At 50.3% G+C, this 141242-nt stretch overlaps 2 protein-coding genes and 1 pseudogene across 2 annotated transcripts; 2 read left to right on the top strand and 1 right to left on the bottom strand.

Annotated features, from left to right (window-relative positions):
• Positions 1-6013: 6013 nt before the first annotated feature.
• INMT (indolethylamine N-methyltransferase) lies at positions 6014-10874 on the bottom strand. The gene is made up of 3 exons (XM_047763708.1): positions 10649-10874; positions 8711-8918; positions 6014-6679 (listed from the first exon to the last, which is right to left on the bottom strand). The coding sequence occupies exons 1-3, from the start codon at positions 10797-10799 to the stop codon at positions 6250-6252; spliced, it is 789 nt and encodes a 262-aa protein (XP_047619664.1). The 5' UTR covers positions 10800-10874; the 3' UTR covers positions 6014-6249.
• A 12757-nt stretch (positions 10875-23631) lies between these two features.
• Positions 23632-137276, top strand: MINDY4 (MINDY lysine 48 deubiquitinase 4). The gene is made up of 18 exons (XM_047762902.1): positions 23632-23778; positions 30299-30418; positions 32984-33219; positions 46429-46675; positions 52373-52791; positions 78388-78446; positions 83420-83526; positions 86237-86353; positions 87759-87847; positions 96092-96193; positions 97811-97874; positions 99008-99073; positions 104596-104663; positions 116674-116737; positions 119772-119933; positions 126661-126841; positions 127385-127457; positions 136838-137276. The coding sequence occupies exons 1-18, from the start codon at positions 23716-23718 to the stop codon at positions 136884-136886; spliced, it is 2286 nt and encodes a 761-aa protein (XP_047618858.1). The 5' UTR covers positions 23632-23715; the 3' UTR covers positions 136887-137276.
• On the top strand, positions 127712-136164 carry LOC125117743 (oxysterol-binding protein-related protein 9-like; annotated as a pseudogene).
• Positions 137277-141242: the final 3966 nt, after the last annotated feature.

Here is a 141242-nt window from a genome sequence, read left to right as displayed (position 1 = left end):
CTGCAGGGGCTAGAGGTGGCTACGGCAGCTTTACAGCTATTAGACGTGAGGTGGGAAACTGCGGAGACAAGGGGAGGCTCTAGGTTGAGGTGGGACATGTCCTGATTATCAGGGAGCAGGGAACTGTCCACGCTAGCTGCAGAGAGGTGGTGGGGGATGTGATGTGGGCACAGGGAGCCAGCCCTGTGAATCTTGTTCTTGTTTCCCGCATGCAACATCTTTTATCTCTTGGAGGATATGGATGATCCTTTTAAAAAAGTTTTCTTCTTCCTATACAATCTGTTTCTTCCCTGTTGCTTTTTTCTCTTGTCTTGTTCTCTGTGATTAGGCATTCCTCACACATGCGGTGATCCTTGGCTGTCTGTTCGTATTGGGAGTGGGGCACTACAGAGGTTAGAAGTGCTCCTGGAGGGGACCTGGCTGAGCCATTTGTTGGGGACAACTGAGTCGACTTCTTAGGTCAATAGAGCACCTTATGTCAATTTCTCTTTCTCTGGTCAGATTCTGCAGAGAAGATGTTTCCAGACTCCTGCTGGAGGGAAACCATTTAGCAGCAGGCATTCTGGGGGCTGAGTGAGAGGGAATAAGCTGGGGAGGAGACGGCCTTGAGAGTCAGTCTGTAAGTCTTCATAATCCTCTTACTTTCAGGATGGGGCTTCTCCCTCCACTCATGGTTCTTGGTCCAGACACCCTTTCTAAGGACCCACCTTGGTCCTGGGTGGGTGGGGGCAGGAGCCCCAGGGGGTAGGATAAAGCACCCTGGCTTTATGTGTACACTGTCCTACAGTCCTCCTCTGGACTGTGTTCTGAGCCCACAGTCAGCCCACCCTCACCCTTTCCAGAAGGAGCCAGTCACCTAAAGCAAATCAGTGGTGCTTAACAGTGTTCACCTCTGCCAGCTTATGATGTGGCAGTCTTGATCTGCTAAGTTAGAGATCACTCATCAGGCTGCTCGCCAGCTTCAAAACTGTTGCTCTTGTCTCCTCTCCAACTTGTCCTTATGTGTTTATGGGTTTTTTTCGTTTGTTTGGTTCATTCGTTCATTTTCAGCTGCACTCGTGGCATTGCTAAGTTCCCAGGCCAGGGATCAACCTTGCGCCACAGCAGTAACCCGAGTCACAGCAGTGATAGCAGTGGATCCTCAACCACTAGGCCACCAGGGAGCTCCTGAGCTGATGGTTTTAAATAATGTTTACTGTCATTTTAGTTGGGCTCTAGGAGGGACTGATCTCAAATCTGTGTTCCATCTGCCATCTTTAACTGAAAAACATGTGTTTTAGTTGTTTTTGTGTGACATCAACTTACCCTTGATATTAAAGGCTGAAAACAGCAAGAATTTATTATTATTTCATGATCCTATGAATTGGCTGGGCAGGGCTGGTTTGGCTACTCTCTGTGCTCAGCTGGCACCTTGGCTGGCCTGAAGGTCTGGGAGGGCCTCACTTACATACCTGGCATTGGCTTGGTATCAGCTGGGGCAATAGGCATGGCAGGGCCACCAGGATCCAGAGGCCACCTGGGCTTTTCCACAGGCTGTGGGTCCTAGGGCTCCTCAGAGCAGCAAGAGAGGAAACAAGTTCCAGATTATGATCATGTTTTAAAAAGAGAGATGTTCCTTTTTAGAGCCGTTTTAGGGTCACAGTGAAATTGGACAGAAAGTCAGGGGGGGTGCCCATATTCCTCACTCCCTGCACTGCCTCCCCGACTAGCAGTACCCCCACCAGCTGGGTATGTGTGTTGCAGTCAGCGAATCTACTTTGACACATCATCACCTCTCAAAGGCCGCAGTTTGCATTGTGCTTCTCTCTGGGGGTACGTGCTGTGGGTTTTGACCCCTGCACGTAGTGACATGTATCCACCATTACAGTATCACACGGAGTGGTTTGTCTGTCCTAAAAATCCTCTGTGCCCACCCCCATCATCCCCCCTTTCCTCAACCCCTGCAAACATTGATCCTCTTACTGCCTGCATAGTTTTGTCTTTTCCCAGATGCCATCATATGGTTTGAATCATGCAGTATGCATGGAGCCTTTTCCAGTTGGCTTCCTTCACTTAGTAATGTGATGGAAGTTTCCTTCATGTATCTCAGGGCTCGAGGGGTCATTATTTCTTAGTACCGAATAATGTTCCATTGTCTGGATGGACTACAGTTTATTCGTTTACCTGCTGAAGAACACCTTGATTGCTTCCAAAGCTTGGCAGTTATGAACACAGCCAGCACAGAGGTCCATGTACAGGTAATTGTGTGCACCTAGGTTTTCAGATCTCTTGGGGAAGTACCAAGGAGCAAGAGATGGAACAAGCCCCAAGTGCAAGTGCTTTTCAGGCCCCTGCTGGCATTGATTTTGCTAATGCTACTTGGGTCAAAGCAAGTGACGTGGCGAAGCCCAGATCTGTGAGGGAAGTTGACGGCTAGAAATAGATGTGACTTCATGGTGGGAGGAGCAGCAACATCATCTGCAAAGATACGTTGCTTGCTGGAAAGGGAAGCATTTATGGCTTTGCAGTCTACCCCTCCTTAGCACATGTTTTTGAATTCTGGATGTTCTGCCTGAAGCCCCAAGTTGTTGGGTGGTGGCCCATTTGAAATATAGAGAAAGAGACCAAGTGGCTGGATTGGGTGGCTTTAGCAGCTTTGAAGTTCAGAGCGTGAAAGTTGCAGCAGCCACAAGTCCATAATCCTGAGTTTCACATCGTCACCCTCTTTGTTCAGAGATCCTCGTGCAGCAACACCAGATGCTGATGGGCACTGGGGGAACCCCAGGGAAAGGAGGGAATAGAGTTTCCAGGGAGGGAGGGGGTAGAGACGCGAAGCAATAACCTGAGCGATGGAGGCAGTAAATGGGGGATGCGGTGGCGAATGGAGAGGCTAAGGAGGGAGAATCTGCTCCAAGTGGGAGGCAGGGGACCCCCCCCCCCCAGCCACTGAGCTGAGAGGAGAGTGTGAGGAGGGCCTCAGAGGAAGCTGCTGAGAAGGAGCCCGGAGTCCTCCCTTCTGTCCCTCCTCCCCGTCTGCCTCCTGTCTTCTGTCTCTATTTCTCTGTCCGTTCCTCTGAGGACTTAATATGCAGGCAAAGGCCCTGGGGTCCTGTTAAAGTGCAGATCTGCTTCAGCAGGTCAGGCTGGGGCCCAACAGTCTGCATTTCTAGCACTTTCCCTACTAAGCAGACCTGCTAAGTTAGAGGGCTCAAGGGCCAGGGATGTGGAGGCAGCTGGACACTATGGTCAGGAAGGCAGGAGAGCGAGGAGGGATAAGATACAGACACTTGCTCTGTGGGTGCTCCTCGGGAAGGAATGAGGGACTCTTGGGCCTTCCCAGTGGCACAGCCGTGGAGGCAACACAGAGAGATCTGGCTTTGATGATTGAGAAGGCTTTTGTGAATCATTCAGGACCCCAGGTCTGAAGGGCATAGGGTTATTGGCCAGGTCAGGGGTCATTGCTTTGCCCTAGGACAACATTATTATGTTCCTTGGTCCCCTCCCCCAGCTAGCGTCAGTCCAGCCTAAGGGTGGAGGGAGGTGCCCTTCTCTGTACTCTTCCTACCCAGACTGGTGCTGAGATCAGAGGTGAGTGTATCACCTGGGAACAGGTTAGAAATGCGCATTGTTAGCCCACCTAAGGCCTATCATGTTGGACTCTACGTTTTATTGGACTCAACGTCTTTTACTTGGTGGTTCCTGAGTAAAAAGCTCTGGCCCGGGACAGTAGTTCTCCATCTGGAGTAGGCATCTGACTCACCAGGAGAGCGTTATGAAACACTGCTACCTGGGTCCCCATGGGGCACGGGGGGAGGCCCAGTCCGCTGGAAGGTTACAGCTACCTGGGTGATTCTAATGCATATCCAGGGTGAGACCCCCGCCCAAGTCTCTACCCAGGCTTCTTTGAGGGAGTAGAGTTGGGAATGTGGTAGGGGACCCTTAGTAGAAGTCTCTTTGCATCTTTGGGCCTCAGGTTGGAAATCTGCAACACAAACCACCCTGTCCCCACTGGCTCCTAGGCGCTGAGCAAAGGGCTAGTGATGGAGGAGGGATCCACTGCTACGAAGAGCTGGCTGTAAGGTGTCTAGCTGCTGGAAATACACATCTGCCTGGGCACTATCAGGTCCTGCCAGAAGAGAAAGGAGCCTGTGGAGTTGGGGTGTCTGGGGGTACACCCAGTCTTTGCCCTGAGGAGCTCCATATGCTGCAGAAGATTATCAGAGACCAGAGTGGGGAGAGCCCATCACGCCCAGGTTAAGGGAAGGGAGTGGGGGATATTTTCTGGGTGGAGCCCAGGTTCTCCTCCCTCTCTGGGGACAGGAGCCAGAGAAGTGAGGTGTGCCCACGCCAAGGTGTGCCCAGGAGACCTGTTACATCACAGAAAAGTCAGAAATGAAGATGCATTTCTTGCCGCCTTGCTATTTCAAGTATGGCCCTTGGAATGGCATCGTCAGGAGAGCCTGAGCCTTGCTGGGAAGGCAGCATCTCAGCCTCTACTGCATCTGACCTACTGGGTCAGAATCCAGGTTGAACAGGCTCCCCAGGTGACTCCCATGCACATGCGTTTGCCAAGCCCAGGTACCTGGGTCCCAGCTGAAATGCAGTTTCGAGGACCCACAAAGACAGGAGGTTTCTGGCTTCCTGGAGGCCCTGCCAGCCCAAGGGTTTCCAGGTTCCTCTGAGTGGGCTGGTCCTGGCTTCTGTGCTGGTGAGGAGTTTTCTTTGCCCCGGAGGCCTCTGACCTCTGCCCTCCCTGCACCTCTGCTGGCCGCTCTCTGCCCTGCACTGCCCTCTGGTGGTCATGGGAAGTCATTGCCGCTTCACTTCGCCTCTTCCCTGCTGTCAGCACCCCAAGTCCCAGCCGAGGTTGGAAGGAGGAGGACTCGGCTGGCGCTGCCCTCTGCCACGAGGCTCGGGACCCTCAGGAGCACAATGGAAGCAATTTGGAAAACGCTGGGCTTCGGCGTCAGGCTGCGCCTTTATCTGGGCCAGGGGTCCTGGCTCAGCCCTTCTCCCTGTCACTGTCCTTTCCCGCACACCTTATTGGGAGCTGTTCATAGCTGGAACATGGGCTGGAGGAGAGAGAAACAGTCCATAGCAGCGAGGACATGGAGGTGGGAGGTCACTGGACTGGTTCAGGGAGCCCTGTGGTGGCTGCAGGACAGGAGGCAGCAGCCAGGTTGGGGCGGGGGGGGGGGGACTTGTGGGCAGTTATGTGTTGAGACCTTTTTCTGAGCCCCAAGGTTCTGAGCCCATGGATGGCCTCAAGAAGAAAGAGGGTGGGTCACAGAGTCCATGGGCTGGGAACTGACCCCTGCCTCCCTCTGGTTCCTCCAGGGCCTACCTCATGCCCTATTCCTGGCAGCACCATCTCCCCCAGATCCATCCTAACCTGGAGCCCTGCTTCAGTCCCAGCTCTGCATGCTTGAGCCACAGTGACCAGATCTTGATTCTTCCCACCTGGGCGGGGGTGGGGGAATAGGAGTTTGGCCTAGAAATCATCTAGTTCTTGCAGATGCCTTTGGGCTTTGAGAACCTGAGGTCCTATTCCTTGGGCAGAAGGGCCAGGCCTCCTAGGACTGCCCCACATCCCAGCCCCCTGTGGGGCATCTATGTCTGCTGCAGAAGCTCTTGGAGCCTCCTCCCCTTCCCCTCGGCCTGGGCCCAACTTCCAGGGACCAGCCCTACAAGCTCTTGCCTGAGCCCCTCTCCTCCTCCGGCCCATGAACAGGCAGGTTGAAGATTTCCTGCCCAGTCAGTGGCCCTGGGGGAGCCCTCAACTATGCCCCCGGGAGGTGTTGGCCAAGTGTCCCAGCTTCCTGGGGTGGGATGACTCTGAGGGCCCACACAGGTGAGCTGCACGGTGGTGATGGGCCTGATGACACCCCTTTATTACCAGCCTGCCTGCCTTCCCTGACCCGCCCCCCTCGGCCCTCTCCTATTGGTATTTCCTGGGACCCCCCTTTCAGATAAACTCTGCCCTCCAATCCTTGACTCAGGGTCTGCTTTGGGGGGAACCCCAGTCAAGACAGTATGCAGTTGAGCTCCTTTATTTTGCTGATTTTTGGTACACCTTGAACCAAAAAGGGGTATGGGGGACAGGTTCCTGCGCTGGGTGCAAGGGAGACCCTGCTTTTCACTATGACCTTGGGTGGAAGCAATAGGAGTGCAGGGGTGAAATTCCTGTTGGCCCTGCTCTGAGGGGTTGTGGCGGGAGACTGGAAACTCTGACCCTGAGCCCCCTCTGGGCAGGCCCTCTTGCCAGCTGGCTTAGGCACTGGGGCTCTTGCGGGCGACTGCGAAGCACATGCCCTTGCTGATGCAGAAGGTCTCTGTGTAGCTTATGGGGCTGTGCTGGCACCTCAGCACCTGGCAGCCAGCGTCCTGCAAGGCCTTCTCCACCGTCTCCTTCTCTAGGTGGAGCCCAAAGAAATTCTTGTTGCCCACAATGTAGCCCTGGAAACCCAGGGTAACTGCAGTGACCAGGTGCCCTCCTGGCTTCAGGAGGCTGACCAGGTTCCGAATGGCCGCCCTGTAGGTGTCCACATCATGACAGGCGCACTCCAGGGCCAGCAGGGTCAGCACGCAGTCAGCTGGTAGCACCTGGGCTGGCCCCAGTGGGTGTGGCTCGGTGACATCACACTTCAGTAACCGTGTGACTGTCCTTCGGAGCCGGGCCTCCTTCTCCTGCCATCTGCTCCTGTGGGGGAGGGTCATGGAGGTGTGATGAGACTTGTGACAACATCCCCCACCCTGACCCCTATCCAGGATGCTCCCTATGGCAAGGCCAGTGATTGAACCTGCTCAGAAACCCTTTGAAGGAAATCCTAGTTCCCCCATTATATGGATGAGGAAACTGAGGCCCAGATAGGTTGAGTGATTTGCTCGAGGCTACACAGCTGTAGGTGACAGTGGACATGATGTTTGATTCTTCCTGCATCCTTTTCTTCCACTTGCTCCTCCTCTTCTTTCTGTCCTTCCTTTTGATGATTTAAAATAATTCCCTTTTTGGTATATGACATTATTAGTGTTTTAGTTATAAAATATACATATATACCAAAAATTGCCATTTAAATCACATGAAATATACAATTCAGGGGCATTTATTTATTGCATTCATTACATATGGAGCTATTGCTACAGTCTGGTTCCAAAATTTTTTATCAATCATACTGAAACTCTGTACCCATTAGCAGTTTGTCCCCAGCACCCCTCGCTGCAACCCAGGCCATTTCGACCTGCTTCTTTCAATATAGTCTTTCCCACAGCTGAGTCTCTGCCCTCGCTGTGCCCTCTGCCTGGCACCCTCTTTCCCCAGATCTTCAGGTACTTTCTCCCTCACCTCACCCAGGAAGTGGCTCTGAGGGCTTCTCCTTGGAGAGGCCACTAATCCCCATCTGCCATGGACTGATCTGTGCCCCCTCATGTTCATATGGTGAAACCCTAACACGAACGTGAGGGTATGTGCAGATGGGGCCTTTGGGAGGTAATTAGAGTTAGATGAGGTCACGAGGGCGGAGTCCCTCGGGATGGGCTTCATCCCTTTGAAAAGAAGAGATACCAGGGAGCTTTCTGACTCTCCTTTCCCTCCTGGGTGGACGTAGCCAGAGGACAGCCACCTACAAGCCAGGAAGAGGGCTCTCACCGGGACCTGATCTGGCACCTCCATCCCCAGAACTGTGAGATGTGCCATGTCTTTGTTTAAGCCTCTGGGTCTGTGGCATTTTGTAAGGCAGCCCGAGGTGGCTAAGATACCATCCCAGCTGGCAAAGCACCGCTGCCTCTCTAGGTCCTCCTCAGCTGAAGATTCTTCTTAAAACACTTGACTTTTCCTGAATCTCTGTGTCTATCTAGCTTGCTGTCTTGTCTTCACTATGGGATGTGTGCTCCATGGGGCTGAGCCTGTGTCTGTTCACTGTGATATCCCCTGAACCTAGAAGTGGATGTGACCCTCAGAACTGTCCACACTGGGTTGATGTGGATGCCCTGTGCTCAGCAACCCTGCAGCCTTGTCCCATATCACATGTGCCCGCCTGTAACTGGATCAGTCCCCTGTAACTGGGTCAGTCCCCAGTAACTAACCTTGTTATTGTGGACAGGAATTTAAACTCTGGTCTTTGTCTTGGCTCTAAGGTGGCCTAGCAGTCACTCCCGGGGTCTGGGCCTGAGTTTCCTGGGCTATAGAATCAGGGCCCAAATCCTGCCGATTCCCCCTGGGGCTCTGGTCCATGCAGCCCCCTCTGGGAATTGAATGGGGAGGGCACGGGGGCAGGGGGTGTGGCACTGTTTATGGGTCTGTGAGAGTTGGCAGTGGTGGTGAGGGGGCAGGTGTGGGGGATTCCCTGAAGCCCAACTTCTCCCATAACAAGTGCCCTCCAACATTAGGTAAAGGAGAAGCTGAACCACTAGTTTTCAGAGGAAAGCGAGATCAGTGAGGGCAGGAGCAATCAAGGGAGGCTTCCAGGCAGAGGTGGGACTGTGGCTGGCCATGCAGGAGAGGTGGGATACAAAATGTGGAGAGCCCAGTAGGGCAGCTGAAGCTAAGAGCACAGGCAGCTCTCAGGCTGCAGGTGGGACTGGCTCAGAGAGGGCCATGCTCTGGGCCTCTGCGACCCAGGTGGGTGAGGGTGAGGAGGAGCCTGCGGGGGCGGCAGGTGAAGCAGGTTGCAGGCGCAGGCTCTGTCCTGCGGGGTGGGTGACCTGGCCTGAGAAGGGGGGTGCCCGTGGGTACCTGTCTCCCTCCAGCTCACACACGTATTGCACGGCTGGGGACCAGTCGTAGGCTCCCGGCTCCTTCTTCAACCACTTCTCCACCTCGCGGAGGTTCTGGTCTGTGTAGTCGGAGACGATGATCTCCCGGAAGACCTCACAGGCGGAGAGCAGCTGGTAGATGGTGGGGCCTGTGCCAATGTCAATCAGGATGTCCCCTCCCACTCCTCCTGCGGGAGACAGCACATGCCAGGTCTGGGGTGGGGGGGACAGCCACTTCTATGCCCACCTGGAGTAGATGGAGATGCCAGCTCTGCCCTTCCCCAGGATTTGCCACTTGTGGGAGTGACCAGACTGCCACACCTGGGGTTCAGGGGGGTGACAGCTGGTGGGTGGCATACAGCATGGCAGATTCCAAGTCCCCTCTGCTGCCCCAGGACCAGTTCTGCACTTCTGGGCAGGGTGCAGGTGGACTTCCCATGGGAGCTGGTTTGTTTGTTTTCAGCAGGCTTCTGACTCTGGGTTTAAAGCAATGGTGAGAGAGACCCCCCCCCCCCCACCAGCTGCCCTCCCCGCTCCTTGCTGCAGGGCACAGAGCCTTGGCTAAGGACTGAGACCTCAACCAGTGGGTTCTAACTTGGCTGAGCCCCTCAGGGAAGGCAAGGGGATCCTGTGATGAGTTAGGGGGGAAGGATTTAGCCTCAGAGTAGCACTAGGTTCACTGCCGTCTTCTTTCCACTTCCTCCCTTCTGTGCTCCTTCAGTCCCACCTGTCCATGTTTCAAGGCCTAGTGGCAGCCGCTGCTCTAGGAAGTCTCCTCAGATTTCTGTGTGAGCATTAAGCTTGATCCCTTCTGTATTTCTGTGGATGTTGCTTGATAAACCTTCCTTGGCTCTGATTACATGATTAGGCAAGGTTTATTGAGTGACTAACTCCTACTTGCTTAGAACGGCACCCCCTCCCCTGCCGATCTGTGCGTGGCAGCCCTGACTTAACTGGTCTTTAGTTTTGCTCTTGCCACTCGCTGGCAGTCTGAGTGGGCCAGCCTCCTCACTCTCTCCGACCTCAGCATCCCCTTGCGTGCACTGAGGAACCTGGGCGATAGTCTCTGCTGATCACCTGGCCTGCCGCCCCAGAGGAGGGGTTTGTAAACTGAGCTCTGTGGTGTGGCTGTGGGTATCCATGAACTTTCTTCCTTCTGAGTAAAAGATTAGGAGTGTACGTGTGTGTGCATGCGTGCTTGCGTGTGACCGCACAAGTAGGTAGCAGAGCTTTCATCGTATTTTCCTTTTTTTTTTTTTTTTTTTTTTTTGCTTTTTTAGGGGTATGTGGAAGTTCCCAGCTAGGGGTTGAGTCTGAGCTGCAGCTGCTGGCCTATGCCACACTATGCCACAGGCACAGCAACGCAGATCCAAGCTGTGTCTGTGACCTGTACCACAGCTCAGGGCAATGTCAGATTCTTAACCCACTGAGTAAGGCCAGGGATTGAACCCGCCACCTCAGGGGTTCTAGCTGGGTTCCTAACCTGCTGAGCTACAACGGCAGCTCCCTCATCATATCTTCAAAGGGATTCATGATGCCAGACTATGAAGCCTGGCTTTAAGGGAAGACAGACAGAGATGGTCAGATGCAGGCAGTGTGTTCATGTCTGTTGTCTCTTTTCCCCAAGCATGAGCCTGCTGCAAGGAGGCTCCAGAGGTCCGGGGTCACCTTCCCATTTCCCAGGTGAAGAAACTGAGGCAGACTATCACGGACTCAAGCCTGGCTCCTGACCTCCAGGCTCAGGCTGCCCTGCACTGAGTGGCCACTTAGCAGAGGCATTCATTGGGTTCACAGGCTGGGCTGCCTTTGCAGCATCCTTGGTGTGCAGGGTCCCAGAGGGCAGGTCCCCTGCCACCAGCAGCACTTCCTGTCAGGTGCATGCCCACCCTGGCTTCCTAGATGGGTTCCAGCCACTCACCTGAAGAGAAGGTTTGGAAGAGGTTTTTCAGGTTAAATTTCAGGATTTCATTTTCGGCCACGGTGCCTGAATCAAAGGTGTAGTAGGTCTTTAAGTAGTCCTGGGAGTCAAACTCCTTGTAGTCCTCTCCTCTGTACAGCTTGCCCTCCATTCTGGCTGGGGATCTGGCTGTGTCTCCCCTGCTGCAGTGCCGTTATATCCTCCCTCTTCTCCCAGGCCCTGCCCGTTAGGCGTTACATAAGACCAGACCCTCCCTCCAGGGAGGAGCTTGGATTCCACAAAGTTGGAGTCAGGCCATGGTGTTAGCCTTTCTGGCTGGAGTTTATCTTGTTAGTAATTATCAAGAATGGAGAGTGCAATAGGGTGGCCAATATCCTCTGGGGGGTCCTCAGTTCTTGGCTCCTGAGAGGTGATATTTTGAGTGTAGGTTCTGCTCATGGGGGTTGGGTGTGGGAGAGAATGAAACAGGTGGAAAGAACACAGAGAGAACAACAAAGAATTAGGCAGAGAGAGAGAGAGAGTGAGAGAGAGACAGAAATACAGAAAGAGACCAAGCTTCTAGAATAGGGCAAGGATTCTTCCCTTTTTGAGTTTGGTGGGAAAACAAAAACCAGAGCAGATAGACCCCTGAGGGTGAAAAACAGGATTCAGGGATGGCTAAAATTTCACTGACTAGGTCAATGACCTTGCTCTTGAAAATAGTTTGTCCTGAACCTAGTTAAATATTTCCTCTATCTTTAATCCTGTTTATTTTCTTAACCAACCCTTCATGTTTTGAGGGCAGAAGTAAACTTGGGTAGGAACCCTGAGAAGGCTGGGAAGGATCTGTTTATACAAACCATTTAAAAAGTGTTAGCATTCATCAAGAGAAACTCTAAAATTGCATAGAACTTTGGTGCACACACAGACTCACATACAGAACAAACAGGAATGCCCGTAAAACGGAAATGCTAATGGAAGCAGTGGGTTGTATCAGTGACAATATCCTGACTGTGGTATTTACTACATTTTAAAGATGCTATTACTGGAGAAAGTTGGTAAAGCATACATGGATCTCTCTGTTTTATTTCCTACAGCTGCATATGAATCTGCAAAGTGGATTCATATGCAGCTGTAGGAAAAGGTCTCAAGAAGTTTTATATAAAAAAAGTGTTGCCAAGTCACTTTCAAAAAATGTACCTAAGAGCAGAGATTTCAGGCAGCAAACTCTAGTGTGTTTTGCAAATGGGCAAGTGTGGAGCCCTGGCCTGTAGTGTGTGCCAGACGTGTCCCCCACCCTGGGCCTCTGCCATCTTCATAACAGTCTGTAGAGAAGAGGAAGCTGAAGGTGAAGGGCTTTATCCTCAAGGGGTGCTGACAGCAAGTGACGGGGTCTAGGTTCAGATTCAAGGCCAGTGTCCAAAGCCAAACTAAAGACCAGCTCCAAACCTTATTCTCTTGCCATCACAGCCTATCTGGGTCCCTTAGCTGTGCTGCTCAAACTAGTGTACCCAGGACTCCCCTGGGGACCCAGCTAAATATAGATTCTGGTTCTGAGGTTCAGAGTGGGCTCCTAGGGTGAAACTGAGGCCCCCATACTGTGAGCAGCACAGCCCTGGGTCCTACCTCCCAAAATCAACATTTATTTTTCAGGTTCTAATTTCAACAGAATATAAACTCTAATTTAGTGTCAAATTTCCCCCTTTTCTGAAAGTATTAGAATCTGTACTCTGGGATGAAAAGAGGGTCAATTATATACTAAATGGTGATGGCACAACTTCCTGCCCTATCGGAAGAAAATGGTTAGATCTCTCTCCAATTTATTAAAAAAAATTTTTTTGGAGTTCCCGTCATGGCGCAGTGGAAATGAATCTGACTAGGAACCATGAGGTTGCATGTTACATCCTTGGCCTCCCTCATTGGGTTAAGAATCTGGCATTGCGGTGAGCTATGGTCACAGGTCACAGACGTGGCTCGGATCCTGCGTTGCTGTGGCTGTGGCATAGGCTGGTGGCTACAGCTCTGATTAGACCCCTAGCCTGGGAACCTCCATATGCCGCGGATGCTGCCTGAACTGCAGCTTCAGCTCTTCCTGGGTCTCCAGTCTCCTGGCCTACCCTGCAGATTTTGGACTTGTCCTTTTCCATAATTGTGGGTGCCAGTTCCTTAATATAAACTTTTTTTTAAATAAACTTTTTGATATATATTTTTTAGGTACACACACATGAACACGTACACAGCCTGTTGATTCTGTTTCTCTGGAGAAGCATGAATAATGTAGGTACTTTGTGGCTTCCCTCAGCCCTGCCCACACCTTCGTTCATGCTGTCCCTTTATTAAAGGCCCCTCACGTTATATACTGTCAGTGCCCCAGCTTCTTGCCTGCCCTAAGTGCCTTCTGCAGGCAGGCACACCACTCCCTGGAGGCTGCGCTGTTACCAATCCCCCCCTTAGAATCCAGGCCCTGACTGATCGCTGGGTGCTTCTGCTTGGTGAGGGCTTCAGGCTTTCAGGCCCTATGGGGTCAGAATTGTTTGTTTACGCAAAGCCAGAACAAGACGTCCTTGTCTATCCCACTTTCAGGGCAGAAGGCCTGGACCTCCGGGGTAGCAAATGCATTTCTGGCTGGTTTTTGGTCAAGACACAGAGCTCTTTCCCGGCACCAGAAAGGAAGCCAAGTTTTTCTCTTATAATCCACACCCACTTTAAAGGGAAAAACTCTGAGGCCCAGGATTGACTTATCTGGATCACATGGCAAGTCAGCAGCCAAAAAGCTCAGCCTCCTCTGACAGTTTATGCTCTATGACAAGGCTCCCTTGTCCCATCTGTAGAATATGGGGGCTATTTTCTGATCTCATGGTGACCAGCACAGTGATGGAGGGTCAGCCTTTGGTTCTGCCCCCTAGGACCTAAGCAATGTCCTCAAGAAGGGCAAGGATGTGCAGAGCCCTGCCCACTCCCTGGTGGAGGAGAGCCACTGGACCCCACTTACCACCAGGGGACCGCCAGCCTCACTGTGCTGTCAGGCTCACAATGTCTGCAACCTAAGGGAATGACTTCGGTTCTAACAGCCAAGGTAGTGGGAATGCAGATGGGGAAACTGAGCCTTGCCCAAGGTCATGCATCAGCATGTGGCTGGCAGTGTTGAGAGGAGGACCCAGGATTGGGCTCCACTGATTGCCCCTAAGGGACAAGGGTCTGTCCCTAAAGGACAGAGATATGTAAGTGTGCTGGAGGGGATGAGAGTTCCTGGACTCTCTCTACATCTCCTAAGAAGGGGCAGCTCCAATAGAGGCCAGCATGGGAGGAGTGAGGCTACAAAGAAGGAGTTCTAGGGGTGGAGACTAGGGCATCCGGTGCCCTTGTAAGGACCAGGTAGGGAGGAAGGGCACAAGCTCCTTATAGAAGCCAGCTTCACGGGGGTGATGGTACCAGAAGTGCTTCCTGCCCAGAGATGACCGGGTCACCTCCTACAATTTTGACAGCAGTCTGTTATCCAAGGTGGAGAGGCTCAAGTTTAACTGAAGTGTCCTTTCAAGACCTTTGCCCAGTTGGTGGGGGGGGGGGTCTCCCCCGCTGCAACCCCTTGAGCCTCTCTTCAGGGACCTGGGTGGGAAACGGGGGAAGGTGTCCGGGACAGCCAGCCGAGGTGGGAGCCTGGTTTTCTCTAGGGCCTGCAGGGAGTGGGAGTTGAGGCAGGGAGAAGGTGGGACCCTGCCCCTCTCTTTGCACAGATGTTATGCAGGAGATGGGATGTGTCTTGCCATAGCTCTGGTGCCATCTGCTGGAAATGTACAACACCTGTTCCCAAATACTCTCTGTTAACCCCTAGATCTTTGGGGTGGGGCAAGAAAGGCTCTCAAGGTCATGAAGCCTACCCCCTAGGCCTCAGAGGCCCTCTCAGGATTTTGAGATCAGGATGTGGCTGTAACAAGAGTCTGGAAAAGCCCTACAAGGGGAGTCAGGAGAGCTGGGTGGGGTCTCAGTCTTGTCACAAACCTGCTGGCAGGACCTTGGCCTCCCAGGGTCTCACCTGGATCAGCTGTAGCAGGGCTCATGGCATCTGCTTGCCTCCCGGTGATAACTACCTTTCTCTGGTGATGCAGTGATTTGGCAGGGTCTTCCAGGCTCTCGTAGCCACGACCTCACTCTGGATGCTTGATTGGGGAACAATGCAGAGGAGCGTCCTGGGAAGGAGGGCAGGAGATTAAAAGGCTGCTGAGCCTGGAGGAGCAGGAGGGTGGGGAAGGCAGAAATCAGAGAACAATCTGGCTCAGTGTGACCCTGCAGGCCAAGAGATGGTTCCAAGCCCAGGTGCTCTGTGGCATATTGAAAAGTAATGCTTTGCTTCGTTGCAGCTTCCAGGCCACCCCAGCTCACCTCCAGGCCATTTTTCCAGGTCATCTCCTTCTCAGCCTGGCTGCCATCCCTGCCTGCCCTCCCAGAGGAAGCTATTGGGCAGGGCTGGATATGCAGGGCAGGCTCCAGGTCAGCCTTGAACCTAAGACCCTACCCCCTGGAGGGCTTTTCTGAACATGCCAGCCAGAATCTTCTCCAGAGCAGGGTCTGGGGCTTCTGTTCTCTGTCCAGGAGGGTAGCAGTTACACTCTTGGCTGAAAGATATTGAACTTTCTCTGACTCAGTTTTCTAATCTCTAAAATGGGAGTAGTAGTCAGTACCCAGGGTAGTTCTAAAGTGTAGGTGAAAATGTATGCATATACAGTATTTAGCATGGTGCTTGGGATACAGGAGGCTTCAATCCATCGGTGAAAGTCATGGTTGGTGCTGCTTACCTTGTCAACAGGACCAGAGTGTCTATTTCAGGTTTTATTTCTTTCACCCAGCCCTTATCAGTCTCAGTAACCTCTCTCCCTCCTGCAGGGGGCCAAAATGGGATGTGCTGATCCACACTGGCTCAGTCAGGCCCTACCATCTACCAAGTGCTTGCTGCCCATGAGTCCTTCAGAGATGTCACTCTCTCTGACCTTGCTGGTAACTCTCTGACCTTCCTGTAGCCAGAAGAGCTGAAAATAGCTGAAGAAGGAATTGGGGGCCTGTGACTAGACCTGGGAGTGAGATTTGCAGGTGAGCTGGAAGAGAACAGATAGGATGCAGGGGTTGGGCAGGGGGTTCCCTGGGGGCTGCACATCAGCATCCCCTTCTCAGAGGGCTCTGCCCGCTCTGTTGCCCCAGACTTCCAGGACAGTAGGTCCCTTAAGGATGGGGCCAGCTGCTTTGAGTAGTAGTAGTAGATGGCCCCCAAGTTTCAGGATTACAGCACTTTTGGGGGCAAGTTTCTAAACATAGGATTGAATTGAGATGTCATACAGCCTGGTATAACCGCTGAAGACCAGATGATAGGACAGTTTGTTCATTCATTCATTTGTTCCTTCCTTCCCTCCTTTATCTGTCCTTCCTATCTGTCTGTCTGTCTGTCTGCCTATCTATCTTTCTTTTATTTCCCCTCTGTTGTCTATACCTGTTGTGACCCTGTGATCTATTTACCCATCTACTGGCCCATCCATCCATCTATCCATTGTTCCTTCTTCACTCTATTGTCTGTATCTGTTGTGGCTACTTTACATGCAGTGTCATGAAACCCCATTCAAGCTGAGTGCTGAGTCTCTGATACAGCAAAGACTTACATATGCTTTTCCCCTATTCTTTGCCCTCTCCCCAGCTCTCCCCTCCAGTTAATCACTAATATCGTTTTATATTTATAATTCCTTGCTTTTCAAAAATAATTTTAATACATATTTACATATGTCTAAACAGTCTATTGTTTAGTTTTAATCACCTGTGGACTTTATAACTGAGTAACTTGCTCTATGTTATCTTCTAGGATTTGCTTTTCATCACTCAACATTATGTATATATATTTATTTATTAGATATATATATTTTATATTAAATATATTTTATATATTTTTGGCCCATGGCATATGGAAGTTCCCAGGCCAGGGTTCCAACCCACACCGCAGTAGCAACTCAAGCCACTGCAGTAGACAATGCTGGGCCCTTAACCTGCTGTGCCACAAGAGAACTCTCTTAATATTTTCTATATGTATGTGTATGTATATATATTTTTTGGCTGCACCCATGGCATATGGAAGTTCCTGGACCAGGGATCTAATCCAAGCTGCAGCTGTGAACTACACCACAGCTACAGCAATGCTAGATCCTTAACCTGCTATACCACAGCAGAAACCCCTCAACATTGTGTTTTTAAGACAGCTATATCCATGAATTATCTGTAGCTAATTCATTAGCTCATCCAAAAATGTTTATTGGGTTCCTGATCCATGCTTGGGCTCCTTTTCCCTCCTGGGAATCAGGAGGAGGGTACCCCCATGGAATCAGGGAAAGGAGGGTCGTCACAATCTGGTCCACTCTCCCTGACCATGTCCTGCTGGAGAAGCTGAGGCAGCAAGCTTTTGTGGTCCAGAGATCTCCAGCATCTTCTGGTCCCAGTGGCTGAGAGTTCCCTCTGGGACCTTGATGTGCTTTCCATGATCCCTGTCCTCTCTCTGAAGCAACTGAGGGCAGAAGGAGGAAAAGCTTCAGGCCATGGTCAAGTGCAATGAAAACCACAGCTATGCGGCCTCCTGCTGACTAGACTGTGTGTTCTTCCTACTGGCTGCAGAGTGTGCCTGCTCTGGCATGGGTGCCTGCTGTACCCCATCGTGCAACCTTGCCTTCTACTCCAGCTGGGTAGCCAGGGGGTGGCCATGGTCACACTTTGGGTCTTGTTCTACATGATTGGGAAACTTGAATTCTCCTGCATGGTCCTAAAGAAGGAGGAGGTGGAGCAGGCTGTCCTGGACATGGCCTTTCACATTGAGCAGCTTCTGCACAACACCCAGGGCTGCTAAAGCAGGGGTCTGCCCCACTGGGGCCCTCAAGAAGCCTGGACCCTGAGCCAGGAGGGCCAGCAAGAGGTCTGGAATGCTAGACAGGGTAAAGAGTGGGTAGTGTCTCCTAGCCCCTGCTTTGAATACTAACTTCCCATCTTCTGAAATGCTGAGATTTTCAACATCCATTTATAGAATTCTGTTTCCTACATACCTACTTCTAGGATCTGGAGTGAAATATTCCGTTTTCTAATATATTAAGCCTTGTATCTAGCTTTGGATTCTATCTGGCTCCCATGCAATTGAACAGCACCCTGGGACATGGTTTTAGAATCTTTACCCAGTATGTTAAAGTCAGGAAGCCTGTAGACAGTGGAGTATTGGTAAATGTTTCACAACCAGCTCTAAAAAAGAAAAGAATTGATTTGTGGTGACTGCCAGTTTCCATGGTGTAAACACTCCCACTGTGGTTGATTTTCAAGCTCCTAGGGGAACAGCTGGCTCACGAAATTCCTAAATATGTAGCAGTTGCCTCCCATGAGCTGATGGAAGTCAGCTTGGGTACACCACAGCCACCAGACTAGGGCTGACGATTTAGCAAATAAAAATACAGGATGCCCTGTTCATTAAGTTACAGATGAACAAAATACATTTTTTTAGGATAAGTGTGTTCCTCAAATTGCATGGGAACATAATTGTCCTAAACAAGTCTTAATTGTTCATCTGAAATTCCAATTCAAATGTCCATATTTTATCTGGCAACCCTACTCCAGCCCTGAGTAGGAAGAGGCATAGCCTGGGAGTCAGGACTCCAGCTTGCATATAAAGTGCCTATGTGCAAATTAGGAAAAGGTGATCCTACTGACAGACAAACAAATCGTAGAGAGGTGTCCTCTGGACTAATTGGGAAAATTGTTCCCTCACCCCCTGGAAGGACTGCAAGAAGAAGGTGCCCCTCTGGCTGGGCAGACCAATTAGAGAAAAGGGTCCTTTCCTTAAGGCTGACTTGGCCTCATCCCTGAGGCCAAGAGCTCATCCTCTTTCCCTCCAGTCTGCGCCTTTGGGCAGGGTAAACCCAGCAGAGCTGGACACAGTAACCCTTACAAGAGTCAGGAGACCTGGATTCTGCTCTGCCTCTCATCAGCTGAATGAACTTAGGTGAGTCTTTTCCCTTCTCTGGGCCTCATATTTCCCTTCTGTGAAGTTTGGGCAATGGGACTTATTTAATAATCTACAAGAAAGTTCTGAGAGTAGGAAACCATTGAAAAGTGAGCCTTTGAAAAGTAAAAGGTTTGGTACAAATTGACTATTGACATTACTTCTCCAAAATAATTAAGTGTTGGAACAGCCCTTGGAAATTCCTTAGTACAGTCTCTTTGCTCTCTAGTCCAAGAAGGGGGTCCTGAGAGGCTAAGTGACTTGCCCAGAGACACACAGAAAACTGGTGACGGAGTTGGAATAAGACAGGTTTCCTGACTCCCTCCGCCCCAGCAGCTGTCCCCACAGGCTTGGAAGGGCACAAAAGTACCTCTTCACCTTGGCTCTCTCCTAGTGCAGGCTTGGTCAGTCCTGGCAGTCCCAGCTCTTCCCCAAGTGTATGTCTCTCTGAGTAGACCCCTCTTTGGACTGGTCTGGACAGGCTTACACTCATAGGGCAGGTTTTAGAGGTACTCATGGCAGAATAATCAACAGGCAGAGGAAGTTGTGGTACCTACATCCAGAGATAGGGGAGGGGCGGTGGCCAAAAATGAGGTATAGTAGAGAAAATGGACCTTGACAAGCAGGATGTTTGAGCACATAGGAAGTTTCTGCTGAGGCAGACAAAAAAGGAATGGTTTCTGCAGGGAAGGGACAGACAATGCCCACGACAGGAGACTGCTAAAGAGAGGAAGCTACAAACTGTCTCTTCCCTGTGGAAGCATGCTCAAATTCACGTGGGCGTCAGAATTACATCAAGGTCTGGTTTCATTCAGATTGCTGGCACCACCCTTAGAGCTTTTGATTTAGTAGATCTGCTCTAAGGATTGAGAATTTGCATTTCTAACAAGTTCTCATGTGGTGCTGGTATTTGGGGGGCCGCAGTTTGAGAATCACTGCCCTAGGGTGTTGTCTTGTGTTTATGGTCACAGCATACATCCATAGGTGCTGCTGCTCTGCTCTGGCTAACTGGAGAGCAAAGAATATGGAAGAGGTGGGCCTGGTCTTAAGGTGCTAGCCCTCTCATTCCCTCTCATTGGTGACAACTTAGTTCCAACTTAGAGAGAGAAATCTGCAAGGTAGGCTGACAGTCTGGAGACCGGGGAAAGAGCTGTAGCTTGAGACAAAGGCAGTCTGGAGACAGAATGCCATTGTCCTTAGTGGGGCCTCCATCTTTTCCTCTTAAAGGCCTTCAACGGATTGGGATTGGATGAGACCACCCCCTTATGGAGGGTAAGATGCTTTACTCACAGTCAACTGATTTAAATGGTAATCTTATCAAAAAATATCTTCACAGTTACATCTAGATGGATGTTTGACCAAATATCTGGGTACCATGGCCTAGCCAAGTTGGAACATGAAATTAACCATCACAGAGGTGGAAGAGAATTATATGTACCTTCTTGGTTAAAGTAACCACATTCTCAAAAATTCATTGGATGCCTTTATTTCCCTCTCACCCTCTGCCTGAATGGTTCTACTGCAGGGTGGGCTGGGCTTCATCACTCCGGAAAATGAGAGGGTCTGGGATGTTTTGGGTGGGAAAGGCTAAGAACCTTGCCAGAGTTGTGGCTGCCCCACTTCATCCTGTTGGAGCCAGGCTAGGGCCTGGGTCTTTCCTCCCTCTGCAGTCTCATGTTGGTGGCCCTATGTGCTAGAGATTGGGAGGTGACCAGTGAGACAGGGCCATGTGGAGAGCATGCAGATGAACTTTTCCTTCATACTGCCAAGGACAGTGGCCTAGGCTGGACCCTTGTCCTGACCTTTGGGAGTGGTGGCAAGAACAGTTGAGAAAGACTGAAGTTCACGTCATTAGAAGGGCTTTCACAGTATCTCAGAACCCAGCTGGTTTGGACATGCTGCGCTTGGTCAGACCGACACTCCCACCTCCCTGGGCCTGGAAAGCAGGTTGCTGGAAGATGTGGTCATGGGGCAAGCATGTATGCTTCTGTTCTCTGGAACCTCCCGACCCAGGTAAAAGCCCAAACTTGCCTTCAAGGGCCCTGAGATGGAGGGGGATCCATTTGGTCAGCTCTCTCCCTGGAGCATCCTGGAGGGGGCACCATGGGACCCTCATCTCTCACAAAACAATGTAGTAGGCCCACTTCTGTTCCAAGGCCTGTTCCATGCCTGCTGCACCCTGCTGAAACTGACAGTATTAATGGCCCGAATCTAGCCAGAACACAGATTGGGACTTGAACCCACGTGCCGGGACTTGAACCTGGCCAAAACCCAGATTGGGACCTAAAACCCATGTTTTAAATTAGCACTCACCCGATGTCTGGACTTACTGAGGTTCAGGTTCTTTATGCCTCCGCACAGAAGGAATTCAGCAAGAGACAAAGTGATAGGCAAGAAATAGATTTATTAGGATAGGACTCTTGTGAGAAATGCAAGTGGGCAGGCAAGAAGACTCTGCCCGAGGATCTGGTGGGCCACAGTTTTATTATCCAGAGAAGGTGGGGGTTGGAAAAGACCACCTCTTCTTTTCTGGGAGTAGTAGCTCCTCCTTGGTATCCTGTAAGGTGCGTATTCAAATCAGCAGAAGGGCAGTCTTCAAACTCCTGCCTTTGGTCTGAATCTGAATGCAGGCCTCATCCCATCCACCCCACCCAATGACCTGAGGCAGTTCTCTAACTTCTACTAATCAAGCAAGCCTGCCTTGTTCTGATGGCTTTTTTGAGCAATCTATTAACTTACAGTGATCTCCCAATGTCCCCTAAATTTCCCTCTTTAACTATGGTCCTTTTGTTATGGCAGCTACCCAGCAGCCCTGCGCTGCAGCGTATCAGCTCTGGTGACAGCCCTGTGGCTGTAGCATACTAGCTCCAGCAGCTCTGTGGCTGCAGTGAATCAGCTCTTTTACCCGGCGAGAAACCAAGCGAGCACTCGGAGAGTTGGAGAACTCGGGTTTACTACGCCGGCGGGCTCAGAGGAGATCGATCTCCAGAGTCTGAGCCCGGAAGAAGGGTTTCACAAGGCTTTTATGGGCTACGTCTTCTGGGTCCAAGCTTGGCTAGTTGGACGGGAGTGACATCAGGCAAGGTAGTAGATGCGGCAACAAATTTACAGAAGCAGATGCGTGGGGGAGGGGTGGTTGGGGCAGTTGGCTAGACTTTGCTCAGTCATCATGGCCGGGGTCTCTCCTTTCTACATTTTTATTGGGACATTTTCTCCTACACTTTATGGGGACTTCTACAACTACCTGTGCCTACTGCATCCCTATCACTGCTGCCAGAGCCCAGCAGGGCACCGGGTAGAATCGGGACTCCGTAAACTCCTGTGATCAGGCTCACACAAACGCAGGAGCTCACAGACTCCTAGATGCATAGGTATGGAGTCACTGTTGTACAGTGATGTATGTGATTTTATACCCACACTTGCATGTACATACATGTATGGACACACATAAGCTCACGGAACCCTTTTGTTATTAAAAGACAAGACCTCTGAATTGTCCTTCCAGTATCAAGTCCATTGAATTTCCCTTCACTTCCCTTTTCTCCCCCACTTCCTCCTGGATCTCAGGGGCATAGAGTTGATTAATAATACACCTTGCTCATGACATCCTTTCATCATTGGTCCCTGCAAGGCCATCTTTAATTCACTAATGAATCAATAGAAATGCTTTAGCAAACACATATGAGACAAATGTCTCCCCCATGACACCAGAACACTGACGATTACTCATACTTGCCTGCGTGGTTCTCCCCTTCCCGGCTCTTGCCTTCCCATCCAGAGGCAATCGCTGTCCTGAATCTATATGGTCTACACTCCCTTCACTCTATTTTCATAAGGCTTTGCTGAAGCTACATTTCCTATAAATTATGATTTTTGGTTTACATTTTAGGTTTAGACAGAGATCTGCTAAATGTAATCTTTTGTGGGTGAACTTTTCACTCACAATTTCATTGCTAAGCCCAGTGAGTAGTCCATAGAATTTCTAAGTAGGCAAATAAAATGACTGCCAATCACTAGTGGTGAGGCGGGTGCTCACCTTGGTAGGCCCTAATCCGGTTGACTAGTATCCTTTTAATAAGAGCAGATTAGGACACAGACGTGCAGAGGGAAGGCTATGGGAAGACAGCCATTTACAAGCCACGGAGACCGAAGAAGGAACTTGGACTTGTAACTTCCAGAACTGTGAGAGACTATGTTACTATTGGTTAAGCCACCCAGTCTGTGGTACTTTGTACACCAGCCTTAGCAAACCAATACCCTGGGTGGTGGGCAGATGGGGGGGAGACTGTAAGGGTGGCCCCTTTGTTACTCGGTTTGGGATGTTAGCACTGGGCAAAAGCATGGGTTTAGCTGGAATCCCAGTTGTGTCCATTTCTAGCTGTGTGGCCTTTAGCACAATCTTAACCTCTCTGAATCTCAGTGTCTTTTCTTAAAGAATAGGCCAGTAGTAACCCCATGCCAGGAGGATTAAAGATGTGATAATGTGTATAAATGCTTGGTGCTCAATAACTGTCAAGTTCTTTTAAGAAAGCAGGCCCCCCAGGGGGACCAGGGACATCATTTAATTTTAGCACCAAGTCAGCAAAGAGTCCTGGCTTTCTTTACCCCTGTGGCCCAGGCCAACCAGTCAGTCAGCCTGGGTGGACCCAGGAGAGGCTGAGGTGCTGGGGGAGGGGACCTCTAGGGGCCACTAACTGTGAGTTTACTCCTCCAGGAACCAGGAGGCGGCCAGTCTCCCCAGTTCACACCTTGCAAGATGGAGACTCAGATTGAAACAGTGACTTGTTCTAGGCCACCCAGATGGACAGGGCCAGTGTCAGGACCTAAGCCCAGAGGCCATGGCCTGACCCCTGGGCTGCCCTTGGCTTGTGCCTTCTGGGTTCTGCCTCCCGCTCTCACAGCAAGTTTGAAGAATGCTCCTCCCCTTCCCTCCCGCCTTTCCAGCCCATAGGCTCCTAGGAAAGGGGCGGAGCTCTCCAGCTCTGATGACACCGTCGCCACGGCAACGCGGCCATACTGGCCCCAACGGACCCAGGGGCCTGGAGCTGCAGCGCGGCGGCCTCGTGGGCAGACCCAGAGCATGGACAGCCTCTTCGTAGAGGAAGTGGCGGCCTCCCTGGTCAGGGAGTTCCTCAGCAGAAAGGTACGCGGCGCCGCCCTCACAGCTCTGGGAAGTTACTCAAATCGGGGATGGGGAGCAGCCTGGGGGCTCTCCTGCAACCTCTGCACCTTCGGGGAAGGGAGCCCTACGCTGCCCGCTGCCTATCCCTGAGATGCCCGATGCGGGCGCCACTGACCCAGGCCTGGGGAACTACATTTCCCAGGGGCCATTTCTGTCACGGCGGACTTCTCGCAAAGTGGGCCAGGACCGCGGCCGCCCTTCTCGAGCATCTCCCCCCGCCCCCTCCCGGGCATCTCCCCTCCCGGGGCGCTCGAACTAGGAGGACTGGACTGCCCCACGTTTTTCTAAAGTTCCTGCGGCCCTGGGAGCCCAGCAGGCCGACCTGGGTGCCCGACTGCGTAACCAATCTCACTCAATATTTATATCCTGCTAGGAAGGAACTACCCCCACCCCCCTCCACGGCCCCACCGCTCAAAGGAACCAACGGGCTAAAACAGTTCTTGCCAGTGGAACCCTTCAGGCATGTTCATCTTTGGGAAGTTCAGTGGCTGAGATCGTTTTTGTTTTTAAGTTCTCCTAGCGTCTTTTCCCAGGAGAGCTGAGAACTCAGAAGTTGGGGAGGACCTTGGCTCTCATCTGCCCTTAGAGTGGGGATGACAACTGGCAGGGGAAGAGGTCACCTCCTCTGCGTGTATGGGAGTGTAGGGAGAGCACCCATTACTCCTACATTAAGTGACCGAGGCTGGCCACCTGCTGCCTGTTTGGTGATCTTGTGGTGTTATGTTGGGTGGGAACAGTGGGCATTTGTCTGGCACTGAAAGATACACAAAATAAGCAATGTTTTGAGTGGAGGAAAGGGGGAGGACTTTGGAATCAGATGGCATCAAATATTCACTGCTAGTTAGCAGCTCCACCTGGGGTGTGCTACTCGCTGCCTGACTTTCTTACCTGTACAACAGGAATAGTAAGACCTACCCTAGAGTTCCTGTGTGCCTTGGGATCTGCAGTGTCTGCAGCGCCAGGATGCAGGTTCCATCCCTGGCCCAGTGTAGTGGGTTAAAGGATCTGACTTTGCCACAGGTTGCAACTGTCGCTGGGATCTGATCTCTGGCCTGGAAACGCCATATGCCATGGATTGGGCCACAAGAAGAAAAAAAAAAAGACATAGCCTTGGCAGATTTATAATGATGATGAATAATAATATACTGACAGGTGCCCACCATTGCTTCTGGCACAGAGCAGGCAGTCACCATTGCCTCTTCCGCCCATCTCTGGTGTGTACCTGTTTTGAAAGTCTTTCTTTGCTTTTTGAAAATGTATTTATGTTTAAAATGTAGTGTGGCTTCGGGAGTTCCCGTCGTGGCTCAGTGGTTAACGAATCCGACTAGGAACCATGAGGTTGCGGGGTCGGTCCCTGCCCTTGCTCAGTGGGTTAACGATCCGGTGTTGCCTTGAGCTGTGGTGTAGGTTGCAGACGCGGCTTGGATCCCGCGTTGCTGTGGCTGTGGTGTAGGCCGGTGGCTACAGCTCCGATTAGACCCCTAGCCTGGGAACCTCCATATGCGGCGGGAGCAGCCCAAGAAATGGCAAAAAAGACTAAAATAAAACACAGTGTGGCTTCACTTTATCCATTTTGTTTTTATGGTGACTTGACCTTCCATCACCAAGGCCTGGCTGCACACGGTATATCAATGACCCACCCTGTGAGATGTACTGCTGCTGTCATTTTTTTAAAAATCTGGGCTACTAAGCAAAAACTCTTAGAGAGTTTTCCTCATGCCTTTCATTTCTTGAGTACAAATGAAATCCCAAGTCCTCACCTAATAGCCAAGTCTCCCCTGTAGCTTGACCCCAGCTTATCAGCCCGACCTCACTTCTGGTTTCTCCCACAGGCTTTCCCCTCTTCCATCCTTGGCCCACCCCAAGTCCCGTTTCCTTCAAGAGGTCTCGGGGAACTCCATTTGGAATAACTGACTCATTTGCCTGTGGTTTGCTCATTGGCACTCATGTTTCAGTTTACATACCTGGCTGTCTCACTCACTGGACAGGTCCACAGAGCGGACACCTGATCTAGGCAGTCCTCTGGTTCACCTGACCTCCTCTCCTGCCCATTTTTTATCTGGGCACACTGTGCTCTGAGAGGAGAAAGGGTTGCCCGCAGTTACTCAGAAAGTCCAGGAGAACTGGGTCGTCAAGGTGACTCTTCCAGTGCCCCAGCCTCCCCCCCCTGCAGTGTCCTGTCCCAGCCTGTCTCCAACACCCCTCCTAAGTGGTCATGCCCTAGGCTTGTTGTTTCCACAATCTCAGTTCCAAGCATCCCATCAGCCTCGCTTCCAGCCCGTCCCACCACCCGCCTTAGGAGGGAGATATAAACTATTCTTCAGCCTTACTCCTCTCTCCATTCCATTGTTCCTGCCAGCTTTTCACAGCCCCCCAGCCCTCTTATGACCTCTCCCTACATCTTACCCACCCACCATTGTAATCATGCCCTCTACGCCACACTCAGCTCCCTTGCCCGTCTCTCGTTTCATCATTCTCTGCTGGTTTAGAAAATTTACCTTGGTCTACTCCATGCCTTCACTGCAGAGCTGAATGGGGCTGAGGAAAAACACTTCCGTGTTGACGGATTCATTCTAAATTCATGGCCACTCACCCCTGTGATGCCTCAGGGATGACTGCCCACCAGCTTGTACCTCTTCAGCCTGTTCACTCTCTCAGATCTTGGGTAACCATTTCACATATCTGTCTCCTCCATCTCCAAAGCCCCTTTCCCCTCTGATTTCACTGAGAGAATGGCAGCAGTGTTGAGAAAACTCCAGCAGGCTCTACCACCACAGTCACTAACCCTCCTTGGTCAGTACCCCTCGCTCCATCCTGTCTTCCGTCCTTAGGAATGAGGTCTCCATACTCCTGGGTAAGGCCAACCCCTCCCTGTGTGCCTGTCCCCTCTTGCGTGCTCCAGGACACTGTGCAGTCATCGTCATCTCTCGCTATTGTGTCATACCCTTTGCATTCTCTACTGGATTATTCCTATCAACATGTATACATGCTCCTACAAATTCCATCTTGACCCCCAACCCCTCTAGCTACTAGTCTGTTTGTCCCTTTTATAGCAAAACCCACAAAAGGGCTATGTTTGTTCTGATTCTGATTCTTCTCTCTGTTTTCTCAAACTTGCTGTAATCAGGCTTTTGTCCTCACCAATCCATGGAAACAACTCTTTGTCAAGTTCATCAGTGACTTCTGATTTTCAGCCCTTGCACTTATTGATCCAGCAATTGTGTTCGACTCAGGTGATTATGTCTTCTTGGAAAGTCATTCCCTCTTGGCTTCTGGAGAGCACCTCCTCCTGGTTTTCCTTCTGTACATTTCTGGTCACTCCTCAGGTTCTTGGCAGGTCCCACCTGATTTCCTGGACTGTGCATGCTGGTGGGCTTAAAGACTTCATCTCCGGCCCTCTGCTCCATTCATTTTTCAAGTGTTCCTGCTGGTGCTGTAGCTTCCAGTACCATCGTTATGCTGACAATTCCCAAATGTTTATCTCTAGCCAAGATCTCTCCTTGAACTCTTACATTCCTTCCAACTGCCTGTTTTACATTTCCACTTGGATATCCAATAAACATCTCAACATGTTCAAAACTCAATTCCTGATTCCCTTTACCTCTACAGTTTTTCCCATATCAGCGGGTAGTATAACTTTCTGTCTGGTTGTTTGGGCCAAAACCTTTGGAATCTTTCCTGGTTTTTTTCTTTCTTGTACACCCCACATGCACTCCGTCAATACATCTGCAGGCTTTGCCCTCAGAGCACATAGAGGATGTAGCTGCTTATTTCCACTTCTGCTGCAACCACCCTGGTCTAAACCACCTCCATCTTTCATGTGACTTGTTCAGTAGTCTCCTGATCTTAATGCTTAATCCCCTGTATCCTACAATCTGTCCTCAACCTAGCAGCCAAGTGATCCTTTACAAATATGAGTTAGTCCAGGATGCCCCTTTTTTTCAGCTCCTCTAGTAACCTCCTCATTTCAAAAATGTAAGTAAAGACTTTCCTTAGCAGACTCTGGGCAACCTCTCTGACCTCATTTCCTGCCACTTTCCCATGGTTATGTGGCTCTAGCTCTACTGGCCTCCTTGTAGCTGCCATAAGATCCTTACACTTGTTGTCATTTGCCTCAAGTGTTGATGTGATCTGCTCCCTTAGTTTCCTCATGTCTTGGCTCTAGTGTTGCTTAATCATGAAGGTTTTCCTGATCATCTTTTATAAAATAGCAACCCTTCCCTGCGCCCCATCCCGGCCCTCTCTGTCTCCTAACTCTGCTGTGTTTTTCCCCATAGCACATTCTATTTGTTGTCTTTTCCCTGGTAGCAGGTATGCTCCATGAGGACCAGGACTTTGATCTGTTCCTTCCTCTGCCTCTAGCAGATAAACTAGAGGACTAGAGGTTTGTTCCTTTCATTTCACAGATGGGGAAACCAGAAGACAGGAGTGAGCACTTAGATGATGCTCAGTCAATAGCTAACTAAAATAGTGTTCTTCATCTTTGTCTCCTCTCTCCCTGTTTTCTTTGTCTCTATAATAGTGCATGGTAGCAGCTGCCGTACTGTACGTTTACCTCTTTGTTTATGCTTTGCTTCCCCAGCAGAATGTCAGTTTCAGGAGGGCAGGGCTTGGTCATGTTCCATCTATATCTCCTGCATCTGGAACAGAGCCTGGCACATAGTAGGTGTACAAGTGTTCACTGAGGAAATGATGGGACCAAGGATTGGCTGGTTCCTGAGGGCATCCCTGTCCATCGCCCCAGTAGTTTTCATGCCCAGGTGCACCATGACCCTGGAGAGTTTGTTACAGTGTGCCAGGGCTCGCTGCTCTGAACTGTAGACAGACATCACGAGTTACTCGGCAGAGAGGGACCCTTTTGTAGAGGTTTCTGCATCACTTTGGTGCGAAAGCCATGGTTAAGCCTAGATGAAATGCAGGTGCCTTGAGTCCCACCGCTCCTTCCAGCTGCACCCAGGCATGTCCCTAACTTTTCCCCAATGTATACACCCTTTTTTTTGTTTCCCTCATCCCTAAGACTTCCTTTTCATTCTCTGGTTCAAAGTTGTGTTCGTATGTCTTATTTCACAAATTCTTCTTGCTCCAATTCATGGCAGGCAGCAGGTTTTGTTTTGTTTTCCCAGCACTGAGAGCCTCTCAAATTCTGAATGCAATGCCTAGGGGAGGTGCTGAGGCCTGGCTAGCCCCAGGGTCTGGATCCATCAAGAGCAAGGGCTCCCTTAGTGCCAGCTGAGCTGTGGATGAGGCATCTCATCTTCCGCCCTTAGGTGAACACAGTGGTCTGTGAGGTGGGCACACTGCAGCTGCTGCGGTTTTCAAATGAAGAAGCCAGGCTCTTAGGGGAACAGCCCTTCCCGTGGCTGACTCTCCTGGGAGGTCAGGGCTGGATGAGGGAAAGCAGCTGCGCTGGGGCTGCAAGTGCCTCCTGAGAGGCTGGGTCCCCGCACCACCGCCTCACAGCCTGGGAAGGTCATAACTCCCACTATGGGATGGCACAGTGTTATGTCGGGCAAATCACCCCTGGTGCCCCCTTTGAGAAAAGGAGAGAATGGATATTGGCCTTTCGTTTATGTTTTTCCTTTTCTTTATTTTTAAACCTTCAAATTCTTTTTTTTTTTTTTGTCTTTTTAGGGCTGGACCTGCAGCATATGGAGGTTCCCAGTCAAGGGGTCCAATTGGAGCTACAGCTGCCGACCCATGCCACAGCCACAGCAACACCAGATCCCAGCCGTGTCTGTGACCTGCACCACAGCTCACCGCAACGCTGCATCCTCAACCCACTGAGCAAGGCCAGGGATCAAACCCTCAACCTCATGTTTCCTAGTCGGATTCGTTTCTGCTGCGCCACGAAGGGAACTCCTTAAAGCTTCGAAATCTGTGGCCCCCAATCTAGGCCAAACCCAGGGCTCCTGAGCCAGCGTTGGGCGAGACAGTTATATGGATCTCACTTTCCTTTTCTATAAAATGCGCTGACATGGAGTTCCTGTCATGGCTCAGTGGTTAACGAATCCGACTAGGAACCACGAGGTTGTGGGTTCGATCCCTGGCCTTGCTCAGTGGGTTAAGGATCTGGCGTTGCCGTGAGCTGTGGTGTGGGTTGCAGAGGTGGCTCAGATCCCACGTTGCTGTGGCGTAGGCCAGAGGCCACAGCTCCGATTTGACACCTAGCCTGGGAACCTCCATATGCCGCGGGAGCGGCCCAAGAAATTGCAAAAAAAAAAAAAAATGCGCTGACAACTCCAGCCTGAGCTCAGCCCACGAGGTGGGTGCAAGATTCGGAATAATAATTGTGAAGATGATATCAAGTGTAAAGGTTATATAGAAATAGATTCTTAAGTGGGTTGTTGGTACTGCCACTGCCCAGAAAGGCAGAATGAGATGGTCGTGGTGAACACCAACAGTCTTTTGTTTATTCTCTGTGTCTGGGGGTGGAAGGTTCGGATTTAAAATGGTAAATAATGATTCAGAGTTCATCTTTCAGGGCTTAAAGAAGACGTGTGTGACCATGGACCAGGAACGCCCACGCTCTGATCTCAGCATAAACAGCAGAAATGTTCTCCGAAAGGTTTTGCATCTTGAATTTCTCTACAGAGAGAACAAGGTACATGCTTTTAAGGTGTGGGATGGAGTTCTGGAACCAAGTTTGGCAATGTCTAAGAATTCAGGAGCCCTGCTGGGGCATCAGAGACACCTGGCCAGAGGCTTGCCATTCCTGCAGTCAGGGAGAAACAGACACAGCTCAGCGCGGACAATGCAAATCCCAGCTGTGTGTCAGGTTTCCAGCCTTAGTCGGCCCCACCCCTCCTGGCATACTGCGCATGTGCAGCTCTGGGCTCATTTATTTATTTTTTGAACCCGAGCTTGTAATGGTTATTCCCTGTGTTCCCTCCTCCCCATTGAGGCTATTCTTAGTAAGACTCAATGTTCTTAAGATTATAGCATTCAGTTGTGCTAAAAATTTCCATTCTCTGCCAGCATATGGTTTGCCTTCTTCAGTTCTGAGTAATACCGTTTTCTTAAGGCCACTGTGACATTTAATTCAGGCTGATTTGGGTCCTGGGTTCAGCTGACCCGGGTGCATTGGTGTTGAGATACCACATGGAACAGGCATCTCCTTAGGTGGTGGTGGAGTTGATTCTCTTATCCCTCAGCCTCCATCCCTCCACCTTCTGTTAGAAGCCTTGAGGGTACTCTGCAGATTTCCTTCATTGTGCTTATTATGCTTATAATAGGAGACTGTGTGGTCCTTTAATTAGGATCTGACTCTCCCATTACCTTGGGCGCTGCAGGATACTGTTGTATCCCCATGCTTAGTATGTTGCCTGATGACAGTAAATAGTCAGTCTTTATTTGTGGACTGTATGAAGGAATAAAGCCACCATTCTGACTTAATTGCTCTTTCTGTTAGGAAGAGAGAATCTGATAATTTGATTCAAGAATGGGTTCTCCAGCACATGTTGCCTTTTGGGAGGGCATAGCATCATGATCAAGTCGTTCAGCATTTATCACAAATGGCAGCCAAGTGAAGCCCTACCAGAGGCTCAGGAAAGACCTTTGTTCTCTGGGTCCTGGAGTGACACTAGAGCCCCTCCATCTCCTGCGTGGATTTGGTTGAAGCTTTCTAGACAGAAGACTGTGGCCCCAGGCAGCGTATCCTCAACAATCCTCTATTTGCTGTTTTTTTTTAAGGCAGGAGAGTGAACTGTACATTTGAGAACGTTTTTCCACCAAGAGTGAGATAGTTAAGCAGAAAATTCTATTAAACATTGTGGTACAGTGGGATTTTTATGTAAATGCATCTTTACCTAATTTCCCAGAAACATCTGTGCCATTCAAGTTATTTTTATTTCTTCACCATAGTATAATTTTCCTAAGGTTATTATTATCTTAAGATACTTAAGGTATTTTCATCAGATCTTGATATTTGCCCTGATTATTTGATTTATACAGTAGTTATTAGCTGTTATACAATGAATTGGAGATTATGTTTTATAGGATAGTGTATTCATTAATCTATCTTTGGCATTATAATTTTGACATTCACTCCGCAAAAGCTAGAGTGATTCTGGGAAAGCCCTACAATATAATGTTAATTCCAGTAACTTGTTTTTCCCTATTAAGTATGCAATAGATAAAAATGTCTATGTAACACTGAGATTTTGAAAAATGTTACCTAGATTTATAAAAGGACCACATCTATTATGGACAAAGTGATATGAAAAGCCACAAAGTATAGTTCAAGTATTCAGGATCTTAAATCTCTTATATTGAAAGAAAAATAAGAAGGTTGAAATAAAGTATATAATATCTCCCCCCCCCAACTCTCTTCCTGTTTCATTTAGATTTAGACAACATAGTTTTCTGGGGTCCTATTCTAAAAAATAAAACTACCCACCGACTTGGACTGCCGGAGAAATCTGTTGAATGTGATCAGAACCCATTTGGCTGTAGGCCTTTATCCCAGAGTTCTGCTGCTTAGGTCAGGGGAATAGAAATGGGGAACGGCTGGACACACCCAGGGGTTCTCTCGGTGCCAGCCAGGCTCTTTGTCAGGTGCTTTATCCCTCGGCTGCAACTCACCGCATGCCCCATGCCTGGCTGCTGTTTTGAAGCGCCTGGTTGTTCCTGGATGGGTGGGGTGTGGACTGACACATGGTCTAATCCCTAAGATCAGCTTGTAAATCTCTGCTTGGATAACTGTGTCTATCCAAGTTGCTTAGGAGAATTTCTAAAGGAAATCAAAGCTCTAATTTTTGTGATTCTGGCTTAATAAGGCTCGCTGGGGCCTGGGAAATCAGTCTTTTTAAAAAAAACCTCCAACCTGACATAGCGTCCATCCTTGGCCTTGTTCAGGATCCTTAACCCACTGATCGAGGCCAGGGATCGAACCCAAGTCCTCATGGATACAAGTTGGGTTCATTACTGCTGAGCCACAGTGGGAACTTGTGGATGTGTGTTCTTTTAGAGCATTAATTTTGTCTTCATCTCTGTGTTGCTGCCTAATGCAGTACCTGACATATAATAGGAAGGCAATGAATGTTTGCTGAAAGAATATATGAATGAGTCAGTACTTTATAAATCATGTCAAACATTGGAGTAGCCATCTTTTTCACCCTTCCCCTGAAGCTGTACGTAAAGTTAATAATGTTTTTCTTTCCAATGATAGGCAAAGGAAAATCCTCTGAAAACAAACCTTGAACTCATTACCAGATATTTTCTGGATCACTTTGAAAATACTGCCAACAATCTCACTCAAGAAACACCAATCCCTGCACTCTCAGTTTCAAAGAAAAATAACAAATTACCGTTGAGATGCTCAGAGACCACGCTAGTAAATATATACGACCTTGCAGATGAAGATGCAAGTTGGAGAACATCATTGTCAGAAGCGAGCAAAGCCAGGTACCTCTTCTCATTTATACTGTGGTTTTGTTTCCTATTTCTGCTGTAACAAATTACTATAAACTCAGTGGCTATAACAGAGTTATCCAGAGAAATAAAACCAAAAGGAACCAATAGAATATGTATGTGTGTGTGTGTGTGTGTGTGTGTGTACATATATATGTGTGTGTGTATAAATATTATGTATATAAACAAATAGATTTATTTTAGGAATTGGCTTATGTGAGTGTAGGGATTGGCAGGTCTGAAATCTGTAGGGCAGACTGACGTGCTGGAAACTCAGGCAGGATTTCTGCGTTAATCTTGAGGCAGAATACTTCTTTGGGAAACCTTTGGTTTTGCTCTTAATGTCTTCAGCTGATTGAATGAGGCACACCATGTTATCTGGCGTGATCTTCACTTAAAGTCAACTGATTGTAGACATTATCATGTTTTAAAAATACCTTCATGGCAACATCTAGACCATGACTAAACAGCTGGGCACCATAGCCTGGCCAGGTTAACATACGAAATTTAACCGTCATGGTGTCTTAAAGCAACATCAATTTGTTATCTTACAGTTTTGAGGTCCAAAGTCCAAAATTGGTCTCACAGGGCTAATGGCAAGGTGTCAGTAGGGCTAGTTTTTTCTAGAAGCTTTGAGGGGAGAATCTGTTTCCTTTCCTTCTTCAGGTTCTAGAAGCAGTCTGCATTCTTTGGCTTGTGGCCACCTCCTGCATCTTCCAAGCACATCACTACAGCCTCCGCTGGTGTTGTCACATCCCCTACCACTGACTCTCATCCTCTTGTCTTCCTCTAGTAAGGACCTTGTGATTGCATTGGGCCCATGCAGTCAGTTTAGGGTAACGTGCCTCTCTCAAGACTCTTGACATGATTATGTCTGCAAAGGCCCCTTTGGCCGCATAAGGTAACATATTCACAGGTTCTGGTCACTAAAGTGTGGACATCTTTGGGAGGCCATTACTCAGCCTACCACACTCTGTACTTTCAGAATCCCGGACATGGAGCACTGCTGTTTTTCTCTAGAGGCCATGGAAATGGACCACTTTGTGGTAGAGGATACTTATAATTCAAAATATTTAAATTCCATGATCCATAAGGTTCAAGGGCTTGCTTTGTTTGCATTTGCTTAAAAATGGGTATAGAATTCTCAAAGGCCGCAGAACGCTGGAGAGATGGTAAAATCTGAAAAACAAGGCCTTTTGGAACGCAGGAAGAAAATGATCTGGCATTCTTTTTTTTATTTTTTTTTTTATTTTTTTTTTTCCCACTGTACAGCAAGGGGGTCAGGTTATCCTTACACGTATACATTACAATTACATTTTTCCCCCAGCCTTTCTTCTGTTGCAACATGAGTATCTAGACAAAGTTCTCAATGCTATTCAGCAGGATCTCCTTGTAAATCTATTCTAAGTTGTGTCTGATAAGCCCAAGCTCCCGATCCCTCCCACTCCCTCCCCCTCCCATCAGGCAGCCACAAGTCTCTTCTCCAAGTCCATGATTTTCTTTTCTAAGGAGATGTTCATTTGTGCTGGATATTAGGTTCCAGTTATAAGTGATATCATATGGTATTTGTCTTTGTCTTTCTGGCTCATTTCACTCAGTATGAGATTCTCTAGCTCCATCCATGTTGCTGCAAATGGCATTATGTCATTCTTTTTTATGGCTGAGTAGTATTCCATTGTGTATATGTACCACATCTTCCGAATCCAATCCTCTGTCGATGGACATTTGGGTTGTTTCCATGTCCTGGCTATTGTGAATAGTGCTGCAATGAACATGTGTGCACGTGTCTCTTTTAAGTAGAGTTTTGTCCGGATAGATGCCCAAGAGTGGGATTGTGGGGTCATATGGAAGTTCTATGTATAGATATCTAAGGTATCTCCAAACTGTTCTCCATAGTGGCTGTACCAGCTTACATTCCCACCAAGAGTGCAGGAGGGTACCCTTTTCTCCACACCCCCTCCAGCACTTGTTATTTGTGGATTTATTAATGATGGCCATTCTGACTGGTGTGAGGTGATATCTCATGGTAGTTTTGATTTGCATTTCTCTTATAACCAGCGATGTTGAGCATTTTTCATGTGTTTGTTGGCCATCTGTATATTTTCTTTGGAGAAATGTCTATTCAGGTCTTTTGCCCATTTTTCCATTGATTGATTGGCTTTTTTGCTGTTGGGTTGTATAAGTTGTTTATATATTCTAGAGATTAAGCCCTTGTCAGTTGCATCATTTGAAACTATTTTCTCCCATTCTATAAGTTGTCTTTTTGTTTTCTTTTTGGTTTCCTTTCCTGTGCAAAAGCTTTTCAGTTTGATTAGGTCCCATGGGTTTATTTTTGCTCTGATTTCTATTGCTTTGGGAGACTGACCTGAGAAAATATTCATGATGTTGATGTCAGAGAGTGTTTTGCCTATGTTTTCTTCTAGGAGTTTGATGGTGTCCTGTCGTATATTGAAGTCTTTCAGCCATTTGGAGTTTATTTTTGTGCATGGTGTGAGGGTGTGTTCTAGTTTCATTGCTTTGCATGCAGCTGTCCAGGTTTCCCAGCAATGCTTGCTGAACAGACTTTCTTTTTCCCATTTTATGTTCTTGCCTCCCTTGTCAAAGATTAATTGACCATAGATAGGTGTCAGGGTTTATTTCTGGATTCTCTATTCTGTTTCATTGGTCTGTCTGTTTGTTTTGATACCAGTACCACACTGTTTTGATGACTGTGGCTTTGTAGTATTTCTTGAAGTCTGGGAGAGTTATGCCTCCTGCTTGGTTTTTGTTTCTCAGGATTGCTTTGGCGATTCTGGGTCTTTTGTGGTTCCATATAAATGTTTGGATTGTTTGTTCTAGTTCTGTGAAAAATGTCATGGGTAATTTGATAGGGATTGCATTGAATCTGTAGATTGCTTTGGGTAGTATGGCCATTTTTACAATATTGATTTTCCCAATCCAGGAACATGAAATATCTTTCCATTTCTTTACCTCTTCTTTGATTTCTTTGATTAAAGTTTTATAGTTCTTGGCATATAGGTCCTTTGCCTCCTTGGTCAGGTGTATTCCGAGGTATTTGATTTTGTGAGGTGCAATTTTAAGAGGTATTATATTTTTGTATTCCTTTTCTAATATTTCATTGCTGGTATACAGAAATGCAACTGACTTCTGAATGTTAATCTTATATCCTGCTACTTTGCTGAATTTATGAATCAGTTCAAGTAGTTTTGGGGTTGAGTCCTTAGGGTTTTCTATGTATAGTATCATGTCATCTGCATACAGTGACAGTTTTATCTCTTCTCTTCCTATATGGATGCCTTTTATTTCTTTTGTTTGTCTAATTGCTATGGCTAGGACTTCCAAAACTATGTTGAAGAGCAGTGGTGAGAGTGGGCATCCCTGTCTTGTTCCAGATTTGAGTGAGAAGGTTTTCCGTTTTTCCCCATTGAGGATTATATTTGCTGTGGGTTTCTCATAAATGGCTTTGATTCTATTCAGGAATGTTCCCTCTATACCCACTTTGGCGAGGGTCTTGATCATGAATGGATGTTGGACTTTGTCAAATGCTTTTTCTGCGTCTATTGAGATGATCATATGATTTTTTACTTTTTTTTTGTTAATGTGGTGTATGATGCTGATTGATTTGCGTATGTTGAACCATCCTTGTGAACCTGGGATGAACCCAACCTGGTCATGGTGTATAATTTTTTTGGTATGTTGTTGGATTCGGTTGGCTAAGATTTTGTTGAGAATTTTTGCATCTATATTCATCAATGATATTGGGCGATAGTTTTCTTTTTTGGTGGTATCTCTGTCTGGTTTTGGAATGAGGGTGATGGTGGCATCATAGAATGTCTTTGGGAGTATTCCTTCTTCTTCAACCTTTTGAAAGAGTTTAAGGAGGATGGGCACCAATTCCTCTTTATATGTTTGATAAAATTCACCTGTGAAGCCATCTGGTCCTGGACTTTTATTTGTAGGGAGTGATTTTATGACCTCTTCAATTTCATTTCTAGTGATCGGTCTGTTCAGTTGGTCTGTTTCTACTTGATTCAGTTTTGGCAGGCTGTAAGATTCTAGAAAATTGTCCATTTCTTCCAGATTGTCAAACTTGTTGCCATCTAGTTGTTCATAGTATTCTCTTATGGTTTTTGTATTTCTGCTGTATCCGTTTTTCTTCTGTTCCGTTGTGATGTCTCCTTTTATTTATAATTTTGGTTATTTGGGTTCTTTCTCTCCTCCTCTTTTAGTGAGTCTGGCTAGGGGTTTGTCAATTTTGTTGACCTTTTCAAAGAACCACTCTTGGTTTTATTAATTTTCTCTATTGTTTTTTTGAGTCTCTATTTTATTGATTTCTTCTTTGATCTTTATAATTTCCTTCCTTCTGCTGACTTTAGGCTTTTTTGTTCTCTTTTTTTCTAATTCATTTAGGTGGAGGGTTAAGTTGTCAATTTGGGATCTTTCTTCTTTTTTGAGAAAGGCCTGTATGCTATAAATTCCCTCTGAGCACGCTTTCGCAGCAGCCCATAGATTTTGAATGGTTGTGTCTTCATATCATTTGTTTCAAGGTAGTTTTTAATTCCCTTCTTGATTTCCTCATGGACCCATTGGTTTTTTTAGTAGCATGTTGTTTGTCGTCTCATGCAGTAGTTTTTTTTTCTCTTTCCTTTTCCCCATGGTTGATTTCTAATTTCATGGCATTGTGTCAGAGAAGATACTTGAGATAATTTCTATGCTCCTAAATTTATTGAGATTAGCTTTGTGTCCCAATATGTGGTCGATTCTTGAGAATGTTCCATGAGCATTTGAGAAGAATGTGTATTCTGATTTTTTTGGATGTAGTGTCCTGAAGATATCAATTAAGTCTAACTTTTCTATTGTTTCCTTTAGGATCTCTTTTGCTTTATTGGTTTCTGTCTAAGGTCTGTCCATTGATGTGAGGGGGTAGTAATGGTCTCCTACTATGATTGTATTCTCATCAATATCTCCCTTTATGTCTGTTAATATTTGTTGTATGTATCTGGGTGCTCCGTATTTGGGGCATATATGTTGACGATAGTAACATCCTCCCTCCGTGGATGTATAAGGAAAACGCAAGACCCCCACATTCGTAAGTTGACAACCAAAGTTGTCACAAACGTTTGGTAGGTGACCAACAGAAAAATATAATGGACACCAAACCGACTGCACAACATAAAAAAATCTACATAATCGAACTTGAAAAATTGCGCAACAAAACTCCTTACAAAACCACCACCGGTTAAGACATGTTGTCCTCACACAGGGGTCACATAAAAACAAATTACAAAACCACCGAAAAAACAAACAAATATCTGTGGGCATATCATTAGGAAGGGGGGCGGGGAGTCAAGAATCTGGTAAGGATGGTCGCGGAAATCAATAAAAGCCACTGGCACCTGGGGAAAGGATAGCTCATATAATGCGGGCTAAGGATCGAGGCGGTAATAACATTAATGTGCAGGAGGGGATGTGGGTCAGACTCCAAAACACCTTAGGGGAGCGCAAGTCGAACCGGGAATTCACAGGAGATGAACTAGGGTAAGAGGTAAGACACAAATTAATTGAGGCCTAAGCACAGGCTAGAGGAAGGTGGGGCAAGTGTGTCGGGGCGACCGGGAAGGCGTCGGAAGGAGTGAAACACGAGTTGGGAGTTCGGGTCGCTAACAATTCATAGAGACAACACATCAAGCCGACCGGGCGGGGATCGGGTGGAGACAGGAAAAAGTTGAATTACAGTGCTAATTACAATCCGCACGGGACAAAAGGAAAAAAAGATCGGGCATGGTGGCGGGACACCAGGTAGGGGAATACTTAAAAATGAAGCGCACAACAGACCAGTAGCGCAGGGGAAAAACAAAAACAAGGGAGAAAGGCTGTGGAGGAGAAAAAGAGGGGTGGTAAAGTTATGGGGTGACAACAACAGCGTACAAAAGAGCCTGAAAAAAAAAGGGGGGGAGCAAACGGGACAGAGGGTGGGGGGGGGGCTCATGAAGGAACACAACAAGGACACGGCAATCGGGAGGGTATAACACCGGGGGAAATTGTTAAGTAGATAAGCCGTGACCGGGGGTTCTTACCAATGTCGTTTGGGGGACAGTGATAGTGGTGGGAGGGGGGGAATCTACCAAAGGGGGGGGGCGTACATAGGGGATAATAGGGGTCAAAAAGGTGCGATACAGATATAATTAAAACAATGTCTGGTGAGGTATTAGCCAAACACATTGCAAAAGGGGCACAGTAAAAAAGGGGGGAATAAATGGGGATGTCAAGGGGGAGGCATCAAGGTTGGTAGGCCCGGGGGGGGGGGGTTTAAGTAGGCGACAAAAAAAGCCATATCCCCAAAAATTGGGGGTGAAAAAAAGGTGTGAAAAAAAATAACCGTAAATAAGGGCGCCATCCGTAAATCGGACGTGTGCTCAACACCTGACGGGTGGTGAAGCTTGGGAAAGTGGACATGTAAAAGAGGAAACCGGACAAGACAAAAAACAACCCAAGGGTTGTAGGGGTCACACAGTAGAGCATTACACTCACCCAGACACGGAAACAGCAAAGAATAATCAATGTTGGCATAAAGTTGGAGACAGAGCAGTTGGAGTGGAGGGTTGGCCGGAGTGGCGGTGCGGTTGTGGGGTGAAAATAAATGCAGTGGCACACACCCAGGGGGGTATAGAACGTAGGGAAGAGGACATAGCGGTATACAACTGAAAGCAACTAGACGGGAGGTGCAGGAGGGGCGCTCGAAAGGGACGGTAGCGGGACAATACCGCAGGACCATACAAAAAAGTCAAATGGCGGGTCCTCGGCGCTGCTGTACGAGGTGGTTAGTGATTGGGGGCGTAGTGTCAATAAAACATGGGGAAAGCTGTGAAAAAGCCTGTCCGTGCACTTGCGCGTTGCAAAGAGGGGGAGAAAAGAACGTTTTGGGTGGTGGAAAGGGCCCTGGACAAGAGGATAAAAGCGCTTTGAACCAGGGGGACTAAACTAGTGGGAGGGGCAGGGATGGACGTAGGGTGAGGAAAGGTAATCGGGGGGTTGGGAAGTCAAGGGGTATACATAAACGGCCCACGGCGGGTAGGGGACTCTCTAAAGGAAGGGAGAGTCCTGAGCCTTAGGGGGTGCGGAGAGAGGGCTAGGGGTAGCGAGGGTGCGTGTAACTAATAGTCCATAAAAAGTGAGCAAACGTAAAAAAAAATGGGGGAAAAAAATAGTAATCGCTCGAATGGCATAACAGGGGGGAGGGCCGCGGGGGGACAGGGGACAAGGCGGGAGAAAGGGGGGGGGGGAGGAAAAAAAAAAAAAAAAGGCAAGGGGGGGAGGAAAAAAAAAAAACCGGCGGGGGAGAGGGGGCCGGAAAGAAATAGGCCCGAAAAATCCAGCTGGCGCTGACGGGGAAAAAGAATAGTGGAACAAAAAACACACACTGGTGAGGGATAGGAGACAGGTGGGTGCGAGCCTGAGAAGAAAAAAAAATAATGGTCTTCGTGGGGACTGGCGGGAGGCCAGGAGTACAACACCAAGGGGCGGGGTGAAGAGGGCAATAACAAGTGCCGGCACATGTTCCATCTGATATCGATAGACACGGGGGGAAAAATGTGTGGGAGAGCGAAAATAAAAAACTACGTCAATTACACTAACTATAGGGGTGGCAATATTGAGGGTTGGTGATGCTATGTCTTGGGGGTGGGGGGGTCGTGGGAAGTGGGGTCAAAGTGGAAGTTGTGTGAAAGGCCAATAGCGTTGGGATTCTAAAGGGGATCGTTGTAATCTATGAAAGGCCGAAAGCCAGAGACAACACGGGAGCAACAATAATAACAATTGGGACAAATAGGGGATGGGAATAAATACCACGATAGGATTGCTCAAACAGAAGTATTTAAGAGTGATCCCCAACTACAAAGAGGAAAAAAAAAAGTCCCTGGGTGATCGGGGTTGAATGGGGGGGGGGGTATACAAAATACTCCTTCGGGTGGGCAAGTCCTGTTAGACATAGATTGGCCCGTGTATATGAACCCATAGTCGCAACTGGGTAAGACTTGATCTGGTCATCAATAATACCCGACATTTATCTAGTGGTGATGTTCAAAGGTAATTGTCCATAAAATCGGGTGGGTAAGAACGGAGGGTTGAAAGGCTAGAGGTCACAAAAAGTATATGGGACCGATTATGTCTAGTCAAATTACCCTAGCCTGAGTTCGTGTCTAATCGTGGGGGGACATTAGGTCGGTGGGGGGGCGTGGGGAGGGGAATCTAAACTAATACGTAAAAAAACTAGGGAGCAACACGGAAAATTAAAGGAGGGAAGAAAAAAGGAAAAATAGTTCAGAAAAGGCGGGGGTCAAAAGGGGCGCAAATGAATTTCGCAGTGGATTCGAGGTTGATCGGAGAGGGACGCCGCCGTTCCAGGGAAGGTTAGCTAGTCCTGGCTGGAGGAGGGTGGTGAAGCATGCATGAACGGATCGGTAATCTCAGGGAAAAGAGGGGGGGGGGAGGGCAAGAGGGTGGAAGGGGCAGCTTCACATAGTTGCCCAACGGCAAACGGACGTAGTACTCTGTGAGAACTATAAAAAACGAGTCTGCAGACGGCAGGGGTAAGGGGGATACTGTTGTCTGAATAAAACATGGACGTGGGGTATATAAAGGTAAGAGGTCACCGGGGTGGTGGATATTACGGGTGGGGTTGTGAACAACCCAATGAGCGTGGGGGGGGCGTGGGAAGACTTTCAGTCTGCTTTGTTTCTTCCTCCGGAGAGGAAGTTGTACTCTCCGTTACGGGCATGTTTGCCTTGTCACTGCCGTGGAATATTTCCTGAGGGCTGGCGGGGTGGTCAATCTTTTGATTGCAGTGTGGCTTTCTGGAGTGTTGATGGGGCTAACAGTGTTTTCGTTAAGCAAAGGAGGACTTCCTGAGGGCAGACAGGACTGGGAGGTCCACACCACGATGGTAGCAGATTTCACTTGGCTGCAGAGCTTGCTCTGGTGTTTTTAGGCTGTGGGGTTCTTGCAGGGGTTGGTGGTGTTGGGCAGCTGTTCCTCAGGAGTGCAGCACCCCCTGGGCTGGAGCACTATCTGGGTCACTGAGAACCTAAAGGCTCTTCCCTAGGGCAGCCCAACTCAGAAGGATGGCCTGAGAATGTAGGCAGATCTTTTCACAGTCTGGCCAAGCTTGTTGCAGGGGCTCTTCTAGGGGGCTGATTGGTGCTGAGCAGCTATTCCTCGGGAGTGGGGCACCCCCTAGGGGCTTGGGCGGGTAGCAGGACCACTGGAAACCCAAGAGGCTCCTCCCTGGGGCAGCCCGACTCAGAGACCGTCTGATGATCTTTTCTCCCGGCTCGGCCGAGCTTGTTGCAGCTTTTCTGGGCTGCAGGGGTCCTGCCTGAGCTGGCAGTCCTATGCAGCTGATCCACTAGGGCACCCCCTGGGGCTTGGTGGGTAGCAGCCATTGGAAACCGAAGAGGCTCCTCCCCGGGCAGCCCGACTCAGAAAACCATCCGGAATATAGGCAGATCTATTCACTGCCTGGCTAGGCTTGTTCTAGGTTTTCTCTCCGCTGCAGGACTTTTCTCCAGGGGCTGGTGGTGTTTGTTGCTACTCTGCGGAAGTGTAGCCCCTCCAAAGGGCAAGCAGGCCTGTGCAGGGACAGCCCCCTGCGGTGGTAGGCTTCAGGCAATTGTTGAGGCCACCCCCTCCGGATGGCAGGCAGCCCCAGGTTCGGCAGAGCGTGGGGGTGGCGGAGGTGGGGGAGGGGATGCACTGGGAAGCACAGCTTTCAGTCACTAGCTAGAGGGCCTGTAAGCTTGCTGTGGCATGGGGGTATTCTATGGGACCCACCCCTTCTTCTCTCCCCTCCCCAGCACGGGCGCAGACCGGCTCTTCTCCCAGTTCCCTCTGATGCGGCTTTCCACTTCCCGCCCCTAAGTATTGCTCCCTTCCTCGCGACAGCTTTGTTTTTCTAGTCCCCAGGCAGTCTCTGCCCGCGTCAAATGGTTTCTAGACCTCCCAGCAGTTTCCGCTCCGCCCGCCCCCCCCCAGCCGGGGACTATCCTCTGGAGCCGAGGACTCTTGCCCAGCCCCACCCAGTCCTGGCCCTTTTTCGGCGACCAACTCTCGGAGGCGAGGTCTTGGTGCCCAGCCCCCACCTAGGTGTCCCCAGGCCCTTTCTCTGCGACCAACCCTCGGAGGCGAGGTCTCGGTGCCCAGCCCCCACCCAGGCGTCTCAGTTTTTGGTGACTGTGCCCGTAGTTCAGATGGTCCGTTCGGTTCTTGATCGGATTTTCCGTACTCCAACTTACTGCTACACTCTTCTCTGCATCTGGAGATTCCTCCGGTTCGTTTGATCTTTCCCCCGTGTAGGTGACTTTCCAGGGTGCGGGATCCCTTTCTCCTCCGCAGTTCCCTTTCGGGAGCGCCCGTCCCGCTTGGATTCACCTTCTCTCACTCTCCTCTTTTCTCCTGTTCTGCCCCGTAATGTCACGAACTTCTTGCCGCTATTGGAGTTTAGGTTCTTCTGCCAGCGATTGGTTGCTGTTCTGTGCGAGTCATTTATTCTGTAGATGTGCTTTTTTTCGTTGTGTTTGTGGGAGAGGGCGAGCGTGTCCCCCTACTCCTCCGCCATCTTGTCCTCTCTCTGATCTGGCATTCTTGACTGGACCTCTATTATTTGGAAAAGTTATTTTTTTCTTCCACTTTTATTAACATATAGTTGCCATACAGCACTGTATACATTTAAGGTGTACAGCGTAACGATTTGACTTACATACGTCATGAAATGATGACCACAGGAAGTCTAGTGAACATCCATCATCTCGTATAGATACAAAAGAACCAAAAAAGAAAAAAGTTTTTCCTTGTGATGAGAACTCTTAGGATTTACTCTCCTCACAACTTTTGTGTGTACCACACAGCGGTGTTCATTATATTTAGCGTGTTGTACATTGTATCCCTAGTACTTATTTATCCCATAACTGGTTTGTACCTTTTGACCACTTTTATCCAATTCACCCTCTTCCTGCCCACCCCTGCCTCTCATATCCACAAATCTGATCGTTTTTATTTTTGTTGGTTTGTTTTTGAAGAATAATTGACCTAAAACACTTATTTTTTTTCTTTTTTAGGGCCACACCCATGGCATTTGGAGGTTCCCAGGCTAGGAGTTGAATTGGAGCTATAGCCGCCGGCCTACACCACAGCCACAGCAGCGCCAGATTTGAGCTGCGTCTGTGACCTCCACCAGAGCTCACGGCAATGCTGGATCCTTAACCCACTGAGTGAGGCCAGGGATCGAACCTGCGTCCTCATGGGTACTAGTCAGATTTGTTTCTGCTGAGCCAGAGGGGAACTCCTACAACACTATGTTAATTCCTGTTACACAACATAGTGATTTGCTGTATCTGTACTTTACAATGTATCTATACTTATGCAAAGTAGTTATGTTAAGTTACAACCTTCACATACCACATGTAGTTACCAGTGTGTCTAACTTCCTGGGAATGGGTGTTTCCTTCCAGCTCTGTTGAAAAGCATTTCCTTTCCCGTGGGTAACCAAACTTAGGATCTGGATGTCAAGCTGCTAAAAGACGGGGAATCACTAAAAAATTAAATCAAGACTTGAGATATGAAAGGTAATGAAGGTGCTGTGAAAAAGGCGGTTCCTCCTGCAAAGGCACGTACTGCCTGGCTAGGAAATTAAATATTTCTGAAATAATAAAAAGCCAGCAGTGCTGAGGTTGAAGCTTCTGAGTTCTGGCCAGTTGCCCAAGATACTAACTTGGATATTATCCTTGACTCCTCCTTGTCTAACATTTGCGCATTTTTGTGTTCTTAATGATGCTGAACTCTTCCGCCCTTTCTCTGCCCTCATGGCAGCGGCCTCTGTTCATCCCTGGCTAAGTCCCAGGGTCACTTCACTCATCTTGTTCATTTTCTCCTTAGATGCACCTTTGACCTAAGATAGAGTGAGATTTCCACAAAACAATTCTGGCCATGCTGCTCCCCTGTTGAAAGGCCTTCAGATACTTCCTGCAGCCTTTACGATAAAGTCCAAACTCCTTAGGATAACTTGCAAAGCCCCTTCCACCAGAGCCTCCTTGCTCACCTCAGCATGTCCTTCTTTTACCTGCCATGCTAATACCTGGGGCCTTCTCCTGGTTACCTCCTGCCTATTCATTCTTCTAGACTGAGGTTTTGCCCTCTCTGGAAGCCCTTCTAGATTTCCTGGGATTGCTTCCAGGCCTTTCCTCTGCTAGAAAGGAGGAAATTATAGCACACATGACCGCTTCTGTCATGCATGAGCTGGTGCTTGGTAAGCAGCGTGGCACCGAGTAGATGTCGATGCCCCTTCAGGCCAGAGTCCAGTGGTCGACCCCAGCCCAGCCTGTGTCGGAGGAGTGCTGGGCTCTCTTCAGTGACCACAGGTGGGATTCCTCTTCACCTGTTTCTCTTGGTGGGTCTCTTTCTCTTTCTTGTTCATTCTCATTCCTTGCTTGCTCTCATTGCCTCTTACCCTCTTTTACTGTCTCTTGCTCTCTCACCTTTGTACACACACACACACACACACACAAACACATGCTCACGCGTGCACACACTCACAGCCTTTTTTTCTTTCTTATTCTTTCTCTCTTTCAATGCCAGGCAACCCCAAAAAAGAAGCTACTGGCATGCCTAACTTTACTGAACCTTAGCTGAACAGGCGGGGACACCAAGTTTGCCAAAGATCTCAATCCACCACTCCCAGTGGTGTGCAGTAACTGGGCTCAATCCATCTCATGACCATACCGTAGTCCCCCCCTTGTCCACAGGAGATATGTCCCAAGGCCCCCATAGGGTGCCTGGCACTGTGAATAGTTCTGAACCCTGTATCTGCGGTAAGAGGCGAGGGGGACGACTGTATTGACAGGCTACAGTTTTCCTTAATTGCTGGGGTCTGGAAGAAACGAAGATGCTCTTTACATTGAGGAATCGAGGGATCCTGTCACCAGTCATCAACTCTGTTTCTTGTTCCTTTGTTTCATTTTGTAGACCAGACTTGCCCTGAGATGAAAGTATTTTTTGTTCCTTACCTTTAATGATAAAGCATTATTTGGTTAGAAATCACCACAGATTTGTGAATGGGCTTGCTATAGGTGCTTGATGAATGTAGAGTTTCTTATCATTGCTAGCAATTCCTTTTGGAGAATCTGTCTTAATGGAAATACCCCTTTTTCGCAGACACAGCAATCTTGATGGGGATGTACTGGGTAATTTTGTGTCATCTAGAAGGCCTTCACACCAAAGTAAGCCGGTGCAGACTGTCCCAGGTGAAAGGCCCCCTCTGACTCCTGCTTGGGAGAAGACGGACAAGTTTCAGTCATCAGAGCCTGTCTTGGACACGAAGAGGATGGGCGAGAAGATCAGGCCCAAGTCTGGCCTGATTTTCCGAGGCATGATGGCCGGGCCCATCGCCAGCTCCCCACAGGTGGGTTTGGTACTTTTATTGTTATTATGGGAGCAAAAAAGTGAGAGCTGGGCAGAGCTTAAGGGGCTGTGTGGTTTATTTCAGCAAGAAGAAGGGAGGACCTGTGTGACAGGATGGGAAGAACACTTCTTTTTCTCCCTGGCTCTATTGTCAACGCATAGGCAGCCTTCATCTCCTTCCTTGCCCTCAGTTTACCTGTCTTGTCACCAGGTGGTTGCCATGGTTTTACATTCCTTCGGTGAATAAGAACACATCTATCAGCTTTAGCTTGTGATTCAGGAGTAGGGGACCCATCCAAGTTTAGAGAACATCTTTTTTATTTTTTAAAGCGTAAGAGTTAAAAGGGAGAAAAAAACCCCCAATCCTTATAGTTTAGTTCTGCTTTACAAAAATTCTAAAAATGTAGCACCAGTGTTTTATAGTCTCCCTTAGGGAGGGACAGTGGTGGGAGGATCCCCTCAGGTGGAAAACTAAACCAAAGGAGAGAATGAACATAAAAGGAGTTTGCAAACAGAAAAAAAAAAGGAAAATAAAACAAACAGTAGTATCAGTCAAATCAGGGAGCTGAAGCAAACAAAAAATAGATCTCATGTGTCCATGGCTTGTCACTGCGGCCCTCTCGAGCTGCATGTTTAGATGTGGGTGTGGCTGTAGGAACCAGTACTGTTCTCCCAGTTCATTTGGAGTTAGGACAGCAAACAGTGGACCTTGTCCCTGCCTCTGCCTACATTTTGAGAGATTTTTGGACCGTCCAAAAAATCCTTTTGGCCATAGTCTCATTTGTTAGACCGGGTATCTGATTTCCCTTTGAGATCTGGAATTTCATGGCTCAGAGATGGTCATGTGGTTGGAAAAGGGAAAAGTATTTTAATAGCCTTTTCAGAAAACTCAGGGTATTCTTTAAGACTGCACCAAAGCTAGACAAGCTGTAGTTTCTAAATGTGGAATCTGAAATCATGCCAATGAACTTTTTGTACTTTATCAGTTTCCGTAAGTTTATCTTGCACTCTCAATGAATCCTTTACCACTGCATGGTTTAGTAACATGATGCATCCGTCATGTGGAAATTGTCATTTTACTAAGTTACCTAGATCTTCCGAATGTTGATACATGTCATTATATGAAAAAATACATAAAATAATCACATTTATTGATGTTACCACTCAACTCATCAGGAAGTTTTTAAGTATTGAGAAGCCTTCAAGTTCATAGTGGCAAACACAAATTTTTCCCAATTCTGATTTTTACCTGTTAATTTGTATTTAATCTGCAATGATATATCATTTGTTTCCCTTGATGTGACAGGCTCAGTTTATTTTCAAGAAAATACCTGCTAGATATCCAAGTCAGAATAACCATAGTTCATCTGTCAGTGGTTCCATGAAAAAAATAGCAAGTTTAGCTCACAACTCAGATGGCTTCATAAGTGCTTTTTTTAGTGACAACCTTCATCCCCTGCGTCCTGCAGAGTGTTTATATACACTACCTATTTTGTCACAAAGAATATTAAAGATGTGTATTCTGTAGAGTCCAGGATGAATACCATTAATATTTGTTATGCTGTGGCATAGACATTGCTAAGAGAAATTAGCATTTTTACTTTTTGTTTGTCTATCTGTTTTGGCTGCACCTGCGGCATGCAGAAGTTCCCAGGCCAGGAATTGAACCTATGCCACAGCAACACTCTAAACCACTGCAGTGACAACACTGGGTCCTTAACCCACTGAGCCACACAGGAACTCCTAGTTGTTTATTTTCATTACAAGTATTAGTAAAGTTTGGTACTGCTCTCTTGATTTATGCTAAGGGTCAGCAGTTTTTCCCACCAGTGCTTTTGTACCATCAGGGCAAATGTTGACACAGTGCAAAAGGCAAATCATGTTATATTATTATTATGAGAAGAGTTTTGAGCTCTCTGAAAGGGTTTGGGGATGGACCCTTAAAGTTGGTGGCCCACATGTTGAGAACTGGTGGGCCAAATGAATGCTAGGGTCTTTTCTTACTGAGACTTTCCAATTGTCAGGTCCATGCACTTCAGACCCCTTCATAACTGAGGTGGAGGGAGGTGACTTGGACCTACTTTCCTGCCGAGAGATTGTTGCAAACTTATCCCCAAAAGAAAAGTGATTATTCTTGGAGGTGTCCTTTCCCCTGGGGTATCTGAATCCTGTGAATAACATTGAAGTAGAAAGTCCCCAGGTTTTCTGGAAGGTGTTTTGTGGGCCTTTGAGTACCTCAGCCATACTTAATGGTTGCTCAAAAGAAAAGAGCCAAGGTTTCCTAGGTATTGCATCATGTTTTACTGCTAGAGCAGCTCTGCACTTCTGAAGGATGAGTAAGAGGCGGGGTTCCCTGCCCTTGGCCGGAAGTTTGGGTCTCCTTGGGAATGGTGACTAATGTTTCCCTCGCTCTGTGGCAAGGGATGCCCTGGGTGGCTTTTGGAGGAGGTTTATAGTGCCTAGTAATTTCCTCCAGGAGGGAACACGACAGAATTAGCTGTTCTTTTTCCAGCTTAGGCTTTACCATTTGGCTTGGGATTATTTCTGGAAAAGTGGAGAGGCCCCAAATTTTAAACCCAGGAAAAGTCCGGCAGGTGTATTTTTGTGCCCTCCCCCAAGTCCCTCACCTCTCTGGTAACAATGTGAGTTCCCATTTCAATAGTTAATGATTGATTGTGAGAGAGAACATTTCAGTTGACTCTTCTGGAATTCCTTCATTTCAAAAAGTAAACAAGTCTTGGTTGCTTACTAGATATAGGTGACTGAGGTGAGAAGTCTGTGGACATCAGAGGTGAAGGAAGAATGGCCTGCACCACCTGATCTACTGGCCGGAAAGGTTAAGGCCAGTAAGTGGGGACAGGGGCAAAGATGCACAGCAATAACTAATACTTGTTGGCAGCTGTGAGGGAGAACTATAAAACATGAATCAAGGAAATTAAAGAAGAAGTAAAGAAATGGGAAGATATTCCATGCTTCTGGGTTGGAAAAATTAATATTGTAAAAATGGCTATACTACCAAAAGCAATCTACAGATTCAGTGCAATCCCTATCAATTTACCCATGACATTTTTCACAGAACTAGAACAAACTATCCAAAAATTTATATGGAACCACAAAAGACCCAGAATTGCCAAAGCAATTCTGAGGGAAAAAACCCAAGGAGGAGGCATAACTCTCCCAGACTTCAGGCAATATTACAAAGCCACAGTCATCAAGACAGTGTGGTACTGGAACCAAAACAGCCGTACAGACCAATGGAACAGAATAGAGAATCCAGAAATAAACCCAGGCACCTATGGTCAATTAATCTTTGACAAAGGAGGCAAGAGTACAAAATGGGAAAAAGACAGTCTTTTCAGGAAATGGAGCTCAGAAAACTGGACAGCCACATACAAATCAATGAAACTAGAACACACCCTCACACCATGCACACACACACACAAAACTCAGAATGGCTTAAAGACTTAAATGTAGGAGTTCCCGTCGTGGCGCAGTGGTTAACGAATCCAACTAGGAACCATGAGGTTGCGGGTTCGGTCCCTGCCCTTGCTCAGTGGGTTAACGATCCGGCGTTGCCCTGAGCTGTGGTGTAGGTTGCAGACGCAAACAGACGCGGCTCGGATCCCGCGTTGCTGTGGCTCTGCCGTAGGCTGGTGGCTACAGCTCCGATTCAACCCCTAGCCTGGGAATCTCCATATGCCTCGGGAGCGGCCCAAGAAATAGCAACAACGACAACAACAACAACAAAAAGACAAAAGACAAAAAAAAAAGACTTAAATGTAATACAAGACACCATCAAATCCCTAAAAGAGAACATAGGCAAAACATTCTCTGACATCAACCTTACAAATGTTTTCTCAAGTCAGTCTCCCTAGGCAACGGAAATAAAAGCAAAAATAAACCAATGGGACCTAATCAAACTGACAAGCTTTTGCACAGCAAAGGAAACCAAAAAGAAACCAAAAAGACAACTTACAGAATGGGAGAAAATAGTTTCACATGATGTAACTGACAAGGGCTTCATCTCTAGAATATGCAAACAATTTATACAACTCAACAGCAAAAAAGCCAATGACCCAATTGAAAAATGGGCCAAAGACATGAATAGACATTTCTCCAAGGAAGATATGCAGATGGCCAGCAAGCACATGAAAAAATGCTCAACATCCCTGATTATTAGAGAAATGCAAATCAAAACTACCACGAGATACCACCTCACACCAGTCAGAATGGCCATCATTAATAAGTCCACAAATAACAAGTGCTGGAGGGGGTGTGGAGAAAAGGGAACCCTCTTGCACTGTTGGTGGGAATGTAAATTGGCACAACCACTGTGGAGAACAGTATGGAGGTACATTAGAAAACCATACATAGAACTACCATATGACCAGCAGTCCCACTCTTGGGCATATATCTGGACAAAACTTTCCTTACAAAAGACATGCACCCGCATGTTCATTGCAGCACTATTCGAAATAGCCAAGACATGGAAACAACCCAGATGTCTATCGACAGATGATTGGATTCGGAAGATGTGGTAGATATACACAATGGAATACTACTCAGCCATAAAAAAGAACAAAATAATGCCATTTGCAGCAACATGGATGGAACTAGAGACTCTCATCCTGAGTGAAGTAAGTCAGACAGAGAAAGACAAATACCATATATATCACTTATATCTGGAATCTCATATACAGCACAAATGAACCTTTCCACAGAAAAGAAGCTCATGGACTTGGAGAATAGACTTTTGGTTGCCAAGAGAGAGGGGGAGGGAGTGGAATGGATGGAAAGCTTGGGGTTAATAAATGCAGACTATTGTCTTTGGAATGGATTAGCAATGAGATCCTGCTGTGTAGCACTGGGAACTATATCTGGTCACTTATGATGGAGCATGATAATGTGAGAAAAAAGAATGTATACATGTATGTGTAACTGGGTCATCATGCTGTACAGTAGAAAATTGACAACACTAAACCAGTTATAATGGAAAAAATAAAAATCATTATATAAAAATAAATAAAATAAAATCATTAAGATGACAAAGAGAAAAAATAAAATAAAATAAAAATTTCAGAAAGGAAATACAGTACCTAAACCAATGTACCACGGAATGCCTGCAGTAGGGTTTAGAGTAGCACCCTTTAGGCAGAACATTTCTGCAACTAAACATGAATATTTGCACTTTAAAAAGACTGCAATCAACCTCATCACAGTTAAAAATGAATTTACCACAGGATTCGAAAAGAAACGTTCATTTTTAGAGGTTTCGGATTTTAGAAGTTACAGGTAGTGGATGGTGGACAGGTTATATATTACAAGGGATAGAAGTGAGGACAAAAGAGTTCAATGGCTTGCCATAGGGGACATGGCTGGCAGATGGTGATGCAGGAGTTAGAACACAGATCTGCCCTGGAGCTGTGGTCCTGCCTGAAGCTAGGACCTGCTTTCTCTGAGGGGTGTGGGAGGAGGAAGGAGGCATGAGTTTGGGGTTTGTGCAGGTGGGGTGCCCTGAAAGCATTATATAAGTGGTAGCTCCTGGGAGCCTCCTCAAAGGGTGGGTAGGATTTTAAGAGTTGGGGATGTGGAGTGACATTGCTGGGGCGGGGAACATGATGGGTAAGTGCTTGAAGTGGGATGTTTTCCCATCTCCCTCCAAGGGGATCCTCAGTGCTTTTGTCCTTGCCCCTTTCAGGATTCCCTCCGCAAACGCTCGCTGAGGCGGTCCTCAGCCTCGAGCAGCTCAACCCAGCCCCCCGAGGAAGAGAGCCCACCCGTTCCCGACACCCCAGCCTGTCCTGCCCCTCAGGAGGGCCTGGCTTCCAGCACCGGCTCCATCCCCAGGAACCCACTGGGGCCGCTTAGCGAGGTGCCCTCGGAAAAGCAGAGAACCTCACCCAGCAGCCCTCCTCACTTGCCAGGCAAAGGGCTGCCCCAGAGGGGGAGTGACAGGTGGAAGGATCTTTCGGAGGACAGTACAGCCATGGACAGTGGCCCAGAAGCTGACAGGACTGCTTTGAAGTTCTCCTTGTCTGGTGGGAATACCCTGACAATGCAGGAGAGGCTGGAAAGAGCGTTCAAACGGCGGCAGGGGAGCCAGCTGTCACCCCTCAGGTGAGTGTGCTGTGCCAGTGGATGGTTTTGCAGAGAGCCCTCTAGTCCAGAGTGGCTCCTTGGGCTCTCAGAACAAGGCTGTAAAGTAGGGAAGGTGATAGTGATGGCCATTCCACCAGGGAGAAAACGGCCAGAGCACATATACCAGGAGGCTTTGGGGAGGGTTTTTTTTTGGGCCTTTCTTAACTTTTTCTTTCTTTCTTTTTCTCAATAGTCAGTTCACCTATTTCTCCCATCTTCTACCCACCTCAGTCTTCTTCTTTTGTAATGTCTTTTAAGGCTACAGGTTTCCCTCTAAGTAATGCTTTGTCTGTATCCTGCAAGTTAATACATTGTGTAATCGCATAAATTAGTTTAAATATTTTCTAATTACCATTGTAATTTATTCTTTTGGCCCATGGGTTATTTAGACATGTATTAATTAATTCAAAGCATTTGGGCTATTTTTCTGGTTATCTTTTTGTTTTTGATGCCTAGCTTATTCCCACTTTTGTCATAATGTATTCTCTATGATTTCAGTCCTTGGACATAGTTTTTTATTTTGACTTAGGGAAGGTTTCACAGGAATGCTCTATTTTCGGGTAGTAGGGAAACTTGTACATAGTAGAGTTCATTGGATTTGCCCATGGATTAGATGTGCTGTGTTAGAGAAAGAGAAGAGGCCAGGATGATTCCAAAGTTTTTGGCTGAACAACTGCAAGATGGGGTTGCATTCCCTGAAATGAGGACGATGTTGGGAGAATCAGGTTTGAGCCACGGCCCTGGACCACAGTCCGTAGCCCTCCCTGCAGTGATACTTCCTATCAGGCCAGTAGTGTTTCTTTGTTGACTGACCTCACTGTGGCTTGTGAGTCAGGGACCCTGTGTCTGGAATCCTCAAGTGTGAGCAGTCAGCTGTCCTGTGGTTCTCATTTCAGGCCCCGTTGATGCTGTTGTGACGGGACAGTTCTCTTCTGGCCTTGGGGTCTTATTGACGCTATGAAGGGATTGTTTCTCGTACCAGGACTGTTACTAGAGCCCACACAATAGGATTGCTCATAGCTGTTCTTTGAGGACAGTAAAAGCAATTGTTTTGTCTTTAAATCGAGCACTTATTTTTCCAGTGTTTTCAGGTTGAATGTCTGCCCTTGACAGATCTCTAGGCCTTCTCTGGGACTCTGTGCTCCTGTCTGTAAGGGAAGGGGTTGGATGGACTGCTCTTTAGGGTTCCTCCACCTCTGACATCCTCCCCCCCATCCTACATTGTACACATGGCATTGGGTGCATCCAGACCAAACTTCTGTCTTCTCTGTTATCCAGGAATCACAGCCTATTTGGCTGACCTCTGAGGTTCATCTCGTGTAAAGAATGAGCATATAAACTGGGGCCCTGTGCCTTTGGAGTCTCTCGTAGACTGTAGGCTCCTCTGAGCTTTTACAGTAAAATGATATGGGCCTCAGTGACCTGGATTCTCCCCTAGCACCGAGCACAAGGGTCTAGTGCCAGAGGCCTGATGATCTCCTTTTCCAGCTCCAGGATTTTGAGTTGGGAGGCAGACTGACTGCTGAGTGGTTAAATCCTGCCATCTCCAACCCTTTGCCGATGACCTGTTGAATGATTTCTGTCTTAGGTCAAAGTCCCAAGAACAGCTATTCTCAAATTATGATCCCTAGAGCAGCAGCATCTGCATCACCTGGAAACTTGTTAGAAACACAGCTTGTTTGACCTGCTGAATTGGAACTTTGGGGGTGAAACCCAACAGTGTGTTTTGACAAGCCCTCCAGGTGATGGGCTGCAGGCCAGGTTTTGGGAGCCAGTGCCCTGGAAGCTAAGCCTGAGAAGGTCATCTGCTGGGGATGTGCTCTCAGGAGACAGGCAGGCAGTGAGGGAAGCAGGACAGGCCAGGGGAAGTCTTAGCAATGAAGTGGGGTCTCAGGCTGCCCCCACAGGGAGATGAGCGTGTGAACCGACCCAGAGCTGGTTACATCTTCAAACCAGGAGGGGACTTATTTTTCTTGTGTCAGTCATTGGCAATGAGTTGCCCATCCTGGGGTGGGGCGGGCAGTGCCACCTCCTAGGTGAGTTTTGTGAAGGATAGTTTTCTGGAGAAGAGTGCAACTGGGGTGAGTGTGCCCAGTCCAGGGCACAGGTTGGGGAGACACCTTCATCTTCCATGTCAGTTCCCATGGTTCCTCCTATACTCACCAAGCTCCCAGAGGGATAATAAAAACAGACAGTCTCAGAGTTCTCATTGTGGCTCATTGGGTTAAGAACCCAGCATAGTGTCTGTGAAGATATGGGTTTAATCCCTGGCCTCCCTGGTTAAGGATCTGGCATTGCCGTGAGCTGTGGTATAGGTTGAGGATGCTGCTCCAATCTCATGTTTCTGTGGCTGTAACATAGGCCAGCAGCTGTAGCTCCAATTTGACCCCTAGCCTGGGAACTTCTATATGCGACAGGTGCAGTCCTAAAAAGAAAAAAAAAAAAGACTTAATTAAACAAACAAAAAAAGGACAATCTCCCTGCCTGCTCATGGCCATCACTTGTGGTGCATAGGATGCCCTAATGGTGCAGGCCAGGCAGGAGTCGCTTACACATGAGGAGGCAGACCCCAGAGGGGGAGATTAGAATGAAGCCCGATGTGGTCTACACACAGCCCCTCCCACACGACACCCACCCCCCTCAGTGTGAGAGTGTCGTATTCACCCATCACTGGCTTCGGCTAGGTGAGGCCATGCTGTCTCCATCAGACAGGAGGTGTCTCTTGAGCTTTCATGGTGCCCAGATCAGGCACTGGAGATGTGGAAGGATGAGATGGCTCCCTGTGCTAAAGCCCAGAGCCCTCCTGAGGCTCTATGTGATTGGGTGCTCAACTTTGGCTTTCGCAGGAATGGAGGATCCAGAACAGATGGGGATGCTGTTGACAGGGCAGGAGAGCCTTGGGCTTGGAGCCCAAGGGTTTAACACAAAGACTTCATGGTGAACTTGTAACATGGGGCAAGAAATAGCCTGCATGTTCTGCATGGGTCTCTGCGGCCTGGGCACAACCATGGCCCACAAAGCATCAGTGTCCCTGCCTCTGTGTCAAAGCCACTAGTTAATTCCAGGGAGTCAGTGACTCTGACATTGTGGGTGCCCCCTTCAAATTTTCAGGTTTTGCAAGAGACTGGACAGTAGGTGGCAGCAGATTTTCATCACTTCAGGACCCCAGCCACTTTGATTGGCCTTGTGATTTTATTCAGCAGACACTCACCAGGCCCCTACCAATGATGATGACAGCACACTCAGGTGGGAGAGAGATGGATGAGATCCAGTCCTCCTGGTCCTCACTCCACCGGGCTCCCCGTCACCAGCACAGGCCTGTCTGCATCCTCAGAGGGACTGAATGAAGCCATCTGGGGCCTGGCGGAGGCTGAGCGGAGGATGTGGCATTTGCGGTTTATTGACTGCTCCCCATATCTGAGCATCCCGAGTCTGACAATATCAGTACCATATGGGACAAATAATGGGCGGAATTGTCGTTTTAATTTGTCTCTGCGTGTTATCTGGATTTTATGTCAGACTAGGAAGGTTCGAAATTGGTACACTCTGGAAAGATACAGCATAGAGTTGCTCTCCTGTGGGTCAGAAGCCTTCTGTGACAGGTGGCTTGGGCTCCTATGCTGGCCCAGCTGCCCCTTCATAACTGACTCCAAGGCTGTCTTCCGTGGCAGTTCGGCCACTCTCCTCATCCCCATTGATGCCCTGTGCCTGGCTGGTTCTCCACCTCATACCCACATTTGCCCTACAGGTGTGCCCTGTCCACCGTGGAATGCCACTTCTCTCCCCTCACTGCTGGCCTCTCCCTGGCATGGCCAGGTGAGGAAACATGAGAATCAGCTCCACTGCATGTCACAGGCAGCTCAGAACCCTCCAGGAGTGGTGTGATGCTCTCACCCCTGTGTAGTATGTATATAACTGCTATACACCTTCAGTCCCAAGGTTTCTGAGTCTTTGACCCAGTGCATCCTGCAGGGGAAGGAGACTTCTCGTGACTCAGATTTCCTTTGAGATCAAGGATGTGTAGCTAAAGAGGTAAGAGTGACCCCATGTCTCCTAGGAAGGGTGAATGAGCTCATTTTGTCCATCTCTGGACATCAGAATGGCAGCTCCGAGATCCTTCTCTGCCCACATCCAGGTCTTGGCAGCTCTACCCTAGGCCTGGGTCCATGACATGCAGGCTGGGAAGATGTCCCATGCAGGAGAAGCCATTGCTGCTAGTGGAAAGAGGCTGTTGAGGCTCAGGGATAATTTTGGGAGATGAGTGTCAGAGAGCTGGGGAGGTAGATGGAGAGTCTCCTTTTCTGGATGCTCTTTCCCCCTCACTCCAGGATACTTAGCTGGGCTGAGAGCTAGCTTCCAGCAGCACTGGCTGCCAGAACCCCAAGGAGAGGCCCATCGAGAGATCAGCAACAGGGTCAGGATGGAATGAAGCCAGTGAGGTGTCTGGGATGCACAGTTAAGGAGGCACTCACTCTTAAGGTGTTTCAGCCGCAGCGCAGGCACCTCCATGAACCTGAACGTTTCATCTGAAGTACCTTGTCTTTTTCACCCTAATCCTGGCCTGGTCCATAGAGTCTGGCTACTTGTCTTCTGCTCCTCAGTATCATGGATAACCCTCAATAGAGCATAATGATTTGATAACTCATCCTTACTTCTGTGAACTCTCTGAGGACTGCAATGGGCCTATTTCTTTGTTGTTGTTGTTGTTTTTTCCTAGCTCTATTCCTGGATGTGGCAATTTATATTGAACAAATGAGAAAATGTACACAGTAAGGAGAATGAAAGGGAAAATGTTGTTGATTTGTTTGGGACAGAGTCATGAAACTTAAACCGATAATCTTTAATAGAATTGGAACAATCCAAACTTTATCTTCAAGTCTAATTGCTGACATTTATTCAGATTGACTCATTTATTTTTTATGCATACATTTGTTAAGCCAACCAATCATCCAACCAACCAACCAACCAACCAACCAACCTACCAAAACACCAAGCATCTAAGCAGTCGACACAAACCATCAAAACTGTGATGTTCCAAGTTTAAGTCGTTTTGAATGTTGCCTTCTTTTTTTTTCCTTTTTAGGGCCTCACTCAAGGCATTTGGAGGTTCCCAGGCTAGGGGTCAGATCAGAGCTGGAGCCTCTGGCCTGCCCCACAGACACAGTAACACCAGATCCAAGCATTATTGGAATAACGCTGCCACCTACACCACAGCTCACAGGAATGCCGAATCCTTAACCCACAGAGCGAGGCCAGGGATCGAACCTGCGTCCTCATGGATACTAGTCAAATTTGTTTCCACTGAGCCACAATGGGAACTCCTTGAATGTTGCCCTATTTAGGAAGACTTTCCCATCTCTTCTCTGCTCCCAAACCTGGACATGATCCCCTTCTCAAACCTTTCACAGCACATGCCACAAGGTATCTCGTTTCTCTTGTTGCACTGTCAGCCACCTGAGAATGGAGGTGAGTTGTCTGTGACCTGCCTCCCTCAATTTTGCTCAGAATTATTCCAAACTTTTTGGATGGAGCTGAATTATTGCCTATGCCTTGAGGGGGGCAGGGAGTGAAATGTGAGGTCTTCCCGTCACTCAAGGGACACATGGGAGAGTGGGACTAGTGATTTAGCAAACAGGGAAAGTCACCTTAAAAATAGCAGCAGCTGCTCCAGAACCAGATGGGTGGTGCCCATTTAGGTGCCATAGGATCTTAGAAGAAGGGGCTATCCTGGGCTGGCCTTGAAGGCTGAGCAGGGTTGGAAGAGCCCAGTTCGGGGCCAGCCAAGGGCCTCACTGCTGTGCCTGGCATATTCCTCGCTCTTCTGTACCTTCCTCCAAGCCTGAGATTTTTGAGGAAAAACTTGATGAAGTCCGTGGGGGTCTAATTCCTAAAGACTAAAGCGGCTGTCTTGCTCTTCCTCAGCTCTCCTCGCCCCCGGAACCTCCACTGGGTTCTGCTGCATTTGCAGACATTTTTGGATGATGTGCATTTATGGAGAAAGAGCCTAGGCTCATTGTAACTTTTTCCCAAAAGCTGGAAAAGGGCATTGATTTAGGGAAAAGATGGGCATCCTTATGCCCTCCCTGAGTACAACTCTGATTGTCTGGCTACCTTGGGGGCCTGAAGAGCTGAAGTCTTTCCCCTGCCAAATCCTGTTCCATCCTGCTGGAGTGGGCCCTCCCTGGTGACTCCTCAGCTGCTTTTCCCACATGGAGGCCATGGGATGGAATGCTGCTGTGACTCACTTGGGCTGGTGCCTTGGAAAGATGGCCTTTGATGCTGAGTTCTGTCAGGGGCACTTGGGGCAGAGTTCTTCAGATCACAAAGATGACCTGCCAGGGCAGTTTCCTTTATAGCTGGATGCTGTGTGTGTGCCTCATTCCAGAAAATTCTACTTTGTTTTCTCTGCTCATTCCACAAGAAGTTATTAAAGCCATGGGATTCCTTCCATTTCCTGTCGAGGCCAGTTTTGTGGCCCTGGGTCTCTCAGAAGTAGAGCCCCTTCCCGATAGAGTAAACAGTTCTTGATCTCAATCTAAATACCTGTTATTTAATTTTATTCAGTTCAACAAAGCATTTATGGAGCATTTATTGCTTGTTTGAATAGTGCTGGGGGGAGAGATGCTGAAAATGTGGTTCTTGCCCCCAAAGAGGCTGAGCCATCCATACACATTAACTGTTCTACAAGGTTAAAAAAGAGAAAGTGACAAGGGGACAGTGCAGAGTGCCATGGGGCTAATCTGGATTGTATCAGGGATAACTAAGCTGATGATGTCTGTTGAATACTTACTCTTTGAGGGGTCCTGTTGCAAGAGCTTTAGATGTATTACTTCATTTAATCCTGACAGCCACCCTAGGAGGGTCTTTAGCTCCATTTAACAGGAAAACCGAGCACAGAATGACCAGCCAGCCTGAGTTCATGCAGGCAGTCTGGCTCTAGGGGCCTCAGTCTTAACCCTTATCCTCAGGCCCCTGTCTGAGGAAGAAGGACTGTTGGAAGGCTGATGGGCAAGGACTTCAAGGGGCAGTCTGGCTATTCAGGGAGTAGACGCATCCCAGCTGAGAGGCCAGTGTGAGCAAGCGTGAAGAGGTGGTGTAGTTGGAACCCGGGTGAGTGTGAGTGTGGGGACCAGGAGGAGAGGGGACTGGAAGACTGGGCAGTTCTTGAGAGCCAAGCTAAGGAGCAACAGAGACGAATGAAAAGGTCTCCCGCATTTTTGGTTAGGTGGTGGTGGTTTTTTTTTTTTTTTTTTTTTTTACTGAGAGCTCTGCCTTAGGAAAATTAGTCTAGGAGCGCATCAGGACCGAGCAGGGTGACTAGTAGCAGGAACTTGACCTAGAAGGCGGAGTGGGCCCTGACCCAACTGGACCATGGGGGCTGGGAGCAGAGCATTTGAGAGGACAATCGGCGGGACTTGGTGTGCAGGGAGGTTGTGGGCCTAGGGCCGGGAGGCTGGGCGTGTAGATGGCAGAAAGAGGGGACCCAAAGGGGGAGGCCCTGGCTGGCTCAGGAAGCCCATGTGTAGAGGAGCTGTTTTCACTCTCAGGAGTGGGGCAGAAACACGGGTCGTGGGAAATGTTGCGTGAGAAGTTGGGAGGGGGTGTCTGGGAGGTGCTGGCTGGGGCTGAGAGCTAAAGGCCTGGGAGGGGTGGATGTGGCCAAGGATGCATGATAAGGGGCCAAGGTCAGAACCTTGCATCAGGAGAGTCACGTGTTTGGTGTGGGCAGAGAAGATGCCTGGGGAGGTAAGGGTGGACAGGATCCCCTGGAAGCAAGGGGGGTGGGCAGCTTCAGACCCTTAGTGGGGAGGTTGGGAGGTCACTAGGTCTGGTGACAGAGTGGCTTTCGAGAGCAATTCCAGTAGGGACTGGGGGTGAGGACGTACATGAGAACATGGAGCTTTTTAAAAGAAGTTAGAGGCCACAGGCCCAGGAGGGCAGCTCAAGCGGGTAGAGGATTAGGGAACAGAGTCTTCCTTTCTAGGATGGGGGAGTTGTGAGCAGGTTTATAAGCACAGGCTGGGTGCCAGCAGCAGAGGGGAGAAACTGATGGTTCACACAGACTCTGAGAAGGCAGGAAGTGTGTGCCTGGGCAGGCCTGGGAGGGGGCGACAGCGACAGTAGCCAGATTCATTTTCTGCCACGCTCCATGATGGTAATTGATGTCCATAATGACGGGCCTGGGGCATTATAAGTCCCCAGAGTACCTTTTAAATCCTCAGTGAAAGAGCCAGTTCTGCTCAGCAGAGTTTTTGAGTTATTTAAAATTTATTCCAATTAAGCAAAGCTTTGTTAAGTTACTAAGGACTGCTATTTTGGGAAACATTGCATTTTATTGTATTCTGAAACTGCAACATGGCTCTCCATCTTTAATATTATTTAGTAACTCAGCATGGTGAGGATGAAAGTGCCTAAGATTTAGAATTGGGCAGATCTACCGCTTACTAACAGGGGACCTTGGGTGCAATGTGTGTGTGTGTGTGTGTGTGTGTGTGTGTGTTTTAATCTTTACAGCTTAGTTTCTTTTTTTGTTTGAGTGTTGAGATTTTAGAGTTCTTCATATATTCTGGATGAAGTCTTTTATCAGATAATTTATTGACAAATATTTTCTCCAACCATGTCGCTTGTGTCTATCCTCTTTTTTTTTTAATTTATTTTTTTATTTTATTTTATTTTTTTGTCTTTTTGCCATTTCTTGGGCCGCTCCCTCGGCACATGGAGGTTCCCAGGCTAGGGGTCGAATCGGAGCTGTAGCCACCAGCCTACGCCAGAGCCACAGCAACGCGGGATCCGAGCCGCGTCTGCAACCTACACCACAGCTCACGGCAACGCCGGATCGTTAACCCACTGAGCAAGGGAAGGGACCGAACCCGCAACCTCATGGTTCCTAGTCGGATTCGTTAACCACTGTGCCACGACGGGAACTCCAACAGCTTAGTTTCTTCATCTGAAAAATGGAATGATATACCCACCTTTGCATTTAGGTTAGCTTTCTGGTATGAAGAGTAAACGAAATAATGTATGTAAAATACTTGGCCCACAATAGTTACTCTAATAAATACCTGCTTTCTTTCCTATCATAATCCTGACGTAATCCTGAATAAGTGGAAATTTTGTAAGAGAGGAAAGGGAAGTGGAGTTAGAGGCAGATTATGCAAGATCATGATGGTCAAAAAGAAATGTCCAGCTCCATTGGGTGGGCTCCAGCCGAGGGCAGTGAGCACGAGAGAGTGGGTTGGGCTCCCTGACCCAGGCACGAGCAGGCCTCCCCCAAACGGTGTCCGCCCCTGAACACTGCAGCCCAGGTGAGTGGGGCTGCAGGAAAGTTCTGGAGGTAGACGTGGATGTACGCGCCTGCCTTTCTCTTTTCCAGAAGCTTTTACAAGACCAGGTCTGGCACGGTGGCTGCCCTTGCTCAGGCCCATGTGGCTGTGTTCCACTCCTCCCAGCTTTGGCTCCGGCCCACGGCTTCATTAGATTCTGTGAGGGAGGGTCGCCAGAGGGGACTTCTGTGATGGAGGATGGCGCCCGTGTAATTGGGGGCGGCTCTTCCTTTGGTCCAATGTCACTTTGTTCAGCCTTCTTTCCTCTTCCCCTTCCTCCTCCTCCTCTTGCTCTTCCTCTTCTTCTACTTCTCCTTCCTCTTCTTCCTCTTCCCCTTCTCCTTCTTCTTTTTGTTCCTCCTTTTTAGGGCTGCATCTTAGGCATAAGGAAGTCCCCAGCCTGGGGGTCTAATTGGAGCTGCAGCTGCCGGACACAGCCATGGCAACACTGGATCCGAGCCACACCTTTGACCTAAGCCGAAGCTTGCAGCAATGCCCAATCCTTAACCCACTGAGTGAGGGCAGGGATCAAACCTGCATCCTCATGGACACTAGTCAGAGTCTTAACCTGCTGAGCCACAATGGGATCTCCTTCCTTCTTCTTTTGAGTGAGAAAAAAATAATTTAAAAAGTCAGTGATGGAAACTAAACTAAGTACTCATCTGGGGCCTGGAGGCTCTTTTACAAGGCTTTGAGTCTTGGTTTTCTTGTCCACTTCCTCATGAAGCAATGACACAGTGAATATTCATGTTCCAGAAGCTACTATCCAGAGGGGAGATCAACTTATAAGGGCATTTCAACAAGTGTCTAGGAGCCAGTGCCAGAAGCTGTCAAGGAAGTCCATCCACACGACTCAACAACCTAGAATTTCCTTCCACCCCCAACCCTGCCACCAGGAGTGTGTTAAAAGAAGAAAAGAGAAGTTGAAAGTATCCATATTAGATCAAAACCCAAAATGGATCTGGCCTATTAAAGACATTATGACTGATTTATCATTCTTCTTTTTAAAGAAACTAACTCCAAAAGGGTACACTGACCAGATGCAGGAATCTGGGAAAGCTTAACAAGGATCCTGGCTTTAAAAAGTGTTGTCAAACAAATAAACCCCACATGGATTTTGTAGGAGGCTGTTCTTGCTTTTACAAGTTACAAGCTGAAGTGATATCTGCAACTTGCTTTCAGGTAGTCCAGGACCCCCCCAGAATGGTGTGTGTGTGAGTGTGTGTGTGGAGAGAGAGAGGCAGGAATAGAGAGGGAAAGCAAATAGTAACAGTTTATCACTATAAGTGAAGGGTATGTTCATTGTGTTAATTCTTTACATTTTCTTGTAGATTTAACTTTTTTTTTCCTCAAAATAAAAAGGGGAAATATATATATGGAACAAATAGGAAAAGTGAATAGTCAATGGGATCTGTTTTTTTTTTTTTTTTGTCTCTCAGTAAAGATCGTGATGAATGAGTGTAACAGGGTCAGAGTGTGTCACTATATACTGGAATTTGGGTGAGGTGCTTGTATAGATAACAGCTAGCCCAGGAAACCTGAGGGAACACCCTAACACAGCCCCTCCCTTGTTATATGTGGGCAACCTCAGGCTCTTTGACTTTCCAGGCACCAGTAGCTGTGACAGAAGCAAGAGCTCATATACGTCTTCCAGCTGCACAGAAAGCGGCCTCTTGCGATGTCATCCTGAGGCTTTCCTGCCCTCCCTCGGCAGATCCATCCTCCCCCCCACCCCCATGCTGCTGGGCCTGGAATCTGCATGCCTGCAGCCTGGCAGTATAAGCTGCCGCATCTTCCCTCTCCCGACCTCCTGGATGTTTTCTGGAAACTTGCAATCCTTTGATTACATCCACATCGTGCAGCTCAACGTGACATTTCCAGCAGGAGACTGCCCAACATGGGTCCAGTTGCTTCACGTGGTTTTTCTATTTGTCCTGGAAAAAGCTCCAGATACCTTTGGTCAAAGCTCTTCCTGTGGGCCATGTTGCTGAGGCTATTGCTGGCCCACACAGTCCAGCAGGGGCTGCAGTCTGTAGGTCCTCACACATCAGCTCTGTCTTCCATCCTGCCAGATGCCGCTAGCCCTGGAAGAAGGGTGTGGCCTGGAGAAGTGAGGACTCCAGGGGATTTTGGAGGGCGTGTGCTTTCTTTCAGTCTGTGTTAACTTGCATTTAGATACCTAGAAACCCAGAGAATCAGAGTTTTGACAAAGGTCTTCATTACGCTTCTGCAGAAGTTTCACTATTAAGGAGAAAAGAGAATGTGCTGCTTTGATTTTTTTTTTTTTCCTCCTTGCAAACTCACATGCAACGTTGTTACCTCTTAAGGATCTGGGAAGGAACTTGTGCTGAAATTCAAGTCCTCACTTCCTGACTTCTGTGTGAGGTGGGTGCAGCCGGTCCCTGCTTTGGGGCTTGTGGAAAGTTCCAGCCCACATTCCCCACCTTTGAGCAGCTGTTCTCATCCACATCCCAGCTCCCACTGAATACCCCCACAGGTCAGGCTTTGCATCTGTGAGCCACTGGTGCTGATACTTGGGGACCCTCATTGGAGGCAGGGGTGGTAACCCCAGAGGGCTGGGGAGGAAGGGCTCCCACACTCTGGTTGGCACCGCTTTTCAAGGGTGGACGCTGCCAGGTGAGGCACAGGGAGGCTGCCTAGCTGATTCATGGACACATCTAATTTTAGCGCAGGATGTGCTTGTCCCAGTGGGGGCTGGCTCACCCGTGGAAATTCCACAGCTCTCTGGCTTTATGTGTGTGAGTGGTGTAATGCTCAAAATTTGCAAAGCTCGCTTGGGTTTAAGGCAACATGTTTCTTTCTCCTTTTTCTAAGAAATACCCAGAAAACAATCAGTCCACTGTGTTTTTGGAGTAGGTCAAAATTTCCTGGAGATTCCTTTTCTGTGTGTTACAGGGCAGTGTGGGGTGGAGAAAAAAAAGAGGAGTTCTAGAAGCCAGTCTTGGCTGGGCCTTTCTCTGTATAAACTTGGACGAGACAGTTACGGGGTGCCTGGGGTGCAGGTGACTTTAGGACATCCATCAGTATAGAGGGTCACTGGAAATTCATGGGTCAGCAAAGTAAAAACAAAACCAGAGAACAAATTCCTTGGGTTCAGGTTCAGATCCAGACTTTATGGGCCTGAAACTTATATAGTTTGGGTATCTCTTGAGGACAAAGAATATAAAACTACCTCATTTTTGCAAATTTGACAAAAATAGAAGACTATGCCAGGGCCCTTTGGAAGGGCCTGTACAAGTGAGGCTTAAGCCCCACAAACTTCAGGATAAATCGTACTCTGTTCAGATTGTTGTTGTTATTATTTATTTTTCTGGCTAAGAACACTAAATTTTGGAAAATTTATTTTTTTAAGATTTTTATTTTTTCTATTCTAATTGATTTAGTGTTCTATCAATTTCTGCTGTATAGCAAAGTGACCCAGTCATACACATACACACACACACACACACATTCTTTTTCTCACATTATCCTTCGTCATGTTCCATCACAAGTGACTAGATATAGTTCCCTGTGCTATACAGCAGATCCCATTGCTTATTGTAAAATTTAAATATAATCTTTTTAAAAATTAAATTTTATTTTTATTTCTGAAATTTTTATTGAAGTATATTGATTTACAATGTTGTGATAATTTCTGCTGTATAGCAAAGTGATTCAGTCACACATATACACACATCCATTATTTGTCGGATTCTTTTCCTTTATAGACTGTCACAGAATACTGGGTAGAGTTCCTTATTCTATACAGCATGTCCCCATTGGCCAGTCGTTCCATATACCTCAGTGTGCGTATGCTAATCCCAACCCCTCATTTTAAAAAATTAATTGTAAATATAGATATAATCTTGAAAGAAAAGTCAAACCTTTGAAATGGACAAATTAAGCCTCAGGAAAGAGTCACTGTGTTGGTGCATATGGTCCTTGTTTCAGCACAGACTTGGGTGCCGTGGACTGGTTTGTGTTGGGCAGTTTCCAATTTTCTGAGCCTCAATGTCCTCATTTTTGAAAATAGGGCTAAAAATTCTCTTTGCTGCCTCCCACACAGGCTTTTTGTGAGAAACAAATTAAAGTGCTTTCCAAGTGCTTGGTAAAGTAGGAATAAACACCCAGAGAAACAGTTCTGATTGTAAGGACAAAACTATAGAGCATTTAGAACCCTCAGGATGTCACAGAAAGGACAGTGGCGGTCCAGGGCAGGTAAAGATTTGTTCACATCTGCTTGGGGAAAGACACACACTCCAAAAAGAAACAATATTTAAGCGTACGCCTCCTCACCCTTTGTAAAAGAAAATGAACCCATATTTCTTTTCGAATTGATAGGAAGTTAACCTTGGACCCAGCCACTGTTGTTTCAAACTTGCTGCTTATGGCTCTTTCATTAGCACATATGCAGAAGAACGTTTTGTAAGTTCAAAATGAAAATATTTTTTTCCCCAGAAGTTGTTTTAAACCACTCTTTGGCATTTTCCTCCAAATAGAACCTAAGTGGATTTAATGTTTAAAGGGACTCAGAAAAAGTCGGCCTTTCTCGCAGGGACAGCTCCTTCTGTGGATGTGTTGGCTTTAATTAGGACAGTAAAGGGCACTCACAGTGCCAAAAAGCAGCTTCTCCTAGCAGCTAAGTAAACATCTCCCCACAGCTTTCCATTCCACAGTGAAACTGGCAGCAACCCTTATGTAATGTCTTTGAGGCAGCGTTTTAGAACCTTCCTTCTGTAACTCCAAGTGTGACTTTAGACTTCCTGGGACAGGGCCAAGCTTGTAGAGGCCATCCTCTCCATCCTGGGCTCTCACACTAGCCTCAGAGAATCTACGATAGAGCCATCCCTTTAGGTCCTCACTCCTCTGACTGGCGGGAGCCCTAATCAGAGGCAGCCTAGTGACCGACCCCACGTGCTGGGTGTGCGGTCTGGGGCTCACTCGGGGGCTCATGCTGTGGGCCAGGGGCCCTGTCGTGTCTCTTGCTCTGGCCCTGGTCATCGCATCTCACAATGGTTGGGCTTGGCCAAGCCATGCAGCCACGTGCTGGTGGGCAGAGGAAGGAGGCGAGACCGAGAGCCAGGAGGACTATGCGCTAACAAAGTCCTGCTCGGGGAACTGCACAGCTTGGGTGAATGAGTGGTTACTCCATGGATCTGGCCATGTTCCAGAGGTGTGCTCCCCAGAGACCACTTGTCCTTCAAGAGGATAATTTTCTTTCCCTGGAGCTACATCCTCTCTATGCACCTTTTCACTGCCTATTGAGCAATGCCTGCTTCTCAGCACCAGTCACCTTGTGGAACTGAGCTCAGCCACTCCCAGGAGACTGCAGCCCGTGAGAAGGGCAGAGACACAGGAGTTGGGAGAGCTGCAAAGCCCTGCTGGTGTGCACCCAACCTGTCCCAGTGTGTCCTGGGTCTTAAGAAAACAGTCATTGCCTCCAACACCCAGCATGGGATAGATGAAAAGGACCTGCCCGAGGTGAGAGTCGGGAGCTTAAAATTCTATTTCGGGCTTTGCCTATTACCCAGGGGGCCTTGGAACAAGCTCCACCCACGCGGCCATCCCTGACAGGGTGGCAGGATTAGACTAGATGGTCTGGGTTGGCCTTTCCAGCCCTTCCAGCTGGAAGAGTCTTATCTAGGTGAGCTGCAAGTACTTCTCAGCTTCCAGAGAGGGAGCATCCATTAAACACCAATTGTATGTGAAAGCTTTGTGCCAACCTGAGAGAATAATACAAGGGAAGGTCACATCTGGTACAATTTTATTTTGCCAGTTGTGTGTCCTTGAAAGAACCCTCTCAGTCTGATGCCTTAGTGACCAGGGTATGTTTCTTTGTTCCTGGAATGTGCCAGAATCCAGCCCAACTTGGGGAAGGAGAAATGTTGGACATAGTTTTGGATCTTGTTCTGGCTCTGCACACTTCTGGCCAAGGGTGTGTGTCAAAGCCTATGGGGAAGGGTGCATACGGAAAGATAGTTAAGCTGAGAATCATCATCCCCAAAGAACAATGGTTCAAAAGGCAGGGTGCAACACGTGTGTGTGTGTGTGTGTGTGTGTTTTCTCCAGCCATGGAGGCTGAGCCAATGGCTTTTCCAGGAGGATGCAGGGCCATCAGGGACCGCTCCCCTCCCAGCCTTCCTCACCCAGCGATCCCTATCTTTTTCCAACCTTTGTCCAATCCGGATGAAAGAGACTTGAGTATGCAGCCCAATCCCCAATTAAGGTTTTTCACTGGTTTCAGGAAGATAATTTATTTGGCCTGAATTGTTAAGGCAGATTGCTTTCACAGTATTCTAAGCAGAGTGCTTTCTCACAGGAAATGTCAGACCGGGCAGTTCTAGTCAGGTTTTCCACATCCTTAAGAGAAAAGAGAGAGGAAATAAAGATTCCTTTCATATGTTGAAGGTCAACATTTGGAGAACTGGCAACTGCCGGGTATAAAACTGAGATCTGTGCACACGATGGCTTCCCGATAACCCAACCCTTATGAGACCTCATGTTCTTCTACGGCTTAATTTAAAAAACGCCTGCAGCGCAGGAGGTGGAATGCTTCCCGAGGTTGGGACACCGATCCCCTCAATCCCCTTGGGCTGAGCACATAGGAGGTGGAGACACTGGAAGAACCCCCTTCATCTTCCCAGAGCAGTTTCCTCATTGGTAAAAGCAAAGGTTACTCCAGGTGACTCCCAAGCACCTTCCAAGTCTAACTCACTGTGATTCTGTACCTCTTCCTCATCTCGGGGAGCTTTCTGAGCCTCTACAGGAAGCCACAGGGAAATGGAGAGCAGGAAAATCAAAAGAACCCTTTCCTTCTGTAGAGAATTTTTTAAAGCTCTTTTTACATTAGCTTGCCCTCAAGGATGCACCTCGCCAAGGCTTACCCCTCCCCAAGTTCAGTCTTTGGTGAGAGCCTTTAAGTGCAAGGCTTGTGCAGAGTCTCTACTGGGAGAGTATCTCCTAAGCGCCTGCCAAGAGCAAAGCTTGTCCAGAAGCAAGTGGGGACGGAGTGGGTCAAAGAGCTGAAGCCCCAAATCACCAGAGGTTATGACCCCTGCAGCTTCTCAAAGGCCATTCTGGAGAAAAGTTTATTGGCAGTTTATGCCAATCTTCTCTGGCATGAGCTGGCCCTGTGGCTCATCTGTCCAATTCCTGTGTGTCTGTTGACAACTGAATAGCTCTCTGCTTCATTGCCATCTAACCCTCTTGTTCATTCCAAAAGGATGCTCTCTTTGAAACGGGGTAGTAGCAAGAGTGCTGAACCCGGATCAGGAAGTCTGGACTCTGACAAGCCCGGGGTTGTCAGTTTCACTTTTCTCATTATACTCTCTAGCATATCACTGGTATAGTTTTGGGATTTTTTGTTTGCTTGCTTGTTTTTTGCTTTTTAGGGCTGCACCTGTGGCATATGGAAGTTCTCAGGCTAGCGGTCAAATGGGAGCTACAGCTTCGAGCGTACTCCATGGCCACAGCAATGCCACATCTGTGACCTACATGCTCACAGCAACGCTGGATCCTTAACCCACTAAGCAAGGCCAGGAATCGAACCTATATCCTCATGGATGCTAGTCAGATTCGTTTCCACTGCGCCACAATGGAAACTCTTCACTGGTATAGTTTTGAATCTCTTGGGATAATGGACATCCTCACTGGAAACTTCCAACACTTTTGTGTTAGGATGCTCTCTGGGCTTCCTAAGTAAAGCAAAGCAAAACCCTTCCCTTCCCTTGAGCTTCTTACCTTTTTATTTTTAAAATATATGAGTATTTGTTTTCATCAAATGCTTTTTCTAGATCTATTGAGATTATTTTACATTTCTTCTCTCTTTTGGGAAATTTCTGAATTTTTCCAGGGAATTACTAGATTTTCTAATGTTAAAATATTCTTGCATCCCTACTTGGTCAAAAAAATTCTTCAAACTCATGGCTGAAGCAGTTGTCTGTTATTTTAGTTCATAATTTTGCCCTTATGTTTATAAGTGGTTTTTGGAATCAAGATTGCAGGTAGTGCATTCACAATCATCATTAATCATCATCATCATCATCTCAGCTAATACATAGCATTTACTCTGTTGGGCACTATTCTCAGCACTTGACATGCTAACTTGTCGACTTCTCACCACAGTCTTTTGAGGTAGGACTGTTATTAACCATTTTTCAGAGGTTGTTGGTAGCCAGATTTTCATGTTGAATTGCTTTTGTTATTCTGTAACAAGTAGGTTTATCACTAGCCATGCTTTTTATCTTAAAATCTATTATCATCTAATAGCATTTCGCTACATTAGCTTTTAAATGGTTGGCATACACGTGATATATTTTTTGCCCATCCTTTTCTATTCTCTTTTTGTGTCAGGTATCATGTGAAAGAGCATATTGCTAATTAAAGAATTTTTTTAAATTAAGTATAGTTGATTTGCAATGATGTGCTAGTTTCTGCTGTAGCATATTGCTGATTTAAAAAGATTAAATCTGGGTGTCTCTGTCTTTTAACTGACAAGTTTAATTTGTTCACCTTTATTATAATAACTGATATATTTGAATTCATTTGTCCTGTTATATTTTATACTTCGATTTTGCCTTCATTTACTTTCTTTTTATCTTCTTTATTTTCCTTTCCTTTCTTTTTAAAGAATTAACCATCTTGAAGTGAATAATCTAGGAGCATGTAGTGCATTCACAATGTTGCATAACCACCACCTCTATCTAGTTTTAAAACATTTTCTTCTCTTGCAAGTAAAATCTCTTCTATTAAGCAGTTTTTCCCTATTCCTCCCACTCCCTAGCCACTGGAAACCACCAACCTATGATTTTCACATAAATGGAATCATTTATGACCTTTTGCCTCCGGGTTCTTTCACTGAGCATAATGTTTTTTGAGGTTCTTCCATGTTGTCGCATGAACCGCTACTCCAGTCCTTCTGGAGGTTCCCAGGCTAGGGGTCAAATCAGAGCTGTAGCTGCCAACCCATGCCACAGCCACAGCAACGCAGGATCCGAGCCGTGTCTGCGACCTATACCACAGGTCATGGCAACACCGGATCCTTAACCCACTGAGCAAGGCCAGGGATCGAACCTGTATCCTCACAGATACTCTTCAGGTTCGTTAACCCCTGAGCCATGATGGGATCTCCTCCATTCTTTTTTATGGCAGGACACTATTCTGTGTGTGATAACATTTTGTTTATCCACTCATCCATTAGTGGACATTTACATTCTTTCCACCTTTTGGCTATTGCGAATAGCGCTGCCATGATGATGTATCCCTGTTTTTAGTTCTTTGGTTACATGCCTAGGAGTGGAATTGCAGGGTCTTATGTTAATTCTGTGTTTAACTATCTGAGGAACTGCCAAAATGTTTTTCACAGTGCCACTTTTCTGTGAATTAACTGATATGTTCTTTTGTCTTCTGCTTTCTGATTTAGAAGTTATATACTATATTTTTACTTTTAATATTACTGTTAAGTTTTGATCCGAATTGATTTAAAGTTTTAAATTTAGTCAGTATCTCTACCTCCTCAAAAAATGCAAGGATTTTAGAAAGCTTTAACTCTAATCATTCCCCTTCACAGTTTCCCTCTTTGTCTAATATCCCTTTGTTTTAAACTTTCCCCAGATTAGTTGCTATTGTCATTATTTTTATTGTTATTTCTCATTTAGGTTTATCTAAATGTTCACATATTTCTAGTCTGCCATTGCTTGAAATCTGCTCTTTTTTTTCTGGGTTTAGTTTTTTTTTGGGAAGTTAATCTCTTGATAGTTCATTTAGTGAAGGTCTATGATGGTAAACTTTTTTAGTCTTTGTCTAAAAATGTTCTCTTTTTTTAAAATTATAGTTGATTTACAGTGTTGAGTCAATTTCTGCTATGCAGAACGGTGACCCAGTCATCCATGTATATATATATATCTTCTTTTTCTCATACTCCATCACTTCTATCCCAAGAGATTGTATATAGTTCCCTGTGCTATAGTTTGCATCTACTAACCCCAAACTCCCAGCCCATCCCACTTCTCTGCACGCCCCCCCACCACAACCACAAGTCTGTTGTCTATGTCTGAGTCTGTTTCTGTTTTGTAGATAGGTTCATTTGTGCTATATTTTAGATTCTACATGTAAGTGATATTATATGATATTTGTCTTTCTCTTCCTGACTTTCTCACCTGCATGAGGAGAAAATGTTTTCATTTTGTCCTTGCCTTTAATATTTTAAATACTAAAGATGTGTTTTGTTAAAGAAATTGTTGTTTATAGATAATCTATCTTTTTGCTAAGGTTTTTCTCATTGTCTTTGGTATTCTGGTAGTTTTAAGATGACATATCTTGGTGTGGATTTACTTTCCCATGTACCACTGGAGATTTACTGTGTTTCTCTGAGGATTTATGTCTGGTAGGTTATTAGCAATTCTCTTTTCAGTAATTTCCTTTCTCACATTCTCTTTATTCTTTCCTTCTGGAACTTCTTTTAGATGTTATTGGACTTAAAGTTTTTTTTCCTCTTTATTTATTCTTTCATATATTTTATCTCTTTTCTGGTTGAGTTGCATTCTGAGTAACTATCATCTGATAGCTCCTAGTAATTTATTATCTCTTCACTGTATCTAATTTATTTTTTTAAGCTTAACAAAAGTTTTCTCTCAACTTTAAAAAAGTATTAACCCATAGAAAAGTTGAAAGAATAGTATGTGAACACCTACATTCTGCAGTTTAAGACTTTTTTTGCATTTTAAATTATAGTTGATTTACAATGTTGTGCCAATTTCTGTGACTCAGTTATACATATATGTACATTCTTTTTTTTGTTCTTTTCTATCATGGTCTATCCCAGAAGATTGGATGCATTTGTTTTCTCTCTCTTTCTCTCTCCTCTTCTTTCCTCCCACACATACACTTTTCATGATCCATTTGAAAGTAAAATTCAGATATCATGGCATTTCACCCCAAAATATATCAGCTTGCATCTCCTAAAGACAAGAACATCCTCCTTTGTAACCACAGCACCATTATCACACCAAAGAAATTTTGCATTGACTCAGTAACACCCACTAATGTAAAGCCCACAATCAAATTCCTCCCCGATGGCTCTAAAATGTTCTTTGGGTCTTTAGTTTTTTATCCCGGGATCCATTTAAGGTTCACACACCTGTGGTTGCTGTGTGTCTCTAATCTCTTTTAATCTCAAACAATTTCCCTCCTTTTTCGATTTTTCATGGTGAGTGTAGACTTGTTGTCTCACAGAATGACCGCTTTCTAGATATGTCCGTTTCATGATTAGGTTTATGTTAAACAGCTTTTGGAAGACAATACGTACGTGATGTTGTGTACCACCCATTACATCACAACAGGAACATATAATGTCTGTTTGTTTTATTTCTGGTGATGCTAAACTGAGTCAGTCCATTAGGGTTTCTGCCAGTCCTTCCGTCATTGTATTGTATTATCTATTGTTACGGTAAAAGTAACTTTCCCTTTTGCAATTACTAAGGAATCTGTAACTTGCAGACCATAGGAATATCCTGTGCCTCAAAAATATTTCAATCTGTGCTTTGAGCTTCCATTGATGGTCTTTTCACATATTAGGGATTTATAAAATGTCGATTTTCTAATTTCTGTCATTTTATCATTCCTTTTCCATTTATTAGTTGGCAGTGTTTTATAGAGAGGTGCTTTCTGTTATCTATCCCTGCCCCTCTTTCCTCCTCTAGTAGAAGACTCATGGATTACAAAAATATGTATTTCATATTTTGCTATCCATCATCATCATTATATGCTTAGAAGTTTTTTATTTCTATGACTGTATTTGCTTTTCAGAGCTGCCCATTTTTTTTTCTCGTATTGTCTATTTCCATTCTTTTTTTAAAAAGTTTCCCTACTATCTCTAATTACAGCCTGTTTTAGGTTGTTGTTCTATTATCTCAAATTCTTGGGAGTCCTAGTTGTTGTGTCAGCTGGTTTTAACTATGGTGGATTATTTTCTCATATATTTAACAGGTTTTTTTTTGTTTTGAGCATATTTTCAATGGGACTTAAAAAAAGAAAAACTCTCTCTCTCCAGGGGAATCTTGTGTGACCTGCTTTGTAGAAGGGCCCCTCCAGATAATTTTATATTGCTTCAGTTAGGTGTGCTGGAATATCACTGGCTTGGGGAAATTTTAGGTTAATTTCTTATATTCATAAGTAGGGTCAATTTATGCTCAGTTCAGTGTTTTCATCAAATAGAATGTACAGTAATTGATCCATGTTTTCATACTCTTGGGACATCTTTCTTTTGTAATCGTAACTAATTGAACCAAGTAGCCAGTGCCAAAGACAGAGGAAGGAGCCTCTTCTTGTCTCTGTTTTAATGCTGAGAGCTGATGAACTATTCTGAGTGTTGGTGCATAGGCAGTAGGGCATCTTCAGAAACCGCATGACCCAGCCCGTCAGTCCTCTCAGAGCCCTGGTATTAGGTCGTGTTCCTCAGCGAGTGGCCATGCTTAGGCTTCTCCCAAGGTACAGGTGAGGCACCCATGCCCACAGAGGGTAAATGACTTCCCCAGGGCCACTCAGATTGGAGGGATCGGAGGAAAGAACTCTGGTCTCTGAGTGGCTCTTTCTGTCCACCCAAGACTCCGTTATTCAGGGATTGAGTCCTGGCCCCAAGTAGCTCTGAACACCTGCAGTGCCCTGGCTCTTGTCTCTCCCTTAGGGACACAAAGAGGAGCTTGGCTGGGCAGGGGAGGTCTCAGACCCAGCAGGCAAGCTGGGTGACTGTGGCCTGGCTCCATGGATTTATTGGATGTGCACTTTAACACAAGACTCTGGGTTATCTACAAAATTGCATTTTGAAAAAGTGTTTTGAATCCTTGATTTATCTTTTTGTCATTGTTTTTCATAATGGGTTTCACTCAAAGGCAAGAACATGCTTTTAAACTGACCTTTTAAACTTTGTAATGCTTATGCCACCAAGGGACACATGAAAGGAACAATAGCGCATTCCCTGAGTGTGAGTGCTAGCATGGTCTCCTCTGCTGAAGAGATCCATGGGAAACGGCACCAAGCATCTGAACTGGGCTCTTGCAGCTGATGGATGGCCTCAGGGTGGAAGTCTCATGACCAGGAAGAGGCCCAGTTGTACCCTTGCTGCAGGAACATCATCCACACCCTCTCCTCAGGGCTCGTGGCCTTGTGACCATGCGCGTGCCCCTGCCGCTTTGCCCTCAGGAGCTGAAGGGGCCACTTGGGAGGTTTGGACTTTGTCTCCCAGTCCACAGGAAGCCATGGAGGGTTCTGGGCAGGGGAAGGAGCCATAAAATGGAAAAAAGAGCAAAATAGAGCATTTGGAGCCAGCAGCCTGGGTTTGAGCCCTGCTGGCTCTGGCACTTCTAAGGTATGTGACCTGTGGCTGTCACCTAGCTTCTGTGAGGGTCACTCCAGTAATTTGCACCTGTTTACAGAGCACTGACTAGGTGCTGGGCATGCAGGATGCAAAGGGAGAGAGAATCCCACAGTCCCTCGTTCCTGCTTGGTTGTTTCTCTTACTTGTGTGAACTAGTTTCCCATGGCTCGTAGGACAAAGTACCATGAATGCAGTGACTTAAAACAACATACGTTTATTATCTTACTGTTCCCGAAGACCGAAGTCTGAAGTGAGGTCCACTGGGCTAGTCAAGGTGTTGGCAGAGCTCATTCTTTCCAGAGGCTCTGGGGAAGGAGCTTTCCTTGCCTTTTTCAGCTTCTGCTGGCCACCCACGTTTCTTGACTTAGGGCTCCTCCCTCTGTCTTCAGACATCACCTGATCCTTTGTTTCCATCATCATACCACCCCTCCTCTTCTGTGTCAAATCTCTGCCTCCCTCCACAGGCACACTTGTGATTAGGTTGGCCCCACCTAAATAATCCCGGCTGCTTTCTTTCATCTCAAGATCATTCATTTAATCCAATTTGCAGGGTTCTTTTCACCCTATAAGGTACCATTTGCAGGCTCCTGGGATTAGGATGTGGATCTCTTTGGGGTGCATTGTTCAGCCTACCACCCAATGTCATGTTGCAATTTATGTCTGTTTATTTTACGCAATTGGGTAAGGAGAGAGACCTGCCAGATAACTGCCACATATTTGCTAGGTGAGTGAGTGAAGAAATGAATGAATGCATGGTTTGGAGTTGAGAAGAAGGTAGCAATCCATCTGGGCTACAGAGGCTCAGAGTGAGTCCACCAAGGGCTATTGTAGCTGGAGTGGACAGCTTGTGAGGAGGCGTAGAGGATGGGCTGAGACATTCGGCATGGAGGAGAGTGAGGGTGCAGAGGGAGGCGAGGCTGGGGCACTCGGTGGCCAGGTCACAGACAGTCCATAGGGCACCCTAGCGGGCCTGGATTTTGTTTTAGAAGGAAGCAGTGTTGTGTGGTGGTTACTGCCGTTATCTGTGGAGTCATTACCTGGGTTCACATCCCTGTGCTGCCACTTATTTGCTGTATAGCTGGGGAAGTGACTGACGTCTCTGAGATTCAGTACACCAACTACTTCATAAGGTTGTTCTGAGGAGCAGATGACTTTCAACGCTTACACAGCAATCAGCACACTGCCTGGAACAGTCAAAGGGATCAGAAAGTATTTTCTGTTGTTCCCATCATTGTGTAGACGTGACTACGGTTGTTGATGATCTTTGAAGAATTTCAGTAAGCTGTGGCATGGTCAGATTTGCTTTGTAGAGAGATGCTTTGACACCCAGGGGAAGATCTGGGGGCCAAGAAACCAGTTAGGAGCCTGTTAGAATGATCTCGGTGAGAGATGGAGAGGCAGAAGGCATAGGTGGGTATGAGAGGGATGCTGCCGTTGGGATGTTCCAGAGATGTTTTTACTCCTGCTGATCCCTGCTCAGAATGTTTCAAGGTGGGTTTTTGAGGCCATCTGGCACCTGTGCCTCAGTTCTTGCTTTTCAGATAGGGATACCGAGGCATGGCAAGGGGAAGGCACCTTGCCTTGGTCTCCAGATGACACAGTGACAGAAGGGATAGACAGAGATGGGACTTAGGTCCTTGGCTTTAGTGGCAGCGCCGGCACCGGTGGGGGAAGACGGCTGGTGGAGGCTTCTGGTAAAAATGCAGTTCGTCATTGATGGGCGCGGCGGCAAGGTGGCTGTGACACGGCCTCTGTGTTGACCCCTCCACATCCTTCCACTGCCCCCCCATGCCCTAGCTCCCCTTTCCATCTTGTTTTTCACGATTCCCCACAAGAACGCTTACCAAATCTGGTAGCACAGGGGCATAGAAATGTTGTGGTTTTGAATTGAGGAAAATGGGCTTGGCTGAGTGGGCGGGGAACTAGGGGAGGCTCAGGCTGCCTGGGAGGGTGGGGGAAGGAGCTCAGTGTTCCAGCACCAGAGAAGCAAACCCTGAGTCCAAAGCAGTATGTGCTCAGGGATTCGGTACTGCGCGTCCTCCACGGTCTTCCACTCACGCCCCTTCATACATCTTCAGGAGGAAGCCAGTTCAATAGAACGCGCCGTGGCAAGATTACAATTGTTACTTCAATCATATCTTTCCCTGCAAGGATGTTGGAGGAAAATATATTTCAATGCCACGTTCAAAAGAGCTGTCATTTTTAACATAGTAAATGGGTTTTTCAAGACGGTGATGTAATTTCGTTATTTTTAATATGTTCTTTTTAAAAATGATTTTACTTTAGTTCAGATAGATACATGCTGGGGGGAAAAAATCTAAAGAGAACTAAAACACAGGTGGGCCATTTTAAGAAAGCTCTATGTGCACAGGTTTACAAATCCAGATCATGGGATGTACTCTTTGGTGCATGCTAGAGGTTTCTTATAAATGGCTGGTGATAACTTGACAAGAAAGTGGAGAGAAAGGAAACACTTAAAAAAAAGAGATGAAAAGAAACCTGTGCAGTGATTGCAAGAACTTGATTTGTGCGTGTATGTGTGTATGTCCCAGCAGGATTACAGTGGCATCATAATACTAGCTTGCATTTGGTTCTTGGCAAGGGTCAAACTCTAGGGTTTGTCATCCTGTATTGGCTGGGGTGTGCATGTGTGTATACACAGAATTGAAGAGCACCTGTGAGGTGATTTGGTCCTATCCCATATGGAACCTGTGGCCCAGAGAGGGAGCGTGCGGATACCAGGCACACACAGAATGGCAGGGCCAGGCTAGAGGGAACCCAGCTCCTGAAACCCCATGCAGTGCCCCTCCCATTCCTCTCTGCTGTTTGCATTTCTCTGCCATTCGCCTCTGGTACACGGACATTTCCTTTCTTTTCTAGGAAAAATCAGTTGTCGGCGTCCAACAAGGTCGATGAGGAGCTGGCTGTGCTTCAGATTGGTAGGTACCAGTGAGACCTAAGTGCTGTACCCACCAGGGTCCAGGGGCTTCATTTGGTTCATCCGGGAGGTGGAGGGGCTCTCTACTGCTGGGGAGGGGGCTCCTTTCCTTCCACCCCACCTCAGGAAGAAGAGGCTGGCCTGGGGAGTGAAACAGGTTTCTCTCATTCTGCTTGATGCCTTCTTCCACTGCCTGTCTCTCCTGGAGAAATCATTTTAAGTCTGAACATTTCTAGAAGCATCCTGAGAGGGAGGGGGCAGAGGAGCCTTCCATGCATTTGGAGGTTCTTTTAGGACCACCGAGAACCTACAGAGGTCTCCAGAAGACAGTCCTCAGTCAAAATATTATTGTATAGCTCTGCCTGGAGAAGTCCATCCTTTAAAGCAGTTTACAGACATACTATTGAGGTATAAAATATGAACAACGAGGTGGATCGGTGCACAGACCTTTAGTGTTCAGGTCAGTGCCCTGCCACACATGTATGCATCTGTCTGTCTCCTCTCCAAGGTCAAGGGAAGAACCTGTCCATCCACTCTTTCGTTTTGAAGCCTCCTTTTTTTCCTCTTTCTGGAATTTTCCACTCCCCAGAGGCTTATGTGTTCGCAGGCCTTGGCATAGGCAGCGGTAGAATAAAGGATGACAACCAAAGGACCAGGCAGGGAAGGATGAGGCTTGAGTGCGTTGACGTTTTCCCTCCTCCTGGAAGCTGGCAGTTTACCTGTTGGACCATTTTGACGTATAAGAGCTGCTCACATCCTTTTCCTCTCCTTTTAAGCACTTGCTTTTACAGCAAAGGAAGAAAGCAGCTCGCCCTTTGGAAGTGACTTGTGTGAGACACGCCGTCTGACAGTTTGCTTTGATGAAGTTGAAAGGCGGGGGCAGGCTTTGGAATGATGGAGGCGGGGGTTTGTTTATTCTGCTCAGTTCTCTTCAGAGGGAACGGTTCCTCAGAGTTTTAATCATCAGTGGGGTTGCTGGTGGGATCACTCGGCCTACCCAGGAAGGGTGGACTTGGTTGGGCACAGGGCTGTGCAGAATGAGGCACGGAGCCGGGAAACCCTGGCATCTGAAGCCTTTCTGTAAAGCACTTTAAGATTTTCTAATGAAAGCCACTCCTGTTTAGACAGAAAGCGAAGCAGTTCCCGGCCTTCAGAACCCAGAGGGCTTCTATTGGGAGGAAGGCTTTTAGCTATTCTCTCAGAACCCAGATGTTTGAAGTGTGTGTGTGCTTCTGGAGGGAGGCCGACCCCTCTTGGCTAGTGGTTCGGCTGACGATTTAGAGAAGGAGATGGAGATAAAGGATAAGAGGTCGTGAAACCCGGTCACTGAGAGAAAGAGAAAGAGGAGCTTTGTGGTGGAGAGGCTCTAAAATTTGGTTAGAGGAACAGCATTCTCTTCCCCACCCCAGTGAATCCTTCTTTGGTTCAATTCAGCAAACTTCTGTTAGCAGCTACGTGTTCGGGCACGTGCAGGACTGTTGAAAGCTGACAGAGGTGATGATGAAAGTGGCCCTGCCTTCTTGGAGGGCAGGGTTGGATGGGTCAGAGGAAGAGAGGTGTCCCCTGATGGCAACACACAGAGCAGATGACCAAAAGCTCTTCACTGCTTCAAGAGGTGAATAAGCCAAGTTCTGTGCTGGGTTTCAGAAATTCCGATAGTGAGGTAGTATTTAGACTGGGTTGAAGGATGGACAAGGTCTGTCAAGAAAAGAAGTGAAATGAGTGGTGTTTGAGTCTGTCTCTGCATGTGTGTGGAGGATAGATTTTAGGTGTAAGAGCCTGGACATGGCGCGACTAGTGAGGAGGCTCTTGGAATAGTCCAGAAGAGGGGTGACTTGGCCCGTGTTCTGTCTGGGGAAGTCCTATGGGTATTGTAAGATCCTGCTCAAATACTTACCTCCTATGGGATGGGTCCCTGGCCCTTCAAGGCAGAATTGTTTGCCTCTTCTCCTCTGCCTTTATAACCTTTGCACTTGTCTCCACTGTAGCTCTTTTTTTTTTTAGCTCTTGCCACAGCCACAGCAGTGACACAGAGGGATTCTTTTTTTTTTTGGTCTTTTTGCCATTTCTTGGGCCGCTCCTACGGCATATGGAGGTTCCCAGGCTAGGGGTCGAATCGGAGCTGTAGCTGCCAGCCTACACCAGAGCCACAGCAACGCAGGATCCGAGCCGCATCTGCGACCTACATACACCACAGCTCACGGCAACGCCAGATCGTTAACCCACTGAGCAAGGGCAGGGACCGAACCCGCAACCTCATGGTTCCTAGTTGGATTCGTTAACCATTGCACCACGACGGGAACTCCTCCACTGTAGCTCTTATACCGTGTTATTTGTTTGAGGTCTCTGTCTCCCCGCCTAGGCAGTGAGCTCCTTAAAGTCAAGGGTGGTGTTTTAATCATCTCTGGACCTCCTCTGTCCCTCATAATACTGGCACATCATGGGGGCTCCATAATGTGCACAATGAACAAGTAGAAAAGCAATGATACATTCCCGTAACAGCTGAGCGAGGAAGGTGGGGGAAATGTATGGGGCTTTCCAGAGGCTCGGTGGTCGGAGGAGGCTGGAGCAGCATGGTGTGGGAGGAGGCTGGAGCAGCCTGGTGTGGGAGAAGGCTGAGGTTTCGGCCTTGGGTCCCTGGGGGAGGGTTGGAGAGATGGAGTCTGTTATCAGAATGGAAGCCTGGAGGGGTGCTATGCTGAGATTCCTGAGTCTGGAGGTGTTGGGGCACTTTCAGAAGATAGCTTGTTGGTAGGAAGTACTGGGAATCTGGAAAAGGGGTACAGGGGCCTCTATTAAGTATTACTATACATATGTATATGTTTTCCTCCAAAGGAAAAGTAAAATGGAATGGGAAACAAAAGCCTTTGCTTCTTTTCAACCACGCATTTACACCAGGGCCTTAAAAATAGCATTTTCAAACCACTGGCATTTGCATGTTGTCTGCTTGGCCAACATGTCATGCTGGGGTGCTTGTTTTCCTTTCCACGGCCGTCCCACCATGTCTGGGCGTGAGGCTTGCTGCATGGTTCTGAACTGACTGCCTGCACAGGGACCAGCTGCCTCCTGGGAGCAGCCAAGGGAGACTGCCTCCCCCTGGGCACTCTACCCAGTCTACTCCCCCTGGGCCCCTGCTCCCACCCTCAGACTTAATTCATGGGGCTGGAGCAGAGTGTGTTTCAGCCCTGGCTCCCTCCTGGACAACCTCAGACTAAACAGAAGCCTCCAAATAGGCTTAAATCCTGCCCCCTCTGGGCCTCCAGGAAATAGTCTGACTGGAGGCATCACAAGGACACTTCAGAGCCTGGCAGAATCCTATTACTCTCCCCTTCTGTTTGGGCCTCAGGTGCTTAGGGTTGAATTAATCCCACGTCCCTATTTCTTCGTGAACATTCTCAGTGTTGCTCTTTGCTCATCGGCTTCTCTCCCCTCGGCCTGGCCTTCCTTATGTCCCCTTGGCCCCACCCCCACACTCCCATGACCCTCCTCTCCATAAGTGACCATCCTCAGCATCTAGCGATTTCTTATTACCTGTGAATCGTTCTTGGAAAATGCGTAGTGTTGTTTTCCTTGCATATATTTATAACGGAAATAAATTGTGTTATGTTATGTATCCCACTTCTTTCTTACTTTCTCCACCATGTTTTCAAGACCTGAGTATGTTGATGGGTGAACATCTGGTCTTTATTTCAGGGTATTATTGTAAGGCTGTGTCACAGGGAGGCTTTTTCAGAGACCCTAACTCAGAGAGGTTCTCATTTAAATTCCAGACTTATTTGAAAATTTTTTCCGTCTTGAATCTGTCTCCCTTACAATGGACTGAGCCTCCAGGAGTTGGCCGCATGCTGTATCCAGTCCTCCTCCAGGGCAGAAAGGGAGGCTGTAGAATAAGATATAAGGCGTGTGTCCTGGGGATGTTCATCTTTTGACACCATCTCTGAAGATGTGGGTCTGGGCCAGTGACATTTCTATAGTCCAGGTGCACAGGATGATGGCAGAGAATGTTGGTTTCTGTACCGAGTGGCATGCTTTTAAAATCGTCATTTAATCTTGGGAAAATGGGGGAAGTCTCCAGAGGCTCTCTGGAGACCAGCCTGCGGCTTTGCCAGCATAATTGCCTTGGGCTGTTTTCACGTGGGTCCTTCAGCTGAGTGTTCTGGTAAATGCTGCGCCAGTGGATGTAATGCCTCGCTGGCTGGGAAGGCACAGGCTAGGCTGCCAGGACTCAAGAGGGGACCCTCTCTGGTCCTCAGTCGCTCAGCTATAAGAAGACTGTGTCTAGAATGTGACTTAGTGTCCCTTGGGTTGGAGGTCCAGGGAGGTCTGACAGGCAGGATGGCAGAGCGATTGGGAGTTGCCCTGGGTTTGTAGTCTATCTCTGCCACTTTCCATCTGTGTGACTTTAGGCCAGTTGCTTAACGTCTCTAAGCCTCTGTTTCCTCATCTCTAAGTGGGGTGATGATAATTACTCTCTGATGGAGCTGTTTTGGGGCTTAGGTTATAAAATACAAGTGGTTAATAAATGAAAACCACAATAGCCATAATCTATTATGACTATTACTGTTCTCTCAGGAAGGATGGCATTTTCTTTCTAATTCTGCCCTCTTCATGTTTGTCCTCAGGGGCACAGATTTGTGGCTCACAAAGAATTTTCTGAGCCAGACTTTTCTGGGCCCGATTTACGTGTCCACAGGCAGAGCTTTCTAGTGGGCCCATAGCCAAGTCCCACCTGCCAGCATCTTTGTGGACTGGACCAGCACAAGGGTGACAAGGAGCAAAGGCTCTCACTCTGCCTTGTTCCTTCTGATGTCGGCTTGGGAGCCCCCGAGGGGATGGGGTGGATGGTGGACCCCTTATTATTGGACTTACTCCAACCATCTCAGAACTCATCAGTGTTCTAGGAGTTAAATGGCTTCCTAGTCTCTTCTCCGTGGGTCCTAACAAGGAGCTCACATGGCTGTGGTTTTCTTTCAGAGGATGTGGAGGATGAATTGGTAAAGGAAGAAGTCATCCTGTCTCCAGTCCCATCAATGCTCAAGCTGCAAGTAGCATCAAAGCCCATCGACCTCTCAGTGGCAAAGGTGGGTGTCAGCTGAAACAGGTAGGGTGATACGTCTTGATTGGCATTTGTGTGAATTGCTCTGGTGTGAATTCAAGCCATCTTGATTGAGTTAGTGTGGATGAGGCAATTTCCACCTCTCTGGCCCCATTCGTCTTGTTAAAATCTCTTGGTCAGGAGTTCCCATTGTGGCGCGGCAGAAATGAATCCGACTGGGAACCATGAGGTTGCGGGTTCAATCCCTGGCCTCGATCAGTGGGTTAAGGATCCGGTGTTGCCGTGAGCTGTGGTGTAGGTTGAAGATGAACCTCGGATCTGGTGTTGCTGTGGCTGTGGTGAAGGCCGGTGACAACAGCTCCAATTATACCCCTAGCCTGCAGACTTCCACATGCTGTGGGTGTGGCCCTAAAAAGGACCAAAAAAAAAAAAAAAAAACCTCTCAGTCATTGTTAAAATGGAAAGTTGCATGTGATGTGGAAGAAAACCTGAATGGAGGGTCAGGAAAACTGGGGCCTAGTCCTGGCAGCTTTCTTTCCCTCTCCCTCCCTGAGATAAAAGGTGAGACTCCAACCTCCTCCCAGTCATTCCCTGTCCAGCTCTTCTGGTTCAGAGCTGCTTCACCACATCCGCAATCAGTAACTTCAGAGCTGTGAAGGGAACAGGACAATTGTCCTCATTAGCTTCACTCTGCTCCTACACTGTTGGCAGAGCTGGACTCAGGCTGGGCTGCAGTGAGGGAAGGACAGGGAAGTGGGGCCAGTTCTTCAGCACCATCTGGATTCTCCCCAGTGGCCTCCTGGAGTCAGGAATCGGGGAGCCGGTTCCTGACCTTAGCAGCCTCCTTTGCAGGGATGTCCTGGATTCTCCAGCATCTCTGCTGCCAGACGGCCTCGCCCACCCCCAGGGCCAGCGGTTCCTGCAGGATGGGTTGCTCTTCCTGCTGTCCTCCACTGGCTTTTCAGCCAGGATCCAGGAGGGAAAAATAAAACTCCTGGGGACCCAGCTGACCCTGTTCTCTTCCTACTCACCAAGTATTTACTCAGCATATGGATAAAAAGCTGAAGGTTTTTTTCGAGGATTTGTCCTTCTCCATCCCTCTCCTCCCTTTTGCTTCCTTCTTTTGAAACCACAGGGAGGGGGTCAGACACATTTAAGTGGCCCTAAGCCTAGGGATAAATGGTCTGGCTGTCTGCAAGGCTATGGTGCTTTGCAGTGAGTACTACTCTTTTGGGAAGGGCCCGCTGGAGGCCCCCCAAGACCACCCAGCAGTAGCATCTCCAAAAGCAGCTGAAAAAAACTGAGGCAGAGAAGAGGAGGATCCAAGACATGGCATCCCCAGCAAGTAGGACCCAGGTTTCCAAGCCTATAACCCTATGACCTGGCCACCATACTGTCCTTGCTGGGAGCTGTCATTGTGTGATCAGAGGACAGACATGGGCTTCAGCCAGAAAACCCAGGTTCCTATAGTTTCTAGACTCTCAGGAAACTCAGTTCAAATACATGGATGACTGTAGTTGGTGCAAAGAGGGCCACAGCCCTGGCAGGTGAATTCACGCATCCCTCCATCCCGTGTGCTGCCGGTCCACCCTTGATGACATGTTAGACAAATGCTCTGTCATAGAGGTTTCCCTTGTACTTAATGAAAGATAAAAAGAAATGATTCTAGAGGGAAATAATGTGAGTCTCTAGGAAGGATCTGATGAGGAAAGGGACTCTTGAGCGGGAAGTGACAGAATCCACGTGCTGGCCCTTGAGACTCCTGGATGTAAAATCATGACAGAGAAGCAGCAGCCAGCGTGGGAGAGTGTGTCTGGGGAGAGGCTCTCTTTCCCATCCAAGGGCTGGTCAGCAGAGAGGGGTTGGCACTTTCTGGGGGTCTGGAGGGTGAGCCCTGGAAGATGAATATCAGCCAGAAGTTTCGAGAAGACAGAGCTGTGAAAAATAGAGGGTTGCTTTGGGAGGTGGTGGGAGTCCCTTCCCTTGGTGGTTGGGGTATACAAGCCAAGTTTGGGGGGACTGCTCTCTGGTGGTATTGTGAGAAAGGGTTGTACCAGTGTGGGGTTGTCAAACATTTTCTGTTAAGGGCTAGATAGTATATTTTGGGCTCTCTGTTGCAACTACACAACTCGGCCATTGTAATGTAAACATAGACAATATGTAAACAAATGGACATTGCTGTGTTTCAGTAAAACTTATTTACAAAGCAAGTGGGGGGGGGGCTAAATTTGGCCTGTGGGTCACAGTTTGCTAGAGCACCAGTTGTCAGATTTGACTGTGCCTACAGAAATTACCTGCAGTTTTAGAAGCTACAGGCACTAGTGTCTGCCACCCAGGGATTCTGCTTTAGTTGGCCTGGCATGTGGTCTGTGCGTCAGGATTGTTCAGAGCTCCATAGGTGATTACAGTGTGTGGTCAGGCTCCTCTGAAATCCCTAGTAAAACTAAAATTTTGTGTTTCAAGGAACCTCTAAGGAACATAAAAAGATTTTGGCCTGGGTGGGCACAGGCATGTTTGGTTTACAGATGTTCCAGGGGTAAGAGCCTCAGGGTTGATTTTCTCCTTCCTCAAATATGAGAAGAATGGGTTTGCAAAATAAAAAGAAAATAGATTACCCTGCTGGAAAACAGATTACGCTGCTAGAATTCAAGACCAGCTCCTGTGGGAATGCAAACACCCAGCAGTGTATTGTTTGCTTTTAAAACAACCAATAAAACTCTCTTTTCTCCTGACAGGACATAAAGACCCTTCTGTTTGGGTCCAGCCTTTGCTGTTTCAATGAAGAATGGAAACTTCAGAGTTTTGCCTTTAATGACGCAGCCTCGTTAAAATATGGCATTGTGCAGAACAAGGCAGGTTGTTTTTAAGCTTCCCAGGGACTTTCTCTGGGCCCACCGTGGATGGAGGTGCCTGTCCCTGGGCTTGGTAAATCCTGTGAGGATCACCTGGGCTAGCCCCACATTTGCCCACTTGTCACCCCGGGGGGGATCCTCACATGTGGCTGGCAGAGCAACAGCAATGCATGGTGCTGGAGTCCTCGCTGAGAGGCGGCAGAGGGGCCCTGCATCTGGGAGGGGGTATCAGAGAAGGTCCTTAGGCTGATGTTGAGAAATGACATTGCAGGCAGAACTGGAGAAAGGACACTGGAGGCAGGTGGCTGCACGCACAGAGGGAGGCTGTGTGAAGGTCCAGGATCTATAGGAAGTGGTAAAAGTATTAAGCCTGGGAGCTCTCGTTGTGGCTCAGGGGTAACAAACCTAACTAGTATCCATGAGGATGCAGGTTCCATCCCTGGCCTTGCTCAGTGGGTTAAGGATCCAGTGTTGTCATGTCCTATGGTGTAGGTCGCAGACGCGGCTCGGCAGCTGCAGCTCTGATTCGACCCCTAGCCTGGGAACTTCCATGTGCTGCAGGTGCAGCCCTAAAAAGACAAAAAAAAAAAAAAAAGTATCAAGCCTGAGGACCAGAAGTGCATGAAGAGGGAAAAACATAGGTAGATGGTGGCAGGATTTGAACATGGCTTATATACGTTTCTCAAGATACACACTTTTAGGGCCAGAAGATACTCTAAATCTGGTGGCTCATCCAGGTTCCATTTCTCAAGCCCCAGAAGCCTCCCCTGCCTACACTGCCTGAGGAAGAGCTCCAGACCACCTGCTTCTCTCCCCAACACGGCCAAGTCAGCATGTGTTCTTGCACCCCGAGTACAGGGCACTCGTGGCCCGCTGCTCTGACGGTCCTCGTACTTACTGATGCCTTCAAGGACCCTCTCCCTCTAAGACACCCCTACTGGGTGCTGAGGCAGGCCTCCAGCTAGACCTAGATTGGTCAGACAAGCGGAGGCTGCCCAAAGGGCTAACTTCTAGCTGAGCTGCTACAAGGAGGCTTCCTGGAGGAGGCCTTTAGGATGGGCCTTGAACCTGGGCAGTCAGTTGACACGCTGAGGCCGTGGCCATGGAAACAGGATGCCTGTGGGGATAGCCCTGGCTCCCCACTCGCCTGGTTGTGAAGAGCCACTTTCCTCCCATCACACCACAGACTTGCTCCTTCCTCTAACAAGGGGCACCAGGGCCTTTGTCCCCCCCTGCCCAATTCAGGTCAGCTTCCTAGAAGTCGTCACCGTGTCAGAAAACCCTGTTTGAGGGGCGTCGGCTCCCCATGTTCTGTAACCTGCAGAGGCTGGTTCTGGAGGCAGAGCCGCTCTGGCTCTGCCCTGAGCCAGTTCTCACGGGCACTCATGCTCAACCCTCTTTGCAGGGTGGTCCCTGCGGGGTTCTGGCGGCTGTCCAAGGCTGTGTCCTACAGAAGCTCCTGTTTGAAGGAGATAGTGGAGCCAGCTGCGCTCGGTAAGTCAATGCTCATTCCGGCAATATCTTCTTTTCCCAGAGCTTCTCCACACTGTCCAGAAAAAATAAGCAAGGAAATGTGTGTGTTCCCTGATATTTCCCGTCTTCTGGAAAGGGAAATGGCAGCTGGCTAACAGGGCCAGTGCTGACCGGTCTAAGTGACCTCCGTGCATCTCTGAGAGCAGGGAGGCTGGCAAGTCATGCTCATAGGGGATGCGGCGGCTGGGCAGCTCAGCAGCTGCCCGAATCCCGACCACACGTCACTCTGCTGACCCTCCATCCCCACGGAGCCCAGCTCTTCCTCCCCTCGTTACCCCACCTCTGTCAGCAGCCATCTCCACGCAGTCCAGACAGCCCCACACGATACAGCTGCTCGCCCCTGGCCATTCACTCTCCACCTTATACCCTGAATAGTTGCCCGTGGCCCCTCATTCTCATTTTCACTCCCTCATCAGGCATTTCTGGAACATTCTCTCTGTGCAGGCACAAGTGATACAGAGAGGCACAGATGCATTCTCTCTCCTCCAGAGTGCTCTGTGAAGTTGAGTTATGGAGAGAAACCCATAATCCTATCTTGTGGTTGGTACTGAGATAGAAGGATTATTGAGGGGCTGGCCAGGACCGGGGCAGCTCAGCCAATCTGAGAGGACAGCCCTCTTACCTGAACCAGTAACTGCCTGCCCAGTTGTACCGAGTCACCCTCAGGCTACAGAACTTCTGGCACTTTTTTTTTTTTCTTTCAGTTGAAATCTACCATACATAAAAAAGTACACAACTCAAAAAAGTGCACAACTCATATGTGTTCTGCTCTGTGAATTATTGTCAAATCACATGCCTGTGAACATATCACCCAGCTCAAGAAGGAAAATATTTCCAGCACCCCAGAAGCATCTTCCTTCCTCCATTCTCCTTCCCAGTGTTGTAATTAAGTGGATTTGGAAATCACAGTTTAGTTTTGCCAATTCCTGAACTTTAATTAAAGGGACTTGTTCTTGACATAGGCATTTTGGTGCCTTTTGGTGGGGGGACAACAAAACCCATCCCCCATTTATTCATGTTTAAATTCCTGGGAAAAGCACTAGTTCCCCAGACATCTAGTCAAGCTTGGTGCAAATGGAACACATTTTACCATTTTAAAGGAGGATGTAGCCTTAGAGTTGGAGTAAAGGAAGCTTTTCATGCTTTAATAATAATTTGTTATTTAATAATTTGTTCAATAATGTGGCTTCTCTAGTTACTTTGCAAAGTAACAATCCAAGGTTCATCTTTCAGGCTGAAAGATGCTAACCGTAAGTATAGTGTAGCCGGAAGGAAGCCCAGTGGCATAGCATTTCCACAGCAAGGCCCCACCTTGTCCCATCCCACTCCCCAGCCTGCTCTGGAGTCCAGGCCAGCAAAGCACTGTCCACGCTGTGGCTGGGAGAGCCCCTTGAAGGGGTCAGCACAAGTGCACGCCCTGCCCATCCTCCCTCCTTGCACTGGGGAGAAACACAGGACTCAGAAGGGCAGCCATGGCCTTGGCTTCGTGCCCCCTATGACTGAACATGAGATCCAGACGAATAGGCCACGGAGGACGTGAAGGGAGCTCAGGGCCCAGGGATGTGAGGAGGGTGGGGCAGGCCTTCTGGAGGAGTGACATTTTAATCTTACGGCTGAGCTGGAGGAGGAACTGATTCAGTTCCCACGCAGGCCTGTTCCTCCCTTGATTTTCCCTCCCAGCAAATCCCCTAGAGGCCTTCTCCGGCTCCTGCCACGCAGAGGCTGTGACCTCCCAGCTGAGACAAGCCCGGGCCTGCCTCAAGGCCCCTACCAATGGGTGCCCTTTCTATCCAAGTGATTACCTGTCCCGTGTCTGCCCCTTGGGACACAAGCGCCCTGAGAACAGGGGCCTTCCTGGGCCGCCTGGTCACTAGCTGGTCCCTGGCATCCAGCCCCAGGCCTAGTCCATGGGAGAGGCCTTCAGAATTTTTTTTGGATGAACGCATGGACAAACGCATGGGTTCTCCAGACTAACAGGAGGGGAGGGACAGTATTCCAGCAAGAAGAGCAGTGTGCAGAGGCCTGAGTTGCCTGGAGAGGCCAGGGCAGGGTGTAGAGGGCAGGCCGAGGCCCAGGTGGCAGGTGGGTTAGGGCCAGACTGCCAGAGAGGCCTCGGGTCCAGCAGCCTGCTTGGGTCAAGCTTGGGCCTTGGCCCTCATGGGAAATGTCTCATAACTCATTTCAGCTCCATGTCCTTCAGAGCTGCTTTTGGACTTGGACTTTGGACTTCTCAGGGGAAGTCTTTTCCCAGCCATCAGGAGTGGGTGTTTCTGCCCAAGTTTTCTTGTTGCCTGCCCTGCACCCCCACCAAGGGGATGTAAGAGCCTCTGGACCCCCAGGCATGTCCTCAGGAGAGTTCTACTCTCCACACCAGAGAGGGCAGCCAGGGCTTGGAAGGCAGAAGGTCCTTCAAGCTGGGGGCCCAAGATGGCTCCAGATAGAAAGAAAACTGTACCGGCTGTGGGAAGTGAGTTCTTCCCTACCCGCCACTGCCTGCCAGTCAGCCAGACCTTCCGTTTGTACTGACAGTTGTCTATTTATTTAAGCACCAACTAGATGGAGAGCTTGCCAAGGCTCTGCTGGGAAGAGGGGGCGGAGGGCGGGGGTATTGCAGCCTGGCCCCCAGGGGTTCCCTCTCATCTGAGAGCCTGAGAGAAGAGTCAGGGCCAGCCTAGGTTGAAGGCCCTCAAAGGCTGGGCTGGGGGTGCAGAGCTGGATCCTGGCGGGCAGTGGTGTGTTGGCAGAGGGGGGAGAGGGTAAGGGCCGCTGGCTGCTGGGGGTTGTGTGGAGTGTGCCTGGTGGGAAGGGGTCCTGCTCGTGGGGAGGCCTGTGCTGAGCAGCCAGGAGAACTCCACCTGCTGGTCAGGCAGGGCCTCTCCTGCAGGCAGTGTGGAAAGATCCATGCTGCAGAGGAGTGACCTTGCCTGTCTTTTCAGCCCCCAACTATGGGTGATGCTTATAGTGCCCTCTGCTGCTGCACCCCTGGGGTGAGTCCTTCTGGTTCAAGCCAAAGCCAGGGAAGTGAGGGGGTGGGGCCCGGGGCTGGCAGCCGAGGAAGGAGGCGAGAGCAGTCTGGGTCGCCCTTGGCTGAGGTGAGGCCCTGCATCTTAGAGGCCACAGAAAGTCATCTTGGCCAAATGGGCATGGGTGCAATCTATAGGTGCCTGTGCTGTGCCCAGCACTGTGGTCCTTAGCTTGTCCCAGGATGGGGGTGTCTGAAGAGAGGGCTGGACTGGTCACACACCAAGATTACAGCGGTGGGCGAGCAGGGCCTCCCTTTCCCCTTTTGTGAATCTCTGTCCTGCTCAAGTCTGACTCCGTGTGCTTCATAATTCATCAAGGGCCATGCTGCTGGGTTGGATGCGGGGATGACCTGATGTGGTACATGTAGGGAAACTGAGGCCCAGGGTGGGAAAGACGCTTGCCCAGGTCACACCTGGCCTCCATGGCAGAGCCAAGCCTGGCACATGATGCTGTCCGTCACACCACGTGTGTCCTAGAAGGGACTCTGAATACCAGGAAAGCCAGAGGGGCCAGGAGGGGCTGGCAGCAGGAGGCTCAGTGTCATGAGCTTGAAACACCTGAGGGCTGGACCCCCAGATGGACTCTCAGTGACCAAGGTGCAGCTCTGTAGTTTACCAAGGGCTTCTGGGCAGAACCTCCCTATTTTGCCTAATCTGGAAACAAATAAATACAGAAGATGACAGACAGTAATACAGTAATCCCCTGGGCACCTGCTGCCTCATGAAAGCAAAGGGTGACATCCCTGCAGGGACTGCTCAGCCCCAGCCTCTCTGGTTTCACTGATCCATTTGTAGGATTTTAACATCAATTGATTGGGTCATTGATGTTGCTGCATGGTTTGTGTGTTCTGAGCTGTGTTTAAGCCTTCAGTACTCCATTTTGACTCTGAAATTCCAGGATTTCAGAAATGATCTGGCTTATAGGAAAAAAAACCCAAAACAAATAAAGCAAAACCAGGCCAGTTCCTCTGTTCTCTTCAGGAACACCGCGATGGCCCGCCTGCTACACAGAGGCGGCACCTGTAGCTGCCAAACTATGGGCCCTGCAGGGGATCCGGGACCAGGGCCGGGGGGCCTTTCCGTGCTGATCTGCAGACCCAGGCGGGGAAATGGTTCTGTGAAAGCAGCACGAGGATGTGACTGCGCCCTCCAGGGAAATCATGCTGAAATAAAGGCTTCTTGGCACGGGTGGTGTTTTTCCTGCAGGACTGTCTGGCTTCATTAAGGTTCATTCCATCAGGCCAGCAGCCGGCTTCTCCTCAATCGGGGAGGACAGAGCCGGGCGGCAGGACCTGGTGTTTTTCCACTCGAGGAGGGGCTGTGCCGGCCGGCGGCTCAGCTCGTGGGAAGAGACGGTGAGCCTCGTTCCCCTGCGGGCCTGGGCAGCACCTTGGGCAAGGGAGCTGTCCTCTCGCTGAGGAAGTTGAGGCCCTTGTCCAAGGCCTCTCTGGACATTAGTTAGCGGAGCCAGGCTCGGAACCAGGTCCGGTGGGCCCCAGGCCAGCCTTCTTCCTCCGGCAGGGTTTGACCCTGAGAGGGAGTGGAAAGGCCTGCAGTCACTGGCCAGCTTTCCTCTGGTTCTTCTGCAGGCTCAGATGGGTGGGCACATCAGAGTGGACGGGTCAGCCTGTTTTGACATCACGAGGGTAGAAATATCTCTTTAATCTGAGAGACTTGGGTAACGAGACAAATGTCTTATTCCTCCCCGCCCACCACCATCCTGCATTTCTGTGAGGACTTAGGATTTTTAAAAAAGAAACTTCTCTTGGTTTAAGAGCCAGGCCAGGTGCTAGATTCATGGTAGGAACTTGATAAACACGCGTGTCCCTGATCGAGGCAGTGCAGGACCATCCTTCTCACCCAGGTGAAGGCAGACACTGAGTGACCTGGTGAAGGTGGAGGCTGGGTGGCTCTCCACACCTCCCTCCTTCCTCTGTCGCCTGCATGCCCCAAAGCCTTGTCTTCCCTGGGCCCGGTTACGTGGCAGGACGACAAGGCTGGACTGACATGTGGGGCCATCTGGCCCAGTGGCCGCCTTTATGGGTGGGGAGGTGAGACCAGTGACGGCAAGGGGCTTCCTCAAGGCCTTGAGCCGGGAATGGAACCCCGGTCTGACCATCGTACTACCCTGATGCCTGTTTTGTGGAAGGCCGTGGCTCAAAAGAGCAGGCTGGAGAAGACTGGGGGCGGATGGAGGGGCTAAAGGGAAGCCAGTGAAAAGAATGATGACTTTTGTATAGAAACATGGAGGTTCAGAGGGTCTATAATTGGGGCCTGTGAGGCCTGGAAAATATGCCCGGCCCAAGAGCCAGGTCTCTTGATGGTGTTGCAGGTGCTGGAAAGTGGGCTCAGAGGCCGAGGGATGCTGGTTTCCGACACCAGGAACTCCAGACAGCTGCTTCCAGCTCCCCACTCTCTGCTTCCTCCCTCCCTGCTGTTTCTCCTTGTTCAGTTTTTACTATGTGACCTTGGGTAAATCATTTAGTCTCTGTGCTTTGGGTTTCCCCATTTTAAAAGGGGACAACAATAGTACCTCCTTCATAGGGTGGTGGGGTTTTTTTTGTTGTTGTTTTTTGTTTGTTTGTTTGTTTGTTTTAAATGGCCGAACCCACGGCATATGGAAGGAGGTTCCTAGGCCAGGGGTTGAATCTGAGCCACAGCTGCTCCTTTAACCTACTGTGCCAGGCTAGGGATCGAACTCATGCCTGCCCAGCTACCCGAGCCACTGCAGTTGGATTTTTAACCTACTGTGCCACAGCGGAAACTCCTGTGGGATGGTTTTAATGATTAATGAAATAGTACTTGTGAAGTGCTTCTCACAGTGCCTGGCACATGATAATGTCTTCATGTATGTTGCTTTTTAAGATCTTACTTGTGGCCACACTGAGAAGCTTTCTATCAAGCGTTACCGGCTTCAGTAAGTTAGTGTAGAACATAGTGAGGGTTTGGAAGGTGACCTGGTGCCGTCTGCACATTTTCCAGCACAGATGTTCTAGGCAGAGTATACAGCCCAGGCATAACTTTGCACCACTCACTCCTACCCACAGTGAGCGCCTTAACTGGGGAAGGTCTGGTCCCACCGAGCTGTGGGAGGGGCCCGTGGGGAGGACGGGAGGGAGGGCAGGATGGAGCAGAGCCAGGCACTGGCTGTACAGCTCAGCCAAGGAGCAAGGCACCCTGGTACCCAGCAGAGGCAGGAAGGGGTGAGGCTGACATGCCTGCCAGTCACCTGGGTGGGGGCAGGGCAGGAAACAGGAGCCGTGGGGATGATGGGGTCCACAGTCACGAGTTCTTATCCCACAGAGATCAACGTCCAGTCCCTTCTCCTTTGTCTGATGAGTCCTACTTTCCAGGCCCTGCTTGGTCCTTGGCAGCCTCTCCTGAAACCCAGGGCAGCGCTTCCTCACCTTTGTTTTCATAGTTGACGGTGGCCCAGGCCAGCGCTCCGCACAGCTCAGGCCATCCGGTTTGCTGATGGCGTGATCACTGTCTCCAGAGGAGCAGGGGGCTTCCTGAGGCCGCACCAGTGCCAGGGAGCCTGCGTTTTATTTCTCAAGTTGTTGGATGCTTGCTGGTCTCTTTGGGTTTGAAAGATGGCCTGCTGCCCGCGGCTGATCACATTCACATCAGATGTTCACCTTCCCGTGACCTCTTTGGCCACAGCCGAAGTGCGGACTTGAGGTTTCCATAAAGATGGCAGCAAATGCTGCCCTTTATTGAACATTCACCACACGCCAGGCCCTGGGCCAAGGGCTTTACACATGTCACCCCCAAGGCGATGAAGGAGGTACCACTGTCATGGCCAGCTTGGGCATGGGGAACCTGAGGGACCCGATGTCCTGTTGAGTCACAACAGTCTCGGTGCAGACGGCTGGCTCGGTGTCCTAGGCACTGGCCCGGGTCACAAGCTGCCCGCCATGCTGACCTGCGTCCTGATCTCCTGGTTGCCCTTTCCTGCCCTGAGGGGAAAGATAGAACACCTGTTTTCTTTCCCCCTCACAAGCTCAGCCTGGAGCTCAGGAGTTCCTTGGCGACGGAAGGCGTGGAAACTCCTGTGTTCCTGTGAACTCTGGCAGGGTCATCAAGCCCCCTTTCGTTTGTTTGGAAGGGAGACACTCAACACCCAGCCCACTTTTGTAACAGTTTAGAAAAGCTTCAGAATCCAGGGTGGGCAAGAAGCGCCACTCGGTGGAGCCCTGGAGATGTGAATCTGAAAGGAGCACCCCCTTCTCTCTCGTTGACTTTGTGCGCTGGGGGCCTCTGGGTGACGGTGTTCAGGGTAAGAGAGCTCTCTGCCATTTTCGACACCCGCTGACTGCCTGTTCTTCTTCTTAAACCCTTTTGCTCCTAAGACTGTAATGGCTCGTCTCTGAGCTCCGCCCCTCCTGTCTTCCTCCCCCGCCTCCCCCACCTCACCCCTGCGGTAGAATTCCACGGGCCCCACCCTTAGCCATGACCTCTGCCTTCCTCATCCTCTCTCTGGGAAATCTTAGGCGCTCACAGTGCCAAGGACGCCTCATGGGCTGGTGGGCAGTAAACCTCTACTTGGTCCAGATGGCTCTTCTGGGGTTTGGAGCAACAGCTTCACCCGGGGCCCCACACGCACCTCCAGCTGCTCCCTCTTCCTGCCCCCATTCCTCATTTCAGTTGGTGGTACCACCATGTACTCACTCAAAACCCAGCAGTCACCCCAAAGCCTTCCTTTCCCACATCCCCAGGCCCGTGTCTAAGTAACCAGCACTTTACCCTCGGAATCTGTTTCCTATCAGCTCGGGGAGCACAGGGCACCTGCTTGCCCAAGCCGTTGTCTTCAGGGGTTTGGATATCGAGACTGACAGGGGCTGGGGCAGAGCAGGGTCATGCCTCTGCCTAGAATGGCAGCAGTTCCAGGCTTGGTTCCAGGGCTTTGTCTGAACTTGCAGCCTTTCCTTCCGACACCTCTGGACCCTGCCAAACCCCCAGAGGCCCCTTTGCTCCATGGGTGATTTTTCTGCCTGCTGCCCCTCCAGTCCTGCAGAGGCCTCTCCCTCAAGTCTATTCCCCTGGTTCTCATCTGCGAGAGTCTCTGGGCTACAGGGCCCCTCGGGGTGGCAGAAGAAAGGACAGGCCATCTGCCACCGGGCTGTGCCATCTCTGACTTATATCCTTGCGAGTATAAACACATTTCCTTTTTTGTCCTCAGGCAGCTGCAGCCTTCAAACGCTCACAGGACCCACTGCTTGGCCCTGGCCATCGCAGACATTGTGTGGCGGGCCGGGGGCCACGAGAGAGCCGTGGTCACACTGTAAGTGCTTCCCAGGGCTGTGCTGCTACCACTCAGCCTCAGACAGGCACAGCTGCAGGCAAGCTGGCCTGTGCTTTCCTGTCCTCGGGCAAGTCTCTTCCCCCACAGGCTGTCTGGGCCTAAGGACTGTGTCTGTGTCCCGTCCAACTCCTGCTCTGTGCCGGGAGAAGCCCAGAGAGTCGGCCTGATGTGCTGGACAGCCCTGCCCTGGGAGAAGATCAGCCCTCACACAGCCCCCGTGGGGAGGGGGTCAGACCTGGGGACTCCCTCTCTGGGGAGCACTGAGCCTAACCCGCCTGAGAAAACCCCTGGCCCAGGGGCAGCCTGCTCTCTCTATTTGTCTGAGCCAGAGGCCTCGGAAAACAGCCCCTCAGTCGACCGGTCTTCCCCTGCGCCAGTCCCCAAAGCATGCTCAAGTTTGCTCTGTCACTTGGATCCCCGTTCTGCTGAGGAGGAGACTCAGGGACGTGAGAGGTCACTGGCGGAACCGGCACAGTCTTTTCCCTGCTGCCTCTGTCCCACTGCTGGAGGATGTCATCCTTGTCATTTCCGTGGACGGTCTCCGGTTCTTCAGCCTGACGCTGCAGAGCGGAAGCACCACCTCATCCCGGCTAAGCTTTAGCAAAAGGGTGCCCTTTGGGACCAAGGACCACACCCTGGTGGGGCACAGTGGTCAGTAGAGCACAGTGCTTAAGAGACTGCAGAGGCTGATCCCAGTGCTGTTAGTTATTGCCTGCTTGCCCTTGAGCAATTGGCTCAGCCTCTCTGCCTAACCTGTCTACTCATCTGGGAAGCGAGGGCGATGATGGTGATTACTTACTGGGCTGATTGTGAGAATTAAATGAGTCAATATAAATGGAGTATATAATAAATGAAAATAATATTATCAGTCAGTTTAAATCATTGACCACATAAAAAAGTGGTAAATAATAAGATGAAGCACTTAGGATAGGTCTGGCACATACCAAATGTCATGTCAGTGTTAGGTATTATCATTGTCCCTGTTCTTGTCTGGTGCTTGTCCTTGGTACCCATGTTCCAGGTAACTTTTGATCCCTGGTCTTTAGAATCCAAGGACCTGCATGGCAGCCCTGAGAGCAGATGGGGCAACATTCAGTCTCTCCTCACTTTACAGATTAGGAAATAGAAGCCCAGAGAGGGGCAGTGGCTGATCCAAGGCTGCATAGCAGGCCCCAAACCCGAATGCCTCGTTTTTGTCCAGGCCTTCCTGGGCTGCAAACAAATGTCCTCCAAGAGGCCGGAGGCCAGACTTCCTCAAGTCCCCAAGAACGAAGGGCAAGTCAGCATTCCTCAGTCCGGAAATAGGTTCGGCAGTGGATGAGAGGCCAATGTGCTGCTGCCAGGACTTGAATTTGGTTCCTGAGCTCTCCGCTGACTGTCGTTCCATTCCATGGCCCCCACTGTACCCTGTTGGTGAACTCTGCAGACCAGCCTAGCGGGGAGCTCAGAGCAGGACCACGAGAAGCGCTTTGCTCTCTCCTCTCCCCTGGGCCACCTTTGCGTTTGTCCTCTTTGAGCTGCCGTGTGGTTTCACCCTGGCTTCAGGGCATGTCTCCTCTCCACGCAGAGACTCATGCATCTCCCTTTCCTTTTTAGGGCTTCGGGAACACAGCAGTTCAGTCCAGCGGGGAAATACAAAGCAGATGGAATCTTAGAAACAGTACGGCTTTCTGGAAAATTAGCACGCAACCTTTGGCTTTGTTTGGGGACAGTCTCCTTTCATATAAGTAAATCCTTCCTCAGCTGGGATGGCCCAGCCCTGCCTGTGGCCCGGGCCATCAGAATCCTCCACCTGGGGTTGGGGTGGGGCAGAGGTGGGCGGCTTTGGGATGGGCTCTGGCCAGATCTGGCTTTATGGCTGAAAGGCTGATGAGCACCCTGTCACGTCAAGGTTGTGCAGAGCCTGAAGTCCCCCAACGCACAGCATTCTGCACCTGATGCCTTTTGGCTAAACGCCAGCCTTTCCTGTGTCCCTCTTTATATGTCACAGCATCCTCTCTGGGATTGGGAGCGGGTAGCGGGGGTGGGAAGAAGAGAGAGAGGAAGTTAGACAACAGAGGAGTTTTGATGGACAGAGCACCAGCCATAAATCAGACCCAAGTAAGACAAAGGTTGGGAAAGAAAGGAGAGACATGAAAATGCAGAAACAGTGCCATTTCCCGCAAATCAACCTCCTCTTCACTGAGGATTTGGTTGTACTTTGTTTCCTTTGACCTTGCTTTGGGCATGTGTGGCCCGGGGATCCTAATTAAGTGTCTCACTTTGTTGGATGTTTTCTGTAAAAGTGTTTTTTTCTAATCAGCCTGAGAAAGCACAGGAGGCTTATGACCACTGCTTCCCATGGGACTCAGGACACTGCCGGCTGGGCTTAGAACTGGCCTGGCGATGGCTGTCTGGATGGGTGACCCACCCCCTGCCCCAGGGGTTTCTCTGATATCCGTGCCTAGCCCTCATGGTGCAGCCCTGCCATGCGTGATGCCAGCTCCTGGGTTTTGGTCCCATGATGAACAAATCCTGGGGTCTCTAAAGCAGACCCAGTATTGCTGCAGGGCAGCAGACCCAGTATTGCTGCAGGGCAGCAGCCCCAGAGACCTCGGCTGGGCCCTGCAGTCTCTAGGTCGTGCCTCTCCACCCTGGCTCCCGAGGTCACTCTCTCTGACTGCGGGGCGTTCCTCAGTAGGGTCACAGAAGCTAATCCAGCAGAGGGCCCTGAAGTCGGGGCCACAGAAGCTAATCCAGCAGAGGGCATACATGGGGCTCGGGCAGTTCACTGTGTGTGTTTGTGTTTCTCAGCTCATACTCCACAGTTTGACCTGCTATGAGGAGCTGGTGACTTTTCTTCAGCAGAGCATCCATCAGGTATGAACAGTGGTCTAGTTTGTGGCATCTGCATTGCTAAGCCTCTGCTTTCTTTGTGGAAGAGATGCTGGTGAGCTGGGTTTGTTCCTCATTCTTCCTCACCCTGGGGCGGGGAGTGATGTTGTCTGCAGAAGAATGGGCTTGGGGCAGAGGATCCAGTCTCTGCCACTGTGTCCTTGAGGGCTGGTCACGGCTACAGGTAAGAGAGCCACCGCAGCGGGAGTTGCAGGAGCAGAGCAGGGGTGGAGCACGGTCAGAATAAGGGGAGCAGCTATCAGACTGTGGTTAGGAGAGCAAGCAGCTACCTCTGGAGGTAAAAGACCCTCCCAGAACCAGCTGGGGAGGCGACTAGGAACCGGATCCCTGGGCTCCGGTTGGGCTGGGTGGGAGGTCTGAGCACCGAAGGAGACCCTGCTGGTAGAGGACCTTGGGTGGTGTCCTGCAAGGCGGGGCAGGGCCAGGCAGGGCGGGAGCCGCGCACCGCTCCTGGCGGAGAGAGTGGGTGCCTGGCCAGGGCCTGTGAGCTGGCGGGCCAAGGAAATGCAGAGTTTGGCTGTAGCATCGCTGCCTTTGTGGAGGAGGGTAGCGAACACTCCAGCTGTGAGGGACATGGTGACTGGAGCCGACAGCCCGGGTTTGCGTGGCTCGGTGACTTGGGTCCCTTACTGGACCCTCTGCCTTGGTTTCCTCCTGTGTAATGCGTGGATGGTGATAACAGTGCCCGCCTCGGAGCACCTTCCTGCTCCATGTTCCTGGTGATCGTTAGCTTCCCTTGCAGGTGGATCACCTAAGGCAACCTCGAGACAGGTTAGCTGTAGGTGTGTAGAGGCAGGAGGGAAGCGGGCCAGAGAGGAAGCAGCCTGTGGTAAGGCTAGGAGATGGCTCCCCGACCGTGAGGCCACAAAGTTCTGACGCCTGTATGTCAGGGCTGAAGGAAAGAGACGGCGAGAGGCCGCCCTCTTCTGGTGCTCAGGCCCGTCTCTGGGCTTCCTCTCGGCCTTCCCTTCAGCCATCTGGGCTGTGGGCCTGACTCTTTCAGGCTCCAGAGAAGAGCATGTGCTGGTGAGCTGGCGGGAGACCTTGCTGGATGTGGGACCAGGCCAAACACTCCTGCTGTCGTATCACTGTCTCAGGCACAGCTCCTAGAGGATGCTGAGGGTCCCGATACATCCTAGGGAGTGTCCTGGCCCCGACAGCATGGATGCTTGCCCCTTGGGTGGGAAAATGGGGCCTGCACGGAGACCACAGGGAAGCAAGTGTTCAGTCCCTGAGGCCTTGGGTCACCTGAAATCCACTATCCCAGAGCTGATGCCCTGGGCCCGACTCCACCCAAGAGAGGCCCAGAGCCCCCAGATCAGGATGCTGCCTTTCTGTGCCTGCCTGTCCCGGAGGTGTGTGGGAGAGGTTCTGATGTAGGAGGGGTCCTGGCTTTCTCTGGTTCTTCATGGACCATCTGCAGATGCAGCGTGCTCACCACCAGCCCAGGGCCATGGAGGCTCTGGAGCAGGGCCCCGGGACCTCCTCTGGCCTATTCCTTGGTCACGTGTGGCCTCGTCTGGAAAATGGAATATAGGGCAGTTAGTAGGTTACTTCCATCTCTTTACCCTCCTTCTGTGGTTCTTAAAGAAGAAACTTAAAGGCATATGAAAGAATGTCTTCCAAATTAAGTGCCAGGCAATTTGTATAAGCATTCAGGAGACATATTATTGCACATACCCAGAGCGGTATGAGAATATAGCAATGTATCTGAGAGATGAGCAAATCCTAGCAGCATCAGTGTGCATTTAGGGAGGCCAGGACCAAGGGCACCTGTGTTCACTGTCAGGCGTAGCAGAACTGGAGCACAGGGCCCCGTGGGGCTTTGGTGGGGCAGAGAAGGGGCCCTGGGGGGATTGCTCGCTTGACCCAAGGATCTGAAGCCACATCATTGCCCCTGATGGCCCTGGGGTGGCCCTTTGACACCAAGATCATCTACATTATTGTCTGGAAGATGGGGTCTCCCTCCTCCCTTAGCCTGTACCCTTGGGTTTCGATGAAGCCCAAGCAAGACCGTGAGTGTGAAAGAGCTTCTGAGAGTGGGACCCTCACTAGGCCTGGGAGCTGTCTTCTTTCTGCCAAGCCTCTGGGCTCAGAGCAGTCCCCCCTCCCCTCCTGACTTTGAGCCCTGGGTGTGAGCGGTCAGTATCTGGCCCTCCTTGGTCTGGAAGGCAGTGTTTCCCCCCTGCAGTTGAATTTATGTTTTTGCTGGAAGCTGTTGCGCTACATCAGCACTCCCCTCACCAAATTCATTTTTCATGGCCGAGGCCTAAGAGGGGTTCCTGGTGCCAGGCCTGGAAATGAACGCCAAACCATCTCTGCCCAGAATAAACAGCCTCCTTGCTGTGTTTTCATTACTGTTCACCCTCCTGGTGAGATGTGTGGCCGCCGCCCCCTGCGAGCTGGGGGATGCTCATGTCCCGGCCTCCCGCTGGGGTTCGTGGTGGCCTCGGGTCTCTCCAGGGCCAGAGTAGCGCAGGTGACCGCCCCTTCCTCCCAAATGGTACCAGACATTTTTCTAGACCCTGCTGGTAGGTTCCGTCCCTCTTGCCTGCCTGGGCTCTCCTTTCAATGCAGGCACTTTGCCCTGTGGCCGTCCATGTCTTGGCAGCAGGTATTTGATGAGATAATTTTAACAAATATTTTTAAAAACAAAATGGAATATTGGTACCATTCAGTCTGGTTCCAGCAGGCGCCAGATGCCAAAGGGGGTCATGTCCCCACCCTCTGCAGCCTCACCTAACCCGTCCACAGGGAAGGGCATGTCCATGGCCCTGGGCGAGGTCCCCTTGGAGGTGTCCCCAGGCCTGAGAGTAATAATAGTTCTCCACAGAGAGTTAGGCTTCCAACGGCATCTGTGTTCCTTACTTCCTTGCAGTCCTGCAAATAGGAAGGCACTGCAGGCTCGGCAGAGGGAGAGCAGACCCAGGAAGTGCCGTGGCCTCCCCAAGACAATGCCTGAGTCCGTGGCAGAAGTAGGGAGGCAGTTCTCCAGGGAAGACAGACTGGGAGCGCTTTGTCACTCCCTAAGGCCACAGGCAAGGCTGTAGTAGAGCTGTGACAAGGGCCCTGGGGGCCCAAGTCTTCCCAGGCCTCTTTCCCCGGGTGCAGGGACCTGAGCATTACTCTTTGTTATTGTCACAGCACTTCCAAAGATGTGGTCTCATAGAATGGGCATCATAAGCCAAGGAGATACGAGAGGGGGGGTATTGACCACCTTTGTTCCACAAAGGGGGACACTGAGTACGGCAGAAGTGGAGTGACTGGCCTGAGATCACAGAATTAAGAGGAGATTGATTTGAGATTGTTGTTGATTCATTCATTCTATTTCTGCTTCCAAAAAAAGATTTAAAATTATTTATAAGAAAGCGATGCCCTCAGGGCTTTTCTGTGCTCCAGCTTTAGTAAACCTGCCCTCTGGGCCTTTGCCTGTGCTTGTCCTCTTGCCTGGAACAGCGTTCTCTTCTCTTCTGAATCCTCCTTGTCCCTCGGGTTTCTGTCTAGACATCACTTCTTCCAGAAGGCCTTCCATGACACTCTTTCCTTCCCTGAGGCCTGAATCTGTATTGAAGGCCCTTCCCGTGTGTGTTTCCATCAGTGCAGAGCCCCTTCCTCACTGTTTTCAAGCTGCTAATTATTCTGTCTTTCCTGAGTTCCTTCTTGTGAGGGCAGACCTGGGCCTACCTTGTTTACAAGTTACCGCTTTAGCAGGAGTTATCCTCTTGGCACAAAAGTTCGTGCAGTGATTTTCTTTGAATGACTGACTAATTGAATTACTGGGTGAAAATAAAATAGTATTTATTTAATAATATTTAAAATAAGTATTGAACATAGTGATTCAATATTTTTATAGCTTATACTCCATTTAAAGTTATTATGAAATAATGGTTATATTTCTCTGTACTGCACAACATATCCTTATTGCTTATTTTATATGTAGTAGTTTCTATCTCTTAATCCCTACCCCCATCTTGCTCCTCCCCCTTCCTGCTCCCCTTTGGTAACCACTAGCTTTTTCTTTCTATCGGTGAGTCTGTTTCTGTTTTGTTCATTTATCTATTAGATTCTACGTATAGGTGATAATATAGTTTGTCCTTCCATGAAAAAGACCTTTTGAGGGAAAAAAAAAGGCAATTTTATTAGAAGTTTGAGCTAAAATAGTTTGTGTAGTTGAACACCATATTTGTCTCTGAGCTTCCTGGCAGCCAAGGCAAAATGGAAATATGATAAGTTATATAATTCTCATTGTTCCAAGAAAGTAAGCTTCTTTTCTGATTTTAAGTTCAAAAAGAAGCTGATGACCCATAAGGAGCACAGACTGTTGTAACAGACCACATCTTCAACAGCAGTTCACAGGAGTGGTATCGTCCCTGTAGTGGGATGAGTTAGGCCTTCATATTCCTTTGCAGACGGCATTCCTCCAGGAAGCAGAAATGATGTGGTCCACCCCAGTGGACAGTAGCCTGCTGGGTTCACTGGACAGGAGGGCAGTGAGGACCCAGCATTGTACTAACAGCTAACACAGGTGTCAGGCCCTGTTTTAATACTTTACAAGGACGATCTCACGTAATCTTCACAACAGCCTCATGAGGATGTGTCCTGTTTTGACTATCCTTGTTTTATACAGAGAAGTTAAGAAATGCCCCTGTGGTCACATAGCAGTGGCAGAGCCAGGATGTACACCCAGACAGCCAGGCTCCAGGTTCTGGGCTCCAAACCAGGATTGGAACAAGGGGAAGATGAGTGAAGTGCTCCCCAAATTCAGAGGGCTCCCCAAAACCTCAGTAATCAGCATAAGTAATATTTTAGTGAATATTTTTTAAATATTAAAATTAATCTAAAAAAAAATCCATGATCAACAACAACAACAAAAAAATTGGAAAAGATGGGATCTGCCCTTGCACTTGCAATGCTCACCTCCCTGGCACCTCCCTACCCACTGTCCTCCAGCCTGGTCTCTGCCGCTCTTGGTCCAGGGCAGCTGTTAGCATCCCCTGGCAGCAAGGGGTTTAGGATCAAATGGAGCCTCCTGGCTATGTATACATGTACCCACTGGGCTGCTTGCAAGTTACGTGACCTCGGGCTAGTCAGTTTCTGAGCCCCAGTTTCCTTATATGGCAGAGGGCAGTAATAACAGTAGTTAACAGGCCTGGGATAGTTTTAAAATGTGAGATGAGTGTAAGACACTTGCACGGTGGTGGAGGCTGCCCCGGCCACTGCTGTCCAGGAGTGTCCAGGACTCAGAGGCCCTGGGGTGCTCCTTGCTGTGAGCTGCATCTGCTCCATTGTCACTCAGCCTGGTGCATCCCCCATCCCTTAGGGGTCTGGTTAGTGAGACTTGCATGGGCCTGTGGTGGGGCCACCTGGCAACTTCTGGGACTGGGCTAGAAGCAGTTGGAGGTCAGTCTGCCCCCTGGGGTGTGGTCCCCCGGGAAGTGAGAGGAGGGAAATACCTGATGGGCACTTACTCCTTTCTCTCCCCCCAGTTTGAAGCAGGCCCCTATGGATGTGTCCTGCTTACCCTGTCGGCCATCCTGTCCAGGTCCACAGAACTGTGAGTATCTTCCTCACTCAATTCCAGGAGCTGGGCTTGTCTGTCTGGTTCCCTGTTGCCTCCCCAGAGCCTAGGGCAGAGCTTGGCCCACAGTGGGTGCTTTGTGAGCGTGGTGAAAAGGATGAATGAAGCAGTGGGCTGTAGGGGACTAGGGGGCGGTCAGCCGGTGGGAGAGAAAGGGCAGTTACATTCTGCACACCCGTGCTTAGTACCACCTTCTCCCCATGGGTGCTGGGGAGTGTGGGGACTCAGACCTGAGAGACCCCCACAGAAAGCTTACAGTCCCACCAGGGTCGCGGTGGACTTAAGCACACACCTGGACGCCCCGAGACACTTAGGGGTGGACAATTGAGCCTGAGAACTGGGAGGTGCCTGAGGGTACTGCGAATTCAAGGCAGGGAGATTTGCTTTAGGCCAAGGCCATCCCAAAGGCTTCAAGGTTCAGCCCTGAGAAGATGAGTGGCTGGGTACACCGGGGCCTTGGAGGCTGGAGGAGCAGGGAGTCTGGGTCCCCAATTGGGACCCTTTGCATTCTCATCCAGTGCAGCCTCCCAGCTGCCTGAGAGCTGGAGTCTCATCATCATCCTTGTTCCCTAGGAGTTGCCTAGGCCTCTTTTCCATATTTGTCAGCTGGGATTATGTCACCAGGGAGGGTAGCAGATTAATAGCACATTAATGGGTTTGTAAAGTGCAGTATGTTGCCCCATCCACTTCCAAGAGGCCCCAGCAGGCGTGGAGACCTGAGGGAATGCATTTTTACTTTGAGGGGATGCTTGGAATTGGGGGGGGGGCATGGGATTTGGGAACAGTTCTGAGCCGGCGGGCCCTGGGAAATTGGGGAGGTGGAAACAGTAGCCATGGGGTGCCCAGGCTGGGGAGGCACCGGCAGGAGATGCTTGCTCTCCGAACCTAGGCCTGGGAGGGCCCTGCCCGTGGCCCCGTGGCCCCTGCTGCAGGTGGGAGGAGGGCAGGGCTTCTGTCGCCTCGTGTTGCTGGCCTGCCTGCTGCTCGCAGCTCCTGACCTTATTAAATGCGTGTGTGCACTTTCTAATGGCATTTTTCTTCTAATCCTGCCATAATGATACGGTGCATTCCTGGCCGGGCTCACTGCATGGAGACCGTAAGCCGCACCGCCTTCTCCCCAGGCCTGGGTTTGCTAGTCCCTGGGCTGATGGGTGTGTGGGTGAGACCCTGAGCTCACTGAGGGGAAGCTGGGCTCTCAGAAGGGCCAAGGCCTTTTGCAGTCCTCTCAGCCTGTGTTCCCATCTCTACAGGGGTCCCCTGGCTCTTGGGGGTATGCGCAGCATCTCTGCTCTAGGTGCCCAGGAGGCTGCTGCAGGTGCTGCTCCACAGCCTAGGGGATGGGCACCCTGTTCCCGCACATGCTCCTTAGGGAGCTGCTCTGGCAGCCCTGTCTGTCTGAGGGCGTTTGGGACCCCACGTCTAGGCTATGCTTCACCTTGTCCAGAGCTGGAGCACCAGGGCTGCTTTCTGCCGCCTCCTCACCCCATCCAGCCAAGCCAGGCAGGGGTCAGTCCCTGCCTAGGTCATGGCACCTGTGGGGCATCTGTGTGTGGGAAGCTACCCCAATGGACCTGCACAGCCTCATGCCTATGAACCTGAAGTCACAGCCCTGCCATGCCCCTCCCCCTCCATCACACCCACACACACACACCCACACACAGACATAAAGAAACACAGTCTCGGAGTTCCCATCGTGGCGCAGTGGTTAACAAATCCAACTAGGAACCATTAGGTTGCAGGTTCGATCCCTGCCCTTGCTCAGTGGGTTAACGATCTGGCGTTGCCCTGAGCTGTGGTGTAGGTTGCAGACTCGGCTCGGATCCCGCGTTGCTGTGGCTCTGGCGTAGGCTGGCGGCTACAGCTCCGATTCAACCCTTAGTCTGGGAACCTCCATATGCCGCGAAAGCGGCCCAAGAAATGGCAAAGAGACAAAAAAAAAAAAAAAAAAAAGAAAGAAAAAAGAAACACAGTCTCAGAGGCATACACAGACATACACAATGACGCAGGAGCCCCTCCTTCCCCTTGTCCCAGGACAGGAGAGAAAGAGTTTGTAAAAACAGTCTTTCACTTGCTCAGGGCCCCTGAGGACCTTCACTGGGTCCCGGAGGCCAGTGGTTCTGAAGCCTCCCAGGACAGCCATGGCCAGCCTGGCCCCCGCCTCCCAGAAGGACCAGCATAGAGACCTGCTCTGGTGCTGGACTCGGCAGCATGTTGGTGCGTTTGTCTCACTTCTCCCTTCTAAGAAGGCGGCATAGAGAACATTCTCATGGGCAGTAAGAGCGAGAGCAACCAACATCTGGGAAGCTTCCTATGTGCCAGGTCCTTTGCTGTGTCATGTTGCACGGGACACGTTTGATCCCCACAGCGGCCCTGTTAGGTGACACTATTGTGATGATGATGATGATGATGATGATTGTCTTTTTGTCTTTTCCAGGGCTGCTCCCGCGGCATATGGAGGTTCCCGGGCTAGGGGTCGAATCGGAGCGGTAGCCGCCGGCCTACGCCACAGCCACAGCAACGCGGGATCCGAGGCGCGTCTTCAGCCTATACCAGGGCTCATGGCAACACTGCATCCTTAACCCACTGAGCAAGGCCAGGGATTGAACCCTCAACCTCATGGTTCCTAGTCAGATTCGTTAACCTCTGAGCCACGAAGGGAACTCTGACACTATTGTGATTATTGTCACCATCTCTGTCTTTCAATGAGGAATCGGGGCTCTGAGAGGTGAGTGACTTGCCCCGAAGTCACATAGCTCAACCCAAGCAGCCTGGTCCAGATGGGCCTCTTTGGGTTTGCTCTTTAAGAACCTGAACTTGGGAGTAAAACAGACTTGTTCTGGCCTCACTCTGTACTCCTCTGAGCCCAAGTTTCTTCTGTAAAATGGGGATGAGAATTCCTGCCTCACAAGGTTAAGTGCAGAAATACATGTTGCATGCCTGGCAGGTCCGGGTGGGCAGCACGCCTTGGACAGTGGCCGCGGCTAGTCCCCTCCTCTCCCAGCTGTGCTCAGGAGCCTCTCAGGTCCCGTCCTGTCCTTCATGCCCCAGTCTTGGCTTGGTGAGACAAGGCCACAGGGATGTCCTGCAGTGGATGATGAGTCCTCCCTGGTCCCCGGAGACACTTCTTTGGAGAAGCCCCCATTCTGCAAACACAGCTTAAAAACCATAGGACCGGGTGATCCCCAAGGGCCTTCCTGCTCTGGGGTTCAGCTTTAGCTTTGCTGAACCCTCTGATACCACTTAGGGTGATCGGGAGCTACCCGGGCAACTGAAAGCATGACCTAGTAGCCTGTAAGAGCAGAGTCTCTCAAATCACAGACTGTTCTGCCAGGAGTAGAGTCAGGGGGCTGGAAATCACACCCAGTTCCTCGCAAACGCAGCACGAGTATGTGTGCCTTCGTGGTGGCGTGTGTGTGGGTGGGAGATGGGGGGGCCGTGAGGCTGACTGTGAGATGATGTGGGTGTCGGTGGTTGTGTCTGAGATTGTGTGAAGGGCGACTTGATTGTGTGTGTGGGGGAGTGAATGTGACTGAGCTTGTGCCATCTCTCCCTCCTAGCAGGGGCTGTGGGACCCATTCCTGAGGCCCAGGGGCAGCTGTCGCACAGAGTCAGGGCCTCCTGTCCACTGGCCATCCCCAGACCTTGGGGGAGCCAAGGCGAGGGTGCCATGGGCAGCCAGAGGCCAGCCTGGCCACTTCACTCTCAGAGGCTGAAAGAACAGTAGCAAGGCTGGCCTTTGAATTTTGTTTACCCTGGGCTGAATGCAAAGCCTTGAGAAGGTTTTATTATTTTCTGCTTGATTTCAAGCCATCTATTTTCTTTCCTAAGATCTCAGATTGCTTACAGTAAATCCCATACAGGCTTTCATGTTCTCCTAGCTCTCCTGCTTTCCAAACCGCATGGCCCAGAACTTTCCACAGGGTGTTCTCTTCTCACCAGCCCCAAGGATGCTCAGCGCCTTGGGGTCAAGGCCAGCTCTGAGCCAGGGCTGCACAGCGCAGTGCAGGGGTGTGCCAGCCCCTCGGGGAGTCAGCAGTGAGCTGGAACGTGGCACAGGGGAGGGCTCAGGCAATGCCCCTGGGTGATTTAGGCAGGGTGGTGAGGCAGGGGACAACTTGTGAAGAGAACCTTTTCATTCAGGAGACCCTTGGCATTCACTTTGGCTGCCCAAGGGCAATCTTAAAAGTCTAAAATAGGCAGTACTTTGTCCCTTGCTGAAGTACTTTTTGAACAGCACAAGCCAAGCCCTGAAGGCATGGGGCCTCCCCCATACCATACAAAGCATGGTGGCTCTGAGCTGTCTGTAACTGTCTCCAGTAGAGTGAAAACAGCAACAGCACAGTGAAATGGCCTTGAAATTACAGCCAACCATGACTGTTGGTCATGCAAAGGCAAGTGGCAGAAAGGCAGTTCTTAGCCAGCATAAGCAGAAAACAAGGCTGTTAATTGATACATATCAAAAGTCCAGGGATTTAGGAGTGGCTGGATCCAGGATCCCAGGGAGGGTCTTTGGACTTGGTGTCCACAGTTCTGTCTCTTCACTCCTCTTTTCTCTGTCTCCTCTGTGTTCTTGGGGGAGCCTCCTGCATAGTGGCCTCTTGTGAACCTTCTCCGCGCCCCCTGCCCCCACACTCCTCAGCCTGTGGGGAGCCACGCCCTCATTCCTGATGCCTTGTGGTGGCCAGGCCTGGGCCACACCCATCTGGGGATGTGTGACCACACCTCCCGAAGGTGGTTAGAACCCCCAGGGGTCTACCATGCTGGCCGGGGGCGGGGGTGCGCAGTGGGCAGGAATGGCTGTGCAGTCAGGAACTGGAGGTGGGAGATGCATCAAGGAGCTGGGAGCAGGTGTAAGCTTGGGGTGGGTCAGATCTGGGCCTGATGGAGGAGGCCCCACGATCCACTCTCAGAAGTGGAGAGCAGCAGTGGCGAAGCTTCTGGTCCACCTCAGGGACGCTGGGCAGGCCCGTGGATGACCAAGTAAGGATTTGAACAGGGGCCTGCCCTGGTTGAGAAACCCAGGTTCTTGGTTGGCCCCAGACTGCTGTCCTGGTGGGAGGGGGAAGATAGGATACGTGTCAGAGTTCTCCTCCAACCTCCTGTGGCGCCACCTAAATTCTTCCAGCCCAGGATGGGAAGGGCACACAGAACTGCCCAGACCTGGTGCCTGGCTCGACACAGACAACTGTGTGCAGCCCTCAACAGAGCCTTGGCCTTTCTCCCCTGGGTCTTCCACGTGGGACATGAGACAGCCACATGGTTAGTGGCCCTCCCGCCTGACATGCCAAGCGCTTTGACTAGCTAGGAAGCAGGAGAGGAGCTTTCTCAATGAACTCCAAGTCATCTGGATTCAAATTCTAGTAGAGGTGGTGCTGGTGAGGGACTGCTTTCTGCAGACGGGTCTGAAGAGGCCAAGGTGGCGGGTGGGAGGCAGACCCAAAGGGCTTGCTGATGATGCCTTTGTCATCAGACATAGCACACGCTCCACCCAGACCCCACTTCCGTCCACTGACCTTCCTTCCTCTCCTGGGCTCCTTTTCTGGGAGGCCCCAGCTCCCGTGTCCCCCAGCTCCTGTGCAGTGACCAGAGCTCCGTCCTGTAGCTCTCTGGCTGGCTTCTTCACCCCAAGGAAGGCAGGTGCTGGAGGCGGAGGGGAGAGGAGGGGCCCTGGGCCTCTGCAGGTGCACAGCAAATGTGCCCTAAATTGTGCAAGCCTGCCCACACCCAGCCCTGTGGACCAACTGGCCTCCAGAAGCTGGATCCCAGGTGGCATTTGAAGGCAGGTAAAAGCAAGTGTCCCATGAATGCAGCTGAGGCTGGCCCGGAACATCCTACCCTGCACTCTGGAGGCTGGCAACAACCCAAGGGGCAGGCCCACAGGCCCGGGTCCATTGTCGCATTTTACAGATGTGGGAACCAGGGCTCTGAGAATTAAGGGCAGGTGGGCGGCACAGCTGACACCATCATCCAAGTTTCCTGTGCCCGCCTCGCCTTTCCTGGGCTGGGGGAGGAATGACAGACAGACTGTGTCTGCCCACCTAGGCGGGGAAGTGGGGTACAAGATCCCGGGGAGGCCCAGACCAAACTGCTGCTTGTCCACCTCATTTCAGCCAGCACGGTCTGGTCCCAGGCTGCTGAGATGGCGAGTCATGACTAGTGAGTGCCAGTGCAGCATGGCTGAGGGCGGCAGGTCTGCCCACGGACACTGAGCCTGAGGGCTGGATGCGAAGAAGGGCAGCCAAGCCCAGACCATGACCCTCAGTGCCTCCGGCACCCCGCCCACTCTCCCAAGGGCTCTCCTCCACGCTCCACAAAGGGCTCGCTTGGGTGCGCAGGTAAAGAGGACAGGCCTCAGGATGAAGGAGAGGCCATGAACCTTTTGGAAGAATCTTCTGTTCCGGGCCAGCCTCAGCTTTTGGTGGGAAGCTTATTTCTGCCTGTCTCTGAACATGGCCTGGGATCCAGCTCCCGGAGCCCGTTCCACAGGGCTGGGTGTGGGCAGGCTCTCACAATTTAGGGCCCATTTGCTGTGCACCTGCAGGGTTAGGGTCCAGTCCCGGGCACCAGGCAGCCAGCTGGGCACAATGTGACCCTGGACCTCAAAGTCCTTGCTGCCTGGGCAGGTGGTGGGTAGGGCAAGGCCAGCCCCTGAAAAGCGGTGGGTGGATGTTCTTAGGAAGAAGCTACCCCCGAAGTGAAGGGCACTCCCTCCTGGAGTGAGGGAGGTATCTCTCTACGGAGGAGGCGGCTTTCAGCAGGGCCCCGTGGGATGTGTGGGGAGAGTTGGGGCAGAGAGCAAGAACAAAGTAGGCGAGGGCCCGCCAAGGGGTTGGCAGGGAATCATTGCACAAGGTGTGGTTGGGAAGGAAGGTGCTGGCACGTGGGAGGGGACTAGGGGTGGGGAGGTAGAAGGCAGCACGGGCGGGGCTTGAGCACCTACTTTCTCTTCCTTCCCCTAGGCAGGGCCTCCTCTCTCCAGCCACACTCCTTTCCCTGCTTCCTGGGTCCCTGCCTTGTCACATCCTCTTCAGGGCTCCTTCCTGCAGAATGGAAATAACAGCCATTCCCTCCAACCTGGGGAGCTGCCTGTGGCTCGCAAGCCCTTTTTATGGCCTCAGCCCTTATCGCAGCAACTCTTTGAGTGGTTATTGTTATCTCCATCAAGAGATGGCACACCCAAGGCCCAGAGATAGAAGCAATTTGCCAAAGGTCACACAGCACAGGTGGCAGAGGGGGCCTGACACCCAGGTGTTCGGACTCATTGTCCATTCCTGACAGCCTGCCTGAGAAAACAGTCAATATCCGCTTTCTCCAAACCCTTTTCAGATATTCATGGCCTCAGTCAGTCACTGGGAGCCTCCATTTATCTGGGTTCTTGGCTGTGATACCAAGAGTTGAGGTTGCAGGAATCATGACCTCTCAGTCATTGTTTTTTTTTTTCAGTTGTTGTTATTTTTGCTATTATCGTAGGAAAAAGGAAGTGACATTTACCAAATGTCAGATGCTTTATATAGCACATCTCTTTCAGTTCTCACAGCAGTTTATAATATTGCTATCCATTTTGCATGCGGGGAAACTGAGGCTTAGAGAGGGGAGCAACTGGTAAGCAGTAACAGCTGGATTTGAATCCAGGGCTCCCCGAATCCAGAGCCCGGGTTCTCCTAGCTGTTCCACAGCTGTCCTTTTCACTCTTGATGTTGTCCTCGAGAGTCAACAGAAGTCCCGCCAAACAATGGCTGATTGTCTCTGGAGGCTGCTGAGGTGGTGTGGATGCTGTCTCTGGGGAGGGGTCTCTGGGGAGGCACAGGCAGGAGCTGGCCCAACAGGATGTGCTGGTGTCCCGAGCCTGGCACCCATGGGTCAGGGGGAGGGGAGGTGGCTGGTCAGGTTAATTTTTTTTAGGCACGATCTCTTAAATAGAGAACCAGGCACATTTATTCGCATCCCAGAGGGTCCCCAGAGACCGCTCGTTCCAGGCCTCTGGTTTTGTAAATGAAGATACGGGCTGAGAGTGAGGTAGCAACTCACCCGAGGTCACTCAGCAAATCCAAGACCCAGTTGGCCACTGACCCCGCCTCCAGTGGACATTGATTTTAGGTGAATGGCTTTGACAGTAGACTGGAGTTGTATTTTTAGGCCACTTGGACATGTTTTCCTTCTTATTCAGAAACTTCTGTGTAAAATGCCCAGATTGACATGTTCAGTCGCGCATTGGGGAGGGTTTAGAGTTAAGGGACAAGCTGTGACCCAGCGCAGAATGGTGAGGACCAGGAGTAAGGCTTTAGGACTCCTGGACCTCCATGGAGCTGGTCAGCTGGGTTGACCATGACGTGTTTCAGACCACACTGGACAATGTGATGTTGGCGCCAGGGACACAGCTCTGGCCCACTCTGAAGCAAGTCCCTTCTCTTTTCTGGCTTCCATTTCCCCATCATTAGAACAGAGGTGGTGGCTCTTGCCTGCTGGCCTTGTGAGGCTCTAGGGAGGACTCTACCCCAAAATGTCATTGTTAGCTCCTTGGTGGCAGAACCTCTGCCCCCTGCCCCCCACCCCCAAGCCCCGTGACAAAGGGCAGGCTGGACAGAGGAACTTGAGGTCTAGGAATGGCTTTGGGCCTGAATGTGAGTTGTCCCCTGTCACTAGCCTTGGGCCAGCTGTGTCCTTTCTCTAGGTATCCATTCTCCCACCTGCAAAATGCTGGGCCCTAAGGGCTCTGCCCACCCTAACATCCTCTTTGTTCTGTTTCTCCATGAGGTGTGGTGTCTCTAGGACCTCCTGATGGGGCAGAGCTAGGAGAAGCAGCCCTTGATGACACCTTGGGCACAGGCCCCCCTCCTCTGTCTGTGGGTGGGCTGGACACCTCAGGATTGGACCATGACCACAGACCATTGGTCCAGGTTCAGGCCCTGAGCTTCCAGGATGCTGTGGAGGCTGGTGGCAGGGGAGCCGGGGCCAAGCCCCTCCTCCTAAGTTTCCACGCCCAAAGCAAGTCCTTTCAGGCTCCGCCCACTCTGGGCTTCTTGCAGTCTAAAATCCAGGCAACCTCCAGTTCCCTGAAGGGGTCCCCAGTGCAGGACAGCCTCGGGGGCAGGCTTCATCAGGCTCGGGCCCCTCCTGTCTCCTCTCTCCCAGCTTGGTGCCTGAGTCCTCAGGCTGGGCAGAATTCTCCTGGGACCCAATGTTTTCTTGCTCCCAGGAGGACCGTGGAGGGAGCAACGTGCCCCTAAGACTGGGATGGTGATCAGTCCTGGGGAGGGCTTGTCACAGCTTGTAGCTCAGAAGCCCAGAAAGCAGGAACCTCAGGGCTCGGGTGGCCCCTCCACTGATTCAGGCCCTGCTCCCAGGACCCTGCGTGACCCTGGAGACCTAAGGGCTTCCCATAGGGGCCTCGGGGGCTGAGGAGAGGAAGAAGGGTGGGCCCAGCCTCTGCACTGCCTCCAGCTGAGCAGTGTGCCTTTATGTCGCATGCGCTGGGCCTCTGCGTATAGAGTTCATTTGAAGAAAGATGTTGAGGGCCCCTTGTTTAGTTTGCCAGGGCTGCCATGCCAAAGTACCACAGCCTGGGTGGCTCAAACAACAGAAATGCATTCTTCCCAGTTCTGGGGGCTGGAAGGCCAAGATGGAGGTCTTGCAAGGTTGGCGTCCCCTGAGGCCTCTCCCCTTGGCCTGCAGGTGGCTGTCCCCCACCCCATGTCCTCACATGGACTTTGCTCTGCCCGTACACCTCCCTGCTCTCCCTCTGTGTGTCCCAATTTCCTCTTAAGTCTTAAAAGGATGCCAGTCACATTGAAGGAGAACCCACCACCCCTTTTAAGCCTTTCGTTTGAGGGGACACAGTTGGGTCCATAACACCCTCGTGTTGTACACGCCCCTCGTATTACACGAAGGGAGACCGCGGCCCTGAGAGGAGGGATTTGGGGCCCCCGCCACGGGGCTAGAACTCGGGCCTGATGATGGCCTGGCTGTGCGAGCTGCCTCCTCTCGGGGCAGAGCAGAAGCCTCTGTGTCTTTGCTCCAGGACTCCTCACACTCAGCTCTCCAGGGAATTCCCCTCGAGGGAGGCCTGGGCATCTAGATTTGCCAAAGTTGTAAATCTCTTAAGCCATAAGCCACTCCTTGGCATCTCCCGAATGCCCTAATATGAAATACAGATGTTCCTCCCTTTTAAGATCTGAGCCTACTTCTGAATTTCCCATCGTGTTTGCACCTAAGGATGCAATTACCATTTCCTCCTATTGTCCTTTCTGCCTGTCCCTCTGCTCTCAGCTGACGCAGGCGCTCAGACCCTCTGGCTGAACACGAGGCGGTGCGATTACGAAGATCAGACTGCTTCTGAAAGCTTCAGGGTGGCTTGGGGCCAGTGATGCTTATCGGTCCACCCAGGGCTCCTCTGAGGTTATTTTCTTCCCTTTGGAAGATGCCTGTGTGTGTTGGGTATGCCGCGGGGAGCATTTCCATCAATTCTTCTGCTCCAGCCAGCGCCAGTCAAGCGCTGCCCTCAATCGTTTCTCCCCCGTCCCCCGATCCGCTCCTTCCCAGACCTGCTGGGCTGCTTCTGGTGGGCCAGCCTCCAGGGTCCTTTCCAAGGATCCTTGGCCTCCGTGGTCTCGGCTGGGCGCTGTGGTGCCAACCCTGTCTGTCTCCTCACGTGGACCACCAACCGTCCCCGTTGGGCCATGGTTAATACAAACCGCAGGGAAGAGTTTCTCCAGGGAATCATGGAGCTTGAGTTTCTAAGCTCGTTGGAGACCAGGATGCATGTTTTTAAGGTTTTCGGACTAATGGCAGATCTTAGATTTAAAGCATAAAATTGGGACCAGGTTTCTCTTCTATTCCACTAAAAGAGAAAAATAAACATCACAATTGCTTGGCTCTTCCTACCTCTGGGCTGCCCCTTGGCATGCTCTTTGAGGTGGGGATGCAGGGGGCAGGGCAGGCCATGGCCTGTGAAGGGTGGGCGACAGTGGGGGGAGCCGCTCTCTGGCCTCAGATCACCCTCCTGGCAGTATCTCTGAACTTCTTTCCACGTCTATAAAATCTAGTAATTCCTACTTCACTGGGGGCAGGAGGGTTGATGTGGTCTGTAGATGGGCCTCGTTTCCTGCTTCCCCGGCCCCACAGCTCTGTTCAACAATAACTCTTGTTCTCCTGAGAGATTTACTTTGGGGTAAAAGTGAAAATGTCCTAATGGTGGGCTTTCTGGATGGCAGGAGGGTTTTGAGATTTTGGGGGTCTTGCCTCCTAGTGCTGCCCTCGCATGTGACAGGGCCATTGCTGACATGACATGACATTCTGAATTGTTTTGGCCCCCAGTAGCATACAACCCTAGAAATCTTGGCAAATAGACTTTTCACCTTATGCCTTTCGGGGACCCCTTTCTGAGGGTGGAACCACAGAGGTGACCAGGGTTGGGGGGAACGGAGGCCTCTGAGACCAGCAGCCAGATCCCTCACTAGCTCTCCCACCCACGAGCCAAGCACCCTGGGAAAGTCAATTCTTTAGGTTTTGATCTTCTCTTAGGTTTTAGGGAATAATGGGTGGATGCAGCCTGGTATGGGGTCAATGCCCAGGGGGTGGCAACTATTGTTTTAGGACACAAGGAGACATAAGACACCATTCCTCCCACTTAACAGACTTTTGCAGACAAGGGCCAGAAATGGTGAGGGCTGTGGCAGTCCCCACCATTAGTAAGCGACAGTTGGGTGTGAATGCAGGACATGGAGTCCCAACCCAGGGCGCTTTCTGCTGTGGCGTGCTTCCATTACTGTTCTCTGGTGTCAGAAAGGCCCTGTGAAGCCAGAGTGGAGGCCGTTGCCCAGAGCCGTGAGCCCCAGGGAGAGCACAGAACATAGAGGCTCAGGTTCCCGCCAGACCCAGAATTCCGGGCCTCAGCCTGGAACCCAAGGGGAGCAGCTGGCCAGAAAGGTGTGCCCAGCAGCCTCGGTCAGGCAGGAACATGCTAACACCGCTTCTTCTTGTTCTCCAGGGTCCGCCAGGACTTTGATGTCCCCACCAGCCACCTGATTGGATCACATGGATATTGCACGCAGGTCAGGGCCACAGTGGGGGCCCCATGCAGCCAGGCGCGTCTTTCCCTTCCTCTTTCTTTCTGTCTTTGCTCCTGCCAGCACTCCCCAAGCAGCGCTCATGTTCCACCTCTGCTGGGCTTCCCCGTTATGAAGACCTAGAAAGGGAATGAGGTTAGCTTCTGTTTCTGGAGTTTGCTTACCCCGTCTGTGAGCATGGAGCTGTAGGAGGTGCAAGAGGCGCAGACCCAGTTGCTGCCCTGCTCAGAGCCCAGTCACAGGCTAGGAGCCCTGAGTCCAGTTGGGGAGACGATGGCCCTGGCACCCTGTGTTTGCACAGGACGTTGTCTTTACATCAATCCTCCCCTCTGCATCTTCACAAAGGGGCCCTTAAGGGGCTTCAGGGAGGGCAGGAAGGACCCTTAGCACAATTGCTTGTCATCCATCCTCCCAGGCACCTGGTGATACAAAGAAAAGGATCCATTTAAGATCCTATCAGTGAGCAAAAGACTGGGAGCCAAATGCTACACCTGGCTGCTGGCTGAGCCTTTCTCTGTGTGGCAGGGCCTCCCCAAGTGGCCACCAGGCCACAGTTAAATCTGACCCTCAGGGCATCCAAAATCAACATGTGTAGCACAGACAGGCTGGGCCCAGTGGAGGATCCAGTTATCCTGGGAGTCCTGGCTTAATGGTGCCAGCCCTGAACACATACCTGGGCCCCAGGCAGGGACCAGCTCAAGGCCTGTGGTTTCTCCAAGGCACCCAAGGAGATCTGAGCTTGGCTGCTGCTCATCTCCCTAGAGAAAGGTATTAGGGTGAGCCTGGGGTGGTCCAGCTCCCACTCTGGATGTCTTTCCTCCCTGTGGGAGCTTCCCCATTGGCAGGCAGAGAGCAGCTTGGCCCAGGCCCAGGCCCTGTGGGGTGGGGGCAGGGCGTGAGGGGTGCAGTTAAGCAGGATACAGAGGATGCAGACCAGAGCCTGGGGCTGGATTCTGAGCTGTGGTGGCTGTTTCACGTGCAGAATGAGCTGGAGCGATTTTCTTCCCATCCCTGAACTCCCATTTCCTCATTTGTAGGATGAGGCATTTGGACTAGACCAGTGCTTCTTAAACTTTGAGGTGCACAGGGTCCCCCAGAGTCTTACTGACTAGCAGGCTCAGATTCAGTGGGTCCAGACTGGGGCCTGAGGTTTTAAATTTCTCAAAGGCTCCTGCGAAGGATGACGCTGCTGGTCCACAGACCACACTTTGAGTAGCAAGGAACTAGATGACCACTAAGCCTTGTCACCATGTGATTTTGAGTCTAGGGGCAGGGACTGGCCTGTCACCCCTCTCCCCCATTTTGAGAAGGCTTCTTGCTCTGAGGAAGGTTTCGAGACACACCCCAGATCGGGAGCAGGACCTTTTTTCCCCTCTTGAAAACCAGTTGGGAATCCCGGAACGTGTCTGAAGAAGGTCATGCCTTTCCTAGGCAGCCAGTGCCCCTAAGGTGCAGTATCTCAGAGCAGACATTTCCTCCAGATTCTTTCTCGTTTCCTCTGCAAGAACACAATGAGTCCCCCTTGGTATCTCCCTCCAATGGGGGCTCCCCTGTGGCCATCAGAGGGGCCTCTTTTACTGCCACTGGGGCAGGGATCCTGGTGCTGACGGAGGGATTTATGAACCTGAGCATCTCTCTAACAATTCAGGGGAAAACACTTCTGTGAACTCTGCCCTCCAGAGTTTATGCTGGGCAAGGGCTGATATGGCTGTTCCCACGTACTGTGGGGCAGAGGCCTGCCTGCTGACCTCACACGTATAGCCAGGAGGTGGGTTACGAGAAGGTCCCGCCCCAGCACTAAGGCCAGGCTTGCCTGCATCCTTCCTAAGCGGCACAGCAGATGCTTAGTGGTTGCCCTTCATCCTGAATCCTTGGCAGGCTAGGTGGTGCCCTGAGGGTAACAGGTACAGGGAGATGGAAGGGACACCCGAGAGGAAGCTGGAAAGTGAGGCGGAAGCCCAGCTCTGTCACTAACTCACTGGGTGCCCTGCCCAAATCCTTTGCCATCTGTGAGCCTGTTTCCCATTCCTGATAGCAGGGGGGACCCCGGGCTGCTCTGCTTGAGGAAGGGCCCTGGCAGCCACCCCCACCCACCAAAGCAGGAGGTACTGGCTGAGGGCATCGCCTGTCACTGCCTCCTGGTTCTGGGGTCAGCAGGCTTGCTGGTCTGAAGGGTGTGTGGCAGGAATCACGAGGCCACTAAATGCCTGAAGCCACGTAGCCAACAGGAGCAGAGACAGAGTGGAACCCAGGCTGGGGCCTCCCTGGCTCCACTTCTCTGCCTCTGCCATCCATTCCTCTTCCTCTCCGCATGAAGACTCCGCCCTCACCAGTGAAATCGAATGGGCCCTGGAGTTGTGTTATTAGTGTCGCCCCATTGTCAGCTTCCTGGTGTTGACACTGTGCTCTGGTTTATGCAAGATGTTATCACTGGGGGAACCTGGGGGAACGGTACACAGGAACTCTCTGTACTATTTTTACAACTTCTTTTAACTCTAAAATTATTTCAAAATAAAAAAGCTCATTAAAAAATGCCATCCTTCAAGACCCACCCAGTGTCACTTCTCTGCAAAGCAGCTCCAACTCTGTCATGTGGTCGGGTGTCCATCTGGACCATGAGTGCTCTATGCGCACAGTTTAATAGCTCCAGTCACATCCTACATTGTACTTCAGCTGTTCAGGCCCCCACCTGATCCCCCTCTAGACCCGGACGCCAAGGTCAGGAACCACTCTTTCCCTCCAGCTGGACCCCCCTCCCACCCCTACCCCCCCACCCCCCACAGGATCCTGGGCAGTGCTGATGCTCAGTGAATGCCTGTGGAGTAAAGACTGATGAGGTCCCAGGGTTGCTTCGATGCACAGAGTTGGCGCCGTCCCTGAGGGCGCTGGAGACACTGAAGTCACAGGCCCCTTTGGCTTCGGTCTGTCATCCTCCTTGCTTTCTTCCTTCCTTCTCCACCTGTTTTCTCTTGTTCCCCATCTCCCCTTGACAGGCCTTTCCCCTTTCTTTCATCAACAGGAACTTGTCAATCTGCTCCTGACGGGGAAAGCCGTGTCCAATGTTTTCAATGATGTGGTCGAGCTGGACTCTGGCGACGGGAACATCACGCTCCTCAAAGGCATCGCCACGCGCAGCGACATTGGCTTCCTGTCTCTCTTTGAACATTATAACGTGTGCCAGGTACCCAGCGCCTGGGCTGCCAGAGCCCCCGGGAACCCGGCTCCTGGGACCAGCAGGAGGGAGAGGAAGGAAAGTGCAGCTCCAGTTCCCAGAGCCAGGGCCAGTCTCAATCACAGAGGGTTTGGGAAAAGCGCAGCCTCACCGCCGTGCAGCAGAGGATGTAATTCACACCCAGGGCCAGCTGATTCCATGAAAGGGACGTTTACGGATTTACAGTGTGATTGTGCATCAGAGAGGCTGCAGTTGTCGTGTGTGTGTGTGTGTGTGTGTGTGTGTGTGTGTGTGTGTGTGTGTGTGGTGGGCAAGGGCTTCTTCTCTAGGGACAAAGATCTGAAGTCTTAAGCCTTGTATTGTTTTCCTAGGACTATTGTAACAAAGCACCACAAACTGACTGGTTTAAAACCACAGAAACGAGTTCCCTCATAGTTCTGGTGCAGATGTTCTCCTAACAAAAGCCCAAACTCAAGGTGTTGGCAGGGCTAAAGTCCTCCGAAAACCAAAGGGAAACTCCTTCCTCACCCTTTCTAGCTTTTGGTGTTTTCCAGCAATCCTTGGTGATCCTTGGCTTGTGGATGCATCAGTCCAGTCTCTGCCTCTGGTTTCACATGGCCAACTTCTTCTTCTGTGTCTCCTTTTCTTTTCTTTTTTCCCACCCCAGTAGCACACAGAAATCTGTGGGCCAAGGACTGGACAGGAACCACAGCCATAACCCGAGCCACAGCAGTGACAATGGCGAGTCTTTAACCACTAGGCCACCAGCGAGCTCCAGTGTCTCCTTTTCTTATAAGCATGTCAGTCCTGTTAGGTTGTGGGCCCACCCTGCTCTGCTAACGTCATCTTAACTAATTACATCCGCAATGGCCCTATTTTCCAATAAGGCTGCATTCTGAGGTACTGGGGGCTAGGACTTCGACATATCTTTTGGGAGGACACAGTTCAACCCATAACAGGCCTCGCTCCATCTGTTTGCAGGTATATTGGTCTCTCTGTCTCCTCTCTCACTTCAGCCAGGGTCTTAGAAAGGGCTGGACCTCTAGGAGAAGCTGGGCAGGGGATAGGGTAACCGGATCTGTGGGCAGTGTGGGTAGGGGAGCACCAGGCCCTGCGCTCTTGTCCCAGCCTGCTGCTCACCCTTCTCAGCGCCTCAGTTTGAGGGAAGATACTGTTCTGTGGTTGATACACAGAAAGGGTTGTCTTGAAGGGGTAGCAGGAGGTCTTTGGTGGTGACTACCCCCCGAAGATTCTCAGAGGGTCAGGATGAGGCCTCATTTATTTACATCCCCAGGACCAGAGATGCAGATGTTGGCCCGAGGGGACACTCGGCATGCTAGGCAGATGGATTTGCCAGTTAGGTGGAGAGAGGCATTTTAGGGCAGGGCTCAGTTTCTTCATGCCCCTCCTGCATGATCACAATGGGTGTGCTGTCCCGTTGCTAGTGGGCTATGTGGCATGGCCCCATCCCCAGATCCCCTCTCTGGGGGACCCTCTACCCCCAGGGACAGGAGGCAGACTTGTGAGTTCCAAAGTCTTGGGGAGAAAAGAATGATAGTGACTCCTTCCCCAATGTGCTGGTGTCAGGAAGGAGTCCAGGAGTGTAGCCATGTGGCCTGTGAGAAGCGCCAGGAGCCCTGGGAGACAGACCGTGGGTGGGCTCTGAGAGCATTCGGCCCCAAGTTCCATGGCTGAGGGGGTAGCCTTGGCCAGGCCCACAGACACCCCAGCCTTACCGTGAGCCCTGGTCTCACTCTTGTGTGGAGGGCGTTGGTCAAAATGGAAACTATTTTTCTTTGGGCTGTTGAGGGTGATTGACAAGAAATTGGTTGAGTGTCACCCTTTCCTTGGAATAAAATGCTGATTGTGGAAATTCAGGTCCCGCAATGATCTGAATCCTCGAATGCGCATGGCTCCACTCTGCTGTTGAATGTTTGTCAAAGATGGAGAGTTTACCTCCCTGCGCTAGAGATGGTTTGCTCCTCTGCCATGGGACTGGAACCTCGCTAAGGAACCCGGGCCTCCTCTCCTCCTCCTCAGGGCTCCCCGCGGGCTGGGCCTCTGAAGGAGGAGGCAGAGGCCCAGCAGTTTAGACAAAGAGCTCTCCTCTCCCGTAGCTCCACCTGCCATCTCTTTTGTTGCTTCATTCCTCTGGGCCTTCATGATTAGGCGCGTTGGAGAGAAAAGGCAGCCAGGGAGGTTTAGCATCCAGGCCCAGGCTCGGACCCAGAGCCAGGGCCCCGCTCTGGCCTGTACTGGTCTTCCACTGGGCAGCACGGACGTGGTCATGGGAAAGGTATGGTGTTTGGAGCAGCCTGGGCTGTTCTGATGAGGCTGAAGCCTTGCTTTCAAGTAGAGGGCAGCGCCAGGCCTGCCTCTCACTCCCAGCTCATGTCCAGGCTTCTCAGAGGAGCCCCTGGCTGGGAGCCAGGGTTCCGGGGCCCTCCTGAGAATATGGGAGGTGGTAAGTCCAGGCTATGAGCTTGTCAGGTGACCTACCTTCCAGCTGTGTCCAAGGGAAGCAGAGGCAACTCTAGACTAAGAAATGCACACCTGGCATAACTAACCAGCCTCCCGCCCCTGCCTAGCTGTGTCCCATGGGACCTAATCTGCCGTAGGTGACCTGGTGACCCATCAGGCCGGACTTCCATCTGACTTCCGCCTCACTCCCCCATCCCAGGGCTCAGAGTGAGGGCTGGACTACACAGCAGAGGGAAGCCCAGCCCCTCTTGGCTCACAGCGGCAGTGGTGGTGGGGGACTGACAGAGCAGGGAAGGACAGCAGGGGACAGGGAGGTTAACCTCGGGGCTTTCCCGTAACCTGTAGGTCACGTTCATTGCTGCCTTCATGCAGGGTCCTGGGCCAAGACTGAGCTTGGCAGAGAGCGTCTGTGGGCACCATCCTCCTGTCATCTGTCCAGCTCCACAGACACTGCCCTCCACCGGGTACTTACACCAAGAGCACATCCAACCCATCGGGGGGCCACAGGGCTCCCTCCCTAAGTTGTTCCTCAAGTCTCTCCACTCTCACCCGTGTCTGAGCCACCAGCACTGCTGGTCTGCACACCTGTGATGGCCCCGCTGGCCTCTGGGTCCTGTCCCCACCTCCTTCCAGTCCTGCCCCTTCACTGAAGCCACTGAGATCTTTGAAAGAGTAGATCAGTCACACCATTCCTTTGCTTAACAACCTTCCATGGTTCCGAGTCCTCTGAGACTGTTAGGGGCTGAATTGTATCGTCTCCGCCAGCGTTCATTTGCCGAAGTCCTAGTCCCAGTCCAGTACCTTGGAGCGTGACTGTGTTTGGAGACAGGGCCATTAAAGAGGCAGTTAAGGTAAAAAGTCAGTCATATGGTTGTGCCCTAATCCGACTGACTGGTGTCCTTATAAGAAGAGATTGGGACACAGGTATACATGGGGAGACCATGTGAAGACACGAGGGAGACGGCCGTCTGCAGCCAGAGAGAGAGGCCTCGCAAGACACCAACTGCCAGCACCGTGATCTGGGACCTCTGGCCACCAGAATCAAGAGACAACAAATTTCTGTTGTTTGAACTGCCCAGTCTGTGGAACCTTGTTACGTGGCTCTAGCCAACAAATACAGAGTCTACAATCCAGGCCTTCCCATGGCCCGCAAGGCCCTGTGGGACCTGTCTCTGCATGTCCCTCCCTTCGCTTTTTGACTTCACGGTCAGGAAACCTCTCCTGACCTCCTCATCACTCTATCTCTCGGGGTCCCCTGCGCACCTGTCTTCCTCCGTCATAGAATCTGAATTCCTTCCTTCACAAGCCTCCTCTTGGTTTTACGGTTCCCTGTTCACTGCTTTTGAGACGCAAACTTGCTCTGCATTTGAACATTTCTGAGCTTTTGATGCATTACAGCAGTTGGTGGTGGGTCAGACTTTAATTGCCAGGCTGTTTGCTTTCTTAGTGGTACAAAAGATAATGGTGACTCTGAGGTCCATTGTAATGCGGTGCAAATGTGTCTGTGTGAGTATTTATCTGCTCTCTCCTCCCCATTCATCTGGTAACCCCCTCAAGCTTCTAGTGTCCCTCCCTGCTGTCCTGTTGCCTCACATGGTGCCTGGGACCAAACTCTAAGTCGTGTTGAAAGGATGCTATCTTTGGAGATGCTGGACTGCCACTCTGCCAGCAATCAAATGTTGGCATTTTATTTTATTTATTTATTTTTATTTTTTATTTTTTGTCTTTCTGTGATTTCTTGGGCCGCTCCCAGGGCATATGGAAGTTCCCACGCTAGGGGTCAAATTGGAGCTGTAGCCGCCGGCTTACACCACAGCCACAGCAACGCGGGATCCGAGCCGCACCTGCAACCTAAACCACAGCTCATGAGTAAGGCCAGGGATCGAACCCACAACCTCATGGTTCCTAGTCGGATTCGTTAACCACTGCGCCACTGCGGGAACTCCAAATGTTGGCATTTTAAATTAGGGCCCCAAGCCGGTAGTCCACGGATGAGTTGGGCACATACAGACTCCTTACCCTGCAAAAGACGTAAGAATCCATTTAAAAGTACAAGTTGATCCTTGAACCTTGTGGGGGTTAATCCCCATACAATTTACAGTTGGCCCTTGGTATCTGACATTCCTCTGCATCCAAGGATTCAACCAACGACGGACCATGCGGCACCGTAGTATTTACTACTGAAAAATATCTGCTGTATAGGCAGACCCGCAGCGTTCAAACCCACGTTGTTCAAGGGTCAAGTGTACTCCCGAATTGTGTTGCATGTTCATCTGCTAGGAGAGAGCCCAGGACTCTGCTGGAGGAAACAAGCCCCCGACCCTCCTTCCTCGCCACAGAATCCAAAGGAAGCAAATTTCATCTTTGGAAATTGTCACCCACTGAAGGGGCTCCTGATGAGAAAATTCATTTATAGACAACCCCCCCCCCAGCAGCTTTTTTGCCCTTAATCTTTTGACCATTGCATAAATGTCAAGCTGCCCTTTTGTCCCTCTGCTGGAAAGTTCAGGGTGGCTGATTCTGCAGACGCCTGTTCCCTGGCAGGTGCACAGTTCTTTTTCCTGCAGTGAGCGAGCACTGGGTCCCCAGTCCCAGGCTCTCTGTTCGAGGTGATGCCCTCACCAGGAAAGCCTCTTTTAGCTTGGAACAGAGGCCAAGTGTGCAGTAGGGTTTAGGCACATCTAGCCACGCCCTGTCCTTTGGGACAACTGATTCCCCTCCACCCCAAGGAGGAGCCAGCCCCACAGTCATATTTTAATGCTGACAGGAGGGCCCAGTGGGCCAGGTGGGGCCAGGCCAGGCCCTTGGACGATGAGAAAACGAGCACTTTGTAAAGTTCACTCTCTACCCTCTGTAGCAAAATTCACAGGCAAGCCTTTCCCCAGAGAGAGTTTGGGGCCTTCTGAGCACAGCCCCTCTGTCCAAGACACCTGAGCCCAGAGTTGCCTCCAGGTGAGCTCTGGGAGGCCTGAAGAAAACTGGCAGCCACTCTTCTGTGCCGGGCTCTGGAGAAACTATGCCCATCTCCCCACTGGAAAAATAATTCCCATTCTTTCTTTAATCCACAGACCGCGGCTGTAAATACCTGGGCAGGCAAACATCTCCCTGGGGCTGGTGGGGATTAGGCTGAATCAGCCTGGCCCACTGCACTTACAGAAATGAATAAACCAGGGCCCGAGGTGGGCAGTCACAGGTGACAGGGAGAGAGCGCGTCGAGGTTGGCGGTGGCATCTGATCAGGTCCTCAGGGGCCCCGCCCGCCTCTCTCCTCTGCAGGCACAGCAGCAGCAAGGTCCCGCTGCCCATCCCGTGCCTTTGCTTCCCCAGTGCCCTCTGCCTCGCAGGTCCTCTGCTGGGAGCTTTCCAGACTCCCTCCCCAGAGGGAGTTCTGGCTCCTTATCCTCCCCTCCCCCTGCTCCCTTTCCTGATCCCCGCTGTTCCCTGAATGTCTCTGGATGGGTGTTCCCGGCGTCACCCACAGATTGCTCACCCAGGGCCTTCCTTTTCCCCGTGGCTCTAAGCCCCACTTGTCTTCAAGCTAAAGTTCTAGCTCAGGTTTCTCTTCGTTCATGAGGACCTGCATTCGTCAAATGCTTGCTTTTGTTGACTTAGACCCGTGCTCCCAGTGCTCAGGGTCTAGTTAGTGCACGAGGCAGGCAGACACGCTATCATGAGGCGGAGTGAGGTACTTCAGCAGAGGAGGGTAGGTCCCCACTACCTGGTACCCCTCCCCCGACCCTGGGAGCTAGAAGGAGGGCATGGTTCCTGCTCTCTGGGTCACTGGCTGAGGCAGGACCCAAGGAGAAGAGCCGCGTACTGATGAGCTGTGAATGCACAGGCATGAGGCTTGCCATCTGCATAGTTTGGGACTGCTGAGAGGCTCTCTGTGGCGGTGGTTGGGGAGGGTCGGGTCTGGGAGGTCATTGGGAGGAAGGCTGGGCATGAGGCAGCTTTTGGAGGCCGGGTGGGCAGCCCCACATACTGGCTGGATGTGGGAGATGAAAGGGGATGCCTGGCTTTCAGGCGGGAGTCTCCATGTGACTGGGCCAAGGCCCTGTGAGCAGCAGGCTGAGAGGGCAGAGACAGCTCTGTGTATATGAGTGACACATGAGGCCCAGCATCACACACAGGCTGGGGTTCCCAACAGGGCCTTGCTGACGGCAGCCTGGGCCTGGGGTTGGAGCAGAGGTGCTCTAGGCCCTGGGGATGGCACGTTGCATCAGGGATCTCCCTTTGCCCCTGTCTCCCTCGTCCAGGTCGGCTGCTTCCTGAAGACCCCGAGGTTCCCCATCTGGGTGGTGTGCAGTGAGAGCCACTTCAGCGTCCTCTTCAGCCTGCAGCTGGAGCTCCTGCGAGACTGGAGGACCGAGAGGCTCTTTGACCTGTACTACTACGACGGCCTAGCCAACCAGCAGGAGCAGATCCGGCTGACCATTGGTGCGCACCTCCCTGCCCCGTCCCTCTGCATCCAGACTGGCCCAGGGCCGCGTCCCTAGCATGCCCAGTCAGGACAGTCAGAGAACAATGCAGCCTTGGCTGTCAGGACTGGGAATCAGAGAGCGACTACGAGACGGTCCTCCTGCAGGGGGCCGGAGCTGGGCCTTGAGAAGCTGGTGGCACTAGGGGTACGATGAGGTTGGGACTAGGTAGTAGAGAGTCAGGACTATCATGCCAACAATTTGAGCTTTATTCTCCAGGCAGTAGGGAACCATAGAAGGTTTTGGAGCAGAGGAGTGATGGGATGAGATATGTTTGTAGAAGAATTATTCTAGTATCTGAAGGGGGGCAGGAGGGTGGGGTGGACACTGGAGGTGAGAGGCCAGCCAGTTGGGTGCTGTGGTGACCAGGGCAGAACCGAAGGGCAGGATGAGGGTGGGGCCGTGGAGAAGAGGGTGGTGCCAGAAGAGTTGGGTCCCGGGAGTAGGGTAGAGTTGCTGCTGACCTTGGAGTGATGAGCCTGTGCCTCTCTCCCCTCCCCAGACACCACCCAGACCGTCCCTGAGGACAAAGACAACGACCTCGTCCCGCCCCTTGAGCTCTGCATTAGAACCAAGTGAGTCAGGCCCGTCGCTGGCTTTGGAAGCACACCTGAATGGCAGGGGGTGGGGGAGTGCAGGGGTCAGGGGTGGCCTACAGGACGGGTTTCTGGATTGTCCCAACTAAGAGGTGTGTGGTGAGGGGGTGGGACCCCACAGGCTGGAAAGACAGTGCTGGGGGGCTTGTTCATATGTGGCATTTTGTGGTCACTGTGGTCCAGGGAGAAGTGTGTGATTTGTGGGATGACGTGTCTTCAGATAGCTTCTTAGGATGTCCCCGTGGTGGGGGCGGAGGAGTCAATGGGTGTCTCTTGAAGACCCTCCTCGTTCAAGGCAGCAGCTGCCTGATGTCATCGTGAGTGTGGTTAGGACAGGTAAGGTTGCCACGTGTTGATGGCGGTAGAAGGTAGAGGGTGCTCAGAGGTGGCTTCCTGGAGCAGAGCAGCAGCCCCTCTGCATTGGGGGAGCAGCGTCTCTCATTCTGCTAGTGCGGGTGGGGCTCTCTGAATACCAGGTGGGGGTACCCGCGGCCTCAGGGGGCTAGGGGAGTGGTCACTGACTCCTCTGGTGGGGGAGGGGCAGGGTTGGGGCAGAGTTCTCCATCTGGGCCCGGGAGGGGCAGCACTTTGGGGGCTGTAGCTGTGGGGCATCGCCGGTGCTCAGGCAGGCCCTTCACAAAGCCTTTGGATGGTGACTGGAGACCTTGGGGTGCAGTGGGAGGGGCAGGCCCAGCGAGGAAGCAGTAGAACTTGCACACGTGATGAACTCAGGTTCTGGAGTTCAAATCCTGGCCTTGCCACTTTCTGGTTGTGAGCCATTGGACAGCTCCTGTCTGCGCCTCACTCTGTCTTCTGTAAAGTGGGGGTAATGGCCACGCCTGGCTCACGTGATTGTGAAGAGTGCCCAGGACACTACCAAGCACCGTGAACAGCCCTCACTGTTATTGTCTCATCCTCTCCTGGCTTGCTGTGACCTTGGGCGGAACTTCTGTTTTCCTGTTTGTGAAGTGGTGGGGGTTGGGGCGGAGGATATGGGTCACGGCTGGGGCTTTGTTCTCTGACTGCCCGAGATCGAGATCGAGGGGGCTCACCTAGAGCCTAGGGCCGCTGCCCACCCACGGGCAGGTGAGCCCTTGATGGAGCCTCAGAGAGAAGCTGGACTCCACACACTCAGTGGAAACCCGGGGAGGGGACGTGGAGGAGACCTCGGGACCTCCTCATTACGCCCCACCCTCGTGTCTGTCTGCCCGTCCGTCCACCTGCCCCCACCAGGCCGGGGATGAGCATTCCTGTGGGGTCACGCATCGGCCTTTCTTTCGTCAGGAGGATTAAAGGCACATGCAGGTCGCTTTGCTTTCATGTACAAAGGGCCACTCATTCAGGGTGATGAGAGAAGGGCAGCAGCGGGGAAGGAGGTGACACCAGCCTTGGCACCTTGTGTAGGACAGGATGGGAGGCCATGGGGCTTCCTTCCTGCAGGAGGGCCTGCCTGGCAGGCTCTGGACCGCCCCTGGGCCCATCCCGGACCCCCAGGACCCCTCTCTGAAGGCCTCTATCTGTCTCTGTATCCCTCCGAGGGCCTCCCCCGCCTCGACCTCTCCACCTGCACCATCTGGGGTAACTCCTTCCCTGGGACTGTTTCTGCTGCAGGCCTCCACCCTCCAGGCCCTGCCCATGGGCCCAGGGATCAGACTTCTCGGGCTCAGCCCTAAGCCCACTGCTGGAGCATGACTCGGGGCCCTGGTCTGTTAGGGAGCTTGGTCCAGAGGCATTTGAGGGTGAACCTGGGCCCAGAGCACCTCCGTTCCTGTCAGCTGTCCTCCCCCCTTCCCCCCGTGGCCATGTGCCATGAGGCGAGCCAGTGAAGTGATGGCATGAGAACCATCTGGAGAGTCTGCACGCCTCGGGGAGTGAGCCCTTGGCCTGGGGCAGACGGTCCAGGCGAGTCCCTCCCTGCCTTGTTTATACTGCTCACTGTCTCGGGGGGGGGGGGGGGGGGGCGGCGAGCCTGGGCAAGGCTGAGCCCTGCCTCTCCTCCAGCCATGCTTCCTAGTCCTTGTCGCAGATAGAAATCATCCTATTTGTGTAGTACACCAGGTTAGGGACAACCGGCCTGGGGACTCTGGTTGGCCCAGACTCCACCCAGCTCCCTGACGACTGAGGAGATCAATAGCCCAGCATGTCTGTGGCTACCCATTGGGAAGATTTCCTCTGGAGTTTGGTCCGCAGGCCTCAGCAGGCATCCTTGGTGAGTGTGGGAACACACAGATCACTGGGTTCCAGCCCTGGGGCTTCTGGTTCAGTAGGTCTGGGGTGGGGCCTGAGAATGTGCATTTCTGAAGAGTGCAGCACTCCCAGGTCCACTGGTACTGCTGTCCTGGGATGAGAACTGATGTCCTGGTGGTGGTGAGGGCGGTGCCTACCTGTTCCTCACCCTTCCTGGGTGCCTTGTGAGAGTCAGATGTCAAGTGAGGTGCTGATCCCCCAGCGTGGGGCCCACAGTAACACCCTGACTCCTCTGGCTGCTCCCCGCCCCCAGGTGTGAATGCTGCAGCCACTGCCAGGGCTTCGCTGAAATCAGTTCCGCTTCCCCCATCACTGGCCCCACCATGGTGGGTCCATCTGGGCAGTTAACACCGTGAGACTTTTCCAGCCTCATTCCCAGAAAGCCGAGTGGGCGAGTATGGAGTGGGAACGCTGGCTTTCCCCCTCTGTATCCATCAGATAACATACCACTGTAATGGGAAACAGCAGGCCCAGGCTCTGGAATCCTGCTTCAAGGGGTTGGCTTACAAAGGCTTTGCATTTTGTTTTCATCCCAGATTCTCAGACAGCTCAAAGGGAGAAATTTGGGAAAATGGTCTTCAAGGTCAGTGAGGACCTGCTAGAGTTGGGGGGAGAAGTCCTGCTGCCCGTTGAAAGTCCCTGCCTTGATAGGAAGGCGATATGAGCCAAGCTCAGGTCATTTCCAAGGCCAGAGTCCAAGCACCTGCTGAAAGGCAGGCAAGTGCTCACAGGAGGGCAGACTAACCTGGGCCCAGGAGGGCTTTGCCTCCCATCACTTCAACCTCGTGGAACCCATGGGCTGGACTCTGTGGAAGAAACAGCTGGATGAGACTTGGTTCTTAGGCTCAGAGTTCACAATTCAAGTTCAGAATCAACTCTATGCTAATCCAGGGAGAGATGTACAGCCTGCCCTCAAACCCAGCTCTGTTGGGGACACTCACCCTGACCCACACAGAGCCCACCACATGCCTGGCCATCTGGCAACCTGCTTGATCCACAGAAGGTCTCCTGGATGCCACCCGAGATGGCCCTTCCTTCTGCAGACGGGGTTCTCCAGAGGGCCCCAGGCCACACCTTGAGTCACAAGCAGTGCAGGGCCTGGAGCTTAGGCCCATGCTGTCCCCGCCCAGTGGAAGGTCACTGAGCGGGCAGTGTGACTTCCCACCACCTGGCTTGGTTGCCACGGTGACATTGCGTAAGACCAGACTGCCAGTTTTGCCTGTGGAGAAGAGCATCCTAATTTGAACCATCCCTGGTCCAGTGCTATCTCCTCTCTCTGGTGTGACGCATGCCTCGGTCTCAGAGAATCTCCTGTTACCTTTGCTTGTGTCAGGAATGTGGGGTCTGTTCCCCATCCCCTCCCTTCTCTGTTTTCTAACCATCTCAGGAGAAAAAAAAAAAAAAGGTCATTTCCAAACAAGACACACATGGTGACCTCTCTCAAGCTTCCAGCCTCGCTAGAATGGGAGAAAATGAAACAGTTGTCAACAGTCCAGAGAAAAGAGGAAAGAACTCATAACCGGGGCCTGGGGCTGGGCTGCAGATGTTTCTGTTTGGAGGCTCAGACAAGAAATCGAAAATGGAATTTCAGCTGCGAACAGTGCCTTTGAGGGGCTGGAGCTGAGCACCCACCTCCCTCAGCTGCCTGCCTGAGGGGCCTGCTCCAGCCTCCACGCCTCTGCTCACACCCTTCTTGCCCAGGGTCCCTCTTCACAGTGCCTCCCACCCACCGAGGAAGGGCTCCCTGGGAGCTCCTGCTGCCCAACTGCCCTCTTCTGGTTTCCCTCCCTGCAACTCAGAGCACGTCTGCCCATGGGGTCCCTTGCCTTGCTTGGGTGCAAGCAGCATGTAAGGCCGTGATGCAGACACGAGCACTGAACAGGAGTCCTGACTCTGCTGCTGCCACGTGGCATGACCTCCAGCAGGTCTGGCTCTGTCTGGACCTCTTTCCCCATCTGTCCATTGGGCACAACGGTCCGTTCCCTGAGCTGCTGTAAGGTGGAGAGAAGACATGTCGAAGCGTTCCCTTTCCTCGGGAGACCTGTGGGGCTCACACACGAGTCAGGGGAGGAGGAAGAATGGAGGAGGCACAAGGGCAGGCACAGGGGAGTGGAGATGGGCCATGGGCAGGGCTTGGTGACTGCAGGGTTCAAAGGGGGGTAAGAGTGAAGTGTGATGAAGACTTCAGCTTCCCCGCTGTGCCTGGGCTTGAGGAGGGCAGCTGCCGTGCCAGGGAGCCCAGCCCCAAGCTAGAGGTCCCAGAGGGGATGGAGGTGAGGGAGACTGGCTCTTCCCTCGAGGGGCTCACAGGGAGACCCCGTGACAGTATGGGCAGGAAGAGCCTGTCAGTGGTGCCAAGGGAGGAGCCTCGGGCAGCCTTGGGATCAGAGAACACATCCGGCAGGAGGGCTCCTGGATCTGAGGATTGAGGGCAGGAGAGGGAGGCTGGCCATCCAGGTGGAGGGCACAGCACGGGCCGAGCTGCAGGTGAGAGACAGCTGGGCTGGGGCTCATTGTGGAGCTGCCCTGGCTCCCAGCGGCTAGAGCGTGGGACAGGACTCTTGCCTGGGAATCCGAAGTAAGTGGAGTTCTGGGTGTATTTCTGCTGGTCAGCTCTGAGGACTTTAAAGCCAGTCCTGCCCTCTTCTTGCCAAAACAGGGTCTGTCAGGCACCTTTTTCTCCCCTGAAATACCTCAGTTTCATCAGTGTTGAAAATCTGTTGAGACAGGTAACTGCTGCTCTGCTGCGGTGATGGCCCCTGGGGAGGACAGGGCCTCATTCGAAGTCATGCACAGGGCCTGTGTGTGATGCTGAGCTGATCTGGGCTCTGGACTTCACAGTATCATCACTGAACTCAACCCTGAAGGCAGTGGTCCTCGATCAGGGACAGTTTTTCTCCCCAGGGGACATTTTTGGTTGTCATAGGTTAGGGGAGAGTGCTAAGCATCCTGCAGTGCACCAGACAGCTCCTGCAACAGAATTATCCAGCCCAAATGTCCGCAGGGCCCTGGTTGAGAAATTTTGCTCTAGACTCTCACTCTCAGCCTCCTTCTGCATCACACAGCTGAGTGTGCCTGGGCGCTGCCTCCGCACTTCGAAGCCAGTCCTTTTCATCCCTCCCCTTCCTCTGGAAACCCCTAATTGCATACACAGAGCTCTTATTCATGCTTGTAATTGACCTATAGACTTTTAGAACTATCCCTACTGGAGAGCCATTCATCCACCCATAAGCACAGCCCTTTCAATTTTTTTAAAACGTCTCTGCTTTGATTTCCTACTGTAATTGTGAACTGCTTCTTTCTATGTTTCTAGCACTCTCCCTGTCTTGGCACCTGTTGGCCAGGGTGGGGTACGTTAGTTACCTCTGGGAACAGTGAGCATAAACCCCACAGCCTGACCTCAGAACACGGTATGACATGGATGTCCAGCAGCAGATGGGGGTGAGTCATACCCACCCCGAAGCCAAACCCATTTTGTCAGGATCTTAGGGGTTTGCAGATTGGGAGCTCTGAGGAGGAACTTCCGTCTGCCTGTTGGTATGGGGAAAGTGAAGCTGGGCGGACCAGAGAGGGGATGTTATAGGGATATAGGAAGTCTGGTCTATTTCTGACCCTTTCCCTCATTTTCTCCATGACTGGGGCAGGAATCCACCATGGTCTGGGCAGTAGTTTCCCTTTGGCAAGTCTGGATCCCTGACGTCTGTTTGGAGCCAGGCTGCTGGCGAGAATGTCAGTCTCCTCCCTGCCTGCTTCTGCCAGCCCCTGAGGGTCTGGATTCAGGATGTTCTCCTAGCATCTAAGACTCTGATAGGAAATTTACAGATGCTAATGCTCCCTTATAAATCTTAACAGAACTATAAAAGCTTTTCAATGACATGTTTCAAAACTGCACAGAGAAAGAAAATTGAAAACCTCAAGTTTCTTGGTGGAATCAATTAGGCCCTGCCCCATGTTGCAGGCAGCACGTTGCTAAAGCACTGTTAACCCCATAGAGGTAGCAGGTCCACCCAGTGCCTTGGAAGCCGCCATCAGTACAATGTCTTCTCACCAGTCTCACCTCCAGAAATTGCTCCGTTGTGCAAGTCAGACCATCCATCTTGCCCACCAGCTGGACCTACATTAGCTACCCTGAGACATCATCAGGGTCCAGCACCAGAAGTGCAGGCAGTGGCACCCACCTCCCAGGAGCAGCCTGACTTCTGGCGATGCCAGGTTGTCTCCAGATACGATCCCAACGCCTCTTCTTCAAGCAGTGACAAATGTTAAGATGCTGATGGATTCCATCAAAGTAGCTCGACCCTAAAGCATCTGATAGATTCCCCTGGATCTGCCTCAGTGCTGACACACAGCAGCTCAGAGAGCAGTCTAACACACCCGGGCACCAAAAAATCACTTAACTCTTCCATATCCAATGAAATAGGGTGCTGACCATGTCGAGTCACAGGACACGACTGACAGTGAAGCAGAGCCAGGGTCCGTGGACAAGCACCAGAGTTTATCATCCATTTCTTATCACTGGTTAGGCTTGGAATAGATCTCACTAAGGCAGTTCTTCCAATAATTAATTACTCTTGGGAGACAATGTAGAAATGCATGCAAACCTGTTTGCACATCCAGACCTGGCTCTGAGATTTGTGACCAGAAGGATCCCAGGGACCAAATCGTTCAAGTGGTGAAAAGGTACCTCTCAGCATTTCATGCATGATGGAAGGGGCCAGTGGCCGAAAACCATACAACCCCATTTGGGGTGAGATCTCTCAGGCTTACCGAGCACTACTAAGTGACACTGAAGAGCACACAGAACTAGTGTTTGAAGGACCAGTTCCTTAAAGCAGTGTAGCCTTTATGGCTGAGCAGCTCGTGATGGCACCCACCCATCTCAGCTTTTCATGCTGAGTGTTTTAAGAAGATGCAATTCAGTGTTGATGTATGGACCAGATAAAGATTTCTTGGGACGTCGACTGGCACACACAGCATAGGGCAGGGCTGTCTGGGGTCTAGACTGTGGCGATTCTCACATTCCCCAGTGGTTGTGGAAGGCCAGTCCTCACTGTGCCCTGGGTGGAGCTATGAGGAAAATGCAATACAACTGTTCCTAAATGGGCTATATGCAAATATCATCTCCCACACTAGATATTTACTGGAGCAAGAAGCATAGAATTACTGTTAACATTCTTTTTTCTCCAAATGACAAGAAATCTTTCTGCTCACTTGAAGAGGAGTGGAGTGGTGTTAAGTGTGCAAAATATTCAGCAAAGTGTCGCAGAGGCTTTACAGAGACGAAGACGATGCCTGTGATCAGGAGGAAAGGAGCTTGGGAGAACGGAATGGCTATGAATCTCACTGCCTCTGCAAGGCTGTCCCTCTCAACCTGAAAATCAGTGACGTTGATACGGCCATTGAAGCAAAGCATAAAGAAAGGCAAAGGGCAGAAAGAAGCCTGAGGAAGGAAGGAGAGAGGAATTCAGTGAGGGGGTCTAGGTTATTTGCGAAGACAGAGACTGTTGGGTTTATGGTGAACCATTACTGAAACCTCATGGTGCTTCTAAGCATTTGGCTAGGAAATGCAACAGTCTTATTTTGGGAGAACTCATTCACTCCATTGCTGCCGTTCCAACCTCAGGGATCCAGGCAGACCTCAGAGATACTGCGGGTTTGTTCCAGACCAGCGCAGTAAGTGTCTGGATTTCCCAGTGCATACACCGCTCATGTTTACACCATCCTGTGTGTATCAAGACTATCAAGTATGCAGTAGCATCATGTCCAAAAAGCAATGTCCATATGCTAATTAGAAAACACTTTATTGCTAAAAACTGGTAGCCATTATCTGAGCCTTCAAAGAGTCGCAGATCTTTGCAGTAGTGACATCAGCGATCACTCATCAGAGATCACTGTTAACAACGTGGTCACCGTCAAGACAGTTGCAGTATTGTGAGAATTACCAAAATGTGACACAGAGACATGGGGCAAGCAAATGCTCTTGGGAAAATTGTACTAATAGACTTGCTTGACACAAGGTTGCCACAAACCTTTAATTTGTGAAGAACACAGTACCTGCGAAGTGCAGTAAAGCAAAGGGTGATAAAATGAGGTTTAGGTTTTGAAAATGTGTGCTTCCTCTCTAAACCCCATGCCCTGGGCCAGGGATCAAATCCAAGATGAAGCTTCAGCCTACACCACAGAAACAGCAACGCCAGATCCTTAACCACTGCATCACAGTGGGGACTCCCTGGGAAGCATTTTTAACAAACCAGCTCCATGTGTTAAAATTGAGTGCTGGGAAATGTCACGGTCCCACCTCCAATAACTTTAATTTTGGAATTGAACTATTATTAAATTGTGTCTTACCCTGGACCACTGCTTAATTATACTCTGTGCTTCTTAAGGCTTCTTAAAGTAATTTTTTCTAAAAAATGCGTATCTGGGGGTTCCCGTTGTGGCAAAGCAAAAACAAATCCGACTAGTATCCATGAGGATGCAGATTCAATCCCTGGCCTTGATCAGTAGGTCAGGATCCAGTATTGCTGTGAGTTGTGGTATAGGTTGCAGATACAGCTAGGATCCTGCATTGCCGTGGCTGTGGTGTATGCCAGCAGCTGTAGTTCCTCTTCAACCCCTAGCCTGGGAACCTCCATATGCCTTGGGTGCAGTCCTAAAAAGCCAGGGGAAAAAAATAATGCATATCTGTGTTTTACTGAACTGCTCATAACCCTTCACTAGCTTCTCATGGTTCTTAGAGCCGAGCTCAGAATCCTTGCAAGGGCCTTCCAGCCCCTGTGCAGTGCCACCCCTGCTGGCTCTCTGTGTCCCCCCTCCTGTGCCTTGAGCCCTCCAGCACTTTTACATATCTAGGTCTTCCCATGTGCCTTTAAAGTGTCACCATCAGGCACATCTGGAAAACGGCTGCATTCAGAGATGTGTAGATCACTCACCTCAGTCGAGAGGTTTTGGGTGCGTTTGTTTTGCAGGGCCCTGGTGTGTAGGTTTGTGAGTCTGGAGGGGTGAGGTGGGCGTGTTGGAATCTGAAATTCTTGAAGCCCCAGCAACAGGAATTCAGCTCCTATGTGGGCCTCTGAGGCTCTAACCCTCTTTCTCTGTTCCTCTGCTCTTAGGTGGAAGGGGGCATCAGTGAACTGGAATGGCTCAGACCCCATCCTGTGACTCTCCACGTGGGTAAGCCCCACAGCTCCAGTGCTCATCACTGGGGGTGATGGCTGAATCCCAGGCCTGAAGGACAAGTCTCTCAGAAGAGTGTCACCTGCACATGGACCAGCACTGCTACAGAAGCATCCAGAACCTCCCTACCCCTGCCATGAAGGGCCTGCCCAGGACTGTGGGCCCAGAGTACTGCTTTGCAGCACCCTCTGGGCTGAGCTGTGGCTGCCAAGGATGGAATGAGGCCGGGCGGGGCCTCTGCTGCCCCCCACCTGCATCCCTGCCTCACTCCCTGCCAAGCCATCCCCTCGCCAGGCCTCTGATACGGTCGGCCCTGGGGACCCTGGGCACTCCTTATTTCTGGTAGTTGGCTCTATAAAGCAGGAGTCAAACCCATGCTGAGGGTTCAGGCTCATTTGTTCTGTTGTCACAAAGGAAGCCTGGCTGGGGTGGATGATGGGTGGAGGGGTCCCAGAGCCCTGGACACTGTGGGCCAAGTGGTCATCTAACAAGGGTCTTAGCAGGCAAGCAACATCCTCTGGCTCAGTGGTGACCCTGGCTGGGCTTCTCGTCTGGCCTCTCTTCTGTGGATCCGCCCTAGGTCTAAGGCAGCCGGCTCCATGAGCTGTGCCAACCAGGAGCAACTCAGACCCCCTGGGAGCCCATCTCAGGGCCAACCCGGAGCCCTGTGAGGCCCCAGGAGGATGGTCGTGTGGACCAGGAGGGTAGGCTAGACCTGCCGGACCTGGCCAAGCAGATACGGGGAAAGGAACCTTCTGGGGAGGGACCGCTTGGCCACAGGGGACAATAAGATGAGAATGAGGAGAGGAACTGGGGGTGGTCCCCCGTGTGGTGGCTGCAGTGGGGCATGCGTGGAGAGAACTGGCTGGAAGTGAGGGCGGGCAGAGCCTATGGAGGCCCTGGAACTCCAGAGCAAGTGTGGGATAGGTGGGATTGGGGAAAACTCCGTAATCACTTGCGAAGAGGAAATGGTACACTTGGAGCCTCCTCATTTCAATAACTAATAGCCTACAGATTCCAGAAAAGATCATGAGCAAGTTAGAAAGGCCGTGGGAGGCTGGTGAAGAAGGAGGCAGAGAGAGGGTTGTGTCAAAAACAGAAGCTGAGGACCCCTCTGCAGTGGCTCCCAGCTGACTGAGCCAGGGTGCCTGGAGGCAGAGCCCGGCCTCAGGAGCCTCTATCTCATGGCTGCTCATGTGGGAGGCAGGGGCTATGTCCAGTGCCCCCTCTGCTGTGTGCCCTGACCCCCAGTGCTTGTCCTGGGACTCTGAGTGGGGCCTGCGGGGTGAGTGTTTACACGCGGGGACCAGGGCCCTCCTCCTGGGTCTGTCCGGCCCCGGGCGAGGCCTCAGAGAGTTAGAAACACTGGATGGCAGCCAGTCCCCAGCCTCTGCATCGCCCCCCTCGGGCTCAGGATGCAAGCTCGGGGGGCCATACTCCCTCCACGGTGCTGACTGAAAGGAGACCCCCTTCTCTTTAAGTGCCAGACATGCAGGGGGCAAAACTGGCATTCAGTGGTGACCACTAAAGAACCTGTTTTGTGCTCTCATGGTCTGGGCACGCAGGGGCCGACTGGGTCTTTGGCAGAACAGCGGGGAGCTGGGAGGGAAGTGAGTAGGCAGGGAGTGCTTTGTCCCCGCCATGCCGAGGCCCCTCGGGGTTTGCTGTGTAAACTCCAGTGGCCATTCACAGCAGGCGTCCAGCAGAAAAGCTTCCTATATGTCCCCGAGATGTTTATGCTCTTGTTTTCCTTGGCCACGGCCAGGCCGCTCCAGCTGAGCGACCGGGTAGAGGAAGTCAGTTCCCTGCAGTGAGCTTGTTTATCAGCCTGGGAAGGAAAAGTGTGTCTTTTCAATAAAACACTTAACCTCCTGACCAGGGTCCCATTGGCGGAGTTGGAGAAATCAAAATATTCCCAGCGTTGCTTGAGAAAACCACTTCCAACAAATTACAAAAGCACTTTTCTAGAAGCCAAGACACAGGTACACATGCAGTATGACACCCCTTGCCTGGAATTGTCTGCAAAGGAAGATGAACAAAACCCATCACCACCCTCTGCCAAGTCTACAAGTCAGGATGTACCCACAGTATTGCTGCCAAACCTGCAAGAAGGAACTAGAAGCCCTGCCTCCTTGCCCACGGTGTTATCCATCTGGGGACTGTGGGTAGGCTTCAAAGACCCCCCCAAATTATATTAAAATCTTTGTGTACATGTATGTTTATGTAAATTTCTGGGGAGAGAGTCTATAGCCTACCTCATGGCCTTGATCTTAGAACAGTGCCCCTCTTTTTTCCTCTCCAAAATGTTAAGCACCATATCTTAGGGTTGAGTGGCCTCTCAAGGGCTGAACCTGGCCTTGGCTGCTCCCTCTCTGGCCTCCGCGTGCACGGGTGGTGGCTTATTGAACAAGCAGACCTCGGTGGGGTGTGAGCAGAAAACAGCTTTATTCTTTCTTATTACAGTTGGCTTCCTGTAATCCATGGGTTTTACAACGGCGGATACTGAGGGCCAACTATGGGATTTGAGCATCGTCGGAATTTGGTATCCTCAGTATATCCAGGAACCAGCCCCCTTGGAGACCAAGGGACAACTGTATGTCTCATTGGATTCTCTTTCTCTCGACTATATCTTGGTCTCTGGAGAAAAGAGCAGGCCAATTCCCTTGTTCTTCCCGCAGTGTGCACATGAAGACCGTTCCGATGGCAATACCTAACTTCGTGCTCTCGTCCCTGGAAAGTTGCCCTCCCTCTGCTTTTATGGGGGGACTTCCCATCGATAGGGGACCCTCCTGAGTCAGGTGATTCATCCTCTGGCTGCTGCTTTTGGAGGTTCCCAGCACCTCCCCCACCAGCTTCTGCTGATCAACCTCCCTCCTTCCCCTCTTAAGACCACAGTCTTCTCTCTGCAGGATCCACACGTGAACCAAGCACGGCACCAGACGTCTTTGCCTCCCCAATTCTGAAAGACCTTTCCCACCTCAGCCTCCTGCCTGCTCATCCACGCATCGGGAACCGTGACATCTCACCATCCCCAGGTGGGAGTCAGAGGCTGTCCCACATGGCGGGCCACGTGTGACAGGCTTTCAGGAAGCTTTCTTTTTAAAAAAGTGTTTTTAAATGTTGAAGTGTAGTTGATTTACAATGTAGTGTTAGTTTCTGGTGTACAGCAGTGATTTAGTTATACTCACATATGCGTGTGTATTCTTTTTCATATTCATTTATTTTTATGGATTATTCCAGGATATTGAACATAGTTCCCTGTGCTATTCAGTAGGTCCTTGTTGATTATCTGCTTTATATATAGTACTGTGTATATGTTAATCCCAAACTCCTAGTTTATCTCTAACCATAAATTTGTTTGTTGTGTTAATTTCTGCTATGTAACAAAGTGATTCAGTTATACATACACACACACGAGTTCTTTTTTATATTCTTTTCCGTTGATTTATCTCAGGATATCGAATGTACTTCCCGGTGCCGTACAGTAGGACCCCGTTGTGTATCCCTTCCATAAGTAATAGCCTTCATCTGCTAACCCCACACTCCCAGTCCATCCCTCTCACACCTTCTCCCCCTTGGCAACCACAAGTCTGTTCCCTGTGTCTCTGAGTCTATTTCTGTTTTGTAAATAAGTTCATTTGAGATATTTTAGATTCCACATATAAGTGATATCATACAGTGTTTGTCTTTCTCTAATTTACTTGTTAATATGATCATCTCTAGGTCTATCCATGTTGCTGCATGTGGCATTATTTCATTCTTTTTATGGCTGAGTAATATTCCATTGTATATATGTACCACATCTTCTTTACCCATTTATCTGTCAGTGGACATTTAGGTTGCTTCCATGTCTTGGCTTCCAAGTAATGCTGCTGTGAACATAGGGGTGAATGTATCTTTCTGAATTATAGTTTTGTAGTTTTGTCCAGATATATGTCCAGGGGTGGGATTGCTGGATCATATGGCAACTCTATTTTTAGTTTTTTGAGGAACCTCCATACTGTTCTTCATGGTGGCTGCACCAATTTACATTACCACCAACAGCATTCCTCAAGGGGTTTTCTTGAAGCCTCCCTCACTTGGCTTACGGAGAAATATCCCGTGAGGAGAAAGTGGGCAAGGGGATCCTAGCACTGATTGATGCCTCTCTCCAAGGAAGGCCTTGCTGGCTGCCGGCCTCTTCTGCTGCCAGCCCGGGGGTGATAGTGTGGAAACTCAGAAGTGTCCTCATAATGAAGAAGTACTGAAGGGACGAGCAAGAGCGGTGCCACATAGACACACCAGGAAACAACTGCCCGGTGACCCGAGGGCCTGAGTTTAGTCCTGACTCACTGCTCCCTG

This window comes from Phacochoerus africanus, chromosome 16 (assembly GCF_016906955.1).
Source record: "Phacochoerus africanus isolate WHEZ1 chromosome 16, ROS_Pafr_v1, whole genome shotgun sequence".
NCBI classification, from domain to species: Eukaryota; Metazoa; Chordata; class Mammalia; order Artiodactyla; family Suidae; genus Phacochoerus; species Phacochoerus africanus.
This window is presented reverse-complemented; position numbering and strand designations above follow the sequence as displayed.

Excerpts from the sequence above, each read along its gene's own strand:
- INMT (XM_047763708.1), bottom strand. The coding sequence starts at position 10,799 with ATGGAGGGCAAGCTGTACAGAGGAGAGGACTACAAGGAGTTTGACTCC. Across the intron at positions 8,919-10,648 it reads CTTCCAAACCTTCTCTTCAG|GAGGAGTGGGAGGGGACATC; the intron begins GTGAGTGGCTGG and ends TGTCTCCCGCAG. Across the intron at positions 6,680-8,710 it reads TGTGAGCTGGAGGGAGACAG|GAGCAGATGGCAGGAGAAGG; the intron begins GTACCCACGGGC and ends CCTCCCCCACAG.
- MINDY4 (XM_047762902.1), top strand. The coding sequence starts at position 23,716 with ATGGACAGCCTCTTCGTAGAGGAAGTGGCGGCCTCCCTGGTCAGGGAG. Across the intron at positions 78,447-83,419 it reads GCTGGCTGTGCTTCAGATTG|AGGATGTGGAGGATGAATTG; the intron begins GTAGGTACCAGT and ends GTTTTCTTTCAG. Across the intron at positions 97,875-99,007 it reads CAGATGGAATCTTAGAAACA|CTCATACTCCACAGTTTGAC; the intron begins GTACGGCTTTCT and ends TGTGTTTCTCAG.